A 119,337-nucleotide genomic window follows, 5' to 3' on the forward strand; every position below is an offset into this window, starting at 1 on the left:
GGCGACCCGTTCGCCGGTGATCCCCCGCGGCACCCGGCGCTGCGGGTGAACAGCCTGAAGCCTTTTAACGCCGAACCTCCCCCGGAGCTGCTGACCCAAAGTTTCCTGACGCCCAACGAGCTTTTCTTCACCCGTAACCACCTCCCGGTGCCCTCCGTGGAACCGGGCTCCTACCGGCTGCGCGTGGAGGGTCCCGGTGGCCGCGCCTTGTCGCTGTCGCTGGCGGAGCTCCGGCAGCGCTTCCCGAAGCACGAGGTGACGGCCACGCTGCAGTGCGCCGGTAACCGGAGGTCGGAGATGAGCCGGGTCCGCCCGGTGAAAGGCTTGGCGTGGGATATCGGTGCCATCAGCACGGCCCGGTGGGGCGGGGCGCGGCTCCGCGACGTGCTGCTGGCCGCCGGTGTGCGCGACAACACCGGCGACAACACCGGCGACAACACCGGCGACGACCGCGAGTGGCACGTGTGCTTCGAGGGGCTGGACGCGGACGCCTCGGGGACGCCGTACGGGGCGTCCATCCCGTTAAAACGGGCGCTGAGCGCCGAGGCCGAGGTGCTGCTGGCGTACGAGATGAACGGGACGGAGCTGCCGCGGGATCACGGGTTCCCGGTGCGCGTGGTGGTGCCCGGTGTGGTCGGGGCGCGGAGCGTGAAGTGGCTGCGGAGCGTGGCGGTGTCGCCGGCGGAGAGCCCGAGCCACTGGCAGCAGAAGGATTACAAGGGTTTCTGCCCGTCCGTGGATTGGGATTCCGTGGATTTCGGGGCCGCTCCCGCCATCCAGGAGCTGCCGGTGCAGTCGGCGATCACCGAGCCCCGGCCCGGGGCTGCCGTGCCCGCCGGGGAGCTGACGGTGAAGGGATACGCGTGGAGCGGAGGAGGAAGGGAGGTGGTGAGGGTGAGTGGGGGAAATGGGGGAAATGGGGGGAAATGGGGGGAAATGGGGGGAATGGGGTGGGGAAATGGGGGGGAAATGGGGGGGAAATGGGGAATGGGGTGGGGAAATGGGGAATGGGGTGGGGAAATGGGGGGGAAATGGGTGGGGAAATGGGGAATGGGGTGGGGAAATGGGGAATGGGGTGGGGAAATGGGGGGAATGGGGTGGGGAAATGGGGGGGAAATGAGGTGGGGGAAATGAGGGGGAATGGGGTGGGAAAAATGAGGGGGAAATAGGGGGGAAATGGGGAATGGGGTGGGGAAATGGGGAATGGGGTGGGGAAATGGGGGGGAAATGGGGGGAATGGGGATGGGAAATGGGGGGGAAATGAGGGGGAAATGGGGGGAATGGGGTGGGGAAATGGGGAATGGGGTGGGGAAATTGGGGGGAAATGGGGGGGAAATGGGGGGAATGGGGTGGGGAAATGGGGGGAGTGAATGGGGATGAGGGGAAATGGGGATGGGGAAAATGAGGGGGAAATAGGGGGGAAATGGGGAATGGGGTGGGGAATGGGGGGAAAATGGGGGGAAATGAATGGGGAAATGGGGGGAAATGGGGTGGGGAATTGGGGGGGGAATGGGGGAGGAAATGAATGGGGAATGGGGAAATAGGGTGGGGAGTGGGATGGGGAAAATGAGGATGCGGATGGGAAAATGGGGATGGGGGAATGGGGAGAAATGGGGGAAATGGGGAGTGGGATGGGAGGAAATGGGGAATGGGATGGGGAAATGGAGATCGGGGAAATGAATGGGGTGGGGAAAATGGGGAATGGAGAAATAGGGGGAAATTGGGAATGGGGGAAAATGGGATGGGGAAATGGGGGGAAATGAATGGGGTGGGGAAAATGGGGAATGGAGAAATAGGGGGGAAATTGGGAATGGGGAGAAAATGGGATGGGGAAATGGGGGGAAATGAATGGGGATGGGGAACGGGTGTGAAAATGGAGAAAGCGTTCCCGTCTCTGGACAGCAGCGGAACGTGGCTCCGTGCTAATGAATTCCCGCTAATTACCGGGATGGTGGCGGGCAGGTGGACGTGTCCCTGGACGGCGGGCGGACGTGGCGCGCGGCCGAGCTGGGCCCGCGGCCGGAGCGCGGCCGGGGCTGGGCCTGGGCGCTGTGGCAGCTGCGGGCGCCGGTGCCCGCGGGCGCCCGCCTGGACATCGTCTGCAAGGCCGTGGACCGGAGCTACAACGTGCAGCCGGACAGCGTGGCGCCCATCTGGAACCTGCGCGGGGTCCTCAGCAACGCCTGGCACCGCGTCAGCGTCAGCGTCACCCGCTGAGGGCACCGGGGTACCGGGGACATTGGGGACACCGGGGACACGGGGGACACTGGGGACACTGGGGACATGGGGGACATTGGGGACATGGGGGACACCGGGGACACTGGGACATCAGGGACATTGGGGACACTGGAACCTGAGCAACGCCTGGCACCGCGTCAGCGTCAGCGTCACCCGCTGAGGGCACCGGGGTACCGGGGTACCGGGGACACCGGGGACATGGGGGACACTGGGGACATTGGGGACACGGGGGACACTGGGGACATTGGGGACACCGGGGACACCGGGGACACTGGGGACACTGGGGACACCGGGGACATTGGGGACATGGGGGACACTGGGGACATGGGGGACACTGGGGACATTGGGGACACTGGGGACACTGGGGACACTGGGGACACGGGGACACTGGGGACATGGGGGACACTGGGGACACCAGGGACACTGGGGACATGGGGGACATTGGGAATATTGGGGACACTGGGGACATTGGGACATTGGGGACACTGGGGACATTGGGGGACATTGGGGGACATTGGGGGGACATTGGGGGACATTGGGGACATTGGGGACATTGGGGACACTGGGGACATTGGGGACATTTGGACATTGGGACATTGGGGACATTGGGGACACTGGGACATTGGGGACATTGGGGGACATTGGGGGACATTGGGGGACATTGGGGGGACATTGGGGACATTGGGGACATTGGGGACACTGGGACATTGGGGACATTGGGACATCAGGGACATTGGGGGACATTGGGGACACTGGGGACACTGGGGACATTTGGACATTGGGACATTTGGACATTGGGGGACATTGGGGACATTGGGACATCAGGGACATTGGTGACATTGGGGACACTGGGGCATTGGGGTATTGGGGACATCTGGAACCTGAGCAACGCCTGGCACCGTGTCACTGTCACCGTCACCCGCTGAGGGACACCATCAGGACATCGGGGACAGCAGGGATCCCTGGAGATCAGTGGGATCTGCAGATCCTAAAGGGTTCCACGGCCACAAAATGTCCTGCTGGCCCCAAATGTCCTGCAGACCCCAAAATGTCCTACAGGCCCCACTGGGTTCTACAGACCCCAAAATGTCCTGCAGACCCCAAATGTCCTGCAGACCCCAAATGTCCTGCTGGCCCCAAATGTCCTGCTGGCCCCAAATGTCCTGCAGACCCCAAAATGTCCTGCTGGCCCCAAATGTCCTACAGGCCCCAAAATGTCCTGCAGACCCCAAATGTCCTACAGACCCCAAATGTCCTGCTGGCCCCAAATGTCCTGCTGGCCCCAAATGTCCTGCTGGCCCCACTGGGTTCTACAAACCCCAAAATGTCCTACAGGCCCCAAAATGTCCTGCAGACCCCAAATGTCCTGCAGACCCCAAATGTCCTGCTGGCCCCAAATGTCCTGCAGACCCCAAATGTCCTGCAGGCCCCAAAATGTCCTACAGACCCCAAATGTCCTGCTGGCCCCAAATGTCCTGCAGACCCCAAATGTCCTGCAGACCCCAAATGTCCTGCAGACCCCAAATGTCCTACAGGCCCCCAGCTTCTACTGACCCCAAAAGATTCCACAGACCCCAAAAGGCTTTTAGGGCCCCTCAGAGGATTTTATGGACCCCAAAGGGTTCTGGAGACCCCAAAAGGATTTTATGGACCCCAAAGGGTTCCATGGACCCCAGAAGGATTTTATGGACCCCAAAGGGTTCTGGAGACCCCAGAAGGATTTTATGGACCCTGAAAGGCTTTTAGGGCCCCCCAAAAGGATTTTATGGACCCCAAAGGGTTCCATGGACCCCAAAAGGATTTTATGGACCCCAAAGGGTTCTGGAAACCTGAAAAAAGGATTTTGTGGACTTCAGAAGGATTTTATGGACCCCAAAGAGTTCTGGAAAGCCCAAAGGGTTCTGGAAACCCCAAAAGGATTTTGTGGACTTCAGAAGGATTTTATGGACCCCAAAGAGTTCTGGAAAGCCCAAAGGGTTCTGGAAACCCCAAAAGGATTTTGTGGACTTCAGAAGGATTTTATGGACCCCAAAGGGTTCTGGAAACCCCAAAGATTCCCACGGCCCCGAAGGACTCTGCGGGTTGGTGCAGCTCGAAGGTCAGCGGGGTTTTATGGCCCCACATTTTATGGCCCCACATTTTATGGCCCCACATTTTATGGCCCCACGTTTTATGGCCCCACACGTTTCTGGCCCCACATTTTATGGGCGCGGGGGTTTATGGCCCCGCGCTTCCAGCCCGATGTGTGAAAGTGGCTCCTGCCATAAAGATCTGGGAACTTCCATGGGCTCGGCGCCTTCCTGGGGCAGCGAGGGCAGAGAGGGGTGGGGGAGTTCTGCCGCCCCTGACCCGGCGGGACCCCCTGATCCTATAGGGGACCCCCTGATCCCATGGGACCCCCTGATCCTATAGGGGACCCCCTGATCCCATGGGACCCCCTGATCCTGTGGGACCCCTGGGACCCCCTGATCCTGTGGGACCCCCTGACCCTATATGGGACCCCCTGATCCTATAGGGGACCCCCTGATCCTATATGGGACCCCCTGATCTGATATGGGACCCTCTGATCTGATATGGGACCCCCTGATCCTATATGGGACCCCCTGACCCTGTGGGACCCCCTGACCCTATATGGGACCCCCTGACCCTATGGGACCTTCTGACCCAATATGGGACCCCCTGACCCTATAGGGGACCCCCTGATCCTATATGGGACCCCCTGACCCTATATGGGACCCCCTGACCCTATGGGACCCCCTGATCCTGTGGGACCCCCTGATCCTATAGGAGACCCCCTGATCCTATAGGAGACTGTGACCCCATGGGATCCCCCTGACCCCAGATAACCCCTGACCCCAGATAACCCCTGACCCCAGATGACCCCTGACCCCACGGGATCCCCCGACCCCAGATAACCCCTGACCCCAGATGACCCCTGACCCTATAGAACCCCCCTGACCCCAGATAACCCCTGACCCCAGATAACCCCTGACCCCACGGGATCCCCTGACCCCAGATAACCCCTGACCCCAGATGACCCCTGACCCTATAGAACCCCCCTGACCCCAGATGACCCCTGACCCCAGATGACCCCTGACCTTTAGGGATTCTCTGACCCTGTGGGAGCTCGTGACCCCAAATCCCCACTGACCCTGCGGGGGCCCGCTGATCCCGGTATGGATCCCGTTATTGATCCCGTTATTGATCCCGTTATTGATCCCGTCATTAGCGGCCATTTATCCATTCCGTTATCAATCCCCGTTATCAATCCCTGTTATCGATCCCGTCATTAACTGCCATTTATTCATTCCGTTATCAATTCCTGTTATCGATCCCTGTTATCGATCCCGTCATTAACTGCCATTTATCCATTCCGTTATCAATTCCCGTTATCGATCCCGTTATTGATCCCGTTATCAATCCCCATTATCAATCCCTGTTATCAATCCCCATTATCAATCCCTGTTATCAATCCCGTCATTAACCGCCATTTATCCATTCCGTTATCAATTCCCATTATCGATCCCGTTATCAATCCTTGTTATCAATCCCGTCATTAACCACCATTTATCTCTTCCGTTATCAATTCCCGTTATCGATGCCGTTATCAATCCCGTTATCAATCCCCGTTATCAATCCCTGTTATCAATCCCGTCATTAACCGCCATTTATCCATTCTGTTATCAATTCCCGTTATCAATCCCGTTATAAATCCCCGTTATTGATCCCCATTATCAATCCCGTAATCAATCCCCGTTATTGATCCTGTCATTAACCGCCATTTATCCATTCCGTTATCAATCCCTGTTATCAATCCCCGTTATTGATCCCATTATCGATCCCCGTAATCAATCCCCGTTATTGATCCTGTCATTAACCGCCATTTATCCATTCCGTTATCAATCCCTGTTATCGATCCCCGTTATCGATCCCCGTTATCGATCCCCGCTATCAATCCCGTTATCGATTCCCGTTATAGATCCCGTTATCGATCCCGTTATTGATCCCCGTTACGGACCCCGTTATCAATCCCCTTATCAATCCCCGTTATCGATCCCGTTATCGATCCCGCTATCAATCCCCGTTATCGATCCCCATTATCGATCCCCGTTATCGATCCCGCTATCAATCCCCGTTATCGATCCCGTTATCGATCCCCATTATCGATCCCGTTATCGATCCCGTTATCGATCCCGCTATCAATCCCGCTATCAATCCCCGTTATCGATCCCGTTATCAATCCCCGTTATCGATCCCCGTTATCGATCCCGTTATCGATCCCGTTATCAATCCCGTTATCAATCACCCCCTCCCCATCGACTCTCTCGGCGCTCCCCTCCCCGCCCTGCCCCGCTCGATGCTCTCGGCGTGCCCTGTAGGCCCGGGGGCGGCGCCGGAAGTGGCGGGGGCGGCGCCGGAAGTGGCGGGGCGGTGCCGGAAGTGGCGGGGCGGTGCCGGAAGTGGCGGGGGCTGGGGGGGGCCCGGGGCCTCCTCAGGAGCCGCCGCCGCCGCCCCCGAACCGGCCCCGGGACCCCCCGGACCCCCCCGGGGCTCAGAGCCGGTGAGTGGGGGCGGGGCGGGTCCCGGCCCGGGGGTCCCGGGTAAATGGGGGGGGGGAGACCCCGGAGGGGCTCGGGGGGTGCGGGACCGGAACTGGGGGGGCTCGGGGCTGCATTTGGGGGGGGGTCTCGGTTCTTGGGGTCGGTCTCACGCTGAACTTGGTGGGTCCGGATTTTGGGGGGGGTCTGGGTTGGATTTGGGGGGGGTCGTGTCCCCCTGAGGGTCTCAGGTCCGGATTTTGGGGGGTGGTCTCCTCTTTTTGAGGGGGGTCGTGTCCCTCCCCTCAGGTCCGGATTTTGGGGGGGGTCTGGGTTGGATTTGGGGGGGGTCGTGTCCCCCTGAGGGGTCAGCGATGGATTTTGGGGGGGGGGCTCTGGTTATTCTGGGGGGGGTCGTGTCCCTCCCCTCAGGTCCGGATTTTGGGGGGGGGTCTCTGCTGGATTTGAGGGGGGGTCGCTGGTTCTTCCTGAGGGTCTCAGGGTTGGATTTTGGGGGGGGGTCTCAGGCTGGATTTTGGGGGGGGTCGTGTCCCCTCAGGGGTTTTGGCGGACTCAGAATTTGGGGGGGGTCTCTGGTCCTACCTGAGGGTCTCAGGGCTGGATTTTGGGGGGGGGTCTCTGCTGGATTTGGGGGGGGTCTCTGGTTCTTCCTGAGGGTCTCTGCTGGATTTGGGGGGGGTCGTGTCCCCTGAGGGTCTCAGGGCTGGATTTTGGGGGGGGGTCTCCTCTTTTTGAGGGGGGTCGTGTCCCTCCCCTCAGGTCCGGATTTTGGGGGGGGGTCTCTGCTGGATTTGAGGGGGGTCGTGTCCCCTCAGGGATTTTGGCGGACTCAGAATTTGGGGGGGGGTCGCTGGTTCTTCCTGAGGGTCTCAGGCTGGATTTGGGGGGGGTCGTGTCCCCCTGAGGGGTCAGCGATGGATTTTGGGGGGGGGGCTCTGGTTATTCTGGGGGGGGTCGTGTCCCTCCCCTCAGGTCCGGATTTTGGGGGGGGTCTCGGCTGGATTTGAGGGGGGTCGTGTCCCCTCAGGGATTTTGGCGGGATCGGAATTTGGGGGGGGGTCTCTGGTCCTACCTGAGGGTCTCAGGGTTGGATTTTGGGGGGGGGTCGCTGGTTCTTCCTGAGGGTCTCTGGGTTGGATTTGGGGGGGGGTCTCGTGTCCCCCTGAGGGTCTCAGGGCTGGATTTTGGGGGGGGGCTCTGGTTATTATGGGGGGGGTCGTGTCCCCTCAGGGATTTTGGCGGGATCGGAATTTGGGGGGGGGTCTCTGGTCCTACCTGAGGGTCTCAGGGCTGGATTTGGGGGGGGGTCTCGGCTGGATTTGAGGGGGGTCGTGTCCCCTCAGGGATTTTGGCAGACTCAGAATTTGGGGAGGGGTCTCTGGCCCTACCTGACGGCCTCAGGCTGGATTTTGGGGAGGGTCTCCTCTTTTTGAGGGGGGTCGTGTCCCTCCCCTCAGGTCTGGTTATTTTGGGGGGGGTCTCTGAGGGGGGGTCGTGTCCCCTCAGGGGTTTTGGTGGGCTCAGAATTTGGGGGGGGGGTCCCTGGCCCTACCTGGGGGTCTCGGGGCTGAATTTTGGGGAGGGTCTCCCCTTTTTTGGGGGGGGCATGTCTCTGTGAAGGTCTAAAGGCTCAATTTGGGGGGGGGTCTCGATTTTTTGGGGGGGGTCGTGTCCCCTCAGGGGTTTTGGCGGGATTGGAATTTGGGGGGGGGTCTCTGGTCCTACCTGATGGTCTCAGGCTGGATTTTGGGGGTCTCAGGCTGGATTTGGGGAGGGGGTCTCGATTTTTGGGGGGGTCTCAGGCTGAATTTTGGGGGGGGTTTCAGGCTGGATTTTGGGGAGGGGGTCTCGATTTTTGGGGGTCTCAGGCTGGATTTTGGGGGGGCTCTTGTCCCTTTTAGGGGGTCTCTGGTTTTTTTGGGGAGGGGGTCTCGATTTTTGGGGGTCTCAGGCTGGATTAGGGGGTCTCAGGGCTGGATTTGGGGAGGGGGTCTCCATTTTTTGGGGGTCTCAGGCTGAATTTTGGGGGGGTTTCAGGCTGGGTTTTGGGGAGGGGGTCTCGATTTTGGGGAGGGGGTCTCGATTTTTGGGGGTCTCAGGCTGGGTTTTGGGGGGGCTCTTGTCCCTTTTAGGGGTCTCTGGTTTTTTTGGGGAGGGGGTCTCGATTTTTGGGGGTCTCTGATTTTTTTATTTTTTATTTTTTATTTTTTATTTTTTTTGGATAACGCAAAATTTGGGGAATTTTAACCAAAATTTCCCCTCAAATCCCAAAATTTCCCCTCCCAAAAAAAAAAAAAAATTCAGGTTTTTTCCCCTTTTGGATTTTTGGGAATTTTGGGGGATTTTTTGGGATCTTTTTCCACCTCGGATCCCTCGGGAATTTCGGGATTTGAGGCCGCCGAGATTTTTTTGGGATCTCATCCCGAGGGAGCTGCTCCAGTTTGGAATGAAAATGAAAAAATAATTAAAAATAAATCGGGAAAAGCAGCTGCAGCCTCATCCCAGAAATTCCTGGAATTGTTTTCCCAGGGATTTATCCCAAAAAAAATGAAAATAAATTGGAAAAAGCAGCTGGAGCCTCATTTTGGAATATCCTGGAATTGTTTTTCCTGGGATTTATCCCAAAAAAATCAAAATAAATCCAGGATGGAGCAGAATCCCAAAAATCCCAGATATTTTGGGGGGGATTTTTGGGATTTTTTGGAGTTTTGGGGATTTTTTTGGGGGGTTTTGGGGGAGTTTCGGATTTTGGGGTTTTTTTTGGGGGGATTTTTTGGGATATTTTGGGATTTTTTTGGGATTTCTTTGGGAGTTTTGGGGGATTTTTTGTGGGGATTTTTTGGGGGATTTTTTTGGGAGATTTTGGATTTTTTTTTTGGGCATTTTGGGGGATTTTTGGGATATTTTGGGGGGATTTTGGGGGATTTTTGAGAAAAAATTGGAAACCGGGAAAAAAAGTGGGAAAAGTGGGAAAATCCCTGGATTTTAAGGTGGGAGAGGGGAAAAAAGTGGGAAAATCTGGGAAAAAAAGTGGGAAAATCTGGGAAAAAAGTGGGAAAATCTGGGAAAAAAGTGGGAAAATCTGGGAAAAAAGTGGGAAAATCTGGGAAAAAATTGGGAAAAAGTAGGAAAAAATTGGGGAAAAGTGGGAAAAAATTGGGAAAATTGGGGAAATTCCCGGATTTTGCAGCCTGGGATGGATTTGAGGGAATTTTCCGGAGCCGATCCCGGAATTCCTCGGGATGAGGAGCCGGGGCGGTTTCATTGGAATTTTTCCCGAGGGATTTTTGGGTTTTTTTCCTGGAATTTTCCCAGGTGAGGAAAAGGATTCGGGGCTGCCCCAATTCCCAAATTCCCGAGGGGTCCCTGGCCTGATTTTCCCGGGAATTTCTCCCGGGAATTTGCTTTTTTTGGAGTTTTCTCCTAAAAAAAAAAACCTCCCAAAAAAACCAGGAATGAGCTCAGGGATGGAGGAATTGAAGGAATTTGGATTTTTCCCGGTTTTTAACCAACTGGGATTGAAAAATTCCAACTTTTCCTACTCAGGAACTGAGAATTCCCAATTTTTCCTGCCCAGGAATTGAAGGAATTCTGATTTTTCCTGGAAAAAATCCCCGAATCCTGAGGAATTTTCCAGGATCCTGAGAGATCTCCCAAGGAATTGTCCAGGATTTCCCATGGAATTTTCTGGGATCCTGAGGAATTTTTTTGGGATTTCCCACGGAATTTCCGGGATTTTGAGGCGTTTTCCAGGAGTTCCTCAGGAATTTCCGGGATTTTGAGGAATTTTCTGGGATTTCCTGAGGGATTTTTTGGGGATTTCCTAAGGAAATTTCTGGATTCTGAAGGATTTTTCTGGATCCTGAGGGAATTTCCCGGATCTTGAGGAATTTTTTGGGATTTCCCGAGGGATTTCCCGGGATTCTGAGGGATTTTCCCCGGATCCCGAGGGATTTTCGGGATTTCCTGAGGAATTTCCCAGCTCTTGGATTTCCTGGGATCCTCGGGGGTTTTTTTTGGGATTTTCCAAGGAATTTCCAGGAATTTTCTGTTCCCTTCCAGGCGGTTCCGGGGCCATGGACGTCGAGGAGTGCAGCGCTCGCTCCTACATCACCGGTGAGCTCAGAATTCCCAAATTTCCGGGATTTCCCTGGAATTTCTGGGATTTTCCTGCATTTCCCTGAATTTCCCCCCGCTTTCCCTGGAATTTCTGCCATTTTCCCTGGAATTTCCCCCCATTTTCCCCTGGAATTTCCCCCCATTTTTCAGGAATTTCCCCTATTTTTTCCTGGAATTTCTGGGATTTCTGTCAATTTTCCTGGGATTTGCCTGGATTTTCCCTCCCATTTTCCCTGGATTTTCCCATTTTTCCAGGAATTTCTGTGAGTTTCCCAATTTTCTGGGATTTTCCTGGATTTTCCCCCATTTTTCCTGGAGTTTCTGGGATTTTCCCCACATTTTTCATGAATTTTCCTGGATTTCCCTCAAGTTTTCCCGGAGTTTCTGGGATTTCCCCATTTTCTGGGATTTTCCTGGATTTCCCTCATTTTTTCCTGGATTTTCCCTGGATTTCCCCTGGATTTTCAGGGATTTTCCCTGGACATTCCCCCCCCTCCATTTTTCCTGGATTTTCTGGGATTTCCATCTATTTTCCTGGATTTTTTCCTGGATTTTCCCCATTTTCCCTGGAATTTCTGGGATTTTCCCCACCTTTCCTGGATTTTCCTGGATTTCCCCCCATTTTTCCTGAAATTTCTGGGATTTTCCCAATTTTCTTCCATTTTTCATGGAATTTCTGGGATTTTCCCTGGAAATTTCCCCATTTTTCCTGGATTTCCCCCAATTTCCCCCCAATTTTCCCCATTTTTCCAATTTTTTCCCAGTTTTCCCCCATTTTTTCCCAGTTTATTCCCAGTTTATTCCCATTTTTTTGGATCCCAGGCAATCCCGAGGGACTTTGGACGTTCCATCCCCAAAATCCCGATTTTTCTGGGATTTATCCCAATTCCCACTCAGCTGCAGCAGAAATTCCAGAATTTTTCCAGCTTTTCCTGGAAAATCCCCAGGGAATTTTCCCAAGGGGGAAAATCCGGGAATTGAGGGGAAAAAATTTGGGAATCGGGGTGGAAAAATGGGAATGAAAGGGGAAAAATGGGAATTAGGGGGAAAAATTGGGAATTAGGGGGAGAAAATCAGGATTTGGGGTGGGAAAAATGGGAATTAGGGGGAAAAATTGGGAATGGGGGGAAATTGGGTTTTGGGGAGAAAAAACCAGGAATTAATGACAAAAAACTGGGAATTGGGGAGGAAAAAAGCCGGGAATTGGGGGGGAAACTGGGAATTAAGGGTGAAAAACCAGGAATTGAGGGGGAAAAAATGGGAATTTGGGGGGAAAAATGGGAATTCGGGGGTTGGAAACCGGGAATTGGGGAGAGAAAACCGGGAATTGTGGAGAAAAAACCGGGAATTAAGGACAAAAACCGGGAATTAAGGAGAAAAACCGGGAATTAAGGAGAAAAACCGGGAATTAAGGAGAAAAACCGGGAATTGGGGAGAAAAAACCGGGAATTGGGGAGAAAAAACCGGGAATTGGGGAGAAAAAACCGGGAATTGTGGACAAAAACCGGGAATTGGGGAGAAAAACCGGGAATTCAGGAGGGAAAACCGGGAATTGAGGAGAAAAAACCGGGAATTGGGGAGAAAAACCGGGAATTCAGGAGGGAAAACCGGGAATTGGGGAGAAAAAACCGGGAATTGGGGAGAAAAAACTGGGAATTGAGGAGAAAAGCCGGGAATTGGGGAGAAAAACCGGGAATTGAGGAGAAAAACCGGGAATTGAGGAGAAAAAACCGGGAATTGAGGAGAAAAACCGGGAATTGAGGAGAAAAAACCGGGAATTCAGGAGGGAAAACCGGGAATTGGGGACAAAAACCGGGAATTGGGGACAAAAACCGGGAATTGAGGAGAAAAAACCGGGAATTGGGGAGAAAAAACCGGGACTTGAGGACAAAAACCGGGAATTAAGGAGAAAAAACCGGGAATTGTGGACAAAACCCGGGAATTGAGGACAAAAACCGGGAATTGAGGACAAAAACCGGGAATTGAGGAGAAAAAACTGGGAATTGTGGACAAAAGCCGGGAATTGAGGACAAAAACCGGGAATTGAGGACAAAAACCGGGAATTGAGGAGAAAAAACTGGGAATTGTGGACAAAAGCCGGGAATTGAGGACAAAAACCGGGAATTAAGGACAAAACCCGGGAATTGAGGACAAAAACCGGGAATTAAGGACAAAACCCGGGAATTAAGGACAAAAGCCGGGAATTGGGGCCCGCGGGTGGGAAATTCCCGCCTGGATCGCGGCTGGAATTTCCAGGAGGGGCGGGAAAGGCTCCAATTCCTTCCTGGCAGGAGGGAGGGGAGGGCGGGGATGAAATCCAGGAAAATTCCATCCGGGAGAAGCTTTGGAATGTTCCCAGGGAAGTTTGGAATGTTCCCAGGGCGGGCTGGGGGAGGGGAATTTTCCGCCTCCTCCGGGAGGAGCATCCCGAAAAAATGGGGAAAAATGGGGAAAAAACGGGAAAAACGGGAAAAAGGGGGATGGAGGGAAATCCCGAGCCACTGGGTCCATCCCGAATTCCCTAAATCCATCCCAAATTCCCTAAATCCATCCCAAATTCCCTAAATCCATCCCAAATTCCCGAAAAAATGGGGGGAGGGAGCCCCTGGGTCCATCCCAAATCCCAAATTCCCCTGGATCCATCCCGAATTCCCGAAAAAATGGGGGTGGAGGAAAATTCCTGCTGGGGGAGGGAAGCCCTGGGTCCATCCCAAATTCCCCAAATCCCAAATTCCCCAAATTCATCCCAAATTTCCTGGGTCTGTCCCAAATCCCAAATTCCCCGAATCCATCCCGGGTCCTGCTGATTCCCTGGATCCATCCCAAATCCCAAATTCCCCAAATCCCTCCCAAATTCCCAAAAAATTGGGGCTGGAGCCGAATTCCTGCTGGGGGAGGGAGCCCCTGGATCCATCCCAAATTCCCCAAATCCCAAATTCCCCAAATCCCAAATTAATTCCCGAATCCCTCCCCACATTCCCGGCTCCGTTCCCGCTCCCGGAATTTTGGGAATTCCCCATTTCCCACCCCGGTCCCGCTGGAATTTGGGATCCTGCTCTGCCGCCCTGCCCACATTCCCGAATTCCCACATTCCCGAATTCCCGAATTCCCACATTCCCGAATTCCCGAATTCCCACATTCCCGAATTCCCATCCCTCCTCCCCTCCCATTCCCGATGGAATTTCCACTCCCTGATTTTTGGGATGCTCCAATCCCCACCCCCCATCCCACGAAAATTCCCGGAATCCCACTAAAACCTTGGAATTCCTCCCTCCCACATTCCCAAATTCCTGAATTCCCACATTCCCACCCCTCCTCCCCTCCCATTCCCGATGGAATTTCCACTCCCTGCCTGGAAAAATTCCCCTTTTTTCCCTGAAAAACGCTGGAATTTCCCCTAAAATCCTGGAATTCCCCCAAATCCCGGCTCCCTCCCGCCTTTCCCACATTTCTGACGGGATTTTCCCGGTTTTTTTTCCCGGAATTTTTTAGGGATTTGCTCCCCGTGGAAGGTGAGCGGCGCCGCCCCGCGCCCCGCGGGAATCCCGCGCTGCTTCCCGGGAATTCCCATCCAGGGATCCGCGGGATTTCCGCCCCAGCAAGGTACGGATTCCCAAAAAAAACTGGGAAAAATCGATCCCAAAGGATTCCCAAAAAAATCCCCCAAAAAATCGCAAAAAAAACCCGGGAAAAATCGCAAAAAAATCGCAGAAAATGCCAAAAAAATCCTGAAAAAATGAAAATAAATCCCGGAAAAAAACCCCCAAAATATGCTGAAAAAAATCCTTAAAAATTCCAAAAAATCCTCCCAAAAATTCCAATAAAAGTAACACAAACATTCCCAAAAATTTCCTTCCACGCTGCTTCCCTGGAATTCCCATCCAGGGATCCGCGGGATTTCCGCCCCAGCAAGGTACGGATTCCCAAAAAAAAACTGGGAAAAATCAATCCCAAAGAATTCCCAAAAAAATCCCGAAGAAAAAAAAAAATCCCAAAAAAATCGTAAAAAAACCCCCTGAAAAAATCGCAAAAAAATCCCCAAAAATGCCAAAAAATCCTGAAAAAATGGCAAAAAATCCTGGAAAAAAAACCCCCAAATATCCTGAAAATAATTCCCAAAAAATCCCCAAAATATCCTGAAAAAATTGCCAAAAAAATCCAACCCCCCCCCCCCCCAAAAATTCTCCCCAAAAATCCCCGAAAAATGCCAAAAATCCTCCCAAAAATCTGAAAAAATTGCAAAAAATCCCCAAAAAATCCCTCAAAAATAAAAAAAAAATCCCGTGAAAAATCCCCCAAAAAAACCCCCAAAATCTCAATAAAACCCCCCAAAAAAAACCCCAAAAAATCCGGAAAAATCCCCCAAACCCCCCAAAAAACTCCTTAAAACCCCTCAAAATTCCAAAAAATCCCAAAAAACCCCAAAAGCCCCAAAAAACTCCTTAAAAAATCCCCAAAAATCCCAAAAAACCCCCAAAAAACTCCTTAAAAAACCCCAAAAAATCCCAAAAAATCCCAAACCCCCCCAAAAATCCCAAAAACCCCCCAAAAAACCGCAAAAAACCCCAAAAAACTCCTTTAAAAACCCCCAAAAATAAAAAAAAAATCCCAAAAAACCCCTTAAAAAAACCCCAAAAATTCCAAAAAACCCCAAAACCCCCAAAAAACTCCTTTAAAAACCCCCAAAATCCCCCAAACCCCCCAAAAAACTCCTTTAAAAACCCCCAAAAATCCCCCAAAACCCCAAAAAACTCCTTAAAAAAACCCCAAAATCCCAAAAAAATCCCAAAAAACCCCAAAACCCCCAAAAACCTCCTTTAAAAACCCCCAAAAATCCCAAAACCCCCCAAAAAACTCCCTTTAAAAACCCCCAAAAATCCCAAAACCCCCCAAAAAACTCCTTTTAAAAACCCCAAAAATCTCCTTTAAAAACCCCCCAAAACCCCCCAAAATACTCCCTTAAAAATCCCCCAAAATCCAAAAAATCCCAAAAAAATCCCCAAAAACCCCCAAAAAACTCCTTTAAAAACCCCCAAAAACCCCAAAACCCCCAAAAACCTCCTTTAAAACCCCCCAAAAATCCCAGAAAATCCCAAAAAACCCAAAAAAACTCCTTTAAAAACCCCCAAAAATCCCCCAAAACCCCAAAATCCTCCTCACAAACCCCCCGCTGTTCATTTTTGGGCTCAAACCTCGCGTGGGATTCGCGGAATTCCCGGCTGGAATTCCGGGAGGAGGAGGAAGAAAAGCGGGAACGCTGCGGCGCCGCCCCTGGGCGGGATCCGGGCGGATTTTTGGGAATTTTTTCGGTTTTTTTGGGATTTGGGAGGAGCCGGAGATTCCCGGAGCTCCTCCGGGATTTGGGGATTTGGGGCAGCGAGCGGCGCCGGGATGAGGCTCCAGGAGATTCCCAGAGGTCGGGCCGGGAATTTGGGAATTTTGGGGTTTTTTTGGGAATTTTGGGGTTTGGGATTTGGGATTTTGGGACTCTGGAATTTCCTTTTCCATGGGAAAATCCCTTCGGGGTCGGATCTGAGCCGGGAGGGGTCGGGAAGAGGCTCCGGGATCATCCCAAAATTTGGCACTGGGGGATTTTTGGGAATTTTGGGATTTTTGGGGTTTTTGGGGTTTCTGGGAATTTGGGATTTTTGGGGATTTGGGATTTTGGGGGTTTTTGGGATTTGGGAGGAGCCGGAGATTCCGGAGCCTCTGGGATTTGGGGATTTGGGGATTTGGGGATTTGGGGATTTGGGGATTTGGGGATTTGGGGATTTGGGGAGCGGGATGAGGCTCCAGGAGATTCCCAAAGGTCAATCTGGGAATTTTGGGAATTTTGGGGGTTTTTGGGATTTGGGATTTGGGATTTTGGGACTCTGGAATTTCCTTTTCCATGGGAAAATCCCTTCGGGGTCGGATCTGAGCCGGGAGGGGTCGGGAAGAGGCTCCGGGATCATCCCAAAATTTGGCCCTGGAGGATTTTTGGGAATTTTGGGGGTTTTTGGGATTTGGGATTTGCCTCTGGAATAAGCAGAGATGGGATTTGGGATCCTGGAATTCCCTTCCCAGGATAGAGGAGTCAGATCCAGCTCCAGAGGGAAATTTGGGAATTCTGGAGGGGAAATTTGGGAATTCTGGAGAGGAAATTTGGGAATCCTGAAGGGGAATTTAGGGATGCAGGAGAGGGAATTTGGGAATTTTGGAGGGGGATTTTAGGGACCCTGGAGAGGAAAAATTTGGGAATTTTGGAGGGGAATTTAAGGACCCTGGAGAGGGAAATTTTGGGAATTTTGGAGGGGGATTTGGGGATGCTGGACAGGAAAAATTTGGGAATCCTGAAAGGGATTTGAGGGTCCTGGAGAGGAGAAATTTGGGAATTTTGGAGAGGAAAAATTTGGGAATTTTGGATGTCACTTTAAGGATCCTGGAGAGGGAAATTTTGGGAATTCAGGAGGGGGATTTGGGGATATTCAGGGATAATTCTGGAGAGGAGAAATTTGGGAATTCTGGATGGGACTTTAAGGGTCCTGGAGAGGAAAATTTGGGAATTTTGGAGGGGGATTTAGGGATGCTGGAGAGGGAAATTTGGGAATTTTGGAGGAGAAATTTGGGGATGCTGGAGAGGGAAATTTGGGAATTTTGGAGGAGAAATTTGGGGATGCTGGAGTGGAAAATCTGGGAATTCAGGAGGGGGATTTGGGGATATTTAGGAATAATTCTGGAGAGGAGAAATTTGGGAATTCTGGTTGGGACTTTAAGGGTCCTGGAGAGGGAAATTTGGGAATTTTGGATGTCACTTTAAGGGTCCTGGAGAGGAAAATTTGGGAATTTTGGATGTCACTTTAAGGGTCCTGGAGAGGGAAATTTGGGAATTCTGGATGTCACTTTAAGGGTCCTGGAGAGGGAAATTTGGGAATTCTGGATGTCACTTTAAGGGTCCTGGAGAGGGAAAATTTGGGAATTCTGGTTGGGACTTTAAGGATCCTGGAGAGGGAAATTTGGGAATTTTGGATGTCACTTTAAGGGTCCTGGAGAGGGAAAATTTGGGAATTCAGGAGAGGGAATTCAGGAGGGGGATTTGGGGATGCTGGAGAGGAAAAAATGGGAATTCAGGAGAGGAAAAAAAAAGGGAATTCAGGAGGGGGATTTGGGGATATTCAGGGATAACTCAGAGAGAATTTGGGAATTGTGGAACCTGAGAAATCCCAATTTTTCCCGGGATTCTCCCCTGGAATATCCGGATTTTCCAGCCCCGGCTCCCCTCTCCCTTCCCCCAGCCCGGCCTCGACATTCCCAACATTCCCCGGGATGGGAACGGCTCCTCCCGGCCTTTCCCAGGCTTTTCCCGGGAATTTGGGAATTTTCCAAGCCCTCCCCCCCTCGGGAGATTTTCCCGGGAGTTTTTTTTGGGTTTTTTTTTTTTGGCAAACGGTAAAAAAATTCCAGCTGGGCCGGAAAAAAAAAAAAACCCAAAAAAACTTTTGGAAATCTCATTCCCAGCTGCTCCAGGGGGAATTTTCCAGCCCCAAAAAATTCCGGCTGTTCCCACGGAAGGAGGGGGAGGGGAGGGGGAGGGGATTTGGGAGGGAAATTTTGGGATTTTGGAGGGGAAATTTGGGGATTTTGGGGGATTTGGGATCAGAATTTGGGATGGGGAGGGAATTTGGGATTGGGGAAAGGGAATTTGGGGATGGAGGGGATTTGGGGGAGGAAATTTGGGAATTGGGGGGGGAAATTTGGGAATTGAGGGGGGGAAATTTGGGATTTGGGATCAGAATTTGGGATGGGGAGGGAATTTGGGATTGGGGAAAGGGAATTTGGGGATGGAGGGGATTTGGGGGAGGAAATTTGGGAATTGCGGGGGGGGGGGAAATTTGGGATTTGGGATCAGAATTTGGGATGGGGAGGGATTTTGGGGGGGAAATTTGGGATTTTGGGGGGGGAAATTTGGGATTTGGGGGATTTGGGATCAGAATTTGGGAATTGGGGGGAAAATCTGGAACTGGGGAGAAAATCTGGGATTGGAAATTTGGGATGGGGGAAAGGAAATTTGGGGATGGAGGGGATTTGGGGGAGGAAATTTGGGATTTGGGGGAGGAAATTTGGGAATTGGGATCAGAATTTGGGATGGGGAGGGAATTTGGGATTTGGGGCGGAAAATCTGGAACTGGGGAGAAAATCTGGGATCGGAAATTTGGGATGGAGGAAAGGAAATTTGGGATTGGATGGGGGAGATTTGGGATTGGGGAGGAAATTTGGGAATTCCAGATCCTGGGAAAGGGACCTGGGGGGGAATTGGGGAATTGGGATGGGGAAAATTCCCAAATCCAGGGGGAGATTTGGGATTGGGAATTCCCAGAATTCCCAAATCCGGGGGAGATTTTGGGATTGGGAATGGGGGAAATTCCCAAATCCAGGGGGAGATTTGGGATTGGGAATTCCCAGAATTCCCAAATCTGGGTGAGATTTGGGATTGGGAATTCCCAGAATTCCCAAATCCGGGGGAGATTTTGGGATTGGGAATTCCTGGAATTCCCAGGTCCAGGTGAGAATTTGGGATCGGGAATTCCCAGAATTCCCAAATCCAGGTGAGGGTTTTGGGAATTTTGGGAATTCCTGGATCCATCCTATTCCCGTGTTTCCCATTTTCCCCATTTTTCACATGATTTTTCCCATTTTCCTGTTATTTTTCCCTTTTCCAATTTTACCCGTTTTTCCCTTTTTTCCCATTTTTTCCCCATTTTTCCTGGTTTGTCCAATTCTTTCCCATTTTTCCTGTTATTTTTCCTGTTATTTTTACCATTATTTTTCCAAATTTTCCCATTTTCCCATTTTTTCCCTTTTTCCTGTTTTTTTTCCCCATTTTCCCATTATTTTTCCTGGGTTTTTTTCCAATTTTTCCCATTTTCCCCATTTTTCCCATTTTTTTGTTATTTTTCCCGTTATTTTTCCCATTATTTTTTCCCTCTATTTTTCCCATTTTTCCTGTTATTTTTCCCATTATTTTCCCCATTATTTTTCCCCTTGTTTTCCCCCATTTTTCCCATTATTTTTCCCATTATGTTTCCCGTTTTTCCTGTTATTTTTCCTGTTGTTTTCCTTGTTTTTCCCATTATTTTTCCCGTTATTTTTCCCCCCATTTTCCCTATTATTTTTCCTGTTATTTTTCCCGTTGTTTCCCCCATTTTTCCCATTATTTTTCCCGTTATTTTTCCCATTATTTTTCCCCTTGTTTTCCCCGTTTCTCCCATTATTTTTCCCATTTTTCCCCCGTTTTTCCCATTATTTTTCCCGTTGTTTCCCCATTTTTCCCATTATTTTTCCTGTTATTTTTCCCCTTTTTTCCCCCATTTTTCCCATGATTTTTCCCATTGTTTCCCCCGTTTCTCCCATTATTTTTCCCCTTGTTTCCCCATTTTTCCCATTATTTTTCCTGTTATTTTTCCCCTTTTTCCCCCATTTTTCCCATGATTTTTCCCGTTGTTTTCCCCGTTTTTCCCATGATTTTCCGTGTTTTTCCAGGCCGGGGGGATTCCCCTCTGGAGCAGGAATTCCGCTCGGCCGTGGGGGGAGGGGCGGCCCGGAGCCCCCCCAGCCCCCGCTCGTCCCCGCGCTCGCCCGGTGAGTGGCCCAGAATTCCCAAAGATTCCTGGGATAGGCCCTAAACATTCCCAAAAGATTCCCAAAAGATTCCCAAAATATTCCCAAAAGATTCCCGGGACAGCCCCTAAACATTCCCAAAACATCCCCAAAAGATTCCCAAAATATTCCTGGGACAGCCCCTAAACATTCCCAAAACATCCTCACAATATTCCCAAAATATTCCTGGGATAGCCCCTAAACATTCCCAAAACATCCCCACAATATTCCTAAAAGATTCCCAAAATATTCCCAAAATATTCCTGGGACAGCCCCTAAACATTCCCAAAACATCCCCACAATATTCCTAAAAGATTCCCAAAATATTCCCAAAAGATTCCTGGGATAGGCCCTAAACATTCCCAAAACATCCCCACAATATTCCCAAAAGATTCCTGGGATAGGCCCTAAACATTCCCAAAATGTCCCCAAAATATTCCCAAAAGATTCCTGGGACAGCCCCTAAACATTCCCAAAACATCCCCACAATATTCCCACAATATTCCCAAAAGATTCCTGGGACAGCCCCTAAACATTCCCAAAACGTCCCCACAATATTCCCAAAATATTCCCAAAAGATTCCCGGGACAGCCCCTAAACATTCCCAAAACATCCCCAAAAGATTCCCAAAATATTCCTGGGACAGCCCCTAAACATTCCCAAAACATCCCCACAATATTCCTAAAAGATTCCCAAAATATTCCCGGGACAGCCCCTAAACATTCCCAAAACATCCTCACAATATTCCCAAAATATTCCCAAAATATTCCTGGGACAGCCCCTAAACATTCCCAAAACATCCCCAAAATATTCCCACAATATTCCCAAAATATTCCTGGGACAGCCCCTAAACATTCCCAAAACATCCCCAAAATATTCCCAAAATATTCCCAAAATATTCCCGGGACAGCCCCTAAACATTCCCAAAATGTCCCCAGAACAGCTCCAAAAATATCCCCAGAATATTCCCAAAATATTCCCAGAATATTCCCACAAGATCCCCAAAATACTCCCAGAATCTCCCAAAATATTCCCAAAACAGCCCTGGAATACTGCCAAAGGATTCCCAGAATATTCCCAGAATATCCCCTAAATATTCCCAAAATATCCCCGAAATATTATCAAAATATCCCTGAAATATTCCCAGAATATTCCCCAAATAGTCTCAGAACATCCCCCCATAACGTTCCCAAAAAATTCCCCAAATATCCCAAAACCAGCTCTGAAATATTCCCAAAATATTCCCTAAACATCCTCAGAATATTCCCAAATCCCCAAATCCCAAATCCCCAAATCCCAAATCCCAAAATCCCTCCCCAAATCCCAGCCCTGATTCCCAAATCCCCAAATCCCAAAATCCCAAATCCCCAAATCCCTTCCCGGATTCCCTTCCCTGGTTCCTTTTCCCAAATCCTTTTCCCCATCCCATTTTTCCACATTTTCCCTCTCCTGATCCCATTTTTCCCTCTCCCCATCCCAGAATTTCCCCTCTCCCAATCCCATTTTTCCCCATTTTTCCCCATTTTTCCCCATTTTTCCCCATTTTTCCCCATTTTTCTTCTCTCTCCCCCATTTTTCCCCATTTTCCCCATTTTCCCCCTCTCCCAATCCCATTTTTCCCCATTTTTCCCCATTTTTCCCCATTTTTCCCCATTTTTCCCCATTTTTCCCCATTTTTCCCCATTTTTCCCCATTTTTCCCTCTCCCAATCCCATTTTTCCCCATTTTTCCCCATTTTCCCGTCTCCCAGTCCCATTTTTTCCCATTTTTCCCGATTTCCCCTCTCCCAATCCCATTTTCCCCTCTCCCAATCCCATTTTCCCCCATTTTCCACCTCTCCTGATCCCATTTTTCCCCATTTTTTTTCCCCATTTTTCCCCATTTTTCCTGATTTCCCCTCTCCCGATCCCATTTTCCCGATTTCCCGATCCCATTTTCCCCATTTTCCCATTTTCCCGATTTCCCAATCCCATTTTCCCCTCTCCCATTCCTGTTTTCCCCCCTCCCGATCCCATTTTCCCATTTTCCCGATTTCCTGATCCCATTTCCCCATTTTCCTGATTTCCCTATCCCATTTTCCCCATTTTCCCAATTTCCTGATCCCATTTCCCATTTTTCCCGGTTTTCCCCGTCTCCCGATCCCATTTTCCTGATTTCCCAATCCCATTTTCCCATTTTTCCCGATCCCATTTCCCCATTTTCCCGATTTCCCAATCCCATTTTCCCATTTTTCCCGATCCCATTTCCCCATTTTCCCGATTTCCCGATCCCATTTTCCCATTTTCCCCCTCTCCTGATCCCATTTTCCTGATTTCCCTCCTCCCGATCCCATTTTCCCAATTTCCCGATCCCATTTCCCCATTTTCCCGATTTCCTGGTCCCATTTTCCCCATTTTCCCAATTTCCTGATCCCATTTTCCCATTTTTCCCGATCCCATTTCCCCATTTTCCCATTTTCCCAATTTTCCTATCCCATTTTCCCCATTTTCCCATTTTCCCGATTTCCCAATCCCGTTTCCCCATTTTCCCGATTTCCCGATCCCATTTTCCCGATTTCCCGATCCCATTTTCCCCATTTTCCCGATTTCCCGACCCTGTTTCCCTGTTTTCCCCTCTCCCAATCCCATTTTCCCCCCTCCCAATCCCGTTTTCCCGATTTCCCGACCCCGTTTTTCCCATTTTCCCGATTTCCCAATCCCATTTTCCCGATTTCCCAATCCCATTTTCCCGTTTTCCCGACCCCGTTTCCCCCATTTTCCCATTTTCCCCCTCTCCCAATCCCATTTTCCCGTTTTCCCGACCCCGTTTTCCCCATTTTCCCATTTTCCCGATCTCCCAATCCCATTTTCCCGTTTTCCCGACCCCGTTTTTCCCGTTTTTCCCATTTTCCCCCTCTCCCAATCCCATTTTCCCATTTTCCCAATCCCGTTTTTCCCGTTTTCCCGTTTTCCCGCCCGCTGACGCCGTTCCCCGGGGATCCGCAGCCACCTCCATCAAGGTGGAGATGTCGTCGGACGAGGAGTCGCCGGGCCGGGCGCTGGCGCAGGACGAGCGGGAGGCGCTTCCCGAGGATTCCCTGCCGGAGCCCTTCCCGGAGCAATTCCCGGAGCAATTCCCAGAGCAATTCCCGGAGCAATTCCAGGAACAATTCCCGGAGCAATTCCCGGAGCCGACCTCGCCGGGCGGGATCCGCCTGCCCAACGGGAAACTCAAATGCGACGTCTGCGGCATGGTGTGCATCGGCCCCAACGTGCTGATGGTGCACAAGCGCAGCCACACCGGTGAGGGGAAAAATGGGAAAAATGGGGAAAAATGGGGAAAAATGGGGAAAAAATGGGGAAAAACGGTGAAAAAATGGGGAAAAACGGAGAAAAAATGGGAAAAAAGGGAATTCCGGAGTGTGGGATGGGCGGCATCGGCCCCAACGTGCTGATGGTGCACAAGCGCAGCCACACCGGTGAGGAGATGGGGAAAAATGGGAAAAAATGGGGAAAAATGGGGAAAAATGGGGAAAAACGGCAAAAAAATGGGGAAAAACGGTGAAAAAATGAGAGAAAATGGAGCAAAAATGGGGAAAAACGGAGCAAAAATGGGGAAAAAGGGAATTCCCAAGTGAGGGATGGGCGGCATCGGCCCCAACGTGCTGATGGTGCACAAGCGCAGCCACACCGGTGAGGAGATGGGGAAAAACGGGAAAAAATGGGAAAAATGGGGAAAAAATGGGGAAAAACGGTGAAAAAATGAGAGAAAACGGAGCAAAAATGGGGAAAAGGGGAATTCTGGAGTGTGGGATGGGCGGCATCAGCCCCAACGTGCTGATGGTGCACAAGCGCAGCCACACCGGTGAGGGGAAAAATGGGAAAAATGGGAAAAATGGGGAAAAATGGGGAAAAACGGGAAAAAATGGGGAAAAACGGTGAAAAAACGGGGAAAAACGGAGCAAAAATGAGAGAAAATGGAGCAAAAATGGGGAAAAAACGGGGGTAAAACAGATTAAAACCGGGGATAAAATGGGAAAAAAACCCCTTGGAATTCTGGAATTCCCATTGGGATTTTGGTGTTTCCAGGATTGGTAGTTGTGGGTTTTGGGACCCATTTCCATGGGAATTTTGGGAATTTCGGGAATGTTTTCCAGAACGGACGTTCCAGTGCCAGCAGTGCTGGTTTAGGTTAGAATTGGGATTATTTGAGATCCATTCCCATGGGAATTTTGGGATTTTGGCGTTTCCCATGATTGGTATTTGTGGTTTTCGGGCTCCGTTCCCATGGGAATTTTGGGAATTTCAGGAATTCCAGGACTGTTTTCCAGGAGAACGGCCCTTCCAGTGCCAGCAGTGCGGGCTCAGGATCAGGGTCGGGATCAGGATCAGGATCAGGCTCAGGATCAGGGTCAGGGTTCTTTGGGATCCATTCCCATTGGGATTTTGGCATTTCTCAGGATGGGTATTTTTGTTTTTCGGGACCCGTTTCCATTGGAATTTCGGGAATTTTGGGACTGTTTTCCAGGAGAACGGCCCTTCCAGTGCCAGCAGTGCAGGGTCAGGATCAGGCTCAGGATCAGGGTCGGGATCAGGGTCAGGATCAGGGTCAGGGTTCTTTGGGATCCATTCCCATTGGGATTTTGGCATTTCTCAGGATGGGTATTTGTGTTTTTCGGGACCCGTTTCCATTGGAATTTCGGGAATTTTGGGACTGTTTTCCAGGAGAACGGCCCTTCCAGTGCCAGCAGTGCAGGGTCGGGATCAGGATCAGGGTCAGGCTCAGGATCAGGGTCAGGATCAGGGTCGGGATCAGGGTCAGGGTTCTTTGGGATTTTGGGGTTTCTGATGGATCTCATGATGAGGAATTGTGTTCTTTGGACCCGTTCCCATTGTAATTTTGGGAATTTGGGAATTTTGGGACTGTTTTCCAGGAGAACGGCCCTTCCAGTGCCAGCAGTGCAGGGTCGGGATCAGGATCAGGATCAGGCTCAGATTCAGGGTCAGGGTTCTTTGGGATTTTGGCATTTCTCAGGATGGGTATTTGTGTTTTTCGGGACCCGTTCCCATGGGAATTTCGGGAATTTTGGGAATTCCGGGAATGTTTTCCAGGAGAACGGCCCTTCCAGTGCCAGCAGTGCAGGCTCAGGATCAGGGTCGGGATCAGGGTCAGGATCAGGGTTCTTTGGGATCCATTCCCATTGGGATTTTGGCGTTTCCCACGATTGGTATTTGTGTTCTTTGGACCCGTTCCCATTGGAATTTCGGGAATTTCGGGAATTTTGGGACTGTTTTCCAGGAGAACGGCCCTTCCAGTGCCAGCAGTGCAGGCTCAGGATCAGGGTCGGGATCAGGGTCAGGGTTCTTTGGGATTTTGGCTTTTCCCATGATTGGTATTTGTGTTTTTCGGGACCCGTTTCCATTGGAATTTCGGGAATTTCAGGAATTCCGGGACTGTTTTCCAGGAGAACGGCCCTTCCAGTGCCAGCAGTGCGGCGCGTCCTTCACGCAGAAGGGGAACCTGCTGCGCCACATCAAGCTGCACTCGGGGGAGAAGCCCTTCAAGTGTCCCTTCTGCTCCTACGCCTGCCGGCGCCGCGACGCCCTCAGCGGCCACCTGCGCACCCATTCCGGTGGGAAGCCCGGAATTCCCGGAGCTCGGGAATAACGGCGGGAAAACGGCCCAGAGAAGCCGTTGGGGTGGGAAAGGGAATTTGTTGGGTGGAAAGGGAATTTGTTGGGGGGGAAAGGGAATTTGTTGGGTGGGAAAGGGAATTTGTTGGGTGGGAAAAGGGAATTTGTTGGGTGGAAAAGGGAATTTGTTGGGTGGAAAAGGGAATTTTTTGGGGGGAAAAGGGAATTTGTTGGGTTGGAAAGGGAATTTGTTGGGGTGGGAAAGGGAATTTGTTGGGTGGGAAAGGGAATTTGTTGGGTGGGAAAGGGAATTTTTTAGGTTGGAAAAGGGAATTTGTTGGGTGGGAAAGGGAATTTGTTGGGTGGAAAGGGAATTTTTGGGGTTGGGAAAGGGAATTTGTTGGGTTGGGAAAGGGAATTTGTTGGGTGGGAAAGGGAATTGTTTGGGGTTGCTGGAGGGTTTGGGGTTGGGAAAGGGAATTTTTTAGGTTGGGAAAGGGAATTTTTGGGGTTGGCAAAGGGAATTTTTTGGGTTGGAAAAGGGAATTTTTTGGGTTGGCAAAGGGAATTTTTTGGGGTGGAAAACGGAATTTTTTGGGGTTGCTGGAGGGTTTGGGGTTGGCAAAGGGAATTTTTTGGGGTGGCAAAGGGAATTTGTTGAGGTTGCAAAGGGAATTTGTTGGGGTTGCAAAGGGAATTTTTTGGGTTGGCAAAGGGAATTTTTCAGGTTGGAAAAGGGAATTTGTTGGGTTGCAAAGGGAATTTTTTGGGTTTGCTGGAGGTTTTTGGTGAGGGTGGAGGGAGGTGGGAAATGGGGAGAATCCAAAAGGAATCCAGTTCCCATAGACAGTATCCCAAATCCCAGGTCCTAAATCCTGATCCCAAATCCCAAATCCTGATCCCAAACCCCAAATCCCAAATCCTGATCCCAAATCCCAAACCCCAAACCCCAAATCCTGATCCCAAACCCCAAATCCTGATCCCAAACCCCAAATCCTGATCCCAAATCCCAAACCCCAAATCCTGATCCCAAACCCCAAACCCCGTTGCAGTCTCCTCGCCCGTGGTGGGGAAGCCGCACAAGTGCAGCTCAGCCTGTGAATCCTGACCCCAATTCCCAAATCCTGATCCCAAATCCCAAATCCTGATCCCAAATCCTGATCCCAAATCCCAAATCCTGACCCCAAACCCCAAATCCTGACCCCAAACCCCGTTGCAGTCTCCTCGCCCGTGGTGGGGAAGCCGCACAAGTGCAGCTCAGCCTGTGAATCCTGACCCCAATTCCCAAATCCTGATCCCAAACCCCAAATCCTGATCCCAAATCCTGATCCCAAACCCCAAACCCCAAATCCTGACCCCAATTCCCAAATCCTGACCCCAAACCCCAAACCCCGTTGCAGTCTCCTCGCCCGTGGTGGGGAAGCCGCACAAGTGCAGCTCAGCCTGTGAATCCTGACCCCAATTCCCAAATCCTGATCCCAAATCCCAAATCCTGATCCCAAATCCTGATCCCAAATCCCAAATCCTGACCCCAATTCCCAAATCCTGACCCCAAACCCCGTTGCAGTCTCCTCGCCCGTGGTGGGGAAGCCGCACAAGTGCAGCTCAGCCTGTGAATCCTGACCCCAATTCCCAAATCCTGATCCCAAATCCCAAATCCTGATCCCAAATCCTGACCCCAATTCCCAAATCCTGACCCCAATTCCCAAATCCTGACCCCAAACCCCAAACCCCGTTGCAGTCTCCTCGCCCGTGGTGGGGAAGCCGCACAAGTGCAGCTCAGCCTGCGAATCCTGATCCCAAACCCCAAATCCTGATCCCAAATCCTGATCCCAAATCCCAAATCCTGACCCCAAACCCCAAATCCTGACCCCAAACCCCGTTGCAGTCTCCTCTCCCGTGGTGGGGAAGCCGCACAAGTGCAGCTCAGCCTGCGAATCCTGATCCCAAATCCCAAATCCTGACCCCAAACCCCGTTGCAGTCTCCTCGCCCGTGGTGGGGAAGCCGCACAAGTGCAGCTCAGCCTGCGAATCCTGATCCCAAATCCCAAATCCTGATCCCAAATCCTGACCCCAATTCCCAAATCCTGACCCCAATTCCCAAATCCTGACCCCAAACCCCAAACCCCGTTGCAGTCTCCTCGCCCGTGGTGGGGAAGCCGCACAAGTGCAGCTCAGCCTGCGAATCCTGATCCCAAACCCCAAATCCTGATCCCAAATCCTGATCCCAAATCCCAAATCCTGACCCCAAACCCCAAATCCTGACCCCAAACCCCGTTGCAGTCTCCTCTCCCGTGGTGGGGAAGCCGCACAAGTGCAGCTCAGCCTGTGAATCCTGATCCCAAATCCCAAATCCCAAACCCCAAACCCCAAATCCTGATCCCAAACCCCAAATCCTGATCCCAAATCCCAAATCCCAAACCCCAAACCCCAAATCCTGATCCCAAATCCCGTTGCAGTCTCCTCGCCCGTGGTGGGGAAGCCGCACAAGTGCAGCTCCTGCGGCCGCAGCTACAAGCAGCAGAGCAGCCTGGAGGAGCACCGGGAGCGCTGCCACGGGCACCGGCACCGCCGCAGCCCCGCGCCCTCAGGTGGGCTGGGAATTCCCAAAATCCCAGGAAATATCCCCAAAATATCCCAGAAAATATCCTGGGAAAATCCCAGGAATAGCCCAGAGAAATCCAGGATCCCAAATCCGTGGATAAAGGGAGCGCTGCCACGGGCACCGGCACCGCCGCAGCCCCGCGCCCGCAGGTGGGCTGGGAATCCCCAAAATCCCGGGAAATATCCCGGGAAAATCCCGGGAAAATCCCAAAAATAGCCCAGAAAAATCCTGGGAAAATCCCAGAAATAGCCCAAAAAATATCCTGGGAAAATCCCAGAAATAGCCCAGAAAAATCCTGGGGAAATCCTGGAAATAGCCCAGAAAAATAGCAGAAATATCCCAAGAAAATCCTGAAACAATCCCAGAAAAGTCCTGGGAAAATCCCAGAAATAGCCCAGAAAAATCCTGGGAAAATTCTGGAAAATTCCCAGGAAAATCCCGGAAAAATTCCAGAAATATCCCAGAAAAATCCAGGATCCCAAATCCATGGATAAAGGGAGCGTTGCCAGAGCCACCGGCACCGCCGCAGCTCCGCGCCCCAAAAATCTTGGGAAAATTCCTGGGAATACCCCAAAAATATCCCAGAAAAATCCTGGGAAAATCCCAGAAAAATCCTGGGAAAATCCCAGAAATATCCTGGGAAAATCCTTGGAAAATCCCAGAAATAGACCGGAGAAATCCTGGGGAAATCCCAGAAATATCCTGGGAAAATCCTTGGAAAATCCCAGAAATAGACCAGAAAAATCCCGGAGTAATCATGGGAAAATCCCACAGAAGGCCCAAGAAAATCCCAGAAAAATCCCGGGAAAATCCCAGAAATATTCCAGGAAAATCCTGGAAAAATTCCAGGAAAATCCCAGAAATAGCCCGGAAAAATCCTGGAGAAATCCTGGGAAAATCCCAGAAAAATCCTGGGACTATTCCAGAAATATCCTGGAAAAAATCCCGGGAAATCCCAGAAAAATCCTGGAAAAATCCTGGAGACATTTTGGAGAAATCCTAGAAAAATCCCAGAAAAATCCTGAAAAAAATCCCCGGAAAATCCCGCAAAAATCCCAGATCCCAAACCCCTGGGGACAGGAAAAGGGGTTGGGAATGCGATCCCAAATCCATGGAAACGTGTGGGAAATTTTGGGAATGTGATCCCAAATCCATGGAAAAGGGCTGGGAAGTTTTGGGATCATGCTCCCGGTGCCGTGAGTCGACGCCCCCACAGCAGATTTTTGGGAATATTTTAATTTGGGATTCCCAGGATTTTTGGGAATGTTCCCATTTGGGATCCCATTCCAGAGCAGGATTTTTGGGAATATTCCCATTTAGGGTTTCCAGGATCAGAGCCCATTTCAGAGTGGGATTTTTGGGAATATTCCCATTGGGATTCCCAGGATTTGGGGCCATTCCAGAGCAGGATTTTTGGGAGCCGGATCATTCCTAATTAGGATTTTTAGGATCAGGGACCATTTCAGAGGAGAATTTTTGGGATCAGGGATAATTTCAAAGGAGGATTTTTAGGATTAGGGATCATTTCAAAGGATTTTTAGGATCAGGGATCATTTCAAAGGAGGATTTTTAGGATTAGGGATCATTTCAAAGGATTTTTAGGATCAGGGATCATTTCAAAGGAGGATTTTTAGGATCAGGGATCAAAGGAGGATTTTTAGGATTAGGGATCATTTCAAAGGAGGATTCCCGGGATCAGTGACCATTCCTGCCTGGAATCCCTCAGCTCCGGGACCATTCCCAAGCAGGATTCCCAGGATCAGTGACCATTCCCAAGCAGGATTCCCGGGATCAGTGACCATTCCAGACCGGGATTTTTAGGCTCAGGAACCATTTCAGATCAGGATTTTTAGGATGACTGACCCTTCCCAAGCAGGATTCCCAGGATCAGTGACCATTCCTGCCTGGAATCCCTCAGCTCAGTGACCATTCCCAAGCAGGATTCCCAGGATCAGTGACCATTCCAGACCGGGATTTTTAGTTTCAGGAACCATTTCAGACCAGGATTTTTAGGCTCGGTGACCCTTCCTGACCAGGATTTCTGGGATCGGTGACCATTCCCAAGCAGGATTCCCAGGATCAGTGACAATTCCTGCCTGGAATCCCTCAGCTCAGTGACCATTCCCAAGCAGGATTTCTGGGATCGGTGACCATTCCCAGGCAGGATTCCCGGGATCAGTGACAATTCCTGCCTGGAATCCCTCAGCTCAGTGACCATTCCCAGGCAGGATTCCCGGGATCAGTGACCATTCCAGACCGGGATTTTTAATCTCAGGAACCATTTCAGACCAGGATTTTTAGGATCACTGACCCTTCCTGAGCAGGATTCCCGGGATCCGTGACCATTCCTGCCTGGAATCCCTCAGCTCCGGGGCCATTCCCGCCCGGCATTTTTAGGCTCGGTGACCCTTCCCGAGCAGGATTTCTGGGATCAGTGACCATTCCCAAGCAGGATTCCCGGGATCAGTGACAATTCCTGCCTGGAATCCCTCAGCTCAGTGACCATTCCCAGGCAGGATTCCCGGGATCAGTGACCATTCCTGCCTGGAATCCCTCAGCTCAGTGACCATTCCCAAGCAGGATTCCCAGGATCAGTGACCATTCCAGACCGGGATTTTTAGGCTCAGGAACCATTTCAGATCAGGATTTTTAGGATGACTGACCCTTTCCAAGCAGGATTCCCAGGATCAGTGACCATTCCAGACCGGGATTTTTAGTTTCAGGAACCATTCCAGACCGGGATTTTTAGGCTCAGGAACCATTTCAGATCAGGATTTTTAGGATGACTGACCCTTTCCAAGCAGGATTCCCAGGATCAGTGACCATTCCAGACCGGGATTTTTAGTTTCAGGAACCATTTCAGACCAGGATTTTTAGGCTCGGTGACCCTTCCTGACCAGGATTTCTGGGATCGGTGACCCTTTCCAAGCAGGATTCCCAGGATCAGTGACCATTCCTGCCTGGAATCCCTCAGCTCAGTGACCCATCCCAAGCAGGATTCCCGGGATCAGTGACCATTCCTGCCTGGAATCCCTCAGCTCAGTGACCCATCCCAAGCAGGATTCCCGGGATCAGTGACCATTCCAGACCGGGATTTTTAGGCTCAGGAACCATTTCAGATCAGGATTTTTAGGATGACTGACCCTTTCCAAGCAGGATTCCCGGGATCAGTGACCATTCCTGCCTGGAATCCCTCAGCTCCGGGACCATTCCCGCCCGGCATTTTTCGGCTCGGTGACCCTTCCCGAGCAGGATTTCCGGGCTCACTGACCCTTCCCGAGCGGCATTTTTCGTCTCGGGAGCCATTTCACAGCGGCACTCTCGATCCCCGAGCGTTCCCGGCAGGGTTTCCGCGCTCCCCGCCCGTCCCTCCCTCATCCCCGGCCGGGCCCGGCCGCTCCGGGGCCATGGCGGGGCTGGAGCCCTGAGGCCGCCTCCTCTCCCTCCCCTCACACCGCTCCGCCAGCGCCTGCCGCACATCCCGTCCCGCCCCGCTCATCTCCTATTTTTTCTTTTTTTTTTTTTCCTTTTTTTTTTTTTTTTTTTCCGTCTTTGTTTGCCGTCTGCAGGAGAGGAAATCCGGGAGCTGGACATGGTGCCCGAGGCGTTGCTTCATCCTGAGCGCCCCACCTTCATCGAGCGTTTGGCAGGCAGCTTTACTAAAAGGAAACGATCCACGCCTCAGAAATTTGTGGGTAAGGAAAAAGATGGAAAAGGTGGAGGGAAAAAAATGGAAAAGCTGGAAAAATTCCCTCGGCGGGAAGTGAGGGGCGGACTCGGGGATGGGCGAGTGGGGGGGGGGGGACAGGGAACGATTTCTCCACACAAAGGCCTCAAATTAATTAAAAAAAACCGGCTTAAAGTGAAAGATAAATTCAACTTTTTAAAAATCATCCCTTTAAAAAAAACAGAAAAAATACTATTAAAATTTTTTTCCCTCACACTAAAAAAAAAAATCCCTTTAAATGTAAAAATACCCGCAAAATAACAAAAAAAAAAAGCTGAAATCAGCAAAAATCCGAGAGGAAATTCTCCAAGCCGCAGAAATTTGTGGGTGAGGAAAAGATGGAAAAGGTGGAAAAAAATTGGAAAAGGTGGAAAATTTCCTCAGCGGGAAGTGAGGGGTGGACTCGGGGATGAGCGAGTGGGGGGGGGGGATAGGGAAGGATTTCCCCACACAAAGGCCCCAAATTAATAAAAATCCTGCTTAAAATGAAAAATATATTAAATTTAAAAGTAAAGCATCCGTTTAAAAAAACATAAAAAATACTACTAAAAAATTTTTCCCTCACAATAAAAAAAAAATCCCTTTAAATGTAAAAATACCCGCAAAATAACAAAAAAAAAAAATCCTGAAATCAGGAAAAATCTGGGATGAAACAAGCTGCAGAAATGTGTGGGTAAAGAAAATATGGAAAAGGTGAAAAAAAATGGAAAAGCTGGAAAAATTCCCTCAGAGGGAAGTGAGGGGCGGACTCGGGGATGGGTGGGGGGGGTGGGAAGGGATTCCCCACACAAAAGCCTCAAATTAACAAAAATCCTGCTTAAAATGAAAAATATATTCCATTTAAAAGTAAAGCATCCCTTTAAAAAACCATAAAAAATACTACTAAAAAATTTTTCCCTCACACTAAAAAAAAAATCCCTTTAAATGTAAAAATACCCGCAAAATAACCAAAAAAAAAAAGCTGAAATCAGCAAAAATCCGAGAGGAAATTCTCCAAGCCGCAGAAATTTGTGGGTGAGGAAAATATGGAAAAGGTGGAAAAAAATGGAAAAGATGGAAAAATTCCCTCAGCGGGAAGTGAGGGGCGGACTCGGGGATGGGTGGGGGGGGTGGGAAGGGATTCCCCACACAAAAGCCTCAAATTAACAAAAATCCTGCTTAAAATGAAAAATATATTCCATTTAAAAGTAAAGCATCCCTTTAAAAAACCATAAAAAATACTACTAAAAAATTTTTCCCTCACACTAAAAAAAAAATCCCTTTAAATGTAAAAATACCCGCAAAATAACCAAAAAAAAAATGCTGAAATCAGCAAAAATCCGAGAGGAAATTCTCCAAGCCGCAGAAATTTGTGGGTGAGGAAAATATGGAAAAGGTGGAAAAAAATGGAAAAGATGGAAAAATTCCCTCAGCGGGAAGTGAGGGGCGGACTCGGGGATGGGTGGGGGGGGTGGGAAGGGATTCCCCACACAAAAGCCTCAAATTAACAAAAATCCTGCTTAAAATGAAAAATATATTCAATTTAAAAGTAAAGCATCCCTTTAAAAAACCATAAAAAATACTACTAAAAAATTTTTCCCTCACACTAAAAAAAAACCCAAACCCTTAAATGAAAAAATACCCACAAAATAACCAAAAAAATCCTGAAATCAGCAAAAATCCGAGAGGAAACAAGCTGCAGGAATTTGTGGGTAAGGAAAATATGGAAAAGGTGGAAAAAAATGGAAAAGCTGGAAAAATTCCCTCAGCGGGAAGTGAGGGGCGGACTCGGGGATGGGTGGGGGGGGGTGGGAAGGGATTCCCCACACAAAGGCCCCAAATTAATAAAAATCCTGCTTAAAATGAAAAATATATTCAATTTAAAAGTAAAGCATCCCTTTAAAAAAACATAAAAAATACTATTAAAAAATTTTTCCCTCACACTAAAAAAATCCCTTTAAATGTAAAAATACCCGCAAAATAACAAAAAAAAAAATCCTGAAATCAGCAAAAATCCGAGAGGATATTCTCCAAGCCACAGAAATTTGTGGGTGAGGAAAAGGTGGAAAAAAATTGGAAAAGGTGGAAAAATTCCCTCAGCGGGAAGTGAGGGGTGGCCTCAGGGATGGGTGGGTGGGGGGGGAGCGGGAAGGGATTTCCCACACAAAAGCCTCAAAGTGGAGGTCAGATTAACAAAAAAAACTGGCTTAAAATTAAAAATATGAATTAAAATTAAAATAAAAACATCCCTTTAAAAGATAAAAAAATTATTTAAAAATTTTTCCCTCACATTAACAAAAAATCCCCCTTAAAGGAAAAAATACAAAATAACCAAAAAATATCCTGAAATCAGCAAAAATCCGAGAGGAAATTCTCCAAGCCGCAGAAATTTGTGGGTAAGGAAAAGCTGGAAAAGGTGGAAAAGATGGAAAAGGTGGAAAAATTCCCTGGGCGGGAAGTGAGGGGCAGCCTCAGGCATTCCCCACACAAAGCCCTCAAATTAACAAAAATTCGGCTTATATTGGAAAATATAAATTCAAATTAAAAGAAAAGCAACTTGTTTTTTAAAAAAGCTTTAATTAAAGAAAATTCGCCTCACGCTAAAGAAAAACCCCCTTTAAAATAAAAAATGCCCGCAAAATAACCCACAAAATGGAGCTCAGGTTAACCAAAAACCGGCTTAAAATGAAAAATATAAATTCAAATTAAAAGCAAAGCCGTTCATTTTTTTAAAAAAGCTTTAATTAAAGAAAATTCCCCTCACACAAAAAAAACCCCACCTTAAATTAAAAAATATCTGCAAATTAATGGAAAAAACCCTCAAACTAACAGAAAATAGCTCAAATTGAAAAATACAAATTTAAATTAAAAGAAAAGCCGCTCATTTTTTAAAAAAACTTTTAATTAAAGAAATTTCTCCTCACAGTAAAGAAAACCCCTTTAAACTAAACAATACCTGCAAATTAATGAAAAAACCCTCAAATTAACAAAAAAACCACCTCAGTTTAAAAAAATACCCTTAAATTAAAAAAGAACCCCTCGAATTAAAAGAATTCTGCCTTTAAATTATAAAAAAACACCTTAAATTAACAAAAAAAACCCTTAATGGCTCAAATAAACAAAAAAACCCACATCAAATTTAAAAAAAATACCTTAAATTTAAAAAAAAACCCTCAAATTAAACAATTTTGCCTTCAAATTTAAAAAAAAACCCTAAATTTACCAAAAAAACACCTAAAATCAAAAATACTTCTCAAATTAAAAAATTCTCTCCTCAAATTAACAAATCCCCCCCTCAAATTCCAAATTCTCCCCTCAGAATAAAAATTCACCTCAATTAAAACCCCTTAAACTAAAAGCAGCCCCTCAAATTAACAAAATACCCTTTTAAAATTTTTAAATATTATTTTTTTTAATTTTTAAAAAAATTTTAAAAGCCCAAATTTGGGTGTCCTCGTTCCATCCCAACCCCTCTGTCTGATTTTGGGGTTCCCCCATCCCACCTTGACCCCTTGTCAGAGATTTTGGGGTGTGTGTTCCCCACCCCTCTCTCTGATTTTGGGGCGCCCTGATGGTGTCCCCACAATTTCTCTCTCTGATTTGGGGTCCCCTCTCACATTTTGGGGTCCCCTCTCAGATTTTGGGCTTCCCGTCTCACATTTGGGGTTTCCCTCTCACATTTTGAGGTTCTCCTCTCACATTTTGGGGTTCCCCTCTCACATTTGGGGTCCCCTCTCAGATTTTGGGGTTCCCGTCTCACATTTGGGGTTTCCCTCTCAGATTTTGAGGTTCTCCTCTCAGATTTTGGGGTTCCTCTCTCACATTTTGGGGTCCCCTCTCACATTTTGGGGTCCCCTCTCAGATTTTGAGGTTCTCCTCTCAGATTTTGGGGTTCCCCTCTCACATTTTGGGGTTCTCCTCTCAGATTTTGGGGTTCCCCTCTCACATTTGGGGTTCCCCTCTCAGATTTCAGGGTTCCTCTCTGATTTCGGGGCTCCCCTCTCTCTGTCTCTGATTTTGGGTGTTCCCCTCTCAGATTTTTTTTTTTTCTCTCAGATTTTGGGGTCCCCTCTCGGATTTTGAGGTTCTCCTCTCACATTTTGGGGTTCCCTCTCAGATTTTGGGGTTCCCCTCTCACATGTGGGGTTTCCCTCTCAGATTTTGAGGTTCTCCTCTCAGATTTTGGGGTTCCCCTCTCCCTGTCTCTGATTTTGGGCGTTCCCCTCTCAGATTTTTTTTTTTCTGTCTGATTTTGGGGTGCCCCTCTCCCCGTCTCAGATTTTGGTGTGCCGCTCTCAGATTTTGGTGTTCCTCTCTCAGATTTTGGGGTTCCCCTCTCAGATTTTGAGGTTCCCCTCTCAGATTTTGGCGTTCCCCTCTCTGATCCCTCTCAGATTCCGGGGTTCCCTCTCCGATTTTGGGGTGCCCTTCTAACATTTCAGTGTTTCCCTCTCAGATTTTAGGTTCCGCTCTCTGATTTCAGGATTCCCCTCTCAGATTCCGGGGTTCCCTGTCAGATTTTAGGGTTCCCCTCTCAGATTTTTTTTTTTCTGTCTGATTTTGGGGTGCCCCTCTCCCCGTCTCTGATTTTGGGGTGCCGCTCTCAGATCTTGGTGTTCCTCTCTCAGATTTCGGGGTTCCCCTCTCATATTTCGAGGTGCTCCCCTCCGATTTTGGGGTGCCCCTCTCAGATTTTGGGGTTCCCTCTCAGATTTTGGGGTTCCCTCTCCAATTTTGGGCTGCCCTTCTCAGATTTTGGGGTTCCCCTGTCAGATTTTGGGTTCCGCTCTCCGATTTCAGGATTCCCTCTCCGATTCCGTGGTTCTCTCTCAGATTTCGGGGCTCCCCTCTCACATTTTGGGGTTCTCTCTCAGATTTCGGGGCTCCCCTCTCACATTTTGGGGTTCCCTCTCAGATTTCGGGGCTTCCCTCTCACATTTTGGGGTCCCCTCTCTGATTTTAGGGTTCCCTCTCTCAGATTTCGGGGTTCCCCTCTCCTATTTCGGGGCTCCCCTCCAATTTTGGGGTGCCCCTCTCAGATTTCAGTGTTCCCCTCTCAGAGTTTGGGTTCCGCTCTCCGATTTCAGGATTCCCTCTCCGATTCCGGGGTTCCCTCTCAGATTTCGGGGCTCCCCTCTCACATTTTGGGGTTCCCTCTCACATTTTGGGGTTCCCTCTCTGATTTTGGGGTTCCCTCTCTCAGATTTCGGGGTTCCCCTCTCATATTTTGGGGTGCTCCCCTCAGATTTTGGTGTTCCCCTCTCACATTTTGGGTTCCGCTCTCCGATTTCAGGATTCCCTCTCCAATTCCTCGGTTCCCTCTCTGATTTCGGGGCTCCCTTCTCACATTTTGGGGTTCCCCTCTCAGATTTTGGTGTTCCCCTCTCACATTTTGGGTTCCACTCTCTGGTTTCAGGATTCCCTCTCCAATTCCTCGGTTCCCTCTCACATTTTGGGGTTCCCTCTCACACTTTGGGGCTCCCCTCTCACACTTTGGGGTTCCCCTCTCACACTTTGGGGTTCCCCTCTCACACTTTGGGGTTCCCCCTCTAATTCTGGGTTCCCCCGCAGGTGAGAAGCAGATGCGCTTCGCCCTCTCGGAGCTGCCCTTCGATGTCAGCCCCGCGTTCGACAAGGACGTGGGGGTTCCCTCTCTCACATTTTGGGGTTCCCTCTCACATTTTGGGGTTCCCCTCTCAGATTTTGGGGTTCCCTCTCTGATTTTGGGGTTCCCTCTCTCAGATTTCGGGGTTCCCCTCTCATATTTCGGGGTGCTCCCCTCAGATTTCAGTGTTCCCCTCTCACATTTTGGGTTCCGCTCTCCGATTTCAGGATTCCCTCTCCAATTCCTCGGTTCCCTCTCACATTTTGGGGTTCCCTCTCACATTTTGGGGCTCCCCTCTCACACTTTGGGGTTCCCCTCTCACACTTTGGGGTTCCCCTCTCACATTTTGGGGTTCCCCCTCTAATTCTGGGTTCCCCCGCAGGTGAGAAGCAGATGCGCTTCGCCCTCTCGGAGCTGCCCTTCGATGTCAGCCCCGCGTTCGACAAGGACGTGGAGGTGCTCCCGTCCCGCGGCCACTCCCTGGAGCCGCCCTACGCCGGGCCGCTCTCGCTGCTGGGCTCCGCCGACCCTCTCCGCCCGCTCCGCCTGGCCACCAACTGCATCACCGAGGTCACGCCGGTCATCAGCTCCGTCTACACCCAAATCCAAGCCCTGCCCGCCCGCCTCGAGCTGCCGCGGGGCCGCGGCGACTCCTCGGAGGACGGCGCCGAAGGAATCCCGGTGATTTTCCGCAGCTCGGCCGGCGGGGCGTCCCCGTCCAACGGCTGCCACGACTCCACGGACACCGACAGCACCCAGGAGGAGCGAGCGGGCGGCGGCAGCAGCCGCCACAGCCCCGCCTATGCCAAGGAGGAGCCCAAGGAGGATCCCGACGGAGCGGCGAGGTGTTTCCCCAAGGAATCGCTGCGGGTGCTCAACGAGGAGGGCGAGCAGCTGCGGGCGTTCTGCTGCGAGCACTGCCGCGTGCTCTTCCTGGACCACGTCATGTTCACCATCCACATGGGCTGCCACGGCTTCAGGGACCCTTTCGAGTGCAACATCTGCGGCTACCGCAGCCAGGACCGCTACGAGTTCTCCTCGCACATCGTGCGCGGGGAGCACAAGATCTGAGGTGGGAGACGTCGCCCTTTCCTGCCTCCAGTTTTCTGATTTCACCCCGGTTTTCCCCTCCTAAATCGTGCTCAGCAAACACAAAATGTGAGATGGGAAAATCCCCCCCTTTCCTGCCTCCAATTTTCTGATTTTACCCCGGTTTTCCCCTCCTAAATCGTGCTCAGCAAACACAAAATGTGAGATGGGAAAATTCCTCCTTTCCTGCCTCCAATTTTCTGATTTTACCCCGGTTTTCCCCTCAAATCGTGCTCAGCAAACACAAATGTGAGATGGGAAAATCCCCCCCTTTCCTGCCTCCAATTTTCTGATTTTACTCCGGTTTTCCCCTCCTAAATCGTGCTCAGCAAACACAAAATGTGAGATGGGAAAATCCCCCCCTTTCCTGCCTCCAATTTTCTGATTTTACCCCGGTTTTCCCCTCCTAAATCGTGCTCAGCAAACACAAATGTGAGATGGGAAAATTCCCCCTTTTCCTGCCTCAGATTCCCCAATTTCCTCCTCCTAAATCGTGCTCAGCAAACACAAAATGTGAGATGGGAAAATTCCCCCTTTTCTTGCCTTCAATTTTCTGATTTTACCCCGGTTTTCCCCTCCTAAATTGTGCTCAGCAAACACAAAATGTGAGATGGGAAAATTCCCCCTTTCCTGCCTCCAATTTTCTGATTTTACCCCGGTTTTCCCCTCAAATCGTGCTCAGCAAACACAAATGTGAGATGGGAAAATCCCCCCTTTCCTGCCTCAAATTCCTCAATTTTCCCCTCCTAAATCGTGTTCAGCAAACACCAAATGTGAGATGGGAAAATCCTCTTTTCCTGCCTCCAATTTTCTGATTTCACCCCAGTTTTCCCTTCAAATTGTGCTCAGCAAACACAAATGTGAGATGGGAAAATCCCCCTTTTCCTGCCTCAAATTCCTGAATTTTCCCTTCCTGCATTGTACATGGCAAGCACAAAATGTGAGATGGGAAAATCCCCCTTTTTCTGCCCCCAATTTTCTGATCTCACCCCAGTTTTCTCCTCCTAAGTCGTGCACAGCAAACTCAAAATGTGAGATGGGAAAATCCCCTTTTTCCTGCCTCCAATTCCCCAGTTTTCCCCTTCCAAACACAAAATGTGAGGTGGGAAAATCCCTCCCTTTCCTTCCTCCAATTCCCTGATTTTCCCCTCCCAAACAAAAAATGTGAGTTTGGAAAATTCCCCATCCTCAAATTCCCCTTTTTCTCCTCCCATTTCCTCTCCCACATTGTGGGCAAAATGTGAGGTTGGAAAAAAAAATCTCCTCTGTCTCAAATTCCCACTTTTCCCCCCCAATTTCCCCTCCTATTTCCCCTTTTTTTTCCCTGTCCCATTTTCCCCTTTTCCCCTTGATTTTCCCCTCCTATTTTCCCATTTTTCCCTGATTTTCCCCTGCTATTTCCCCTTTTTCCCCCCTCCTATTTTCCCTTTTTCCCCCCAATTTTCCCCTCCCACATCGTGCGCCACGAGCACAAAATGTGAGGTTGGAAAAATTCCCTCAAATTCCCTTTTTTCTCCCCAATTTTCCCCCTCCCTCCCATCCTTATAGGGCATGGAACTGTTGGGTTGTGTTATTTTTATTTTTATTTTCTTTTATACTCCTTTGCACTGACTTTGGCTAGAAAAAACAACAAAACAACACAAAAAAGTATTTAACAACAACAACAAAAAACCCCCAAAAAAACCCCAAAACCCGACCAGCCCCACCTAGGGAGAGCCCTTAATCCTCCTTTTTATAAACAAAGTTATTTAAATATTGAATAGGAACTTTTTTTCTGCTTTTTATTTCCCTTTCCCCTCGTTATTTATTAAGCTTTTCCGTTGCTCTTTTGATAATTCTTGGGGTTTTTCACCCCCAAAAAAAAAGACAAAAAAAAAAAAAAAAAGACAAAAAAAGGTCTCACTTGAATTTTTGGAGACTGTTCCCCCCCTTGCCCTGCTCCCGCCCGTTCCCGGGCTAAAGGAACCTCAAAATTCGGTGCTAAACCCCCCCGGGACCCCCCAAAACTCAGCCTGACCCCCCCAGCCCGGGGGGAGCTGCCCCATCCTCAGCTTTAACCGGGGTACCCCGGAATGGGACGTGGGGACCCCCAAATCCTGCCCCAAATTCTCCCCCACATCCTTCCCCAATCCTTCCCCAAACCCCCAAAAAAGTCTCCCCCAAATCCTCTCCCAAATCCCCCAAATTCTTCCCTAAATCCCCCCAAAATCCTTCCCCAAATCCCCAAAAAATCCTGCCCCAAATTCTCCCCCAAATCCTTCCCTAAATCCTGCAAAAATTCTCCCCCAAATTCTCCCCCAGATACTTCCCCAAATTCTCCCCCAATCTTTCCCTAAATCCCTAAATTCTCCCCCAAATCCCCCAAAAATTCTCCCCAAATCCTTCCCAAATTCTCCCCCAAATCCTTCCCCAAGTCTCCCAAAAATCTTCCCCCAAATCCTTCCCAAATTCTCCCCCAAATTCTGCCCCAAATCCCCCAAAAATTCTCCCCAAATCCTTCCCAAATTCTCCCCCAAATCCCCCCAAGATTCTCCCCAAATCCTCCCCAAATCCTTCCCCAAATCCCCCAAAAATTCTCTTCCAAATCCCCCCCAAATTCTTCCCCAATCCTTCCCCAAATTTTTCCCCAAATCCCCCCCAAATTCTTCCCCAAGCCCCCCCCAAATCCTCTCCTGACCCCCCTAAATTGAGGGTGGGGGTCCTGGGGTCTCCCCCTCCCCCTGGGCACAGCCAGGGTGGGACCCCCAGATTTGGGGGATCCCCCAAATTTGGGCTGTGACAAAGAGGGAGGAGCTGGGGGGACCCCCAACCCCAGCCCCCCACCCATGGGGGACCCCAACCCCTCAGATTTGGGGGACCCCAGCCCCATTTCCCCCCATTTTGGGAGTCATCCCGCCCCCCATTTCCCTTCCAATTTGGGGGTCCCCCCCACCCCATTTCCCCCCAATTTTGGGGGGTCCCTCCACCCCACTCCCCCCACTTTAGGGGTCCCCCAGCCCCATTTCCCCCCACATTGGGTGGTCCCCCCACCCCATTTTGTGGGTTCCCCCCACCCCACTCCCCCATTTTGGGGGTGCCCCACATTTCCTCCCACATTTTGGGGGTCCCACTCCCCCCCACTTTGGGGGGGTCCCCCATTTCCCCCTTTTAGGGTCCCCCCACCCCATTTCCTCCTTTTAGGGTCCCCCCACCCCATTTCCCCCCCACTTTGGGTGCTCCCCCCACTTTGGGGGGATCCCCCCCATTCCCCCCCACATTTTGGGGTCCCACTGCACCCCCATTTCGGGGGTCCCCCATTTCCCCCTTTTAGGGTCCCCCCACCCCATTTCCCCCCCACTTTGGGTGCTCCCCCCACTTTGGGGTCCTCCCCCATTCCCCCCCACATTTTGGGGTCCTCCCCCATTTCCCCCCACATTTTGGGGTCCCACTGCCCCCCATTTCGGGGGTCCCCCCAGTTCCCCCGTTTGGGGGTGCCCCGGCCCAGGACGAACCAAACCAAAGCCGTTCCCTCGTGGGGACACCCGAGCACCTCAGCAGCGCCCGCTGCCCCCCCCCAAATTTTGGGGACTTTTGGGGACTTTCCCCCTCCCCCACGGCGCTCAGGGGGGTCCCCCCATTTTTGGGGTACCCCCACCCCTCCCCCAGCGCCGGAACCGACCCAAAAAAGGGGCTTTGAACCCCAAAAAAGGGTTTGAGTTTTGGGGACTTTTGGGGACTTTTCCCCCTTTCCCCTCCCCCACGGCGCTCAGGGGGGTCCCCCAATTCCCATCCCCATTTTTGGGGTACCCCCACCCCTCCCCCGGCGCCGGAACCGACCCAAAACAGGGGCTTTGAACCCCAAAAAAAGGGTTTCAGTCCCAAATGGGGCTTTCCCTTTTTTCCATTCTTTTTCCCCTTTTTTCTCCCACATTTTCCATTTTATTTCCCTTTTTTTCCCCTTTTTTCTCCCCTTTTTCCTCCCCATTTTCCATTTTATTTCCCTTTTCCTCCCTTTTTTTCTCCCCTTTTCCATTTTATTTCATTTCCTCCCCCTTTTCCCCCCTTTTTTCTCCCCCTTCCCTATTTTATTTCAGTTTTCCCCCTTTTTTCTGCCCCTTTTTCCTTTTTCTCCCCCTTTTCCATTTTATTCCCCTTTTTTCCATTCTTTTCCCCCCATTTTTTCCACTTTTCCATTTTATTTCCCTTTTCCCCCCTTTTTCCATTCTTTTTTCCTCCTTTTCCATTTTATTCCCTTTTTACCATTCCTTTCTCCCCTTTTTTCTCCCCTTTTCCATTTTATTTCATTTCCCCCTTTTTCTCCCCCTTTTTTCCTCCCTTTCCCATTTTATTTCCATTTTCCCCCTTTTTTCCTCCCTTTCCCATTTTATTTCCATTTCCCCCCTTTTTTCTCCCCTTTTCCCCATTATTTCCCCCCCATTTTCTTCCCCTTTCCCATTTAATTTCCATTTTATTTCCCTTTTTCCCCCTATTTCCCCCCCCCCACCCCCCAAACTGTAGGAATTTAAGAATTTAGGAAATTTAGGAATTTTCTACGACCTCCAGGTGGCTTTACCCTGTAAATATCTATTTTTTAAACCCGACAGATGAAGAACAAAACGAGGATGTGCAATACCCCCAACCCCCCAAAAAAATCCCGAGGAATTCATGGATTTGCCGTTGTTTTTTTTTGATTTTTTTTCCTTTTTTTCCCTTTTTTTGTGAGGTTTTGGAGCCTTTTTTTCCCCCCCTTTTCCCGGGAGCTTTTGTAGCTGTAAAATATTGTAATTAATGACTTGTTGTTAACGAGATCTGCTGTAAGTTTTGTACTGTAACTGCCCGAGGCTCGGCTTCCAATTAAACGGGAATAATTTAATGTGCCCCAAAATTCCAGGGCCTGCTTGGGGACACTGGGGACAGAAATGGGGATAAATGACACAGAAATGGGGAAAAAGGACACGGAAATGGGAATAAAGGACACGGAAATGGGGAAAAAGGACACGGAAATGGGAATAAAGGACACGGAAATGGGGAAAAAGGACACGGAAATGGGGATAAATGACACAGAAATGGGGATAAAGGACACGGAAATGGGAATAAAGGACACGGAAATGGGGATAAAGGACATGGAAATGGGGATAAAGGACACGGAAATGGGGATAAAGGACAGAAATGGGGATAAAGGACAGAAATGGGAATAAAGGACACGGAAATGGGGATAAAGGACAGAAATGGGGATAAAGGACACGGAAATGGGGATAAATGACACAGAAATGGGGATAAAGGACACGGAAATGGGGATAAAGGACACGGAAATGGGGATAAAGGACACAAAAATGGGGATAAATGACACAGAAATGGGGATAAAGGACACGGAAATGGGGATAAAGGACACAGAAATGGGGATAAAGGACACGGAAATGGGGATAAAGGACACGGAAATGGGGATAAAGGACACGGAAATGGGGATAAAGGACACGGAAATGGGAATAAAGGACACGGAAATGGGGAAAAAGGACACGGAAATGGGGATAAAGGACACGGAAATGGGGATAAAGGACACAGAAATGGGGATAAAGGACACGGAAATGGGGATAAAGGACACGGAAATGGGAATAAAGGACACGGAAATGGGGAAAAAGGACACGGAAATGGGGATAAATGACACAGAAATGGGGATAAAGGACACGGAAATGGGGATAAAGGACACGGAAATGGGGATAAAGGACACGGAAATGGGGATAAATGACACAGAAATGGGGATAAAGGACACAAAAATGGGGATAAAGGACAGAAATGGGGATAAAGGACACGGAAATGGGGATAAAGGACACGGAAATGGGAATAAAGGACACGGAAATGGGGAAAAAGGACACGGAAATGGGGATAAATGACACAGAAATGGGGATAAAGGACACGGAAATGGGGATAAAGGACACGGAAATGGGGAAAAAGGACAGAAATGGGGATAAAGGACACGGAAATGGGGATAAATGACACAGAAATGGGGATAAAGGACACGGAAATGGGGATAAATGACACAGAAATGGGGATAAAGGACACGGAAATGGGGATAAATGACACAGAAATGGGGATAAAGGACACAAAAATGGGGATAAAGGACAGAAATGGGGATAAAGGACACGGAAATGAGGATAAAGGACACGGAAATGGGGAAAAATGACACAGAAATGGGGATAAAGGACACGGAAATGGGGATAAAGGACACGGAAATGGGGAAAAAGGACAGAAATGGGGATAAAGGACACGGAAATGGGGATAAATGACACAGAAATGGGGATAAAGGACACAAAAATGGGGATAAAGGACACGGAAATGGGGATAAATGACACAGAAATGGGGATAAAGGACACGGAAATGGGGATAAAGGACACGGAAATGGGGAAAAAGGACACGGAAATGGGGAAAAAGGACACAGAAATGGGGATAAAGGACACGGAAATGGGGATAAATGACAGAAATGGGGATAAAGGACACGGAAATGGGGATAAAGGACACGGAAATGGGGATAAATGACACGGAAATGGGGATAAAGGACAGAAATGGGGATAAAGGACACGGAAATGGGGACAGGGATGGGGACAGGGGACATTTGGGACATTGGGGACATCCAGAAATGGGGACAAAGGGCAGAAATGGGGACAGGGAAAATCAGAAATGGGGACAGGGGACACTGGGGACATCCAGAAATGGGGGCAGTGGACATTGGGGACACAGAAATGGGGACAGGGGTAGAAACGGGGACATTGGGGACACAGAAATGGGGACAGGGGACAGAAACGGGGACATTGGGGACACAGAAATGGGGACAGGGGTAGAAACGGGGACATTGGGTACAACCAAAAATGGGGACAGGGGACACAGAAACGGGGACAAGGGACATGGGGGACATCCAGGAATGGGGACAAAGAGCATGGGGGACACCCGGACATTGGGGACACTGGGGACAAAGGACATTGGGGTCTCTCTTAGGGGATTTTGGGGGGGCACAGGACACTGGGGATCCCCAAGAGGGGACAGGGGACACTGGGGATCCCCAAGAGGGGACAGGGGACACTGGGGACACCCGGCCTTGGGGACACCCCCATGTCACCGATGCCCCCCAGAAATGGCGGCGGGGCCACCGCCCCATTCCGGACTCCATTTCCCAGCAGCCCTCGCGGCGCGCGCGCCCTGCGGATGACGTCACACGCACAGCGCGGGAGCAATCTCACGTGCGCGGCGCGGATCCCTCCGCCCACCGCAGGAAAAATAGTCCCCAAAACCATCCCCGCTCCCGTTAATTCCCCCGCCGCTCTCCGCCCGCCCCACCCGCTCCGGTGCCTCGGTGGAGTCTCCGCGAGTCTTTCTGGGGTATCCGCGTGAGAAGCGGAGCGGAGGGAGCGGAGGGAGCGGAGGGAGCGGAGGGATATAAGGGCGGCGGTGCTGCGGTCGCGCCTCTTCCGGTTCTCCCTCAGAGCCGCCATGGTGAGCGCGGCGTGGCCGGGAGCGCCCGGGGGGCTCGGGGGGGATCGTGGGGGGACCGGGAGGGATCGGGGGGGGCTCGGGGGGCTCCGAGGGACCCTCTGAGGGGGGGCGGGGGGGCGGGGGAGGGGTTTGGGGGGGGGATCGGAGAGGGGTGTGGGGTCTGTGTGGGGCTGGGGGTGCTGAGGGGGATTTGGGGTCTGTGTGGGGCTGGAGGGGGGGGGATTTGGGGTCTCCAGGGAGATTTTGGGGGGGATTTTGGGGATTTGGGGGACGATCAGAGAGGGGTGTGGGTCTGTGTGGGGCTGGGGGTGCTGAGGGGGAATTTGAGGGGGATTTGGGGTCTCCAGAGGGATTTGAGGTCTCCAGGAAAATTTGGGGGGGCGATCAAAGAGGGTTTTGGGGTCTGTGTGGGGCAGGGGGTGCTGAGGGGGTTTTGGGGTCTCCAGGAGGATTTTGGGGGCGATCAAAGAGGGTTTTGGGGTCTGTGTGGGGCAGGAGGTGCTGAGGGGGGATTTGGGGTCTCCAGGAGGATTTTGGGGGACACAAAGAGCAGTGTGAGTTTTTGGGGCTGATCCAGGTGAGTTTTTGGGATTTTTCTCACACTAATCCAGATGAGTTTTTGGGATTTTTCTGAGCCTGATCCAGGTGAGTTTTTGGGGCTGATCCAGGTGATTTTTTGGGATTTTTCTGACGCTGATCCAGGATTTTTCTTGGGCTGACCCAGATGACATTTTTGGATTTTTTCTTAGCCTCACCCACTCAAAATTCCTCTCTTTTCCTCGCGCTTCACCGAATTCCCCCCAGCACTTTCCCCACTGGACCTTTCACTATTCCCCCCACGCCAGCCCATAATTTCCCCCTTTCACCCCCTCGTTTTTCCCCCTTTCAGACCAAGAAGAGGAGGAACAACGGGCGTGCCAAGAAGGGCCGGGGGCACGTGCAGCCCATCCGCTGCACCAACTGCGCCCGCTGCGTGCCCAAGGACAAGGCCATCAAGAAATTCGTCATCAGGAACATCGTGGAGGCTGCTGCAGTCAGGGACATCTCCGAGGCCAGCGTCTTCGACTGTGAGTCTGGGGAACCCCAAAAAACCTGTCCCTGCTGGGCCCTGAAATCTGGGATTTTGGCGCATCGAATAATTCAAATTTTTCGCTCCAAAAAGTTGTTACTGTGCTTTCGAAATTAGCGGCGTTGAGCCCCCAAAACAGTGTTTCTGTCAAGCCAAAATAAAGCACTTTTCACCTCAAAAAATAGTCCTTGTCCCAGCCCAAAAAGTAGTAATTGTCATCCTCGAAAATTAGTCTGTCACCCCTAAAAAATAGTTCTTGTCACTCCCAAAGCAGTGCCACTGTAACCCCTAAAAAATAGTCCTTGTCACCCTCAAAACAGTGTCTCTGTCACCCCCAAAAATAGTCCTTGTCACCCCCAAAAATAGTCCTTGTCACCCCCAAAACAGTGTCTCTGTCACCCCTAAAAAAATAGCTTTTGTCACCCATAAAAGTGTCTGTCACCCCCAAAAATAGTTCTTGTCACCCCCAAAACAGTGTTTCTGTCAAGCCAAAACAAAGCACTTTTCACCTCAAAAAATAGTCCCTGTCCCAGCCCAAAAAGTAGTAATTGTCATCCCCAAAAAATAGTCTGTCACCCCTAAAAAATAGTTCTTGTCAGCCCCAAAATGAAGTCCTTTTTACCCCCAGAAAATAGTCCTTGTCACCCCAAAATCGGTCCCTGGTGTGCCCTGAAATCGGGGGTTTTGGTGTTTGGAGCTTGGAGTATTTTGTGCTGTTCACCCCCCAAAAAATTGTCCTTGTCTCATCCCAAAATAGTGCCTCTGTCACCCTCAGAAAATTGTCCCTCTCATCCCAAAATATTGTTCTTTTCTCACCCCAAAAAAATAGTTCTTCTCACCCCCAGTCCCAAAAACTCCAATCCCAAAAATCCCAAAAACTCACCTGGATCAGCCCCATAAACACCCCGCAGATTGACCTGGATCAGGCTCCGAAAAATCCCAAAATCTCACCTGGATCAGGCTCAGAAAAATCCCAAAAACTCACCTGGATCAGGCTCAGAAAAATCCCAAAATCTCACCTGGATCAGGCTCAGAAAAATCCCAAAAACTCACCTGGATCAGGCTCAGAAAAATCCCAAAGACCCCCTGGATCAGCCCCAAATAGTGTCCTTGTTACCCCAAAATAAAGTCCTTTTTATCCCCCAAAAATAGTCCCTGTCACCCCCAAAAAATAGTCCTTGTCTCCCCAAAAAACAGTCCTTGTCACCCCAAAAAACAGTCCTTGTTTCCCCAAAAAACAGTCCTTGTCACCCCCAAATAGCCCCTATGGCACCCCAAAATAGTGCCTGCCACCCCCAGGGTCCCTGGCTGTATTTTTGGGGTCCCTGGATATGTTTTTGGGGGTCCCCGAGTGTATTTTTTGGTGTTTTTGGGGTTCCTGGTGTGGGGTTTTTGGGGTCCCTGGATGTATTTTTGGGATCCCTGGCTGTGTTTTTTGGGGTTTTTGTTATCCCTGGATGCGTTTTTTGGGGTTTTTGGGGTCCCTGGGTGTGTTTTTTAGGGTTTTTGGAATCCCTGGTTACATTTTTGGGGTCCCTGGTTACGTTTTTGGGGTCCCTGAACCCCGTTTTCCCCCCCCAGCCTACGTGCTGCCCAAGCTGTACATGAAGCTGCATTACTGGGGGTGTTTTTGGGGTCCCTGGGTGTGTTTTTGGGGTTTTTGTGATTCCTGGTTACATTTTTGGGGTCCCTGGGTGTGTTTTTTGGGGTTTTTGGGGTCCCTGGTTACATTTTTGGGGTCCCTGGTTACGTTTTTGGGGTCCCTGGTTACGTTTTTGGGGTCTCTGAACCCCGTTTTCCCTCCCCAGCCTACGTGCTGCCCAAGCTGTACGTGAAGCTGCATTACTGGGGGTGTTTTTGGGGTCCCTGGGTGTGTTTTTTAGGGTTTTTGGGGTCCCTGGGTGTGTTTTTTGGGGTTTTTGGGGTCCCTGGTTACGTTTTTGGGGTCCCTGAACCCCGTTTTCCCTCCCCAGCCTACGTGCTGCCCAAGCTGTACGTGAAGCTGCATTACTGCGTCAGCTGCGCCATCCACAGCAAGGTGGTTCGCAACCGCTCCCGCGAGGCCCGCAAGGACCGGACCCCCCCGCCCCGCTTCCGCCCCGCCGTGAGTCTGGGGGGTCCCCGAGGGGTCTGGGGGGGTCCATGAGGGGTCTGGGGGGTCCTTGAGGTGTCTGGGGGGGTCCATGAGGGGTCTGGGGGGTCCCCGAGGGGTCTGGGGGGGTCCATGAGGGGTCTGGGGGGGTCCATGAGGGGTTTGGGAGGGTCCCCGAGGGGTCTGGGGGGGTCCATGAGGGGTCTGGGGGGGTCCATGAGGGGTTTGGGGGGTCCCCGAGGGGTTTGGGGGGGTCCATGAAGGGTTTGGGGGGTCCCCGAGGGGTCTGGGGGGGTTTATGAGGGGTCTGGGGGGTCCCCGAGGGGTTTGTGGGGTCCCTAAGGGGTTTGGGAGGGTCCCCGAGGGGTCTGGGGGGGTCCCTGAGGGGTTTGGGAGGGTCCCTGACGGGTTTGGGGGGTCCATTAGAGGTTTGTGGGGTTCTCAAGGTGTCTGGGGGGGTCCCCGAGGTGTCTGGGGGGGTCCATGAGGGGTTTGGGGGGGTCCATGAAGGGTTTGGGGGGTCCATGAGGGGTTTGGGGGGGTCCCCGAGGGGTCTGGGGGTGTCCCTGAGGGGTTTGGGAGGGTCCCTGAGGGGTCTGGGGGGTCCATGAGGGGTTTGGGGGGTCCCTGAGGGGATTGAAGGGTCCCAGGTGTGTTCAAAAGGGGTTTGGGGGGGTCTCTGTGGGGTTGGGGGTGTCCCCGATGGGTTTGGAAGGGTCCTGGAGGGGTTTGGGGGGGTCCCAGGGCGGTTTGGGGGTGCCCCAGGCTTCTTTGGGGGCATCCCTGAGGGGTTTTGGGGGGTCCCCGAGGGGTTTGAGGGGTCCCAAGGGTGTTCAGAAGGGTCCTGGAGGGGTTTGGGGGGGTCCCCCAGGGGTCCCAGGGGCTTGGCGGGGTCTGGGGGTGTCCCTGAGGGGTTTTGGGGGTCCCTGAGGGGTTTGGAGGTCCCAGGGATGTTTGGGGGGGGATCCCCAAGGGGTTTGGGGGGTCCCAGGGGTGTTGAGAAGGGACCTGGGGGGATCCCAGAGGGGTTTTGGGGGGTCCCAGAGGGCGTTTGGGGGGGTCTGGGGGTACCTGGAGGGGGTTTTGGGGGTCCTAAAGGGTTCTTGAGGGGGTCCCAGGGAGCATTTGGGGGGATTTTGGGGGCACCAAAGGGGTTTGGGGGGGTCCTTGGGGGTCCCACACAATTTAGGGGATCCCAAGGGGTCTCAGGGGGTTTTGGGGGGTCCCAGGGGACGTTTGGGGGGGATCCTGGAGGGGTCTGGGGGTACCTGGGTGGGGGTCCCACACAGTTTTGGGGGTTCCTGGAAGGATTTTTGGGGGGTCCCATGGGTCTGTGCCCCCCCCCCCCTCCAGCCCCCCTAATTTTGGGGTTCTCTCTGCAGGGAGCCGCCCCCCGCCCCCCCCCAAAACCCATGTGAGGACCCCCGGTGAGGACCCCCGGAGCCGCGGGACCCCCAGAGCAGCGTCAATAAAGGATCTGCCCCAGCCCGCTCGTTTTGGGGGGATTTGGGATTTTGGGGGGTCCTGAGGGTGTTTTGGGGGGGATTTGGGATTTTTGGGGGGTCCTGAGGGGTCTCAGGATCTCCCCCAGCCCGCTTGTTTTGGGGGGATTTGGGATTTTTGGGGGGTCCTGAGGGTGTTTTGGGGGGATTTGGGATTTTGGGGGGTCCTGAGTGAGGGGGTCTCAGGATCTGCCCAAACCCGTTCGATTTTTGGGGGGACTCGGGGTTTTGGGGGGTCCTGAGGGGGTCTCTGATCTTACTCCGTGGTTTTGGGGATTTGGGGGGGCTCCGGGTTCCTCCAGTGTGGCCTGGGGGTGTTTGGGGCCAGACCCCCCGTTTTTGGGGCCAGACCTCCCCCATTTTGGGGTGTTTGGGGCCAGACCCCCCCCATTTTGGGGTGTTTGGGGTCAGACCCCCCGTTTTTGGGGCCAGACCTCCCCCATTTTGGGGTGTTTGGGGCCAGACCCCCCGTTTTTGGGGTGTTTGGGGTCAGACCCCCCGGTTTTGGGGTGTTTGGGGTCAGACCCCCCCCATTTTGGGGTGTTTGGGGTCAGACCCCCCGGTTTTGGGGCAGGACCCTCTCCGTTTTTGGGGTGTTTGGGGTCAGACCCCCCGGTTTTGGGATTTTTTGGGGTCAGACCCCCCGTTTTTGGGGTGTTTGGGGTCAGACCCCCCGGTTTTGGGGTCAGAACCGCCGGTTTTGGCATTTTTGGGGTCAGACCCCTGCCCCCGTTTTGGGGGGGGTCTTCAATGGTCCCTACCTCCCCTCCCCCTCCCGTTCGATTTTTTGGGGAGGGGTCTCGATGAGACCGGGGGGTACAAACGGGGCTGGGGGGCACCGGTGACCGGACCGGGGGCATGGAGAGGGTGAACCGGGACCGGGGGTGTGAACGGCACCGGGGGCACGGAGGGGGCGAATTGAGACCGGGACCGGGACCGGGGGTCGGCGGGACCGGGCGTGTGAACGGGGCTGGGGGCACCGGCGACCGGACCGGGGGCTCGGACCAGGACCGGGACTGGGGGATCTGAACGGGGCCGGGGGCACCGGGAGTCCGGAGGGGCGAATTTGCTCCGGTACCGGGACCGGGGGTGTGAACGGGGCCGGGGGCACGGAGGGGGCGAATTGAGACCGGGACCGGGACCGGAACCGGGACCGGGAGTGTGAACGGGGCTGGGGGCACCGGCGACCGGACCGGGGGCTCGGACCAGGACCGGGACTGGGGGCACCGGGAGTCCGGAGGGGCGAATTTGCTCCGGGACCGGGACCGGGCGTGTGAACGGGGCTGGGGGGGCACCGGTGACCGGACCGGGGGTCCAGAGGGGGCGAACCGGGACCGGGACCGGGGATGTGAACGGGACTGGGGGCACCGGGAGTCCGGAAGGGGTGAATTGACACCGGGACCGGGACCGGGGGTGTGAACGGGACCGGGGGCACGGAGGGGGCGAATTGACACCGGGACCGGGACCGGGGATGTGAACGGGGCCGGGGGCACGGAGGGGGCGAATTGAGACCGGGACCGGGGGTCGGCGGGACCGGGCGTGTGAACGGGGCTGGGGGCACCGGCGACCGGACCGGGGGTCCAGAGGGGGCGAACCGGGACCGGGACCGGGGGTGTGAACGGGACTGGGGGCACCGGGAGTCCGGAAGGGGTGAATTGAGACCGGGACCGGGACCGGGGGTGTGAACGGCGCTGGGGGGCGTACCGGGAGTCCGGAGGGGGCGAATTTGCTCCGGTACCGGGACTGGGACCGGGGGCGCGGCGGGACCGGTGGTGTGAACGGGGCTGGGGGGGCACCGGCGACCGGACCGGGGCTCGGAGGGGGCGAACCGGGACCGGGGGATGTGAACGGGGCCGGGGGCACCGGGAGCTCGTAGAGGGCGAATTTGCACCGGGACCGGCACCGGGACCGGGCTGGGGGCGTGGGGGCTTCACTTGACCGGACCGGAGGGCCCCGGGCCGGGCCGGAGGCGCCGCGCGGGGCCGGTCCCGGCCCGGTGAGGGCGGCCGCTGCCGGTGCCACCGCCCCGGGCGGGTCCCGGGAGGGGCGGGGAGGGGCAGCGGGGTGTCCTCCCCCCCTCCGCCATCCCCGGCCCGGCCCGGCCCGGCCCCGCCCGCCCCGGGGCCCCGCGCCAGGTGCATTCCCGGGCACGCTCCGCCGCTACCGGCGCCCGCGATGGAGCCGCACCGGGAGCGGCACCGGGCGCTGCTGCCGCTGCTGCTGCCGGTGCTGCTGCTCCCCGCGCCCGGCTCCGCGCAGGCAGGTGAGCACCGGCACCGGCACCGGCACCGGCACCGGGGGCAGCGGGGCTGCGCCGTGGGATCGGGCACAGGGGAACCGGGGAAGCACCGGAGCGCTCGGGGCTCCCGGGATGGGCGGCGGGAGCGGGAGCGCTCGGGGGTGGCGGCGGTGCTGCTGTCCCGACTCCGCCGGTACCGGACCCCGCTCCAATCCCGGTAATTCCCGCGGCTGTTTCCGCCGCGGGGGCGTCCCGGGATCCCCCGGTGCTGCCCCCGGGGGGACCGCACGGCTCCGGGGACACCGGGACCGGCGCTGAAACCTCCCCGGGACTGCGGCTCCGGCGGGGCTGGGGCTCGGTGGCCGCTCCCGGGGCTCGGTGCCCCTTTCCGGGACTCGGTCCTTGGCTCGGTGGCCGCCCCCGGGATCCGTCCTAGACTCGGTGCCCCTTCCCGGGGCTCGGTCCCGCTCTCGGTGCCCTCTCCCTGATTCGGTCCCGGGGCTCGGTGCCCCTTTTTGGGGCTCGGTCCTGTTCTCGGTGTCCCCTCCCGGGGCTCGGTGCCCCCTCCCGTTCTCGGTGTCCCCTCCCGTTCTCGGTGTCCCTTCCCGGGCTCGGTCCCGTTCTCGGTGCCCCCTCCCGTTCTCGGTGCCCCCTCCCGGGCTCGGTGTCCCCTCCCGGGCTCGGTCCCGTTCTCGGTGCCCCCTGCCGGGGCTCGGTCCCGTTCTCGGTGTCCCCTCCCGTTCTCGGTGTCCCCTCCCGTTCTCGGTGTCCCCTCCCGGGCTCGGTCCCGTTCTCGGTGTCCCCTCCCGTTCTCGGTGTCCCCTCCCGGGCTCGACACCTGCGGCCCCGCAGCTGCCCGGGCTAATTTTAGGCTGCGGGGCCGAGCCCGGCGATGCTTTTGGGCTCCGGGCGGGACCCCCGAGGGGGGTCGGGGGTGGGGGGGATCCTTCCAGCGGGGGACCCCCGGAGGATCCCCCCGGTGCCGTCCCGCGAGGCCGCCCCGCACCCCCGGTACCCCGGAAGGGCCGCGGCCGCCCGGGAGTTGTTTTTCAATCCCCAAAGGAAAAACACCGAGGGCTGGACGCGCAGGTGGGGCCGGCGCCGCCCCGAAACACCGGGGGATGCCCGGGGGGGGTGCCCGGGGGTGCCCGGGGGTGGGGGGCACACCGGGGGGACCCCTCGCTGTGTCCCCCGCTCCATGTGCCACCGGCGACGCTTCGGGTGCCACCCACGGGCTCCGGATCCGAGGGGACAGAGGGAGCCTCGGGGACACTCGGGGGGCTCGGGGACACTCGGGGGGCCCGGGGACACCCCGGGGACACCCCGGGAGCGGCCCCAGCTCTGCACCCCCCAAACCCCGGCTCTGAGAGCCCCCTTTGTTCGGGGCCCGGCACGCACACAGCCCCCTTTGTGCCGCCGCCGGGACCGAGGGCAGGAGGTCGCTCCGAGCCCCTCCCGGTGCCCCCCGGTGCCCCCGGTGCTATTCCTGGCGCCGGGGGCCGCGGTGGCACGCGGTTGATAGCGGGGACGTGCCGGAGCTGCCGGCGGGGCCCCGCGCTGATAACGCCCGGTCCCGCCGCCGCCGCGGCGCCCGGGGGGAACCGGGGGGGTCCCACCATCGCCGCCCACCCCCCCGCGGGCAGGTGCAACCGGGGGTCGCGGCCCCCCAAAATCCCCCCGCGGGACCCTCGGAGCCTTGAAGGTGTCGGTGGGTCATTAACGGAGGAGCCGGCGGACAGGGCTGGATGCTGCCCCCCGGCACCTTGGGGTCCCCCCCGGTCCCCCCCGGTGTTTCACGGGGGTCGCAGCACCCCCCGGCCCGGGCTCCCCCCGTGCCCCTCCCCGGTGCGGCGGGGCCCGGGGCCGCTGCCGTCGCAGCTGGGACCTTTTTATAGCCCCGTTCCCTGCTCAAATGGCCCGGGCCGGGCCGGGGGGGCCCTTCCCGTGCGTGCCCCGAGCTCCGCCGCCGCCCCCGGAGGGGTCCCGGGCCGGACAAAGCCGCCTTTGACCGCGGCCCCCCCTCCCCGCGCCCCGGCCTGAGTCACGGCTGGCGGATCCGGGGGGGCCCCGCGCCCCTCGGTGCCCCCGGGGGTCCCGGTTTGGGGGGCGTCCCCCGCCACAATCGCGGCTTTGTGCGGTGCCGGCCCCGCGCACAAAGGGGGCCCTGTGCGCCCGCACGACAACCGGGGGACCCCGAGCCGCCGCCCCCGCCGGGACCCCGCAGCGGGGCGGGCGCGGGGCTCGGCCCGCGGGGCGGCGGCGGCGGCGGGGCCGAAGTCCGGGCGGGCGTGGCGGGGCCGTGCCCGAGGCGCCCGCCTTGCGCAAGGCTCGCCCGGCCGGTTCGGGCACCGCGAGCGGGGAGGGACCGCGAGGGAGCGGCGGGGGAGGACCCGGGGCGGGGAGAGCGGCGGGGAGGGGGACACCGCGGGCTGGGTGACACGGAGGGGACACGGCCACCGCGGGCTGGGTGACACGGAGGGGACAGGGACATGGAGGGGACAGGGACATGGAGGGGACAGGGACACCGCGGGCTGGGTGACACGGAGGGGACAGGGACACCGTGGAGGGGACAGGGACACCGTGGAAGGGACAGGGACATGGAGGGGACAGGGACACCATGGAAGGGACAGGGACATGGAGGGGACAGGGACATGGAGGGGACAAGGACATGGAGGGGACAGGGGCGTGGTGGAGGGGACACGGCCACCATGGAGGGGACAGGGACACCGTGGAGGGGACAGGGACACGGAGGGGACAGGGACATGGAGGGGACAGGGACATGGAGGGGACAGGGACACCGCGGGCTGGGTGACATGGAGGGGACAGGGACACCATGGAAGGGACAGGGACACCATGGAGGGAATAAGGACATGGAGGAGACAGGGGCATGGTGGAGGGGACAAGGACATGGAGGAGACAAGGACGTGGTGGAGGGGACAGGGACACCCTGAAGGGGAACACCATGGAGGGGTGGGGACGTTTGCAGGGGACACCATGGAAAGGACAGAACCCCCATGGGGACACTGCCATAGCCAGGAGACCATGGAGGGGACAGGGCCACCACGGGGGCCACCACGGGCAGGACATGTCCAGCTCTGAGGGGACAGGAGTAGTGACCATCCAAGGGACGTTGTGACCACTGAGGAGGTGACACAGCGACCATGGGGACCGTGGCCAGTTTGGAGGGGTTGGGGACATCAAGGGACGTGAAGGGGATGACATGGCCATGAGGAGGTGACACAACCACCACGACCGTGGCCACCACGGGCAGGACATGGCCAGCTGGGAGGGGACATTGCTGTGACCGTGCAGGGGTGGCTGTGGTGGCCCCAGTGGCCCCGTTGCCCATGGTGGCTGTGGTGGCCCTGGTAGCCCTGGTGGCCCTGGTCACCCTGGTGACTGTGGTGGCCCCAGTGACGTGGTGGCCCTGGTGGTCATGGTGGCCACGGTGGCCCCGGTGACCCTGGTGATCCTGGTGGCCCTGGTGACCCTGGTGATCCTGGTGGCCCTGGTGACCCTGGTGGCTGTGGTGGCCATGGTGGTGGCCCCAGTGGCCCTGGTGGCCCCGGTGGCCATGGTGGTCCCGGTGACCCTGGTGGCCCTGGTGGCTGTGGTGGCCCTGGTGGCCCCAATGGCCCTGGTGGCCGCGGTGGCCCCGGTGACCCTGGTGGCTGTGGTGGCCCTGGTGGCCGTGGTGGCCCTGGTGGCCCCAGTGGCCCTGGTGGCCGTGGTGGCCCTGGTGGCCCCAATGGCCCTGGTGACCCTGGTGGCCATTGTGGCCCTGGTGGCTGTGGTGGCCCCGGTGGCCCTGGTGGCCATGGTGGCCCCGGTGACCCTGGTGGCCCTGGTGGCCGCGGTGGCCCCGGTGACCCTGGTGGCCGTGGTGGCCGCGGTGGCCCCGGTGACGCGGTGGTGCCCGCAGTGTGCGCGGGGACGCTGAACGGGCTGAGCGTGACGGGCGACGCGCAGCACCAGTACCAGACCCTGCACAAGATGTACAACAACTGCGAGATCGTCATGGGCAACCTGGAGATCGTCCTCATCGACCACACCCAGGACCTCTCCTTCCTCCAGGTGACCCCCAGGGACACGCGGGGGTGGCCGAGGGGGGGACGTGGCCAGCTCCGAGGGGACAGGGACCTCAGAGGGGACAGGGACCTCAGAGGGGACAGGGACCTCAGAGGGGACATCGCTGCGGTCATCAAGGGGAGGACGTGGCCAGTTTGGTGGTCACATGTCCACCATGGAGACCATGGCCACCATGTGCAGGACATGGCCAGCTGGACATGTGGACACGGGACCATGGTCATTAAGGGGAGGACGTCACCATTGAGGTGACACAGCCACCATGGGGACAGTGGCCACCATGTTCAGGACATGTCCAGTTGGACATGTGGATGTGGGACCATGGCTATCAAGTGGAGGATGTGACCATTGAGGTGACACAGCCACCACAGGGACAGTGACCATCAAAAGGAGGACATGGCCAGTTTGGGCATGACATGTCCATCATGGGGACCATGGCCATCAAGGGGAGGATGTGACCATTGAGGAGGTCACATGTCCACCATGGGGATCATGGCCACCATGTGCAGGACATGGCCAGCTGGACATGTGGACATGGGGCCATGGCCATCGAGGGGAGGACGTGACCATTGAGGTGACACAGCCACCATGGGGACCGTGACCATCAGTTGGAGGACATGGCCAGTTTGAGGGCCACATGTCCACCATGGGGACAATGACCACCAAAAGCAGGGCATGGCCAGGAGGACATGACCAATTTGGAGGTGACATGTCCACCACGGGGACAGTGACCATCAAAAGCAGGGCATGGCCAGGAGGACATGACCAGTTTGGAGGTGACACAGCCACCACGAGGACAGTGACCATCAAAAGGAGGACATGGCCAGTTTGGAGGTGACACAGCCACCATGGGGACCATGGCCATGGCCACCATGTGCAGGACATGGCCAGTTTGACATGGGACCATGGCCATCAAGGGGAGGACGTGACCATTGAGGAGGTGACATGTCCACCATGGGGACCATGGCCATGGCCACCATGTGCAGGACATGTTCAGTTGGACACGTGACCATGGCCATCAAGGGGAAGATGTGACCATTGAGGAGGTCACATGTCCACCATGGGGGCCATGGCCACCATGTGCAGGACATGTTCAGTTGGACACGTGACCATGGCCATCAAGGGGAAGATGTGACCATTGAGGAGGTGACATGTCCACCACGGGGACAGTGACCATCAAAAGGAGGACATGGCCAGGTGGACATGTGGACATGGGGCCATGGCCATCGAGGGGAGGACGTGACCATTGAGGTGACATGTCCACCACGGGGACCGTGACCATCCATTGGAGGACATGGCCATTTTGAGGGCCACATGTCCACCCCGGGGACATCGGCCATGGCCACCAGGTGACCCCGAGCCCCCCGCAGACCATCCGGGAGGTGACCGGCTACATCCTGATCGCCATGAACGTGTTCTCGGCGCTGCCGCTGCAGAACCTGCGCGTGATCCGCGGCACGCAGTTCTACGAGGAACGCTTCGCGCTCTTCGTGCTGCTCAACTACAACCCCAACACCACCCACGCCCTGCGCCAGCTCGGCCTCAACCAGCTCACGGGTGGGACACCGGCCTGGGGACACCACTCAGGCTTGGGGACATCGTGGTGGGCCGGGGACACCGGCCTGGGGACATCATGGAGGGTTGGGGACATTGTGTGGGGTTGGGGACATTTTGGGGTGTTGGGGACATTGTGTGGGGTTGGGGACATTTTGGGGTGTTGGGGACATCATGGAGGGTTGGGGACATTGTGTGGGGTTGGGGACATCATTGAGGGCTGGGGACATCACAGGGGGTTGAGGACATTGCAGGGGCTGAGGACATTGTGGAGGGTTGAGGACATCATTGACGGTTGGGGACATTGTGGGATTGGGGACATTGGGTGGTTGAGGACATTATGGGGTTGGGGACATCGTAGGAGTTGGGGACATCACAGGGGCTGGGGACATCTTTGAGGGTGGGGACGTCATGGAGGGTTGGGGACATCACGGGGCTTGGGGACATCGTGGAGTGTTGAGGACATTGTGGTGGGTTGGGGACATCATGGAGGATTGGGGACACCGTGGTGGACTTGGGACATCATGGAGGGTTGGGGACATTGTGGGGGGCCGGGGGGTCTGTCTTGTCACCCCCTGTCACCCCCTCATGTCCCCCGTCCTCTGTGCTGTCCCTTGGAGCAGGGATGGTCCCCAAGGTTCCTGTCCTGTTCCTGCTCTACCAGGCGGGTCTGGGGGGGTCTGTCCGTCCTTGTCACCCCCTGTCACCCCGATGTCACCCCGATGTCACCCCGATGTCACCCCCTGTCACCCCCTGTCACCCCGTTGTCCCCCTGTCCGCAGAGATCCTGGCAGGGGGGGTGTACATCGAGAAGAACGCGCAGCTCTGCCACGTGGACACGGTGGAGTGGAGGGACATCATGAGGGACCCGCGCCTGGAGCCGCTCGTGCGGGACAACGGCCGCGGCTGTGCGCGGGGACCCGGGCTTGGGGGGGCTGGGGGCGCCCCGGGGTGTGGGGGCACCCCTGGGTGTGGGGGCACCCCTGGGTGTGGGGGGCTGGGGGCACCCCGGGGTGTGGGGGCGCCCCGGGGTGTGGGGGGCTGGGGGCACCCTTGGGTGTGGGGGGCACCCCGGGCTTCGGGGTGTGGGGGCACCCTTGGGTGTGGGGGCACCCCGGAGTGTGGGGGCACCCCTGGGTGTGGGGGGCTGGGGGCGCCCCGGGGTGTGGGGGCACCCCTGGGTGTGGGGGCACCCCGGGCTTTGGGGGGCTGGGGGCACCCCGGGGTGTGGGGGGCTGGGGGGCACCCCGGAGTGTGGGGGCACCCCTGGGTGTGGGGGCACCCCGGGGTGTGGGGGGCTGGGGGCACCCCTGGGTGTGGGGGCACCCCTGGGTGTGGGGGCACCCCTGGGTGTGGGGGGCTGGGGGCACCCCGAGTTTGGGGGGCTTGGAGGTCACCCCTGGGTGAGGGGTCACGTTGGGGTCATCCCTGGGTTTGGGGTCAATCCTGGGTTTGGGGAGCTTGGGGGTCCCTGTGGATGCCCCATTTTTGGGGTAACCTTTGGGGTGCCCCATTTTTGGGGTCTCTTTGGGGTGCCCCATTTTTGGGGTCCCTGGAGGGTGTCCCCATCTTTGGGGTGCCCCATTTTTGGGGTCCCTTCGGGGCGCCCCATTTTTGTGGTCCCTTTGTGGTGCCCCATTTTTGGGGTAACCCTTTGTGGTGCCCCGTTTTTGGGGTCCCTTCGTGGTGCCCCATTTTTGGGGTAACCCTTCGGGGCGCCCCGTTTTTGGGGTCCCGGGGTGACGCCCGCTCCGTCCCGCAGGCGCCCCGTGCCACGAGAGCTGCGGCGGGCACTGCTGGGGGCCGGGCCCCGACGACTGCCAGAAACGTGGGTACCGGGGGGCTTCGGGGGGGATCGGGGGTTCGGCCGGACCCCCGGCCCCGGTGGTGCCCCGGTGGTGCCCGGTGGTGCCCGGTGGTGCCCAGTGGTGCCCGGTGGGGCCCCCGATGCCCCGGTGGTGCCCGGTGGTGCCCGGCAGTGCCCGGTGGTGCCCGGTGGTGCCCCGGTGCCCCGGTGGTGCCCGGTGGTGCCCCGGCGGTGCCCCTGATGCCCCGGTGGTGCCCGGTGGTGCCCTGGTGCCCCGGTGGTGCCCGGTGGTGCCCCGGTGGTGCCCCGGTGCCCCGGTGGAGCCCCGGTGGTGCCCTGGTGCCCCTGATGCCCCGGTGGTGCCCGGTGGTGCCCCGGTGCCCCGGTGGAGCCCCGGTGGTGCCCTGGTGCCCCGGTGGTGCCCGGTGGTGCCCGGTGGTGCCCCCGATGCCCCGGTGGTGCCCGGTGGTGCCCTGGTGCCCCGGTGGTGCCCGGTGGTGCCCGGTGGTGCCCGGATGGCGCCCCAGTGCCCCGGTGGTGCCCGGCGGTGCCCCGGTGCCCCGGTGGTGCCCCGGTGCCCCGGTGCCCCAGCGGTGCCCCGGTGGTGCCCGGTGGTGCCCCGGTGGTGCCCGGTGGTGCCCCCGGTGCCCCAGTGGTGCCCGGCGGTGCCCCGGTGCCCCGGTGGTGCCCCGGTGGTGCCCGGCGGTGCCCCGGTGCCCCGGTGACCGCGCTGTCCCCGCAGTGACCAAGACCATCTGCGCCCCGCAGTGCAACGGGCGCTGCTTCGGCCGCGCGCCCAACGAGTGCTGCCACGAGGAGTGCGCGGGCGGCTGCACCGGGCCCCTGCGCACACACTGCTTCGTACGTCCGTCCGTCCGTCTGTCTGTCCGTCCGGCTGGCTGTCTGTCTGTCCCTCCAGCTGGCTGTCCGGCTGTCCGGCCACCCCTGTGTCTGTCTGTTTGTCCGGCCAACCGCCGGCCCCTGTGTCCGCTCGGCGTTCGGCCGGCCGGCCATCCCTCCCCGTGTGCGTGCGTCCGTCCATCCCTGTGTCCGTCTGTTCATCCGTCCATCCATCCTATGTCCATCTGTCCGTCCCTGTGTCTATCCATCCATCCAACCATCATCCATCCCCATGTCCATCTGTCCATCCATCCATCTCCATGTGTGTGCGTCCATCCATCCATCCGTCCATCCCATGTCCGTCCGTCCATCCCCTGTCCATCCGTCCATCCCATGTCCATCCATCCATCTGTCTGTCCATCCGTCCATCCCATGCCCACCTGTCCGTCTGTCCGTCCACAGGCCTGCCGCCACTTCAACGACAGCGGCTCGTGCGTGCCGCTGTGTCCATCCCCATGTCCATCCCTGTGCCCATCCCCGTGTCCATCTGTCCATCCCCATGTCCATCTGTCCATCCCCATGTCCATCTGTCCATCCCATGCCCACCTGTCCGTTTGTCTGTCCGCAGGCCTGCCGCCACTTCAACGACAGCGGCTCATGCGTGCTGCTGTGCCCATCCCCGTGTCCATCTGTCCATCCCCATGTCCATCTGTCCATCCCCATGTCCATCTGTCCATCTGTCCATCCCATGTCCGTCTGTCTGTCCGCAGGCCTGCCGCCACTTCAACGACAGCGGCTCGTGCGTGCCGCTGTGCCCATCCCCGTGCCCATCCCCGTGTCCATCCCCGTGTCCATCCCCGTGTCCATCCCCATGTCCATCTGTCCGTCTGTCCATCCCACGTCCATCTGTCCATCCCGTGTCCGTCTGTCCGCCCGCAGGCCTGCCGCCACTTCAACGACAGCGGCTCGTGCGTGCCGCTGTGCCCATCCCTGTGTCCATCCCCGTGTCCATCTGTCCATCCCCATGTCCATCTGTCCATCCCCATGTCCATCTGTCCATCCCATGTCCATCTGTCCATCTGTCCATCCCATGCCCATCTGTCCGTCTGTCTGTCCGCAGGCCTGCCGCCACTTCAACGACAGCGGCTCGTGCGTGCCGCTGTGCCCATCCCCGTGTCCATCCCCGTGTCCATCCCCATGTCCATCCCCATGTCCATCTGTCCATCCCCATGTCCATCTGTCCGTCTGTCCATCCCACGTCCATCTGTCCATCCCGTGTCCGTCTGTCCGTCCGCAGGCCTGCCGCCACTTCAACGACAGCGGCTCGTGCGTGCCGCTGTGCCCGCAGCCGCTCATCTACAACAAGCTGACCTTCCAGCTGGAGCCCAACCCCGACACCAAGTACCAGTACGGGGGGGTCTGCGTGCGGCAGTGCCCCCGTGAGTTTCGGGGGGTCTCGGGGGGGTTCTGGGGGCGGCCCTGGGGTGGGGGGGACACCGAGCGACCCCCGAGGCGTCCCCCCAGACAACTTCGTGGTGGACCAGAGCTCGTGCGTGCGCGCCTGCCCCAACGACAAGATGGAGGTGGAGAAGAACGGGCTGAAGATCTGCGAGCCCTGCGCGGGGCTGTGCCCCAAGGGTACGGGGGCAGTTTTGGGGTCCCCCATGGGGGGTCTGGGGGTGGTGAGACCCCCCTGACCCCCTGCCCACGCCCCGCAGCCTGCGAGGGCACCGGCGCCGGCAGCAAGTACCAAACGGTGGACTCCAGCAACATCGACACCTTCATCAACTGCACCAAGATCCTGGGCAACCTCGACTTCCTCATCACGGGCCTGGAGGGGTGAGGGGTGGAATTTGGGGGGCTCGTGGGGGGGCTTTAGGGGGTGCAGCCCCCCTCCCCAGCCCCGCTGACCCCCCCGGCCCCGCAGGGACCCCTGGCGCAACATCTCGGCGCTGGACCCGGAGAAGCTGAACGTGTTCCGGACGGTGCGGGAGATCACGGGTGAGCAGCGGGGCTGGGGGTGCTGGGACCCCCCCGGAGCCTCCCCGAGACCCCCGGGACCCCCGAGACCCCCCGGGACCCCCTGAGCCCTCGGTGTCCCCCCAGGCTACCTGAACATCCAGTCCTGGCCCAAGCACATGAACAACTTCAGCGTCTTCTCCAACCTCGAGACCATCGGGGGACGGAGCCTCTACAAGTGAGGAGCCCCTGCCCGGCATCCCCCATCCCCAGATTCCCCCTTTTCCCATCCCCGAATTCCCCCTTTTCCTCATCCCCAAATTCCCCCTTTTCCCAATCCCCAAATTCCCCCTTTTCCCATCCCCGAATTCCCCCTTTTCCCCATCCCTGAATTCCCCCTTTTCCCCATCCCTGAATTCCCCCTTTTCCTCATCCCTGAATTCCCCCTTTTCCCAATCCCCAAATTCCCCCTTTTCCCCATCCCTGAATTCCCCCTTTTCCTCATCCCTGAATCCCCCCTTTTCCCAATCCCCGAATTCCCCCTTTTCCCAATCCCCAAATTCCCCCTTTTCCCAATCCCCAAATTCCCCCTTTTCCCCATCCCCGAATTCCCCCTTTTCCCCATCCCTGAATTCCCCCTTTTCCAATCCCCGAATTCCCCCTTTTCCCAATCCCTGATTTCCCCATTTTCCCTAATTCCTGCATCCCTGAATTCCCCATGTTCCCAATCCCCGAATTCCCTGTTTTCCCTAATTCTGCATCCCCCGGTATCCCGATCCTTGAGCATCCCCTCAATCCCAGAATATCCCCGCGGCTCCCGGGGCATCCTCCCGGTTCCTCCCCCGGCTCCCGGAGCGGCTCCCGGTTCATTCCCGGGCTCCCTTAGCATCCCCGGCCGCTCATTCCCGGTTCATCCCATGCCGTTAATTCCCGCTTCATCCCTCGGCTCCCGGTTCATTTCCGGGCTCCCGGTTCATCCCCCGGCTGCTCATTCCCGGTTCCCCCCGGGCTCCCGGTTCACCCCCGCCTCCCGGTTCACCCCCAGGCTCCCGGTTCGCCCCCGACCGTTCATTCCCGGTTCACCCTCTGCCTCCCGGTTCACTCCCGGTCTCCTGGTTCCCCCCCGCCTCCCGGAGCATCCCCTGGCCGTTCATTCCCGGTTCACCTCCGGGCTCCCGGTTCATCCCCAGTCGTTCATTCCCGGTTCATCCCCCGACTCCCGGTTCATCCCCGGGCTCCCGGTTCATCCCCCGACTCCCGGTTCATTCCCCGGCTCCCGTTCATCCCCCGACTCCCGGTTCATCCCCGGGCTCCCGGTTCATTCCCCGGCTCCCGGTTCATCCCCTGCCACTTATTCCCGGTTCACCCCCGCCTCCTGGTTCACCCCCAGGCTCCCGGTTCGCCCCCGACCGTTCATTCCCGGTTCACCCTCTGCCTCCCGGTTCACTCCCGGTCTCCCGATTCCCCCCCGCCTCCCGGAGCATCCCCTGGCCGTTCATTCCCGGTTCACCCCGGGCTCCCGGTTCACCCCCGTCCACTCATTCCCGGTTCATCCCCCGACTCCCGGTTCATTCCCCGGCTCTCGGTTTCCCCCCGGGCTCCCGGTTTCCCCCGGTTTCCCAAAGCATCCCCGGCTGCTCATTCCCCGTTCATCCCCCGACTCCCGGTTCATTCCCGGGCTCCCGGTTCATCCCCGGGTTCCCGGTTCATTCCCGGGCTCCCGGTTCATTCCCGGGCTCCCGGTTCATTCCCGGGCTCCCGGTTCATCCCCGGGCTCCCGGTTGCCCCCCGCCTCCCGGAGCACCCCTCGGCCGCTCATTCCCGGTTCCCCGCCGGTGTCCCGGTTCCCCGCCGGTTGATCCCCGGTGTCCCGGCGCCCCGTTCCCGCAGCCGCGGCTTCTCGCTGCTGATCATGAAGAACGAGAACGTGACGTCGCTGGGGCTGCGCTCGCTGCGGGAGGTGAGCGCGGGCCGCGTGTACATCACGGAGAACCGGCGGCTCTGCTTCCTGCACACCGTGCACTGGGCCGCGCTGCGCCGCAGCCGCGCCGACCTCGACATCCGCAACAACCGGCCCCGCAGCAAGTGCCGTGCGTGGGGGCTGCGCGGGACCCCCGGGACCCCCGGGACCCCCCGGGACCACCGGGACCCCCCCGGGACCATCCCCGGGACACCCAGACCCCTCGGGAGAGTCCCGGTCCATCCCACAGGGACCCCCAACAACCGGCCCCGCAGCAAGTGCCGTGCGTGGGGGGCTGCGCGGGACCCCCGGGACCCCATGGAACCCCCCGGGACCCCATGGGACCCCCCGGGACCCCCGGGACCCCATGGAACCCCCCGGGACCCCATGGGACCCCATGGGACCCCCCCCCGGGACCCCATGGGACCCCCGGGACCCCCCCCCGGGACCCCCCGGGACCCCCGGGACCCCCCCCCGGGACCCCCCGGGACCCCCGGGACCCCCCCGGGACCCCCACCGGGACCCCCCGGGACACCCAGACCCCTCGGGAGGGTCCCGGTCCATCCCACAGGGGAGGGGTCACCGGGACCCCCAACAACCGGCCCCGCAGCAAGTGCCGTGCGTGGGGGGCTGCGCGGGACCCCCGGGACCCCACCCCGGACCCCCCGGGACCCAAATCCCACACTGAACCCCAATCCCTTACCCTGCGAGGGGCGCGGGACCCCCGGGACCACCCCGGGACCCCCAGACCCTCCCGGGGGCGATCCCAAACTGAGACCCCCGGGGACCCCAAACTGAGACCCCCAGAGATCCCAAACTGAGACCCCCATCCATCCCATAGAGAAGGGGAGACAGGGACCCCCAAATCCCGCACTGAACCCCAATCCCTTACCCTGCAAGGGGCGCGGGACCCCCGGGACCACCCGGGGACCCCCAGACCCTCCCGGGGGCGATCCCAAACTGAGACCCCCGGGGACCCCAAACTGAGACCCCCGGGGACCCCACACTGAGACCCCCATCCATCCCATAGAGAAGGGGAGACAGGGACCCCCAAATCCCGCACTGAACCCCAATCCCTTACACTGGGAGGGGGCGTGGGACCCCCCCTGGGACCCCTCGGGGACCCCAAGACCCACTCTGAGCCCACGGGTGACCCCAGCCCCTCTCTGCCCCCCAACCCTTCTGCCCCCCAGCCCCACTCTGAGCCCAAGGGTGACCCCAACCCACCCTGCCCCCCAACCCCTTCTGCCCCCCAGCCCCCCCTGACCCCCAGCCCCACTCAGACCCCCTGGTGACCCCAGCCCCCCTGACCCCGAGCTCCTCTGGCCCCCAACCCCCCCCGACCCCCAGGGTGACCCCAGCCCCTCTCTGCCCCCCAGCCCCTCTCAGACCCCCTGGGTGCCCCGTGCCCCCCCTGCCCCCCAGACCCCCCTGACCCCCAGCCCTCTCAGACCCCACGGGTGACCCCAGCCCCTCTCTGCCCCCCTGCCCCCCACCCCTCTCAGACCCCCTGGGTGACCCCAGCCCCTCTCAGACCCCACGGGTGACCCCAGCCCCTCTCTGCCCCCCTGCCCCCCACCCCTCTCAGACCCCCTGGGTGACCCCAGCCCCTCTCTGCCCCCCACCCCTCTCAGACCCCCGTGCCCCCCCAGCCCCCCGTGACCCGTGCCCCCCGTGCCCGCAGAGCAAGAGGGCAAGGTGTGTGACCCGCTGTGCTCGGCCGAGGGCTGCTGGGGGCCCGGCCCGGGGCAGTGCCTGTCCTGCCGCTACTACAGCCGGAGGGGCGTCTGCGTGCCCACCTGCCGCTTCAGCCAGGGGTCAGCGGGCACCGGGGCACGGGGGGCACCGGGGGCACGGGGGGCACCGGGGGCACGGGGGGTGAGGGGGGCACGGGGGGTGAGGGGGGCAAGAAGGGCACGGGGGGAAAAGGGGACATGGAGAGCATGGGGGGCAAGGGGGCAAGGGGGGCATGGTGGGTGAGGGGGGCACGGAGGATGAGGGGGGCAAAGGGGGACATGGGGGGCACGGGGGTATGGAGGGCAAGAAGGGCACGGGGGGATATGGGGGGAATGGAGGGCATGGGGGACAGAGGGAGACGTGGGGGGCACGGGGGAAAAGGGGACATGGAGGGCATGGGGGGCAAGGGGGCGCACGGGGGGTGAGGGGGGCACAGGGGGATAGGGGGGACATGGGGGGCATGGGAGCGGTTATGGGGGCACGGGGGATATTTGGGGCATGGTGGGCACAGGGGGCAAGGGGGCATGGGGGGCATGGGGGGCACAGGAGGCAAGGGGGGCACAGGAGGCAAGGGGGGCACAGGGGGTACAGGGGACAAGGAGGAAATGGGGGGACACTGGGGGACAAGGGGGGCACGGGGGGGGACACGGTGGGGTGGGGGGACACCGGCCCTGTCACCTTTGGGGTGTCCCTGTCACATCAGACTGTCCCTGGCACCCCGGGGTGTCCCTGTCACCCCAGGGTGTCCCTGTCACCCCTGGGATGTCCCTGCCACCCCCGGGATGTCCCTGCCACCCCCATGGTGTCCCTGTCACCTTCGGGGTGTCCCTGTCACCCCGGGATGTCCCTGCCACCCCCATGGTGTCCCTGTCACCTTCGGGGTGTCCCTGTCACCCTGGGATGTCCCTGCCACCTCGGGGTGTCCCTGCCACCCCATGGTGTCCCTGCCACCCCGTGTCACCCCGCTGAGCGCTGGGGTGGCCGCAGGGAGCCGCGGGAGTTCTCGCAGGGCGGCGAATGCTCCGAGTGCCACCCCGAGTGCCAACCCATCGCGGGCGCTGCCACCTGCAACGGCTCGGTACGGCCCCGCCGCCGGCCCCGCGCCGTCCCCGCCGTCCCCACGCGGCTGTCCCCACCCGTGTCACCCACCCACCCCCCAAAACTGCAGGGCGCCGACACGTGCACGCGCTGCGCCCACTATCGCGACGGGCCGCACTGCGTGGCGCGATGTCCCGACGGGGTCCTGGGCGAGCGCGGCCCCATCTTCAAATTCCCCGACGGCGGCCGCGAGTGCCGGCCCTGCCACGAGAACTGCAGCCGCGGGTGGGCGCCGCCCCGGGGGGCTTCGGGGGGCTGGGGGGGCGGGACCCCGCTGGGACCCCGTACGGGGCGGGGTGGGGGTCCTGGGGTGTCGCTTAGGGCAGGGTGGGGGTCCCCAGAACTCTCTGGGGAGCACGCTGGGGGTCCTGGGGTGTCGCTTAGGGCAGGGTGGGGGTCCCCAGACCTCTTTGGGGGGCGTCCTTGGGAGCCCTGGGGCAGGGTGGGGGTCCTGGGGTGTCGCTTAGGGCAGGGTGGGGGGTCCCCAAACCTCTTTGGGGAGGGAATTTGGGAGCCCTGGGGCAGGGTGGGGGTCCTGGGGTGTCGCTTAGGGCAGGGTGGGGGTCTTGGGGTGTCGCTTAGGGCACGGTGGGGGTCCCCAGACCTCTTTGGGGGGCGTCCTTGGGAGCCCTGGGGCAGGGTGGGGGTCCTGGGGTGTCGCTTAGGGCAGGGTGGGGGTCCTGGGTTGTCGCTTAGGGCAGGGTGGGGGTCTCCAAACCTCTTTGGGGAGGGAATTTGGGAGCCCTGGGGCGTCATTTTGGGGGTCCTGGGCAGGTTGGGGGGGCTCAGGACCCCGCTGGGACCCCGTACGGGGCAGGGTGGGGGTCCTGGGGTGTCGCTTAGGGCAGGGTGGGGGTCCCCAAACCTCTTTGGGGAGGGAATTTGGGAGCCCTGGGGCAGGGTGGGGGTCCTGGGGTGTCACTTAGGGCAGGGTGGGGGTCCTGGGGTGTCACTTAGGGCAGGGTGGGGGTCCCCAAACCTCTTTGGGGAACAGGGTGGGGGTCCTGGGGTCAGGACTGGGGGCTCGGGACCTCCCTGGTGGCATTTTGGGGTCTGGAGACCCCGCGGGGCACAAGTCGGGGTTCGGGGTCCCCCCATCCTGGGGGGGTCCCCCGGGGGCTGAGCCCCATCTCCCACCCCACAGATGTGTGGGGCCGCTGCTGCGGGACTGCCTGGGGGACGCCCTGCCCGTGGCCAGGTACGGGGGGCTCGGGGGTCCCGGGGGGCTCGGGGGGTCCCGGGGGGCTCGGGGGTCCCGGGGGGCTCGGGGGTCCCGGGGGGCTCGGGGGGTCCCGGGGGGCTCGGGGGTCCCGGGGGGCTCGGGGGGTCCCGGGGGGCTCGGGGGGGGTGTTGGGGGGCTCGGGGGTCCCGGGGGGCTCGGGGGGTCCCGGGGGGCTCGGGGGGTCCCGGGGGGCTCGGGGGGTCCCGGGGGGCTCGGGGGGGGTGTTGGGGGGCTCGGGGGTCCCGGGGGGCTCGGGGGTCCCGGGGGCTCGGGGGTCCCGGGGGGCTTGGGGGTCCCGGGGGGCTCGGGGGGGGTGTTGGGGGGCTCGGGGGGTCCCGGGGGGCTCGGGGGTCCCGGGGGGCTCGGGGGGCTCGGGGGCTTCGGGAGATCCCGGGGGGGCTGCAGGGACCCCGAGGGGCAGCGGGGACCCTCACCCGGTGCTTTTCCCCATCCCCATCCCCATCCCCATCCCCATCTCTTGCCCGTTCCCACACCGGTTCCGCCCGTTCCCGGTGCCGGTCCCACCCCGGTCCCGCCTGTTCCCGGTACCGTTCCTGGTGCCATTCCCGGTGCCACTCCCGGCGCTGTTCCCGGTGCCACTCCCGGTCCCTCCCGTTCCCAGTGCCATTCCCGGTGCCGCTCCCGGTGCCGCTCCCAGTGCCATTCCCGGTACCGTTCCCGGTGCCATTCCCGGTGCCACTCCCGGTCCCTCCCGTTCCCGGTGCCGTTCCCGGTGCCGTTCCCGGTGCCATTCCCGGTGCCATTCCCGCCCGCTCCCGGTGCCGTTCCCGGTGCCTCTCCCGGTGCTGCTCCCGGTGCCTCCCGTTCCCGGTGCCGTTCCCGGTGCCATTCCCGCCCGCTCCCGGTGCCGTTCCCGGTGCCATTGCCGGTGCCGTTCCCGGTGCCGCTCACGGTGCTGTTCCCGGTGCCATTCCCGGTGCCATTGCCGGTGCCGTTCCCGGTACCGTTCCCGGTGCCGTTCCCGGTGCCATTCCCGGTGCCGTTCCCGGTGCCGTTCCCGCCCGCTCCCGGTGCCATTGCCGGTGCCGTTCCCGGTGCCGCTCCCGGTGCTGTTCCCGTTGCTGTTCCCGGTGCCATTCTCGGTGCCGTTCCCGGCGCCGCTCCCGGTGCCGCAGGCGGACGCCGACGCTGATCGCGGTCATGGTGGTCGGGGCCGTTTTCCTCTCGTGCTCGCTCGTGCTGCTGGCGCTGCTCTACTGGCGGGGCAAGAAGATCCAGAAGAAACGGGCGATGCGGCGCTACCTGGAGCGGGGCGAGGTCAGCGCCGGGACAACCGGAGCGGCGCCGGGAGCGGCCCCGGGGCGGTGGGGAGGGGTCCCGGGGCGGCGGGGAGGGGTCTCGGGGCGGCGGGGAGGGGTCCCGGGGCGGTGGGGAGAGGTCCCGGGGCGGCGGGGAGGGGCCCCGGGGCGGCGGGGAGGGGTCCCGAGATGGCGGGGAGGGGTCCCGGGGCGGCGGGGAGGGGTCTCGGGGCGGCGGGGTGGGGTCCCGGAGCGGCGGGGAGGGGTCCCGGGGCGGCGGGGAGGGGTCCCGGGGCGGCGGGGAGGGGTCTCGGGGCGGCGGGGTGGGGTCCCGGGGCGGCGGGGAGGGGTCTCGGGGCGGCGGGGTGGGGTCGGGTCCCGTGTCCGGCCGGGCAGAGCCGCGTCCGGTCTCGCCACCGGCCCCGTCCGGCCCCGTCCCTCTCCAGCTCTGCTTCCGTGCCGGTCGCTCTCCGTCCTCGTCCTGCTGTGCTGCTGTCCCTGTCCCTGTCCCTGTCCCTGTCCCTGTCCCTGTCCCCAATGTCCCGATCCCTGTCCCGATCCCTGTCCCTGTCCCTGTCCCTGTCCCTGTCCCTGTCCCTGTCCCTGTCCCTGTCCATGTCCCTGTCCATGTCCCTGTCCCCGTCCCTGTCCTGTCCCTGTCCATGTCCCTGTCCCGATCCCTGTCCCTGTCCCTGTCCCTGTCCCTGTCCCTGTCCCTGTCCCTGTCCATGTCCCTGTCCCTGTCCCTGTCCCCTCCCTGTCCCCGGTCCCTGTCCCGGTCCCTGTCCCCAATGTCCCTGTCCCCAATGTCCCTGTCCCTGTCCCTGTCCCTGTCCCTGGTCCCTGTCCCGTGTTCCAATCCCAATCCCTGTCCCTGTCCCTGTGTGTGTCCCTGTCCCCATCCTATTCCCATTCCATCCCTTTCCCCATGCCTGTCCCCACGCCGTGTCCCCATCCCATGTCCCCATCCCCACACTGTGTCCCTGTCCCCACGCTGCGTCCCCTCGCCGTGTCCCTGTCCCCATCCCCACGCCGTGTCCCTGTCCCCACCCCATGTCCCCACGCCGTGTCCCCATCCCGTGTCCCCATCCCGTGTCCCCACGCCATGTCCCCATCCCGTGTCCCCATCCCGTGTCCCCTCGCTGTGTTCCCGTCCCCACGCCGTGTCCCCATCCCGTGTCCCTGTCCCGTGTCCCCACGCCGTGTCCCCATCCCGTGTCCCCATCCCGTGTCCCCGTCCCCACACCGTGTCCCCATCCCGTGTCCCCATCCCGTGTCCCCATCCCGTGTCCCCACACCGTGTCCCCACACCGTGTCCCCATCCCGTGTCCCCACACCGTGTCCCCATCCCGTGTTCCCGTCCCCACGCCGTGTCCCCTCGCCGTGTCCCGCAGAGCCTGGAGCCGCTGGACCCCAGTGAAAAAGCCAACAAGGTCCTGGCCCGGATCTTCAAGGAGTCGGAGCTGAAGCGCCTCAAGGTGCTGGGCTCGGGCGTCTTCGGCACCGTGCACAAGGTGGGGCTTGGGGTGCCACCCCATGGATCCCCCCATGGATCCCCCCATGGATCCCCCCATGGATCCACCCATGGATCCCCCCATGGATCCCCCCATGGATCCCCCCATGGATCCCATCCCATGGATCCACCCCATAGATCCCACCCCCATGGATCCACCCCATGGATCCCATCCCATTGATCCCATCCCATAAATCCCACCCCATAGATCCCACCCCATGGATCCACCCATGGACCCACCCCATGGATCCCCCCATGGACCCACCCCATGGATCCACCCCATGGATCCACCCCATGGATCCCATCCCATAAATCCCACCCCATTGATCCCAGCCCATGGATCCCCCCATGGATCCCCCCATGGATCCCCCCATGGACCCACCCCATGGATCCACCCCATGGATCCGCCCCATGGATCCCATCCCATAAATCCCACCCCATTGATCCCAGCCCATGGATCCCCCCATGGATCCCCCCATGGATCCCCCCATGGATCCACCCATGGATCCCCCCATGGACCCACCCCATGGATCCACCCCATGGATCCGCCCCATGGATCCACCCCATAGATCCCACCCCCATGCATCCACCCCATGGATCCACCCCATAGATCCCATCCCATAGATCCCACCCCATTGATCCCATCCCATAAATCCCACCCCATGGATCCATCCCATGGATCCACCCCATGGATCCCATCAATCCCACCCTCACTGATCCCATAAATCCTACCCCATAGATCCCACCCCATGGATCCACCCCATGGATCCACCCCATGGATCCATCCCATGGATCCACCCCATAGATCCCATCCCATAAATCCCACCCCATTGATCCCATCCCATAAATCCCACCCCATGGATTCACCCCATGGATCCACCCCATGGATCCCATGGATCCCACCCCACTAATCCCATAAATCCCATCCCAAATCCCATAAATCCCATCCCAAATCCCATCCCAAATCCCGCCGCTCCCGTTACCGCCCCGTGGCTCCGGCCCCGCAGGGGATCTGGATCCCGGACGGGGATTCCATCAAGATCCCGGTCAGCATCAAGGTGATCCAGGGCTGGAGCGGGCAGCAATCCTTCCACGCCGTCACCGACGTGAGCGCCGGGCACCGGGGGCACCGGGGGGGCACCGGGGGCACCGGGGGGGGGGCACCGGGGGGTTTGGGGGGTCCAGGGGCACTGGGGGTTTGGGGGGTCCGGGGGAACCGGGGGGTTTGGGGGGGTCCCCCTTGGGCCGGGGGGTCTGGGGATGCTCCAGGGCAGCTCTGGGGGGCTGACGCTGTCCCCCCAAAGCCGGGGGGATTTGGGGACACCCTGGGGACACCCTGGGGCCACTGGGGATGCTCTGGGGACACTGGGGACACCCTGGGGACACCCAGTGACACCCAGTGACCCTCGGGTCTGACGCTGTCCCATGGAAACCAGGGGGATTTGGGGACACCCTGGGGACACCTGGTGACATCCAGTGACACCCGGTGACCCCGGTGACCCCGGTGACCCGGTGACCCCGGTGACCCGGGTGTGACGCTGTCCCATGGGAGCCAGGGGGATTTGGGGACACCCCAGTGACCCCGGTGACCCGGGTGTGGCGCTGTCCCATGGGAGCCAGGGGGATCTGGGGACCCCCGGTGACCCGGTGACCCGGTGACCCGGTGACCCCGGTGACCCGGCGTGGCGCTGTCCCATGGGAGCCAGGGGGATTTGGGGACCCCCGGTGACCCCGGTGACCCGGTGACCCCCGTGACCCGGCGTGGCGCTGTCCCATGGGAGCCAGGGGGATTTGGGGACCCCTGGTGACCCCGGTGACCCCGGTGACCCGGTGACCCCCGTGACCCCGGCGTGGCGCTGTCCCATGGGAGCCAGGGGGATCTGGGGACCCCTGGTGACCCCGGTGACCCCGGTGACCCCGGTGACCCGGTGACCCCCGTGACCCGGCGTGGCGCTGTCCCCAGCACATGCTGGCCATCGGCAGCCTGGAGCACTCGTACATCGTGCGCCTGCTGGGGATCTGCCCGGGCCCGCAGCTGCAGCTGGTGACGCAGCTGCTGCCGCTGGGCTCGCTGCTGGCCTACGTGCGCAAGAACCGCGCCAGCATCGGGCCCCAGCTGCTGCTCAACTGGTGCGTGCAGGTGGCCAAGGTCGGTGCCGGGGCTCCTCGCCGCCTCTGGGTCCCAGAAACGGGGAGAGAAGGGGTTGGGGGGATCCTCGGCTTCCTTCTGTCCTAGAAACGGGGAGAGAAGGGTTTGGGGGGATCCTCGGCTTCCTTCTGTCCTAGAAATGGAGAGAGAAGGGTTTGGGGGGATCCTTGGCTTCCTTCTGTCCCAGAAACGGGGAGAGAAGGGGTTGGGGGGATCCTCGGCTTCCTTCTGTCCTAGAAATGGAGAGAGAAGGGTTTGGGGGGCTTCTCGCATTCCTTCTGTCCCAGAAATGGAGAGAGAAGGGCTTGGGGGGCTCCTGTGCATTCCTTCGGTCCCAGAAACGGGGAGGGAAGGGGTTGGGGGGATCCTCAGCTTCCTTCTGTCCTAAAAATGGAGAGAGAAGGGCTTGGGGGGATTCTCGCCTTCCTTTGGGCTTAAATACTGAGCATGAAGGGTTTTGGGGGGATCCTTCACTTCCTTCTGTCCTAAAAATGGAGAGAGAAGGGGTTTGGGGGCGCTCCTCGCCTTCCTTCGGTCCTAAAAATTGAAAAAGAAAAGGGTTTTGGGGGAATCCTGCTGATTCATTCTGTCCCAAAAACCAAGAGGTTAAATGGGGATGAGGGTTTGAGGGGCTCCTGTCTATCCCTGCTGTCCTCAAGGCTGAGGGTGAAGGGTGTTGGGGTGGTTCCTTATTTTATAAATTTAATATAATAATATAATATAACATAATATAATAGATTATATTACTTATTTTACCTACATAACATTATGTTATATTACATTACTTTAAATTATATGATGGTTATATAACATAATGCAATGTAGGTAAAATAAGTACTATAATATAATCCATTATATTATATTACTTGTTTTACCTGCATTACATTATATTATATTGTTTTATATATATATGATATGATATGATATGATATGATATGATGATATGATATGATTGATATGATATGATTCTATTCTATTCTATTCTATGATTATGATTTATATTATATTATATTTAATATTATATTATATTATATTATATTATATTATATTATATTATATTATATTATATTATATTATATTATATTATATTATATTATATATACATCAATACATAATTATCAACACAATACAACCAACACAACACTTGCAATCCACAATAATGCAAATAATACCCCTCTACACCCCTAAAACAACACTCCCCATCCCCCAGAACAACACATACAACAACACAATCTTTTATAATTTTTTTTTAATACCCAAATACCGATTATTTTATCGACAAACCCCCCAAAATCCCCTTTTCCACCCGCTGCGGCCGCAGGGCATGTACTACCTGGAGGAGCACCGCATGGTGCACCGCAACCTGGCGGCGCGCAACGTGCTGCTGAAGTCGCCCAGCCAGGCGCAGGTGGCCGACTTCGGCATCGCCGACCTGCTCTACCCCGACGACAAGAAGTACTTCTACAACGAGCTCAAGGTGGGCGCGCGGGGACACGGGAAACGGCGTTGGGGACACGGGAAACGGCGTTGGGGACACGGGAAAATGGCATTGGGGACATGGGAAATGGCACAAATGGCATTGGGGACATGGGAAATGGCATTGGGGACATGGGAAATGGCATAAATGGCATTGGGGACAGCAAAATGGCACTGGGGACACGGGAAACGGCACTGGGGACACGGGAAATGGCATTGGGGACACGGGAAATGGCACCGGGGACACGGGAAATGGCATTGGGGATATGGGAAATGGCAGTGGGGACACGGGAAATGGCAGTGGGGACATGGGAAATGGCATTGGGGATATGGGAAATGGCACAAATGGCATAAATGGCATTGGGGACAGCAAAATGGCATTGGGGACACGGGAAATGGCATTGGGGACACGGGAAACGGCACTGGGGACATGGGAAATGGCACAAATGGCATTGGGGACATGGGAAATGGCATTGGGGACACGGGAGATGGCACTGGGGACACGGGAAATGGCACTGGGGACACGGGAAATGGCAGTGGGGACACGGGAAATGACACTGGGGACACGGGAAATGGCACTGGGGACACAGGAAATGGCACTGGGGACACGGGAAATGACATAAATGGCATTGGGGACAGCAAAATGGCATTGGGGACATGGAGAATGGCATTGGGGACACGGGAAATGACACTGGGGACACGGGAAATGGCACTGGGGACACAGGAAATGGCACTGGGGACACGGGAAATGACATAAATGGCATTGGGGACAGCAAAATGGCATTGGGGACATGGAGAATGGCATTGGGGACACGGGAAATGACACTGGGGACACGGGAAATGACACTGGGGACACGGGAAATGGCAGCGGGGACACGGGAAACGGCGTTGGGGACACGGGAAATGGCATTGGGGACATGGGAAATGGCACAAATGGCATAAATGGCATTGGGGACAGCAAAATGGCATTGGGGACACGGGAAATGGCATTGGGGACACGGGAAACGGCACTGGGGACATGGGAAATGGCACAAATGGCATTGGGGACATGGGAAATGGCATTGGGGACACGGGAGATGGCACTGGGGACACGGGAAATGGCAGTGGGGACACGGGAAATGACACTGGGGACACGGGAAATGGCACTGGGGACACAGGAAATGGCACTGGGGACACGGGAAATGACATAAATGGCATTGGGGACAGCAAAATGGCATTGGGGACATGGAGAATGGCACTGGGGACACGGGAAATGGCAGCGGGGACACGGGAAATGACACTGGGGACACGGGAAATGGCAACAGGGACACAGGAAAATGGCATTGGGGACATGGAGACTGGCACTGGGGACATGGGAAAATGGCACAAATGGCATTGGGGACACGGGAAATGACATTGGGGACACGGGAAACGGCATTGGGGACACGGGAAATGACACTGGGGACACAGGAAACAACACTGGGGACATGGGAAACGGCACAAATGGCATTGGGGACATGGGAAATGGCATTGGGGACACGATAAACGACACAAATGGCATCAGGGCACAGGAAAATGGCACAAATGGCATTGGGGACACGGGAGATGGCACTGGGGACACGGGAAACGGCATAAATGGCATTGGGGACACAGGAAATGGCATAAATGGCAGCGGGGACACGGGAAACGGCACTGGGGACATGGGAAAATGGCATTGGGGACATGGAGAATGGCACTGGGGACACGGGAAATGGCATCAGGGCACGGGAAAATGGCAAATGGCATTGGGGACAGCAAAATGGCACAAATGGCATTGGGGACACGGGAAATGGCACAAATGGCATCGTGGACAGCAAAATGGCACTGGGGACATGGAGAATGGCATTGGGGACACGGGAAACGGCACTGGGGACACGGGAAATGGCACAAATGGCATTGGGGACACGGGAAACGGCATAAATGGCATTGGGGACACGGGAAATGGCATTGGGGACACGGGAAATGGCATAAATGGCATTGGGGACATGGGAAAATGGCATTGGGGACATGGGAAACGGCATTGGGGACACGGGAAATGACACTGGGGACACGGGAAATGACACTGGGGACACGGGAAATGGCACAAATGGCATTGGGGACAAGGGAAACGGCATTGGGGACACGGGAAATGGCATTTGGGACACGGGAAATGGCATAAATGGCATTGGGGACACGGGAAATGGCACAAATGGCATCGGGGACACGGGAAAATTGGCATTGGGGATATGGCAAAATGGCACTGGGGACAGATAAATGGCACAAATGGCAGCGGGGACACGGGAAATGGCACAAATGGCATTGGGGATATGGCAAATGGCATTGGGGACAAAAATAAATGGCACAAATGGCACTGGGGACATGGGAAATGGCACAAATGGCAACTGGGACACGGGAAATGGCATAAATGGCATTGGGGACAGCAAAATGGCACTGGGGACACGGGAGATGACACTGGGGACATGGGAAATGGCATTGGGGACACGGGGGTGGCAGCAGGGACACGGAGAATGGCAGCGGGGACATGGGAGAATGGCACAAATGGCATTGGGGACAAAGATAAATGGCACCCATGTCACCCCAAATGGCATCCCATTGTCCCCATGTCCCCACATTGTCCCCGTGTCCCCATGTCCACGTGTCCCCGTGTCCCCATATCCCCATGTCCCCATGTCCCCGTGTCCCCCTGTCCCCGTGTCGCCATGTCCACGTGTCCCCATGTCCCCATGTCCCCGTGTCCCCATGTCCATGTGTCCCCCTGTCCCCATGTCCCCGTGTCCCCCTGTCCCCGTGTCCCCCTGTCCCCGTGTCGCCATGTCCACGTGTCCCCATGTCCCCATGTCCCCGTGTCCCCATGTCCACGTGTCCCCATGTTCATGTGTCCCCATGTCCCCATGTCCCCGTGTCCATGTCCCCATGTCCACGTGTCCCTGTGTCCCCATGTCCCCATACCCCCATTGTCCCCATGTCCCCATGTCGCCATGTCCCCGTGTCGCCATGTCCACGTGTCCCCCTGTCCCCATGTCCCCATGTCCCCATGTCCATGTGTCCCCATGTCCCCCTGTCCCCATGTCCCCATGTCCACGTGTCCACGTGTCCCCATGTCCCCATACCCCCATTGTCCCCATGTCCCCACATTGTCCCCGTGTCCCCATGTCCACGTGTCCCCATGTTCACGTGTCCCCATGTCCCCATGTCCATGTCCCCATGTCCACGTGTCCCCGTGTCCCCATATCCCCATGTCCCCATGTCCCCCATTGTACCCATGTCACTGTGTTGTCCTCACATCCCCATGTCCCTGTGTCCCCACGTTGTCCCCACGTTGTCCCCATGTCCCCCACTGTCCCCATGTCCCCACATTGTCCCCATTGTCCCCGTGTCCGTGTCCCCTGTCCCGCAGACGCCCATCAAGTGGATGGCGTTGGAGAGCATCCACTTCGGCAAGTACACGCACCAGAGCGACGTCTGGAGCTACGGTGAGCAGCCCGCTGTCCCCAGGGTCCCCGGTGTCCCCAAAGTCCCCTTGTGTCCCCCTCTGTCCCCCAGTGTCCCAACTGTCCCCAGTGTCCACAATGTCCCCCTGCTGTCCCCCTGTGTCCTCCCATGTCCCCTGCTGTACCCCTGGTGTCTCCGGCTGTCCCTGCTGTCCCCTACTCTCCCCTGGTGTCCCTGCTGTCCCCGCTGTCCCCTGGTGTCCCTGTGGCTCACGAGCTGTCCCCTGGTGTCCCCCCTGTCCCCTCTGTCCCCCAGGGGTGACGCTGTGGGAGATGATGACCTTTGGGGCTGAGCCCTACATCCCCTGTGTCCCCACTGTCCCCTGCTGTCCCCGGTGTCCCCATAGCTCACGGGCTGTCCCCATGGCTCATGGGCTGTCCCCACTGTCCCCTGCTGTCCCTGGTGTCCCCATGGCTCACGGGCTGTCCCCTCTGTCCCCCCTGTCCCCTCTGTCCCGCAGGGGTGACACTGTGGGAGATGATGACCTTCGGGGCCGAGCTGTACATCCCCTGTGTCCCCACTGTCCCCTGCTGTCCCCGGTGTCCCCATGGCTCATGGGGTGTCCCCATGGCTCACGGGCTGTCCCCACTGTCCCCCTCTGTCCCCAGTGTCCCCATGGCTCACGGGGTGTCCCTGTGGCTCACGGGCTGTCCCCTCTGTCCCCCCTGTCCCCTCTGTCCCGCAGGGGTGACGCTGTGGGAGATGATGATGTTCAGAGCTGAGCCCTACATCCCCTGTGTCCCCACTGTCCCCGGTGTCCCCATGGCTCACAGGCTGTCCCCATGGCTCATGGGCTGTCCCCACTGTCCCCTGCTGTCCCCAGTGTCCCCATGGCTCACGGGCTGTCCCCTCTGTCCCCCCTGTCCCCTCTGTCCCGCAGGGGTGACGCTGTGGGAGATGATGATGTTCAGAGCTGAGCCCTACATCCCCTGTGTCCCCACTGTCCCCGGTGTCCCCATGGCTCACAGGCTGTCCCCATGGCTCATGGGCTGTCCCCACTGTCCCCTGCTGTCCCCGGTGTCCCTGTGGCTCACGGGCTGTCCCCTCTGTCCCCCCTGTCCCCGCTGTCCCGCAGGGGTGACGCTGTGGGAGATGATGACCTTCGGGACTGAGCTGTACATCCCCTGTGTCCCCACTGTCCCCTCTGTCCCCAGTGTCCCCATAGCTCATGGGGTGTCCCTGTGGCTCACGGGGTGTCCCCTCTGTCCCCACTGTCCCCCCTGTCCCCGCTGTCCCGCAGGGGTGACGCTGTGGGAGATGATGACCTTCGGGGCCGAGCCCTACGCCGGGATCCGCCTGGCCGAGGTGCCGGACCTGCTGGAGAAGGGCGAGCGGCTCTCGCAGCCGCACATCTGCACCATCGACGTCTACATGGTCATGGTCAAATGTGAGCGCCGGGGGTCCCCGCTGGCGCCGCGGGGTCCCCAGGGCGGGGAGGGTCCCCAGGGGTGTCCCCAGAGCTGGGCAGGGTCCCCAGAGCGGGGAGGGTCCCCAGGGCGGGGAGGGGTCCCCACGGGTGTCCCCAGGGCGGGGAGGGTCCCCAGAGCTGTCCCCAGCCCTGGACAGGGTCCTGCTCCTGTCCTCACCCCTGTCCCCACCCCAGGGTGGCTCCTGGCCGTGTCCCCACCCCTGGCCGTGTCCCCACGTGTGACCGTGTCCCCATGTGTGACCATGTCCCCGGGGTGGCTCCTGGCCATGTCCCCACATGTGACCGTGTCCCCACCCCTGGCCGTGTCCCCACGTGTGACCGTGTCCCCACGTGTGACCGTGTCCCCACCCCTGGCCATGTCCCCACGTGTGACCGTGTCCCCGGGGTGGCTCCTGGCTGTGTCCCCACGTGTGACCGTGTCCCCAGGGCCATGTCCCCACCCCAGGGCCGTGTCCCCACGTGTGACCGTGTCCCCGGGGTGGCTCCTGGCCGTGTCCCCACCCCTGGCCGTGTCCCCACGTGTGACCGTGTCCCCACGTGTGACCGTGTCCCCGTCCCCCCCAGGCTGGATGATCGATGAGAACATCCGCCCCACCTTCAAGGAGCTGGCCAACGAGTTCACCCGCATGGCCCGCGACCCCCCGCGCTACCTGGTCATCAAGGTGAGACCCCCGACCCCCCAGAGCCCCCCCAAGACCCCCCCAAAGACCCCCAACCCCCCCAGAACCCCCCAAACCCCCCGAGAACCCCCCAAACCCCCTCAACGCCCCCACAACGCCCCCAGAACCTCCCACGCTACCTGATCAAGGTGAGCCCCCCAGACCCCCCAGACCCCCCAAGGACCCCCAGACCCCATCCCCAACTCCCCAACCCCCCCCAAACCCCATCCCAGACCCCCCAAATCCCATCCCTGACCCCCCCAGACCCCCCAAACCCCATCCCCGACCCCCCCAAGGACCCCCAGACCCCACCCCAGATCCCCCAGACCCCATCCCAGACCCCCCCAAACACCCTCAAACCCCACCCCAGACCCCCCAGACCCCACAAACCCCACCCCAGACCCCCAAGGACCCCCAGACCCCATCCCAGACCCCACAAACCCCACCCCAGACCCCCAGGGACCCCCAGACCCCACCCCAGACCCCCAAGGACCCCCAGACCCCATCCCCGCAGGAGAGCGGGGCCGCGCCCCCCGGCGAGCCCCCCACCCTGAGTGAGAAGGAGCTGGAGGAGGTGGAGACGCTGGAGCTGGAGGAGGACGAGGACGAGGAGCAGGAGGAGGAGGAGGAGCTGGACGCGGCCTTCGGCCTCGCCGGCCCCGGGCTGTGCCCGCAGTGCCCGCGGGGCAGCTGCGGCCGGGTGAGACCCCCGGGACCCCCGCGGGGGCTGGGGGGGGTCCGGGGAAGGGGGAAAGGGAGGGAAGGAGGGGATTGGGGAATTGGGGAATTGGGGAATTGGGGGATCGGGGGGGATTGGGGAATTGGGGGGATTGGGGAATTGGGGGATTGGGGGATTGGGGGATCGGGGGATTGGGGAATTGGGGGATTGGGGAATTGGGGGATTGGGGGATTGGGGAATTGGGGGGATTGGGGAATTGGGGGATCGGGGGATTGGGGGATCGGGGGATTGGGGGATTGGGGGGGATTGGGGAATTGGGGAATTGGGGGATTGGGGGATTGGGGGGGATTGGGGAATTGGGGGGGATTGGGGGGATTGGGGAATTGGGGGATTGGAGGATTGGGGGATTGGGGGGGATTGGGGAATTGGGGGATTGGAGGATTGGGGGATTGGGGGGGATTGGGGAATTGGGGGATCGGGGGGGATTGGGGAATTGGGGGGGATTGGGGAATTGGGGGATCGGGGGGGATTGGAGAATTGGGGGGGATTGGGGGGGATTGGGGGGATTGGGGGGGATTGGGGGGATTGGGGAATTGGGGGATCGGGGAATTGGGGGGGATTGGGGAATTGGGGAATTGGGGGGGATTGGGGAATTGGGGGGGATTGGGGAATTGGGGGGGATTGGGGAATTGGGGAATTGGGGGGATCGGGGGGGATCCAGGATCGGGGGAAAGGGGGAAAGGGGGGGTGTCCCCTCGGTGCCAGCCCCGCCGTGTCCCCGTGATGTCTCCATAGTGCCCCTGTGATGTCCCTGCCGTGTCCCCATAATGTCCCTATGGTGTCCCCTTGATGTCCCCTCGATGTCCCCGCGGTGTCCCCGCGGTGCCAGCCCCGTGTCCCCGCGGTGTCCCGGTGTCCCCGCGGTGCCATCCCCGTGTCCCCTCGATGTCCCCTCGATGTCCCCTCGATGTCCCCGCGGTGCCAGCCCCGTGTCCCCGCCTGTCCCCGCAGAGCCCGAGCCTGCTGAGCGCCCCCGCCGGGTACATCCCCATGAACCCGCCGGGCCTGGGCTGCCCCCGCCAGGTACGGGGGGCTCGGGGGGCTCGGGGGGCTCGGGGGGATCGGGGGGATCTGGGGGATCGGGGGGATCTGGGGGGCTCGGGGGGATCGGGGGGATCTGGGGGATCTGGGGGATCTGGGGGGATCGGGGGGATCGGGGGGCTCGGGGGGCTCGGGGGGATCTGGGGGGATCGGGGGGATCGGGGGGATCTGGGGGGCTCAGGGCAGGTTTGGGGTGTCCCCCCTCACCATCCCCCTGCTGTCCTCAGGCTGGGGGGTCCCAGGGTGGGTTCGGGGTCCCATGACCAGTTCGGGGTCCCGGGGCGGGTTCGGGGTCCTGGAGCCGGTTGGGGTCCCGGGGCCGGTTGGGGTCCCGGGGCCGGTTGGGGGTCCCGCGGTGAACTCGGGGTCCCGGGGCCGGTTGGGGTCCCGGGGCCGGTTGGGGGTCCCTGGACAGGTTCGGGGTCCCGGGGCCGGTTGGGGTCCCGGGGCCGGTTGGGGTCCCGGGGCCGGTTGGGGGTCCCGGGGCCGGTTGGGGGTCCCGCGGTGAACTCGGGGTCCCGCGGTGAACTCGGGGTCCCGGGGCCGGTTGGGGGTCCCGGGGCCGGTTGGGGTCCCGGGGCCGGTTGGGGGTCCCGCGGTGAACTCGGGGTCCCGGGGCCGGTTGGGGTCCCGGGGCCGGTTGGGGTCCGGGGCCGGTTGGGGGTCCGGGGCCGGTTGGGGGTCCCGCGGTGAACTCGGGGTGTCCCCCAGCCCGGGGGCTCGCGGCCGCCGCGGCGGGGCCGGCAGGACTCGCTGGGCCGGTCGGTGTCGGAGTCGTCCGAGGGTCGCGGCGCCGGCTCGGAACCGGAGCCGGGCGCGGGGGGCGGCCCGGCCGGGAGCCTCGGGCGCGGCCGCCGCCCGCGGGGGGACGGCGCCGGCCCGGGGCACCGGGAGAGCCGCGCCCCGCCGGCCCCGCCGCCGCCCGGCTCCCCGGGCAGCGAGGAGGACCCCGACGGATACGTGACCCCCACCTGCGCCCTCCGCGGTGAGGGGGCCCGGGGGTCCCATCGCGATGGGAGTGGGGGCTCCCCCTGTCCTGGGGGTCCCTGTGGGGCTGGAATGGGGCTGGGGGTCTTGGGGAGGGGGTTTCCATCCCATTTGAACGGGTTTTGGGGCTCCCCCTGTCCTGGGGGTCCCTGTGGGGCTGGAATGGGGCTGGGGGTCTTGGGGAGGGGGTTTCCATCTCATTGGGTCGGGTTTTGGGGCTCCCCCTGTCCTGGGGGTCTCTGTGGGGCTGGAATGGGGCTGGGGGTCTTGGGGAGGGGGTTTCCATCCCATTGGGTCGGGTTTTGGGGCTCCCCCTGTCCATGGGGGTCCTTGTGGGGGTCCCATCGCGATGGGATGGCAGTGGGGGTCTTGGGGAGGGGGTCTCTATCTCATTTGAACGGGTTTTGGAGCTCCCCCTGTCCTGGGGGTCCCTGTGGGGGTCTCATCCCGCTGGAATGGGGCTGGGGGTCTTGGGGAGGGGGTTTCCATCCCATTGGGTCGGGTTTTGGGGCTCCCCCTGTCTTGGGGGTCCCTTTGGGGGTCCCATCCCTCCAGGGTTTTGGGTTGGGGTCTCTTGTGGCTCTGGGGGCGGTCCATCCTATTTTTGGGGTGGGGTCCATCCCCTGTTTCTGGGGGGGGTCCCATCCTGCAGAGTTTGGGGGGGTTCATGTGTCTCTGGGGGGGGGTCCATCCCCTGTTTTTGGGGTCCCATCCCGCACGGTTTGGAGGTTTCTGTGGGGTTCCATCCTGTTTTTTGGGTGGGGGTCCCATCCTGCAGATTTTGGGCGATTCATGTATCTTTGGGGGGGTCCACCCCTATTTTTGGGGTGGGGGTCCCATCCTGCAGAGTTTGAGGGGTTCATGTGTTTCTGGGGGGGTCCATCCCCTCTTTTTGGGGTGGGGGTCCACCCCGTTTTTGGGGTGGGGTCCATGCCCTGTTTTTTGGGGTGGGGGTCCACGCCGTTTTTGGGGTGGGGGCCCACCCCGTTTTTGGGGTGGAGGTCCACCCCGTTTTTGGGGTGGGGTCCATGCCCTGTTTTTTGGGGTGGGAGTCCACTCCGTTTTTGGGGTGGGGGTCCATCCCGTTTTTGGGGTGGGGGTCCATGCCCTGTTTTTTGGGGTGGGGGTCCACCCCGTTTTTGGGGTGGGGGTCCATCCCGTTTTTGGGGTGGGGTCCATCCCCTGTTTTTGGGGGGGGTCCCATCCTGCAGAGTTTGGGGGGTTCATGTGTCTCTGGGGGGGTCCATCCCCTCTTTTTGGGGTGGGGGTCCACCCCGTTTTTGGGGTGGGGTCCATGCCTTGTTTTTTGGGGTGGGGTCCATGCCCTGTTTTTTGGGGTGGGGGTCCACCCCGTTTTTGGGGTGGGGGTCCACCCCGTTTTTGGGGTGTTGGGTGCACCCCCTGTTTCTGCGGTAATTCCGGGGCTGCTCTTTCCTCATTTCGCCCTGCTCTGAGCCCAGCCGAGCCCCCCCAAACCCCTCTGGCACCCCTGGGGACCCCTGCCCGGTGCGTGACCCCCTCCCCACCCCCGGCAGACCCCGCCGCGGGCTCGGTACCGGCACCGGCGGAGGAGGAAGAGGAGGAGGAGGAGGAAGAATACGAATACATGAACCGACAACGGGGGGGATCCCGGGGACCCCCCCAACCCCGCCCGGCCTCGCTGGAAGAACTCGGCTACGAATACATGGAGGTGAGCCCCGAGCCGGGGGGACCCCCGGGAGCCCCCCAGCCGGGGGGACCCCGCCAGGAGGATGATGAAGATGAGGAAGAAAACTACGAGTACATGAACGAACAACCGCGGCTCAGCCGCTCGCTGTGCGCCGTGCCGGGAGCCCCGGGCCACGACGGCTACACCGAGATGAGAGCGGCCGAGACCCCCGCGACCCCCGGCGGGGCCGAGCAGGGCTACGAGGAGATGGAGGCGGTGGCGCGGCCCCGCCGCTGCCGCGGGGCCCCGGCCATGAAGGCGCTGCGGAGCCTGGAAGCGTCGGACTGCGCCTTCGACAACCCCGACTACTGGCACAGCCGCCTCTTCGCCAAAAGCGATGCCCGGCGGACGTAGGGGACCCCCTTGAGACCCCCGAACGCCCCCCTGCATGCGAGACCCTCCCCCAAATTCCGGGGGTTCCCATCGGATGTGAAGGATCCCCCCCGGGTGGGGTTTCAGCGCCTTTTCGGTCTCTTCTCGCTTTGATTTTTGATTTTTTGGGGTTTTTTTTAGGGGCGGGGATTGAGGCTGAGCACGCCCAGGTGGGGAGGGGGCAGCGGAGACCCCCGGGATTCCCCTCCCATCTTGATTTACCCCCTTGAGACCCCCGAAACGTCCCCCTCCATCCGAGACCCTCCCCCAAATTCGGGGGGTTCCCATCGGATGCGAAGGATCCCCCCCGGGTGGGGTTTGAGTCCTTTTTCCGTCTCTCCTCGCTTTGATTTTTGATTTTTTTTTGGGTATTTTTGTTTTTTAGTTTTATTTTGGGGGGGTCTCGAGCACGCCCAGGTGGGGAGGGGGCAGAGGAGACCCCCGGGATCCCCCTCCCATCGTTGATTTCCGCCCTTGAGACCCCCGAACGCCCCCCTCCATCCGAGACCCTCCCCCAAATTCCGGGGGTTCCCATCGGATGTGAAGGATCCCCCCCGGGTGGGGTTTCAGCGCCTTTTCGGTCTCTCCTCACTTTGATTTTTTTGGGGTATTTTGTTTTTTCGTTTTATTTTGGGGGGGTCTCGAGCACGCCCAGGTGGGGAGGGGGCAGCGGAGACCCCCGGGATTCCCCTCCCATCTTGATTTAAGCCCCCGAGACCCCCCAAAACCCCCCCAAATTCGGGGGGTTCCCATCGGATATGAAGGATCCCCCCAGGTGGGGTTTCAGCGCTTTTTTGGCTTCTCCTCGCTTTGATTTTTTTGGGTTTTTTTTTGGATTTTTTGGGTTTTTTTTTAGGGATGGGGGGGTGAGACTGAGCACGCCCAGGTGGGGAGGGGGCAGCGGAGACTCCCAGGATCCCCCTCCCATCGTTGATTCCTCCCCCCCCATTCACTGAAGGTGCTCCCCAAATTTTTGGGGGTCCCTTGGGGGTCCCTGGCCCCACCCGCGGGTGCCGGACGGGATTTCTGAAGGACCCCCGACTCATTTCCAGGCTCCCCATTCCCTGCTGAGTGAAGGTTTTGGGGTGTCCCACCCACGAGGGACCCCCGGGATCCCCTTTTGGGGTGTCCCCCTCCCCTGACGTCACCCGGGGTCCCGTTTTTGGGGTGTTTCTCCCGGTTTTTCGGGGGTTTCCCGGTTTTGGGGGGGGGGGTTGGAACCCCCGTTCAGGGATCGCCCCCGGTCCCGGGGGGGGGTCGCGCGTGATGGAAATAAATGAAAATAAAAGAATTTAGTTAAAACCTCGGAGGGGCTGGACCGGGGACACCGGGGGGACACCGGGGGGGACACCAGGACCGGGCTCCGGGACACCGGCAGCCGCCGGTACCGGTACCGGTGCTTGGGGGGGGGTCACGGGGGTCGAGGGGAGCACCGGACCGGGGTGTCCGGTGGTGTTGGGACCGTGGGGGTGATGCCGGTGGGTGGCTCCGGTGTCACGGTCCGGGAACACCGGGGACCGAGAGCGGGGACCGGCCCCGGTGTGGCCGCGGTGCCGGTGCTGGGGTTGGGGGGGGTTGAATGGGACGGGCGCGGCGGGGCTGGGGGCTGTGAGTGGGAGCGTTGCTGCAGGGTTGAGCCCAGGAACGTGGCGAGGAAGCGCTGGCAGAGGGAGGAGCAGAACGACCGGTCCCGGCGGCGTCCCGGCACCGAAATTCCGCACCGGCACTTCCGCCTACAACCCCCATCGCCCCCCGCGCGCCGCTTCCGCTCTCACCCCCCCACCCCTTCTCGCGAGAGCCGCGCTGCACGCCGGGAGTTGCAGTCCGCAGCGCGAGGGTGGGCGCGGCGCAGCGCGCTCCCGTCCGGGGGCTGGGTTTGCCCGCGGGGGGTGATGGGAGTTGTAGTCCAGGGGGGCGTGGAGGCCTGGCGTTCCCAGCGTGCCCCGCGCGGAGCCCGCGCTCTGCCCTGCTCGCGCCTCCGGTCTCGCGGTCCCGGGGCTCCCTCAGCACCGGGGGGGGGGGGCGGCTCCAGCAGGCCCGGGGGGGCACCGGGAGGGCTCCGGGGGGCTCCCACCATGTCGGGAGAGGAGGAGGCCGCCGAGCTCACCATCGCCGAGGACCTGGTGGTGACCAAGTACAAGATGGGGGGGGACATCGCCAACCGTGAGTGCGGGCCGCGGTCGGTGCGGGGGGGGGGGGGGAACGGCGGGGGGGGGGGGGGGGGGGGAGCGGGTGGGACCGGGCGACCCCCGCCGGTGGGAGAGCCCCGGGTTCGGGGGTCCGGTGGGCTGTTCGGGGCTGGGACCCCCCCGCGTGTCCCGGTGGGACCCCCCCGGGGCTCGGTGCCCTCCCGGTGCCGGCGGGGCCCGGCCCCGCGCCGCCGCCGCCGCCGCCGCCCGCACGTGGTACCGCGCCCCACGTGCACCGGCGGCGCGGGGAGCGGGGCCGGGCCGGGCCTGCCGTGCCCCGGACCCTCCCGGTGCCGCTTTTGTTCCGGTGGGACCCCCCCACGGACCGGGGCTCCTCTCCGGTCCCGGTTAGCGCCGGGACGGGATGGGAGCGGGACGGGAGTCCCGGGGGGGCGGCCCTGGCTGGGTTTGGGGGGTGGGGGCTGACCCGGGAACGGGGTCCGGTTCTGGGGACGGGGTCCGGTTCTGGGAATGGGGTCCGGTACTGGGGATGGGGTCCGGTACTGGGAATGGGGTCCGGTTCTGGGAACGGGGTCCGGTTCTGGGAATGGGGTCCGGTACTGGGAACGGGGTCCGGTATTGGGAACGGGATCCTGTCCCAGGAACGGGGTCCGGTTCTGGGGATGGGGTCCGGTTCTGGGGATGGGGTCCGGTTCTGGGAATTGGGGTCCGGTATTGGGAATGGGGTCCGGTACTGGGAATGGGGTCCGGTACTGGGAATGGGGTCCGGTACTGGGAATGGGGTCCGGTATTGGGAATGGGGTCCGGTATTGGGAATGGGGTCCGGTACTGGGAATGGGGTCCGGTTCTGGGAATTGCGGTCCGGTTCTGGGAACGGGATCCTGTCCCGGGAACGGGGTCCGGTTCTGGGGACGGGGTCCGGTTCTGGGAATGGGGTCCCGAACCGGTCTGGGGATCCTGTCCCGGGAACGGGGATCCTGTCCCGGTCAGGTTGTGGATCCTGTCCCGGGCGCGGGGTCCGGTACCGGGAACAGGGTCCGGTCCCGGTCCCGGGGCTCCTGTCCCGGTCAGGTTGTGGGTTCGGTACCGGGCACGGGTCCGGTCCCGGGGCTCCTGTCCCGGTCAGGTTGTGGGTTCGGTACCGGGCACGGGTCCGGTCCCGGTCCCGGTCCCGGTCCCGGTCCCGGGGCTCCTGTCCCGGTCCAGGACATGGATCCAGTCCAGGGCACGGGTCCGGTCCCGGTCCCGGGGCTCCTGTCCCGGTCAGGTTGTGGGTTCGGTACCGGGCACGGGTCCGGTCCCGGTCCCGGGGCTCCTGTCCCGGTCAGGTTGTGGATCCTGTCCCGGGCACGGGTCCGGTCCCGGTCCCGGGGCTCCAGCCGCCCCGCTCCCTCCCTTTCCCGTTCTTTCCCCTCGCTGCCGGTGTCCCGGCTCCGGGAAGCCGCCCGGACCGGTTCCGCGGGGCTCCCCGGTGTCCCACGCCGCTTCCCGCTGACTCCAGCGCTTCTGTGGAACCGGCGCCGGTGGCCCGGGAGGGGATTCGGGGATTGCGGAGCCGGGATTCCCTTCGGGCTCCCGGGAGAACTGGAAACTCGGCCGCCTCCCTTCCCGGGGGCAACGGCAGCTCCGCTCCACGGAGCAAAACCCGGCCAAAAACCGGTTTTTTAGGGGTAAAAATCGGTTTTTTAGGGTTAAAATTCGGTTTTCTAGGGATAAAAATCGTTTTTTTTAGGGATAAAAAGTGCCTTAACTCCCTAAAAAACATGGGGAAGGAGGGAGGGATTCCAGGAATGTTCCTGTTCCTCTGATCTCTTGGAATGCTCCGAGGGTTTTCCACCTTTATCTGCTTTTATTTTATTTTTTTTTAATTTATGTTTTATTCCCCGCTCCGTGTGCCGCCGCCTCTTATCGGGAATGTTATCCGTGCTTTCAAATGTTCCCAACTTTCCCGTGGAAAAAGGGGCTGGAATTTGAAGGCCTCGCACAGGTGACAGGGCCGCAGAATTCCCGAGGATTCCTTGGAATCCTGAGGAAGGTGGGACAGAGGGGAACAGAGGGGACATTCCAGGATCCCGGGATATTTTGGGGTCACATCCCGGGATTTTTCGGGATCCCATCCCAGGATATTTTGGGATCCCATTCCAGGATATTTCGGGATCCCATTCCAGGATATTTTGGGATCCCATCCTGGGATCCCATTGAAGGATCCCAGGATATTTTGGGGACCTCATTCCAGAATATTTTGGGATCCCATCCCAGAATCCCAGGATATTTTGGGATCCCATTCCAGGATATTTTGGGATCCCATTCCAGGATATTTTGGGATCCCATCCCAGGATATTTTGGGATCCCATCCCAGGATATTTTGGGATCCCATCCCAGGATATTTTGGGATCCCATTCCAGGATATTTTGGGATCCCATTCCAGGATATTTTGGGATCCCATTCCAGGATATTTTGGGATCCCATCCCAGGATATTTTGGGATCCTATCCCAGAATCCCAGGATATTTTGTGATCCCATCCCAGATCCCAGAATATTTTGGAATCCCAGAATATTTCAGGATCCCATCCCAGCATCCCAGGATATTTTGGGATCCCATCCCAGAATATTTCAGGATCCCATCCCAGATCCCAGAATATTTTGGGATCCCATCCCAGAATATTTCAGGATCCCATCCCAGCATCCCAGGATATTTTGGGATCCCATCCCAGGATATTTTGTGATCCCATCCCAGATCCCAGAATATTTTGGAATCCCAGAATATTTCAGGATCCCATCCCAGCATCCCAGGATATTTTGGGGTCCCATTCCAGAATATTTTAGGATCTCATCCCAGCATCCCGGGATATTTCGGGATCCCATTCCAGGATAGTTTTGGATCCCATTCCAGAATATTTTGGGATCCCATCCCAGGATATTTTGGGGACACTTATTTCCCTAGGAAGGCACGATGCAGGCTGGAATTCCTGTTGGATATTTTTTTTTGGGGCGTGGAGCGTTCCCCAAACTTCCTGGGGCTGTGTCAGCCCGTGGATCCCTTTGGAAAATTCCTTGGATTCCTTGGAATGGCTTTGATGTCTCCCAGCCATTCCCAAACCTGTTCCGGAGGAATTTGGCAGCGTGCCTCTCCCTCTTCCCAAACACCATTCCCAAATCAATTCATTCCGGCGGGCTTTATGCCTTTCCCGGTGTGGAATTTCAGCGTATTTTGGGGAATTTTTTTGGGAATTCTTGTTGGGAATTGCAGGGGTTCTGCGTGCCGTGGTGGAGGCGGCGGCTCCCGGCGCGTCCGTGCTGTGCCTGTGCGAGAAGGGCGATGCCATGATCATGGAAGAGACGGGGAAAATCTTCAAAAAGGAAAAGGAAATGAAAAAAGGTGAGCAGCTTCTCGGCCGGGAAGGAAAAATTCCGAGTTTTTCCATGGTTTTAACTCACATCTTCCTCCCTGCTGAGCCTCAGCTTCCAGGTTTTATGGATCCATTGGGAAAAGGTGGGTGGAATGGAGCTTTAAGGATCCCAAATCCCAAATTTTGAGGTGCTGGAAGGAAGTTTAGGTTGGATTTCAGGAAGAAATTTCTCTTTGGAGGTTCTGTAATGGAATTCCCATCCCTGCAAGGTGATCCCATCCCGGGATATTTTGGGATTGGAGCAGCCTGGGAAGGAGGAAGGTGTCCCAGGAGGGTGGAATGGAGCTTTAAGGATCCCAAATCCCAAATTTTGAGGTGCTGGAAGGAAGTTTAGGTTGGAATATTGGGAAGAAATTCCCCTTTGGAGGTTCTGGAATGGAAATCCCATCCCTGAAAGGTGATCCCATCCCGGGATCCCGGGATATTTTGGGGTTGGAGCAGCCTGGGATGGGGCAGTGGAACTTTAAGCGCCCCGAATCCCAGAGCATTCCCCAAATCCAGGTTTTTTTCCCAGGAATCGCCTTCCCCACCAGTATATCCGTCAATAACTGCGTGTGCCACTTCTCCCCGCTCAAGAGCGACCAGGATTACATCCTCAAGGACGGGGACCTGCTCAAAATGTGAGTGCCAGGATCATTCCATGGGAATTCCCTCTGCCTTCCCAGATTCCCAACGTTCCTCCTGCTGCCGGGACCTGGCCGACCCCCCCCCCCCATTACCGCGTTAATTCCGTGCTAATTAAAGCTTACTAACGAGCCTGGAGGGGCTCCTGGGGCACCTTTCCCACTCTGGCAATCCCAGTTCCCATCACCATTCCCAGTTCCCGTTCCCAGTTTTCCATTTCCACTTTCCCATTCCCAGTTCCCAACCCTGTTCCTATCCCAGTTCCCGTTTCCCACTTCCAATCCCCATTCCCAGATTTCCATTCCAAATTTCCCATTCCCAGTTCCCATTCCCAGTTCCCATCACCCTTCCCAGTTCCCCATTCCCAGTTCCCATTCCCAGTTCCCATTCCCAGTTCCCATTTCCCATTCCCAGTTCCCAGTTTTCCATTCCCAGTTTTCCATTCCCATTCCCAGTTCCCCATTCCCAGTTCCCCATTCCCAGTTCCCCATTCCCAGTTCCCATCACCCTTCCCAGTTCCCCATTCCCAGTTCCCATTCCCAGTTCCCAGTTCCCATTCCCAGTTCCCATTCCCAGTTCCCAGTTTTCCATTCCCAGTTTTCCATTCCCATTCCCAGTTCCCCATTCCCAGTTCCCCATTCCCAGTTCCCCATTCCCAGTTCCCATTCCCAGTTCCCATCACCCTTCCCAGTTCCCCATTCCCAGTTCCCATTCCCAGTTCCCATCACCCTTCCCAGTTCCCCATTCCCAGTTCCCCATTCCCAGTTCCCCATTCCCAGTTCCCCATTCCCAGTTCCCATTTCCCATTCCCAGTTCCCAGTTCCCAGTTTTCCATTCGCAGTTTTCCATTCCCATTCCCAGTTCCCCATTCCCAGTTTCCCCTTTCCCAGCCCCATTCCCATTCCCAGTTCCCAGTTCTGCATTCCCAGTTTTCCATTCCCATTCCCAGTTCCCCATTCCCAGTTTCCCCTTTCCCAGCCCCATTCCCATTCCCAGTTCCCAGTTCCGCATTCCCAGTTTTCCATTCCCATTCCCAGTTCCAATCCCCATTCTCATCCCCATTTTTCCATTCCCAGCTTCCTATTCCCAGTTCCTATTCCCACTTCCCATTCCCAGTTTCCCATTCCCAGTTTCCTGTTCCCATTCTTATTCCCAGTTCCAATCCCCATTCCCACTTTCCCATTCCCACTTTCCCATTCCCACTTTCCCATTCCCAGTTGTCCATTCCCAGTTGTCCATTCCCAGTTTCCCATTCTCAGTTTCCCATTCCCAGTTCCAATCCCCATTCCCAGTTTCCCATTCCCAGTTTCCCATTCCCAGTTTCCCATTCCCAATTCCCAATTCCCATTTTCCCATTGTGCTGGAATTCCCAGCATTCCCGGAATTTCCCCTCTCTCTCTGGAATTCCCGGAATTTCCCCTCTCTCTCTGGAATTCCCAACATTCCTGGAATTTTCCCCTCCCTGGAATTCCTGGCATTCCCGGAATTTCCCCTCTCTCTCTGGAATTCCCAACATTCCTGGAATTCCCCTCCTGGAATCCCCGGCATTCCCGGAATTCCGCCCTCTGGAATTCCTGACATTCCCGGAATTTTCCTCTCTCTCTCTCTCTCTGACATTCCTGGAATTCCCCTCCTGGAATCCCCGGCATTCCCGGAATTTCTCCCTCTGGAATTCCCTGGAATTCCCGGAATCTCTCCGGAATCTCTCCCGGCAGTGACCTGGGCGTGCACGTGGACGGTTTCATCGCCAGCGTGGCGCACAGCCTGGTGCTCGGCGCCTCCAAGGTGGGTCCTCCGGGGGCGTGGTGGGACCACCGGAGCCGTGGTGGGACCACCGGAGCTCTTGGATCCATGGTGGGATCATCCCGAGCTCCTGGATCCATGGTGGGACCACCGGAGCTCCTGGATCCATGGTGGGACCACCGGAGCTCCCGGAGCCGTGGTGGGACCACCGGAGCCGTGGTGGGACCACCAGAGCTCCTGGATCCATGGTGGGACCACTGGAGCTCCTGGATCCATGGTGGGATCACCGGAGCCGTGGTGGGACCACTGGAGCTCCTGGATCCATGGTGGGATCACCGGAGCCGTGGTGGGACCACCGGAGCTCCTGGATCCATGGTGGGATCATCCCGAGCTCCTGGAGCCGTGGTGGGACCACCCTGGAACCTCTGGATCCATGGTGGCACCATCCCAAAATCTCTGGATCCATGGTGGGACCACCGGAGCTCCTGGATCCGTGGTGGGACCATCCCAAAATCTCTGGATCCGTGGTGGCACCACCCCAATCCTTGGCAAGGCAATTCCTGCTTCCCCTTTTCCTGCTGGAATTCCCAGGATGAACATTCCCAAAAATCAATATTTTTTCCCATTTTTCCTGCTGGAATTCCATATAATGAACATTCCCTGCTTCCCAAAAAAATCAATATTTTTTCCCTGCTTTTTCCTGCTGGAATTCCCAGGTTGAACATTCCCATTCCCCACCCCAAAATCAGTTTCTGCTTCCCAAAAATCAATATTTTTTCCCATTTTTCCTCCTGGAATTCCCAGGATGAACATTCCCAAAAATCAATATTTTTTCCCGTTTTTCCTCCTGGAATTCCCAGGATGAACATTCCCATTCCCCACCCCAAAACCAATCCTCACTTCCCAATTTTCTCCTGGAATTTTCCCCGTCTGACACCTTGGGAATTCCTGAATTCCTCAAAGTTATCCCATCCTCTGGGAATAAATCCCGAGGGAAAAAAAAAAAAACAAAAACTGGGAAAATTGGGAAAAAAAAAATCCCAATTTGGGAATGGTTTTACTCCAGTGATTTTGGGGGAAAAACCCCAAAATTCCCCATTGGAATTTCGCTGGACTCATCCCAATGCCTGGAAATCCTCTGGAATTCTTTCGGGGGCTGTTGACGTGGGAGGATTTTTCCACTTCCCGACCAAATTCCAGGGATTGGGATAAATCCCAAACGTTGCATCCCCGCCCCCAAACCCTGAGAAATCCCAAATTTCCCAGGAAATCCCAAATTTTCCCCAGGAAAATCCCGTGTCCGGCCGCAAAGCCGACGTCATCAAGGCGGCTCACCTGTGTGCCGAGGCCGCCCTGCGCCTGGTGAAACCCGGGAATCAGGTGGGAATTTTGGGGAATTTGGGAATTTTGGGAATTTTGGGAATTTTGGGAATCCCGGGATCCATCCTGTGGGATTTTGTGGGGGGATCTCTGTGGAAAATCGCTTTTTTTCAGGTTTTTTTTAAATTAATTTGTTTTTTTTGAAGCAGCTGCTGGGTTGGGGTTTTTTTCCTGAAATATTTGGGATTTAAGGAAAGCTCGGGACGGGAATTTTTTTTTGGGAGATAAAATGTGGTTTTTTTTTGGGGGGTTTTTGGGGTTTTTTGGGGTTTTTTTTGTTGTGTCCCAGAACACGCAAGTGACGGAGGCCTGGAATAAAATCGCCCACGCGTTCCACTGCACGCCCATCGAAGGTGAGGGAAGGGAATTCCAGGGAAAGGGAATTCCAGGGAAAAGGGAATTCCAGGGAAAGGGGATTCCAGGGAAAAAGGGAATTCAGGGAAAAGGGAATTCAGGGAAAAAGGGAATTCCAGGGAAAAGGGAATTCAGGGAAAAAGGGAATTCCAGGGAAAAGGGAATTCAGGGAAAAAGGGAATTCAGGGAAAGAGAATTCCAGGGAAAAGGGAATTCCAGGGAAAAGGGAATTCCAGGGGAAAGGGAATTCCAGGGAAAGGGAATTCCAGGGAAAAAGGGAATTCCAGGGAAAGGGAATTCCAGGGAAAAAGGGAATTCCAGGGAAAAGGGAATTCCAGGGAAAAGGGAATTCCAGGGGAAAGGGAATTCCAGGGAAAAAGGGAATTCCAGGGAAAAGGGAATTCAGGGAAAAAGGGAATTCCAGGGAAAAGGGAATTCCAGGGAAAAGGGGATTCCAGGGAAAAGGGAATTCAGGGAAAAAGGGAATTCCAGGGAAAGGGGAATTCCAGGGAAAAGGGAATTTCAGGAAAAGGGAATTCCAGGGAAAAGGGAATTGAGGGAAAGGGGAATTCAGGGAAAAGGGGATTTCAGGGAAAAGGGAATTCCAGGGAAAAAGGGAATTCCAGGGAAAAAGGGAATTCCAGGGAAAAAGGGAATTCCAGGGAAAGGGAATTCCAGGAAAAAGGGAATTCCAGGGAAAAGGGAATTCCAGGGAAAGGGAATTCCAGGGAAAAGGGAATTCCAGGGAAAAGGGAATTGAGGGAAAGGGGAATTCAGGGAAAAGGGGATTTCAGGGAAAAGGGAATTCCAGGGAAAAAGGGAATTCCAGGGAAAGGGAATTCCAGGGAAAAAGGGAATTCCAGGGAAAAGGGGATTCAGGGAAAAAGGGAATTCCAGGGAAAAGGGGATTCAGGGAAAAAGGGAATTCCAGGGAAAGGGAATTCCAGGGAAAGGGAATTCCAGGGAAAGGGAATTCCAGGGAAAAGGGAATTCCAGGGAAAGGGAATTCCAGAGAAAGGGGAATTCCAGGGAAAGGGAATTCCAGGGAAAAGGGAATTCCAGGAAAAGGGAAATTCCAGGGGAAAAGGGAATTCCAGGGAAAGGGAATTCAGGGAAAAGGGAATTCCAGGGAAAAAGGGAATTCAGGGAAAAGGGAATTCCAGGGAAAGGGAATTCCAGGGGAAAAGGGGAATTCCAGGGAAAAGGGAATTCCAGGGAAAAAGGGAATTCAGGGAATGGGAATTCCAGGGAAAGGGAATTCCAGGGAAAAGGGAATTCCAGGGAAAGGGAATTCCAGGGGAAAGAGAATTCCAGGGAAAAGGGAATTCCAGGGAAAAGGAAATTCCAGGGAAATAGGGAATTCCAGGGGGAAGGGGAATTCAGGGAAAAGGGAATTCCAGGGGAAAAGGGAATTCAGGAAAAAAAGGAATTCAGGGAAAGGGGAATTCAGGGAAAAGGGGATTTCAGGGAAAAAGGGAATTCCAGGGAAAGGGGATTCCAGGGGAAAGGGATAAAGAGGAAAGGGGATAAAGGGAAAAAGGGAATTCCAGGGAAAGAGGATTCCCAGAAAAAGGATTCCAGGGGAAAGGGGATTCCATGGAAAAGGGAATTCCCGGGAAAAGGGAATTCCAGGGAAAGGGAATTCCAGGGAAAGGGAATTCCAGGGAAAGGGAATTCCAGGGGAAAGGGGATTCCATGGAAAAGGGAATTCCAGGGAAAGGGAATTCCAGGGAAAGGGAATTCCAGGGAAAAGGGAATTCCATGGAAAAGGGGATTCCCGGGAAAGGGATCCCGGGCTGGCTGGGAAGGCTCCGGGGTTGTGCATTGGGATCTTTCAGGGGTTAAATTCCCTGGAATTCCGGGAATTGCTGCTGCCTCTGGAGTGGGCCGGGAATGTTGGGAATGCCGGGAATGTTGGGAATGCCGGGAATGTTGGGAGTGAGGGGTGGAAAAGGGGGGAGTCCAGTGACCCCAGTCCCTCCCAGTCCATCCCAGTCCATCCCAGTCCCCCCAAGTCCCTCCCAGTCCCCCCCAGTCCCTCCCAGTCCCCCCCAGTGCCCCCCAGTCCCCCCCAGTCCCTCCCAGTGCCCCCCAGTGCCCCCCAGTCCCCCCCAGTCCCTCCCAGTCCCCCCCAGTCCCCCCCAGTCCCCCCAGTCCCTCCCAGTCCCCCCCAGTGCCCCCCAGTCCCCCCCAGTCCCTCCCAGTGCCCCCCAGTCCCCCCCAGTCCCTCCCAGTCCCCCCCAGTGCCCCCCAGTCCCCCCCAGTGCCCCCCAGTGCCCCCCAGTCCCCCCCAGTCCCTCCCAGTCCCCCCCAGTCCCCCCCAGTCCCCCCCAGTCCCTCCCAGTCCCCCCCAGTGCCCCCCAGTCCCCCCCAGTCCCTCCCAGTGCCCCCCAGTGCCCCCCAGTCCCCCCCAGTCCCTCCCAGTCCCCCCCAGTGCCCCCCAGTCCCCCCCAGTGCCCCCCAGTGCCCCCCAGTCCCCCCCAGTCCCTCCCAGTCCCCCCCAGTCCCCCCAGTCCCCCCCAGTCCCTCCCAGTCCCCCCCAGTGCCCCCCAGTCCCCCCCAGTCCCTCCCAGTCCCCCCCAGTCCCCCCCAGTCCCCCCCAGTCCCCCCCAGTCCATCCCAGTCCATCCCAGTCCATCCCAGTTTATCCCAGTCCCTCCCAGTCCCCCCCAGTGCCCCCCAGTGCCCCCCAAGTCCCCCCCAGTCCCCCCCAGTCCCTCCCAGTGCTCCCAGTATCCCCAGTTCCCCCGCAGGGATGCTGTCGCACCAGCTGAAGCAGCACGTGATCGACGGGGACAAAACCATCATCCAGAACCCCTCGGACCAGCAGAAGTGAGGGGCAGAAATGGGGCAAAAACGGGGGAAATTGGGCAAAAACGGGGGAAATTGGGCAAAAACGGGGGAAATTGGGCAAAAACGGGGGAATTTGGGCAAAAACGGGGGAATTTGGGCAAAAATGGGGCAAAAATGGGGGAATTTGGGCAAAAATGGGGGAATTTGGGGGAAAAATGGGGGAATTTGGGGGAAAATGGGGGAATTGGGGCAAAAAGGGGGGAATTTGGGCCAAAATGGGGGAATTTGGGCAAAAATGGGGGAATTTGGGCAAAAATGGGGGAATTTGGGGGGAAAATGGGGGAATTTGGGGGAAAAATGGGGGAATTTGGGCAAAAATGGGGGAATTTGGGGGTAAAAATGGGGGAATTTGGGGGTAAAAATGGGGGGCAAGGGCAGAAATTGGGCAAAAATGGGGGAATTTGGGGAAAAATGGGGGAATTTGGGGAAAAATGGGGGGCAAGGGCAAAAATTGGGGGTAAAATGGGGGCTTGGGGTAAAAATGGGGGAGCTTGGGGGTAAAAATTGGGGAAAAAATGGGGAGAAATGGGATTGGGGAAAAATGGGGGAGTCCGACTGGGAATTTGGGGGTTAAGGTGAAAATTTGGGGGGTTTGGATGAGAATTTGGGGGGTTTGGATCAGAAATGGGGTCAGGGGAAAAATTTGGGTTGGGGGGAAATGAGATTGGGGGGGGGTGAGGTTGAAAAATGGGATCAGGGTGAGAAATGAGGATTCAGGGGGAAAACGGGATTTGGGGAAATTTTGGGGCAAAAATTGAGGGATTGGGGGAAATGATGGAGAATCGAGGGAAAACGGGATCAGGAAGAAAAAGGGAAAATCAGGATGAGGAACGGGGGCTTTGGAAAGGAAGATTTGCCAGGAATATTTTGAGTTTCTAGGAATGCTTCGAATCTCCTTGGAAGGTTTTTGGTTTTCCTGGGAAATTCTGAATTTCTAGGAATGTTGTTTTTTTATTTTTTATTTTTTTTTTTTTTTGACCTTCCTGGAAGCTTTTCCCTCCAGAATTCCCAGATTTTCCTGCCTTTTTCCCCCAGGAAGGACCACGAAAAAGCCGAATTTGAGGTGCACGAAGTCTACGCCGTCGACGTCCTGGTCAGCAGCGGCGAGGGAAAGGTCGGCCCAAAACTGAGGAAAATCCCAGGAATTCCCAGGGGCTGGGAGGGCTCTGGGAAACCCCCCAAATTTTCACCCCAAACCCCGAAATTCTCACCCCAAACCCCCCATTTCTCACCCCACATCCCAATTTCTCCCCTTAACCCCCAATTTCTCACTCTGGCTCCCCCATTTTCCCCAATCCCCTTTCTCACCCCGATCCCATTTTTTTACCCTGATCCCATTTTTTTACCCTGATCCCATTTTTCATCCTCGCCCCCCCATTTCTCCCCCAACCCCTCAATTTTTTCCCCTGAACTCCCATTTGTCCCCCAATCCCATTTCTCCCCTGATCCCAATTTTCTCCTCTGATCCCATTTTTCCCGTGGGCCCATTTCTCCCCCTGACCCCCCTAATTTTTTCCCCTGACCCCCCATTTTCCCCCAATCCCATTTTCCCCTGATCCCAACTTTCTCCCAGACCTCATTTCTCCTCCTGACCCCCTCAATTTCCCCAACCCCTCAATTTTCCCCCAGTCCCATTTTCCCCTGATCCAAGTTTTCCCCCTGATCCCAATTTTCCTCAAATCCCATTTTCCCCCAATCCCATTTCCCCCTGATCCCAGTTCTCCCCTCATCCCATTTCCCCCGATCCCAGTTTTCCCCCTCATCCCATTTTCCCCCAATCCCATTTTCCCGATCCCATTTCCCTGATCCCATTCCCCCAATCCCATTTCCCCAGTCCTATTTCCCCCGATCCCATTTCCCCCTGATCCCAATTCTCCCCCAGTCCCATTTCCCGGATCCCATTTCCTGGATCCCATTTCCCCGATGTTTTCCCCGATCCCATTTCCCCGATCCCATTCCCCAATCCCGTTTCTCAATCCCATTTTCCCCGATCCCGTTCCCCGATCCCGATCCCATTTTCCCTGATCCCGTTCCCCAATCCCATTCCCCGATCCCGTTCCCCAATCCCATTTTCCGCGATCCCGTTCCCTGATCCCGTTCCCCAATCCCGTTCCCTGATCCCATTCCCCAATCCCGTTCCCCAATCCCATTTTCCCCGATCCCATTCCCCAATCCCATTTCCCTGATCCCGTTCCCCGATCCCGATCCCATTTTCCCCGATCCCGCTCCCCATCCCATTCCCCCAATGTTTTCCCCGATCCCATTCCCCGATCCCGATCCCATTTTCCCTGATCCCGTTCCCCGATCCCGTTCCCTGATCCCATTCCCCCGATGTTTTCCCTGATCCCGTTTCCCGCTCCCCATCCCATTCCCCGTTCCCGTTCCCCGATCCCATTCCCCCGATGTTTTCCCCGATCCCGTTTCCCGCTCCCCATCCCATTCCCCGTTCCCGTTCCCCCGATGTTTTCCCCAATCCCATTCCCCAATCCCATTCCCCAATCCCATTCCCCGATCCCATTCCCCAATCCCATTCCCCGATCCCATTCCCCAATCCCATTCCCCGATCCTGTTCCCCGATCCCGTTCCCCAATCCCGTTTCCCAATCCCATTTTCCCCAATCCCATTCCCCGATCCCATTTTCCCCAATCCCATTTTCCCCAATCCCATTCCCCGATCCCATTTTCCCCGATCCCGTTTCCCAATCCCATTTTCCCCGATCCCATTCCCCAATCCCATTTCCCCGCTCCCGTTCCCCGATCCCATTCCCCGATCCCATTTTCCCCAATCCCATTCCCCGTTCCCATTCCCCAATCCCATTCCCCGATCCCATTCCCCAATCCCATTCCCCAATCCCATTCCCCAATCCCATTCCCCAATCCCATTCCCCAATCCCATTCCCCGCTCCCATTTTCCCCAATCCCATTTCCCCAATCCCATTCCCCGATCCCGATCCCATTCCCCAATCCCATTCCCCGCTCCCATTTTCCCCAATCCCATTTCCCCAATCCCATTCCCCAATCCCATTCCCCGATCCCATTTTCCCCAATCCCATTCCCCGATCCCATTCCCCAATCCCATTCCCCAATCCCATTCCCCAATCCCATTCCCCAATCCCATTTCCCCAATCCCATTCCCCAATCCCATTTTCCCCGTTCCCGTTCCGGCTCCCTGGCCCCAGCTGGGTTTTTCCGGCTGTGCGGCAGGCGCGGGACGCGGGGCAGAGAACGACCATCTACAAGCGGGACCCGTCCAAGCAGTACGGGCTGAAGATGAAAACCTCGCGCGCCTTCTTCAGCGAGGTGGAGCGGCGCTTCGACACCATGCCCTTCACCCTGCGGTGAGGAGCCCGAGTCCCGGCTGAACCCCAAAAATCACCTGAACCCCCCAGAACCCCACCTGAACCCCAAAAATCACCTGAACCCCAAAAATCACCCTGAACTGCCAAAATATCACCTGAACCCCAAAATATCACACCTGAACCCACCAAAATATCACCTGAACCCCAAAAATCACCTGAACCCCAAAATATCACACCTGAACCCCAAAATATCACACCTGAACCGCCCAGAACCCCACCCGAACCCACCAAAATCACACCTGAACTGCCAAAATATCACCTGAACCCCAAAATATCACACCTGAACTGCCAAAATATCACACCTGAACTGCCAAAATATCACCTGAACCCCAAATATCACCTGAACCCCAAAATATCACACCTGAACCCCAAAATATCACCTGAACCCCCCAGAACCCCACCCGAACACACCAAAATCACACCTGAACTGCCCAAAATATCACCTGAACTGCCCAAAATCACACCTGAACCCCAAAGTATCACCTGAACCCCAAAAATCACACCTGAACCCCAAAATATCACCTGAACTGCCAAAATATCACACCTGAACCGCCAAATATCACCTGAACCCCAAAATATCACACCTGAACCCCCCAGGACCCCACCCGAACCCACCAAAATCACACCTGAACCCCAAAATATCACCTGAACCCCAAAATATCACACCTGAACCCCAAAATATCACACCTGAACCCACCAAAATATCACACCTGAACCCCAAAATATCACCCGAACCCCAAAATATCACCTGAACCCACCAAAATATCACCTGAACCCCAAAATATCACACCTGAACCCCAAAATATCACCTGAACCCCAAAATATCACCCTGAACGGCCAAAATATCACACCTGAACCCCAAAATATTACCCTGAACTGCCAAAATATCACCTGAACCCCAAATATCACACCTGAACCCCAAAATATCACCCTGAACTGCCAAAATATCACCTGAACCCCAAAATATCACCCTGAACGGCCAAAATATCACACCTGAACCCCAAAATATCACCCTGAACTGCCAAAATCACACCTGAACTACCCAAAATATCACCTGAACTGCCCAAAATCACACCTGAACTGCCCAAAATATCACCTGAACCCCAAAATCACACCTGAACTGCCCAAAATCACACCTGAACTGCCCAAAATATCACCTGAACCCCAAAATCACACCTGAACTGCCCAAAATCACACCTGAACCCACCAAAATATCACCTGAACCCACCAAAATATCACCTGAACCCCAAAATCCCACCTGAACCCCCAAAATCCCACCTGAACCCCCAATTTCTCTCCCCAGACCCCCCAAATTCTCACCTGAACCCCCCCAGTTCTCATCCAACCCCCCAAATTCTCCCCCAAATTCTCATCCAAACCCTCATTTCTCACCCAGTCTCCCCATTTTTACCCCCCAAGCCCCATTTTTGCCCCTGGCCCCAGGTGGGGCTGGAATCACACCTGGAATCACACCTGGCACACCTGGATGGGGCTGGAATCACACCTGGAATTCCACCTGGCACACCTGGATGGGGCTGGAATCACACCTGGCACACCTGGATGGGGCTGGAATCACACCTGGAATCACACCTGGCACACCTGGATGGGGCTGGAATCACACCTGGAATTCCACCTGGCACACCTGGATGGGGCTGGAATCACACCTGGCACACCTGGATGGGGCTGGAATCACACCTGGAATCACACCTGGCACACCTGGATGGGGCTGGAGTTGCAGGGGTTGGAGCCTTTGCCAGGCGGGTGTGCCCAGGTGTTGGTTCAGGTGTGTGCCCAGGTGTGCCCAGGTGCACCAGGTGTGATCATGGGTGCACTCAGGTGTGCCCAGCTGCACCCAGGTGTGTCCCCAGGGTGTGCCCAGGTGCTCTCAGGTGTGATCCCAGGTGTGCCCAGGTGTGCTCAGGTGCACTTAGGTGTGATCTCAGGTGTGCCCTCAGGTGCTCTCAGGTGTGATCCCAGGTGTGCCCAGGTGCCCAGGTGTGCTCAGGTGCACTCAGGTGTGATCTCAGGTGTGCCCTCAGGTGCGCCCAGGTGCACCAGGTGTGCCCCCAGGGTGTGCCCAGGTGCCCTCAGGTGCACTCAGGCGCCCCAGGTGTGCCCAGGTGAGCCCAGGTGCACCCAGGTGTGCGCCCAGGTGTGCCCAGGTGCCCTCAGGTGCACTCAGGCACCCCAGGGTGTGCCCAGGTGCCCCAGGGTGTGCCCAGGTGTGCCCAGGTGTGTGCCCAGGTGCCCCAGGTGTGTGCCCAGGTGCCCAGGTGTGCCCAGGTGCCCAGGTGTGCTCAGGTGCACTCAGGTGTGATCTCAGGTGTGCCCTCAGGTGCACTCAGGTGTGCCCAGGTGCCCTCAGGTGCACTCAGGCACCCCAGGGTGTGCCCAGGTGCACCCAGGTGTGTGCCCAGGTGCCCCAGGTGTGTGCCCAGGTGCCCAGGTGTGCCCAGGTGCCCAGGTGTGCTCAGGTGCACTCAGGTATGATCTCAGGTGTGCCCTCAGGTGCACTCAGGTGTGCCCAGGTGCCCTCAGGTGCACTCAGGCACCCCAGGGTGTGCCCAGGTGTGTGCCCAGGTGCACCCAGGTGTGCGCCCAGGTGCCCCAGGTGTGCCCAGGTGTGCCCAGGTGCTGAGCGAGGGCGTGTCCCGCAGGGCGCTGGAGGACGAGAAGAAGGCGCGCATGGGCGTGGTGGAGTGCGCCAAGCACGAGCTGCTGCAGCCCTTCAACGTGCTCTACGAGAAGGACGGTGAGCCTGGGGACACCTGGGGACACCTGGGACAGGTGGGACAGCTGGGGACACCTGACACACCTGGGGACACCTGACACACCTGGGGACAGGTGGGGACAGGGGGGACACGCAGGGACACGAGCTGCTGCAGCCCTTCAACGTGCTCTACGAGAAGGACGGTGAGCCTGGGGACACCTGGGACACCTGGGGACAGGTGACACACCTGGGGACACCTGGGGACACTTGGGGACACCTGACACACCTGGGGACAGGTGGGGACAGGGGGGACACCCAGGGACACGAGCTGCTGCAGCCCTTCAACGTGCTCTACGAGAAGGACGGTGAGCCTGGGGACACCTGGGGACACCTGACACACCTGGGGACACCTGACACACCTGGGGACAGGTGGGGACACCTGGGGACAGGTGGGGACAGGGGGGACACCCAGGGACACGAGCTGCTGCAGCCCTTCAACGTGCTCTACGAGAAGGACGGTGAGCCTGGGGACACCTGGGGACACCTGGGACAGGTGGGGACACCTGGGACACCTGGGGACATCTCAGGACAGGTGAGGCACTTGGGGACAGGTGGGGACACCTGGGGACAGGTGAGACCTGGGGGACAGGTCTTGGCAGGGCGGTATCCCAGGGTCACCCCCAGGTCCTGGCAGGGCCGTATCCCAGGGTCACCCCCAGGTCCTGACAGGGCCGTAGCTCAGCCCAGGTCCTGGCAGGGCGGTATCCCAGGGTCACTCCCAGGTCCTGGCAGGGCGGTATCCCAGGGTCACTCCCAGGTCCTGGCAGGGCGGTATCCCAGGCTCACCCGCAGGTCCTGGCAGGGCCGTAGCTCAGCCCAGGTCCTGTCAGGGCGGTATCCCCGTTAACCCCCGCGTGCCCGCAGGCGAGTTCGTGGCACAGTTCAAGTTCACGGTGCTGCTGATGCCAGGTCCTGGCAGGGCGGTATCCCAGGGTCAGTTCCACAGGTCCTGGCAGGGCCGTAGCTCAGGGTCAGTCTCACAGGTCCTGGCAGGGCCATAGCTCAGGGTTAACCCCCGCGTGCCCGCAGGCGAGTTCGTGGCGCAGTTCAAGTTCACGGTGCTGCTGATGGGTCCTGGCAGGGCGGTATCCCAGGGTCACCCCAGGTCCTGTCAGGGCGGTATCCCCGTTAACCCCCGCGTGCCCGCAGGCGAGTTCGTGGCGCAGTTCAAGTTCACGGTGCTGCTGATGGATCCTGGCAGGGCGGTATCCCAGGGTCACTCCCAGGTCCTGGCAGGGCCGTAGCTCACCCCAGGTCCTGTCAGGGCAGTATCCCAGGGTCACTCCCAGGTCCTGGCAGGGCGGTATCCCAGGGTCACCCCCAGGTCCTGTCAGGGCCGTAGCTCAGGGTTAACCCCCGCGTGCCCGCAGGCGAGTTCGTGGCGCAGTTCAAGTTCACGGTGCTGCTGATGCCAGGTCCTGGCAGGGCGGTATCCCAGGGTTACCCCCAGGTCCTGGCAGGGCCGTAGCTCAGCCCAGGTCCTGTCAGGGCAGTATCCCAGGGTCACTCCCAGGTCCTGGCAGGGCGGTATCCCAGGGTCACCCCCAGGTCCTGTCAGGGCCGTAGCTCAGGGTTAACCCCCGCGTGCCCGCAGGCGAGTTCGTGGCGCAGTTCAAGTTCACGGTGCTGCTGATGCCAGGTCCTGGCAGGGCGGTATCCCAGGGTTACCCCCAGGTCCTGGCAGGGCCGTAGCTCAGCCCAGGTCCTGGCAGGGTGGTATCCCAGGGTCACCCCCAGGTCCTGGCAGGGCGGTATCCCAGGGTCACCCCCAGGTCCTGGCAGGGCAGTAGCTCAGGGTCAGTCTCACAGGTCCTGGCAGGGCGGTATCCCAGGGTCAGTCCCACAGGTCCTGGCAGGGCCATAGCTCAGGGTCACCCCCAGGTCCTGTCAGGGCGGTATCCCCGTTAACCCCTGCGTGCCCGCAGGCGAGTTCGTGGCGCAGTTCAAGTTCACGGTGCTGCTGATGGGTCCTGTCAGGGCGGTATCCCAGGGTCACCCCCAGGTCCTGGCAGGGCCGTAGCTCAGGGTTAACCCCCGCGTGCCCGCAGGCGAGTTTGTGGCGCAGTTCAAGTTCATGGTGCTGCTGATGGGTCCTGTCAGGGCGGTATCCCAGGGTCACCCCCAGGTCCTGGCAGGGCCGTAGCTCACCCCAGGTCCTGTCAGGGCGGTATCCCCGTTAACCCCCGCGTGCCCGCAGGCGAGTTCGTGGCGCAGTTCAAGTTCACGGTGCTGCTGATCCCAGGTCCTGGCAGGGCCGTAGCTCACCCCAGGTCCTGTCAGGGCGGTATCCCCGTTAACCCCCGCGTGCCCGCAGGCGAGTTCGTGGCGCAGTTCAAGTTCACGGTGCTGCTGATGGGTCCTGGCAGGGCGGTATCCCAGGGTCACCCCCAGGTCCTGGCAGGGCGGTATCTCAGGGTCACCCCCAGGTCCTGGCAGGGCCGTAGCTCAGGGTTAACCCCCGCGTGCCCGCAGGCGAGTTTGTGGCGCAGTTCAAGTTCATGGTGCTGCTGATGGGTCCTGTCAGGGCGGTATCCCAGGGTCACTCCCAGGTCCTGGCAGGGCCGTAGCTCACCCCAGGTCCTGTCAGGGCGGTATCCCCGTTAACCCCCGCGTGCCCGCAGGCGAGTTCGTGGCGCAGTTCAAGTTCACGGTGCTGCTGATGGGTCCTGGCAGGGCGGTATCCCAGGGTCACCCCCAGGTCCTGGCAGGGCCGTAGCTCAGGGTTAACCCCTGCGTGCCCGCAGGCGAGTTCGTGGCGCAGTTCAAGTTCATGGTGCTGCTGATGGGTCCTGGCAGGGCGGTATCCCAGGGTCACCCCCAGGTCCTGTCAGGGCGGTATCCCAGGGTCACCCCCAGGTCCTGTCAGGGCCGTAGCTCAGGGTTAACCCCCGCGTGCCCGCAGGCGAGTTTGTGGCGCAGTTCAAGTTCACGGTGCTGCTGATCCCAGGTCCTGGCAGGGCCGTAGCTCACCCCAGGTCCTGTCAGGGCGGTATCCCCGTTAACCCCCGCGTGCCCGCAGGCGAGTTCGTGGCGCAGTTCAAGTTCACGGTGCTGCTGATGCCCAACGGGCCCATGCGGATCACCAGCGGCCCCTTCCAGCCCGAGCTCTACCGCTCCCACCTGGACGTGCAGGACGGCGAGCTCAAGGTGGGCCCTCGTTAATATTCACTGATCATGCAAATTAGCTGGCCCTCAAAGCGTAAAATTAATTAAAATATTTAGAGAAAAAAAAATTAATATCTCATTCCCGCCTATTTAGTGTTTTTGTCCCTTATATTAATTTTTAATAGTTATATATAAGGTTGGTTCCTCATTAATATTCATCAATTATGCAAATTAGCTGGGCATCTAAGCATAAAATTAATTAGAATATTCATAGGAAAAAAAAACCCATATTTTATTCCTGCCTATTTAGTGATTCTGTCCCTTATATTGATTTTTTAATAATTATATCTAAGGTTGGCTCCTCATTAATATTCATCAATTATGCAAATTCGCTGTCGATCTAAGCATAAACTTAATTAAAATATTCTTAGGAAAAAAAAAGTCAGTATTTTATTCGTACCTCTTTAGTGTTTTTGTTGAGTTTTAATAGTTCTATTTAAGGTTGGCTCCTCATTAATATTCATCATTCCTAATCAGATTGTGCAAATTAAAATTAGTTTCTATTCCATAAAAAATACTAATAGAAAAAAATGATATTTTATTTGTATCTATTTAGTGGTTTTGTAATTTATATTGATTTTTAATAGTTATTTTTAAGGTGGTTTCTTATTAATATTCATCAGGTTATGCAAATTAGGTGTCCATGTGAGCATAAAATTAATTTGTTTCGATTTCCATATAAAATATTCATAGGGAAAAATCAATATTTTATTCGTGCCTATTTAGTGGTTTTGTTACTTATATTGATTTTTAATAGGTTGGTTCCTCATTTATATTCATCATGAATTTGTTATTATTAGCTGATTAACAACCTAAGAATTTAAATTAATAAATGAAAGATTAATACCTGACTTTAAAATTAAATAAATTAAAAATTAATATGTTAATAATTTATTTGTTAATATATTCCTCTTTATTATTAATTTATTGTTATACACTGATTAGCAAATTAAGAATTAATTGAAGTTAATAAATCAAATACTGCTAATTAATAAAGCAGCACCTCCTGGGGATCAAGTAAATGGAACCAAACCCCGAAAATGACCAAAAAATTCCCATTATCCCCCCAAAAAATCAAATTATTTCCCAATTTCTCTTTTCCAGGCCCTTCTACAAAGCTCCGCCAGCCGCAAGACCCAGAAAAAGAAGAAAAAAAAGGTAAAATTTGGGCAATTTTTATTTGGCAATTCCTAAAATTTGAAATTTTTGGGTTTTTTTTGTGGGAAAAATCCCTAAACTATTTGGATTTTTCCTCCCCAGGCTTCCAAAAACGCTGAAAACGCCACCACAGGGGAGACGGCGGAGGAGAACGAGGCGGGCGATTGAAAATCCTCAAATCGTCCTTTTTTTCCCCAAAAAAAAAATTAAAAAATTTTAAAAATCCCCCCAAGAAAAACCCTAAAAAATTCCATCTGGAAAGGAAAAAATTCGATGTTTTTTCAGGCAGTTTGGAATTCCCACAACATCCAACAGCTCCCGAGGAGGGAGGAATTTTTTGGTCAAAATTGAAAAAAAAAAAATTGAATTAAAACACCCCCAAAAAAGCAGCAAAACAAAACAAAACAAAACAAAAAATTAGGAGTGAAAATCACTTTAAAATCCTAAATATTCCCCATATTTTGAGAGGTGAATTTGGAATATTCATCCTCCTGCTGCTTTTTTTTAAAAATATTTGTTAATTTTTCCTTTTGGGACTTTTCACCAAAAAAAAAAATAAATTTAAACTCAAATTATTCCATCCAGAAAATTGAAATAATTCAGGATTTTGTCTTTTTCATCTTTAAAAATTGGGAAAAACATTCAATTTTTATATAAAATTTAAGTTCTTCCTCCCACCATAACCCACCAGGAGCCTTTTTTCTGCCTTTGCCTTGATTTCTGGGATTTCACAAAAAAAAAATAAAATAAAAAAATCACTATTTTTTAACAAAAACTGGTTTTTAAAAATAATCCAAACCAACATTCCGACCTTGCGGAGTTAAATTCCTTAAAATCCCGGGGTTGGGTGTTTTTTATCCTTTTTAATATCCCCGACAGCAAATTCCAATTTTTCCCCTGTGAAACAGAAAATAATTTTAATTTTTTTTCATTTTTTCCCTCAAAATTTTTTGCTATTTTGGAGGAAAAAATTTTTAAAAAATTAAATAAAAATCCCATTAAAATTCAGAATTTTTCAGGGGAAAAGTGAGGGAAGAGCTGATCCGGGATAAATCCGAGAACCGAGGGGTATCGCTATTTTATAGTCGATTTTTTACATAAAAAAAGCAGAAAAAATGAGAAAAAAAAACGATTAAAGTTGAATATTTGAGGTTTTTTTTTTCTTTCTCGATACCCCCGGTTTATTTTTCCCGCTTTACCCTCAATTTTTTGGGAATTCTGATTTTCTTTTTCCCGGGTTTTCTCCGCAAGCCGCGGGTTTTTTTCCTCATCAAAATCTGAATTTTCCAGCCCGAAAAAATAAAAATAATAAAAAAAATTAAAAAAAAATATAAAATAAAAACTCCACACGTGCAAATGTTACCAAAGTGAAAATAAAAAAAAGAATAAAGGATGTGATATTGGATTTTATTCCGGGTTTTTTTTTTTTATGAATTCTGTTTTTCTCTGGGGATTTGGGATTGGGGGGTGGAAACGGGGTTTTTGAGGGGAAAATGATAATTTTTGAGGGAAAAATGGTAATTTTTGAAGGGAAAATGGTAATTTTTGAGGGGAAAATACTAATTTTTGAGGAGAAGATGATTATTTCTGAGGGGAAAATCCTCATTTTTGAGGGAAAAATTATAATTTATGAGGGGAAAAAATTGCATTGAAGGGAAAAATAAATAATTTTAGGGGAAAATTCTCATTTCTGAGGGGAAAATATCATTTTTAAGGGGCAAACCATCAACTTTTAAGGAAAATCCCCTCATTTTATTGAAAAAAACTGATTTTGGGGGGAAAATGTAAAATTGATGAGGAAAGCTCATTTAGAGGGGAAAAAAATCTATATTTTAAGGTAGAAATATTCCTTATTTTAAGGGAAAAAAAACTCATTTTGAGGGGAAAATCTTATTTTTGAGGAAAAAACCCTTTATTTTGAGGGGAAAAAAAACAAATTTTGAGAAGAAAAACCAAAATTTGAGGGGAAAACCCCCTTATTTTCAGGGAAAATAAATGTTGAGGGGGAAAAATTCCGTTTTGAGGTCAACTCCCTGTATTTTGCAGGAGTAAAAATCTCATTTTGAGGGGAAAAAAAACTTTCTTAATGGGAAAAAAAAATCAAAACTTTAAATTTTAAATCAGGAGACAGCAGCAAAAAAGCTTTCCCAATCCTCAGCAAGGATCTAAAAACCGCAGAGAGTCGCCGGAATTTTATTTAATTTTCTATTTTTTACCTTTCATGCTACAATATAAAAATATTTTATATTTTTACTTGAAAGGAGATTCTCCGGAGGGGCTTGGGCATGCAACAACAATCCCGTTAAAGCCTTGGATAAGCGAAAATTGTTGAATAAAAAATTAAATTTGTTGGTTTTATTTAATTTATTTAATTGAGGGGGGGGACCGAACCCCGCGGCGGCGCAAAATGGCGGCCGGGCGCGGGACTACAACTCCCATGATGCCCCGGCAGCGAGGAACTACAATTCCCGCCGTGCCTCGCGCGACGGTGGGCGTGGCCTGAGCGCCTCCCTATAAATAGGCCCCACCGGGCGGCGCGCGCCCCTCTCGGCCGCCGCCATCTTGGTGCTTCCCCGGCGCCGCCGCCGCCATCCGGCTCCATCCGCCGCCATCCGCCGCCCCCCGCCCGCCGGGACTGAGCGGGGCTCCGCCGGAACGCCATGAGGGCCAAGGTGGGCGGCGGGGGGCGGCGCTGGGGCGGCGGATGGCGCCTCGGTAATGGCCGCGCCTGGATGGGGTCGGTGCGGGTGGGGTGAGGCCTGGACGAGCCCTGGGGTGGGGGGTGTGGGGTCCCTGGGGGTGTCTGTGCTGGGAGGAACTGGGGGGGAACTGGGAGGACTGGGAGAGGGAAGGCAGTGTGGGACTGGGGGAACTGGAGGCGCTGGGGGAGCTGGACCAGTTTGGGACTGGGGCACAGAGAGCTGAACCAGTTTGGGACTGGGAGAACCAAACCAGTCTGGGACTGGGGGCACTGGGAGAACCAAACCAGTCTGGGACTGGGGCACAGAGAGCTGAACCAGTTTGGGACTGGGAGAACCAAACCAGTCTGGGATTGGGGGCACTGGGAAAACCAAACCAGTTTGGGACTGGGGGCACTGGGAGAACCAGACCAGTCTGGGACTGGGGGCACTGGGAGAACCAAACCAGTCTGGGACTGGGGGCACTGGGAGAACCAAACCAGTCTGGGACTGGGGGCACTGGGAGAACCAAACCAGTTTGGGACTGGGGGCACTGGGAGAACCAAACCAGTTTAGGACTGGGGGCACTGGGAGAACCAAACCAGTCTGGGACTGGGGGCACTGGGAGAACCAAACCAGTTTGGGACTGGGGGCACTGGGAGAACCAAACCAGTTTAGGACTGGGGGCACTGGGAGAACCAAACCAGTCTGGGACTGGGGGCACGGAGGGAAATAAACCAGTACGGGACTGGGTGAACTGGTGGGACTGGGAGCACAGGGGGCACTTGTGGGAACTGGAGCACTGGTTTTACTGGGAGCACCGGGGGACACTGATTGTCCTGGTGGCACTGGGAGCACTGGTGGGCATTGGGGGGGCACTGGTTGTACTGGGAGCACTGGCGGGCACTGGTGGGCACTGGTTTTGCTGGGGGCACAGCTGGGCACTGGTGGCACTGGCTGTACTGGGGAGCACAGGTGGGCACCGGGTGGCACTGGGAGCACTGGTTGTACTGGTGGGCACTGGTTATACTGGTGGGAACTGGGAGCACTGGTGGCACTTGAAACACTGGTTGTACTGGGGGGCACAGCTGGGCAGCGGTTGTACTGGTGTGAACTGGGGGCACTGGTGGGCACTGGGGGCACTGGTTGTACTGGGGGGCACAGCTGGGCAGCGGCTGTACTGGTATGAACTGGGGGCACTGGGTGGCACAGCCGGGCACCGTCTGTACTGGTTATACTGGGAGCACTGGGAATGCTGGCTCTGACTCTCTCCCTCTCTCTCTCTCCCCCGCAGTGGCGTAAGAAGCGAATGCGCAGGTGAGTGACCGAGAGTCCCCGGTGCCCTCCCGGGGCTCCCGGTGCCTTCCCGGGGGCTGCCGGTACCCCCCGGTGCCCTCCCAGGGATTCCCGGTACCTTCCCGGTGCCCTCCCGGGGCTCCCGGTATCTTCCCGGTGCCCTCCCGGGGCTCCCGGTACCTTCCCGGTGCACTCCCGGTTCCTTCCCGGGGCTCCCGGTGCCTCCCGGTGACGCCGCCGCTCTGTCCGCAGGCTGAAGCGCAAGAGGAGGAAGATGAGGCAGAGGTCCAAGTAACGGCCGGTACCGGGGGCACGGCCCGGAGACGCCCCCGGTGCCCCGGGGCTGTCCCGGTGCCCTCCCGGTGCCCCGGGGCCGTCCCGTTCTTTGCTTTGCGGCAAAATAAAATTCGGTTGTTGCTAAAACAGCGTGGGGGTGCTCTGCCGGTAACCGGGGAGGGGCTGGGGCGGGGGGGGGGAACGAACCGGGGATCCCCCGGTAACGGGGCTGGAAGGAACCGGGGATCCCCCGGTAATGGAGCTGGGGGTGAAACCGGGGAATCCCGGTAACGGGGCTGGCGGTGGAGCTGGGGGTCCCCCAGTAACGGGACACCGGAGGGGGACCGGGAATCCTCCGGTAACGAGATACGTGAGCGGGACCAGGGTGGTGATAACTCCGGTAACGAGACGCGGGACCGGGGATGGGAATGCTCCGGTAACGGGACCGGCGGTGGGAATGCTCCGGTAACGGGACCGGGGATGGGAATCCCCCGGTAACGGGACCGGCGGTGGGAATGCTCCGGTAACGGGACCGGCGGTGGGAATGCTCCGGTGACGGGACCGGGGGTGGGAATCCCCCGGTAACGGGACCGGGGATGGGAATCCCCCGGTAACGGGACCGGGGGTGGGAATCCCCCGGTAACGGGACCGGGGATGGGAATCCCCCGGTAACGGGACCGGGGGTGGGAATGCTCCGGTAACGGGACCGGGGATGGGAATCCCCTGGTAACGGGACCGGCGGTGGGAATGCTCCGGTAACGGGACTCGGGAGCGGGGTGAGAACCCCCGGTAACGTGAGCTCGCTCCGACCCGGCACCGGCACCTCCCGGTTCCTGCCGGTCCCTTCCGGGACGTCGCGCGCGGCGCGGTGCGCGCGCTCCCGCCGGTGACGTCACGGTGACGCAGTTCCGGCGCGCCGCCCGGTCCCGGCGCCGCGCGGGGGAAGCGGCACCGAGCGGGTCCCGCCCGCCGCCGGCACCGGAGCGGCCGGAGCCCCGCGGGGAGGCCGCGCCCGCCGGTGAGTGCGGGACCGGGGGCGCCGGGGCTGTCCCGGGGCTGTCCCGGGCTCGGTGCCGGTCCCGGCTCCGGTGCAGCGCCGGGACCCCGCGGTGGGGGTTCCCGTCGATCCCTCCGTGCCCGGTGCGGGTGTTCGCCCCCGGTACCGGGAGCGCTCCCGGTCCGTCCCCTCTCGGTTCCGGGGCCGCTCCCGGTTCCGTCCCTCCCGGTGCCCCGGGGCTGGGTGAATCCCCCCGTTCCCGGTGACCCTTCCCGGTGCCCCGGGGTGGGTGTAGAGCCCCTCCCCGTCACTACCGCGGTCCCTCCCTCCCTCCCGGTGCCCCGGGAGTCTCCCCGTTCCCTCTCCCCCATTCCCTCTCTCCGTCCCTCCCGGTTCCCCGGTGTGTGACTTCCTCCATTCCCTCACCGTCCCTCCCTCCCTCCCGGTTCCCCGGGACTCTCCCCATTCCCCATTCCCTCTCCCTCCCTCCCTCCCCTTTCCTCGCTGTGACATTCCCCCATTCCCTCTCTCCATTCCCTCCCTCCCCTATTCCCTCCCTCACCCCGTCCCTCCCTCTCCCCTTTCCTCGCTGTGACATTCCCCCATTCCCTCTCTCCGTTCCCTCCCTCACCGTCCCTCCCCTCCAGCCCCTCCCGCCGCCATGCCGGACCGCGATGCCTACGCCGCCGCCCCGGCCCCCGGCCTCGCCCCCGGCAGCGCCGCCGGCGACGACGCGGCGGCCGGCGCGGACGACGACGACATCTGCCGCGACTTCCTGCGCAACGTCTGCAAGCGCGGCAAGCGCTGCCGCTTCCGGCACCCCGACATCTCCGAGGTCACCAACCTGGGCGTGCGCAAGAACGAGTTCATCTTCTGCCACGACTTCCAGAACAAGGAGTGCGTGCGCCTCAGCTGCCGCTTCATCCACGGCTCCAAGGAGGACGAGGACTGCTACAAGAAGACGGGCGAGCTGCCGCCGCGCCTGCGCCACAAGGTGGCCGCCGGCCTGGGGCTGTCGCCCGCCGACCTGCCCAACAGCAAGGAGGAGGTGCCCATCTGCCGGGATTTCCTCAAGGGCGACTGCCAGCGCGGCGCCAAGTGCAAGTTCCAGCACCTGCAGCGGGACTACGAGCAGGGCCGGCGCTACGAGCCCTACGACGGCCTCTACGAGCCCGACGAGCCGGTGCTGAAGCGGCGGCGCGCCGAGGGGCTCTACGAGGGCTACGAGTACGGCTTCGGCGGCGCGCGCGCCGTGGAGTACCGGCTGCTGGAGGAGGAGAACGCGCTGCTGCGGAAGCGCGTGGAGGACCTCAAGAAGCAGGTGAACAACCTGCTGGCCACCAACGAGGTGCTGCTGGAGCAGAACGCGCAGTTCCGCAACCAGGCCAAGGTGATGACGCTGAGCTCCACGGCGGCGGCCACCGAGCAGACGCTGGCGCCGGCCGTGGGCTCGGTGACCAACTACAACCACGGCATCGCGCAGACGCACACCACGCTCAGCAGCCAGGCGCTGCAGCCGCGCCCCGTCACCCAGCAGGATCTGGTGGCCCCGGCCGGCGCCCAGGCCGCCCCGCCGGCCACCGCCGCGCCGCCGCCGCCGCCGCCGCCGCCCATGAACCCCGAGATCGCGCCGCTGTCGGCGGCGCTGGCGCAGACCATCGCCCAGGGCATGGCGCCGCCGCCCGTCTCCATGGCGCCCGTGGCCGTGTCGGTGGCGCCGGTGGCCGTGTCCATGGCGCAGCCGCTCGGCGGCATCACCATGAGCCACGCCACCACGCCCATGGTCACCTACCCCATCGCCTCGCAGAGCATGAGGATAACGGCCATGCCGCACTGACCGCCCGGCGCCGGCGGGACCCGGCCGTTCCTCCTCTGGTGGTTTATCCGGTAACGGGAGGCGGGAGCCGGGGGGAGAACCCCTCCCCGGTAACGTCGCCGCGGGCAGAGACCGTGAGCTCGCTCCGACCCCGCACACGGACCCACGGACGCTGTGGGAGGGACGTCCTCCCCGGTGCCGGGAGCCCCGGGATGGACTGGACAGAGCACCGGGGACGGGGTGGGGGGTGGCGGCACCGGGGCTCCCGGTGCGCTGTCGTGTTTTCGGCTATTAAAACAGAAAAAAAACCCAAAAAAAAGCCCAAACCCACTCGGGCCCGGCTGGCCCGGTAATGCCGGGAAGGGCTGGGGAGAGGGGGGGACACCGGAACGGGGAAACCGGGATGGGAACAGCGGGACCGGGACACCGGGACCGGACACGCCCCTCGCCGTGGCCACGCCCACACCGTGGATCAGGGCGTGGTCGCCCCGCCCACAGGGGCGTGGCCAAGACTTGGCGGTCATTCCGTGAGTGACGCGGGGGGCGTGGCCAGGAGCTGGCTGGCGTCCAATGGGCGTTGCGTGCGTGCGGAGGGGGCGAGTCCCGGGCGGCGCGGCTCAGCCAATCAGCTCCGCGTGCGTGCGCGGGGCGCGGCCGGGGCGGCGGCGGCGGAGCGGGAGCGCACCGGGAGCGCACCGGGAGCGCACCGGGAGCGATGGAGCGGCGCAGCGCGCCCGGCCTGGCGGTTCTGGGCGCTTTGGGCCGGCGGCTGCTCTGGGCTCTGCCCGCTTACGCCGCGGGGCTGCTGGGGCTGGGCGCGGGCGCCGTGGTGCTCGCCGTGGCGCTCTACGCGGGCTGGCGGCGGCGGCGGCGCTCCCGGGAGCGCGGGATGCGCGCGGCCGAGCGCCTGCAGCGCGACGAAGAAGCGGCGGTGCGCGCCGCCGCCGCCGCCGCCGGGCTGGGCGCGGCCCGCGGGGAGCTGCCGGCCTGGGTAAGCGGCGGCTCGGGAGCGCCCCGCCGCGCCGTTATCGCCCGCGGGAACGGCGCCGGGGAAAGCCGGGCGGGATCCCCGCACCGGGCACCGCCCTCCCCTCGGCGGGGCTTGCGGGGTTTGGGAAGCGCAGCCGCCCCCGGTGGGACCTCCGGGCACCGCTGGAGTTCCCCGCACCCCCGGGCGGGTCCCGGTTCTCTGCTCCGCTGCTCCGCTTGCCGCCCCCGGGGATCCCCGCACTCCCCGGGCTTCCCCGGGGAGCTCCCCGCCCCGCCGGGACCCCCGCCGCACCGAGCCCCGCTGGGGTTGTCCCCGTTACCGGGACCCCCGAGGCACCGCACGGTCCCCGGTGCGACCGCCGGGGCTGTGCCGCGCATCCCGCACCGGCCCCGCTGCGGGACCCCCCGGGATCCCCGGGCCGGGTCCCTTCTCTGCACCGGGACCCCCGGGCATCACCGGGCCGGGTCCCCTCTGTGCACCGGGACCCCCGGGCATCACCGGGCCGGGTCCCTTCTCTGCACCGGGACCCCCGGAGCCTCCCGGGCATCCCCGGGCTTCCCTCGCTGCCGCTCCCCGCCCGTTCCTTGGGGATTCCCGGTGGGGCGGGGCCGCACCGAGCCCTTCTCGGAGCTGGCGGGACCCCCGGGGCCGGGGTCGCCGCCCCACCGGGACCCCCCCCCCCCCACGCTGTCCCCGGGCGGGGTCCCCGCGCTCCGTTCCCGCAGGGCCGGGACGGCCCCGGTACCGCCCGGGCCTTCCGGCAGTGCCGTGACTCACCGGGCCGGGGGGGGCCGCTTCCTGCCCGGCCGGGGGGGCCCTGGGGCCCCTCCCGCGGGTTGGGGACGGTCCGGACCCCCTTTCCCGGGACCTCCCCCCCGTTTGGGGGTCCGCACCCCCTTTCCCGGGACCTCCCCCCCGTTTGGGGGTCCGGACCCTCTTCCCGGGACCTCCCCCCCGTTTTGGGGGTCCGCACCCCCTTTCCCGGGACCTCCCTCCGTTTTGGGGTCCGGACCCCCTTTCCCGGGACCTCCCCCCCGTTTGGGGGTCCGGACCCCCTTTCCCGGGACCTCCCCCCCGTTTGGGGGGTCCGGACCCCCTTTCCCGGGACCTCCCCCCCGTTTTGGGGGTCCGCACCCCCTTTCCCGGGACCTCCCCCCCGTTTTGGGGACCCCCGGGAAGGGGCGGGTGTTGGGGGGTGGCAGCGGGAGGTTGGGGAAACTGAGGCACGGGGCTCAGGACCCTCCCCCCCGTTCCCCAGGTGAGCTTCCCGGACGTGGAGCGGGCGGAATGGCTCAACAAGGTGCGGTGTCCGTGTGTCTGTCCGGAGTGTCCGCGTGTGTGTCCGGAGTGTCCGCGTGTCTGTCCGGAGTGTCCGCGTGTGTGTCCGGAGTGTCCGCGTGTGTGTCCGGAGTGTCCGCGTGTCTGTCCGGAGTGTCCGTGTGCGTGTCCGGAGTGTCCGTGTGTCTGTCCGGTCCCCGCTGCTCCCGCGTCCCTCCATCCTCCCTTCCTCCCTCCCTCATCCTCCCCTCTCTCCTTCCGGCACACCTCCCTCCTTCCCTCCCTCCCTCCGGGATCCTTTCATTCCTCCCTCCCTCCTCCGTCCTTCCTTCCATCCCTCCTCCCCAGCATCCTTCCCTCCCTCCTGGTTTCTTTCCTTCCCTCCCTCCATTCCCTCTGT

General features: G+C 57.6%; 6 protein-coding genes and 1 long non-coding RNA gene across 8 annotated transcripts in view; all 7 read left to right on the forward strand.

Moving 5' to 3' along the window:
• SUOX (sulfite oxidase) overlaps positions 1-2,274 on the forward strand; it is a 4,618-nt gene extending 2,344 nt beyond the window's left edge. Inside the window, exons 4-5 of the mRNA XM_077788588.1 lie at positions 1-894; positions 1,963-2,274. The exon at positions 1-894 is cut by the window's left edge and continues 309 nt beyond it. Coding sequence (XP_077644714.1) covers positions 1-894; positions 1,963-2,217 — 1,149 coding nt within the window. The 3' untranslated portion in view covers positions 2,218-2,274. The remainder of the gene's footprint in view (positions 895-1,962) is intronic.
• A 4,489-nt stretch (positions 2,275-6,763) lies between these two features.
• Positions 6,764-41,652, forward strand: IKZF4 (IKAROS family zinc finger 4). Its single transcript, XM_077788711.1, has 9 exons — positions 6,764-6,799; positions 10,860-10,913; positions 14,409-14,519; positions 20,436-20,534; positions 23,537-23,833; positions 25,996-26,163; positions 28,624-28,755; positions 32,339-32,464; positions 38,463-41,652. The coding sequence occupies exons 2-9, from the start codon at positions 10,874-10,876 to the stop codon at positions 39,149-39,151; spliced, it is 1,662 nt and encodes a 553-aa protein (XP_077644837.1). The 5' UTR covers positions 6,764-6,799; positions 10,860-10,873; the 3' UTR covers positions 39,152-41,652.
• A 4,864-nt stretch (positions 41,653-46,516) lies between these two features.
• RPS26 (ribosomal protein S26) lies at positions 46,517-51,280 on the forward strand. Its single transcript, XM_077788710.1, has 4 exons — positions 46,517-46,633; positions 47,523-47,700; positions 49,676-49,806; positions 51,177-51,280. Exons 1-4 carry the CDS (start codon positions 46,631-46,633, stop codon positions 51,210-51,212), a joined length of 348 nt encoding a protein of 115 aa, XP_077644836.1. The 5' UTR covers positions 46,517-46,630; the 3' UTR covers positions 51,213-51,280.
• A 2,172-nt stretch (positions 51,281-53,452) lies between these two features.
• ERBB3 (erb-b2 receptor tyrosine kinase 3) lies at positions 53,453-86,867 on the forward strand. The gene is made up of 28 exons (XM_077788712.1): positions 53,453-53,559; positions 57,458-57,609; positions 58,992-59,178; positions 59,958-60,083; positions 60,938-61,003; positions 61,725-61,843; positions 63,120-63,261; positions 63,347-63,460; positions 63,541-63,661; positions 63,750-63,823; positions 63,929-64,019; positions 65,672-65,871; positions 67,426-67,558; positions 68,466-68,556; positions 68,647-68,801; positions 69,721-69,774; positions 70,935-71,076; positions 72,452-72,571; positions 73,578-73,676; positions 74,534-74,719; positions 76,041-76,196; positions 79,611-79,686; positions 80,946-81,092; positions 81,699-81,796; positions 82,308-82,493; positions 83,484-83,555; positions 84,285-84,558; positions 86,096-86,867. The coding sequence occupies exons 1-28, from the start codon at positions 53,472-53,474 to the stop codon at positions 86,620-86,622; spliced, it is 3,996 nt and encodes a 1,331-aa protein (XP_077644838.1). The 5' UTR covers positions 53,453-53,471; the 3' UTR covers positions 86,623-86,867.
• Positions 86,868-88,561: 1,694 nt separating this feature from the next.
• Positions 88,562-111,010, forward strand: PA2G4 (proliferation-associated 2G4). 2 transcript variants are annotated; one of them, XM_077788713.1, is made up of 13 exons: positions 88,564-88,803; positions 92,041-92,169; positions 92,715-92,820; positions 94,540-94,609; positions 95,855-95,947; positions 96,237-96,300; positions 99,055-99,133; positions 100,190-100,268; positions 102,358-102,491; positions 105,170-105,264; positions 108,302-108,429; positions 109,552-109,605; positions 109,708-111,010. In XM_077788713.1, exons 1-13 carry the CDS (start codon positions 88,716-88,718, stop codon positions 109,771-109,773), a joined length of 1,185 nt encoding a protein of 394 aa, XP_077644839.1. In that variant the 5' UTR covers positions 88,564-88,715; the 3' UTR covers positions 109,774-111,010. The 2 variants fall into 2 exon arrangements, with proteins under 2 accessions (XP_077644840.1, XP_077644839.1); XM_077788714.1 differs by lacking the exons at positions 108,302-108,429; positions 109,552-109,605; positions 109,708-111,010 and adding an exon at positions 106,653-106,765 and having other exon boundaries at positions 88,562-88,803.
• A 1,126-nt stretch (positions 111,011-112,136) lies between these two features.
• Positions 112,137-114,002, forward strand: LOC110484385 (uncharacterized). The gene is made up of 3 exons (XR_002467736.3): positions 112,137-112,277; positions 113,578-113,600; positions 113,832-114,002. It is a non-coding gene; the product is annotated as an uncharacterized LOC110484385 (long non-coding RNA).
• Positions 114,003-115,513: 1,511 nt separating this feature from the next.
• ZC3H10 (zinc finger CCCH-type containing 10) lies at positions 115,514-116,994 on the forward strand. The gene has a single exon (XM_021554987.2). It carries the CDS (start codon positions 115,514-115,516, stop codon positions 116,687-116,689), a length of 1,176 nt encoding a protein of 391 aa, XP_021410662.1. The 3' UTR covers positions 116,690-116,994.
• Positions 116,995-119,337: the final 2,343 nt, after the last annotated feature.

This window comes from Lonchura striata, chromosome 27, assembly GCF_046129695.1.
Source record: "Lonchura striata isolate bLonStr1 chromosome 27, bLonStr1.mat, whole genome shotgun sequence".
Lineage (NCBI taxonomy): Eukaryota > Metazoa > Chordata > Aves > Passeriformes > Estrildidae > Lonchura > Lonchura striata.

What these genes read in the sequence shown, in the direction of transcription:
- IKZF4 (XM_077788711.1), top strand. Translation starts at nt 10,874, where the DNA reads ATGGACGTCGAGGAGTGCAGCGCTCGCTCCTACATCACCG. An exon ending in GCACAAGCGCAGCCACACCG is followed by an intron (nt 23,834 to 25,995) that starts GTGAGGGGAAAA and finishes ACTGTTTTCCAG; the next exon opens with GAGAACGGCCCTTCCAGTGC. An exon ending in CCACCTGCGCACCCATTCCG is followed by an intron (nt 26,164 to 28,623) that starts GTGGGAAGCCCG and finishes ATCCCGTTGCAG; the next exon opens with TCTCCTCGCCCGTGGTGGGG.
- RPS26 (XM_077788710.1), top strand. An exon ending in CGAGGCCAGCGTCTTCGACT is followed by an intron (nt 47,701 to 49,675) that starts GTGAGTCTGGGG and finishes TTCCCTCCCCAG; the next exon opens with CCTACGTGCTGCCCAAGCTG. An exon ending in CGCCCCGCTTCCGCCCCGCC is followed by an intron (nt 49,807 to 51,176) that starts GTGAGTCTGGGG and finishes TTCTCTCTGCAG; the next exon opens with GGAGCCGCCCCCCGCCCCCC.
- ERBB3 (XM_077788712.1), top strand. Translation starts at nt 53,472, where the DNA reads ATGGAGCCGCACCGGGAGCGGCACCGGGCGCTGCTGCCGCTGCTGCTG. An exon ending in GCGGGACAACGGCCGCGGCT is followed by an intron (nt 60,084 to 60,937) that starts GTGCGCGGGGAC and finishes TCCGTCCCGCAG; the next exon opens with GCGCCCCGTGCCACGAGAGC. An exon ending in GACGGTGCGGGAGATCACGG is followed by an intron (nt 63,824 to 63,928) that starts GTGAGCAGCGGG and finishes GTGTCCCCCCAG; the next exon opens with GCTACCTGAACATCCAGTCC.
- PA2G4 (XM_077788713.1), top strand. Translation starts at nt 88,716, where the DNA reads ATGTCGGGAGAGGAGGAGGCCGCCGAGCTCACCATCGCCGAGGACCTG. An exon ending in GGGGGGGGACATCGCCAACC is followed by an intron (nt 88,804 to 92,040) that starts GTGAGTGCGGGC and finishes TGGGAATTGCAG; the next exon opens with GGGTTCTGCGTGCCGTGGTG. An exon ending in GACGGGGACCTGCTCAAAAT is followed by an intron (nt 92,821 to 94,539) that starts GTGAGTGCCAGG and finishes CTCTCCCGGCAG; the next exon opens with TGACCTGGGCGTGCACGTGG.
- ZC3H10 (XM_021554987.2), top strand. Translation starts at nt 115,514, where the DNA reads ATGCCGGACCGCGATGCCTACGCCGCCGCCCCGGCCCCCGGCCTCGCC.